This window comes from Pseudorca crassidens, chromosome X (genome assembly GCF_039906515.1).
Source record: "Pseudorca crassidens isolate mPseCra1 chromosome X, mPseCra1.hap1, whole genome shotgun sequence".
NCBI lineage: Eukaryota > Metazoa > Chordata > Mammalia > Artiodactyla > Delphinidae > Pseudorca > Pseudorca crassidens.
In genome coordinates this window covers 77,055,425-77,199,603 of record NC_090317.1, presented here as the reverse complement: position 1 = coordinate 77,199,603, position 144,179 = coordinate 77,055,425, and the positions used below count along the sequence as shown (strand labels likewise).

The 144,179-nt window shown below is 38.7% G+C and overlaps 1 protein-coding gene and 1 pseudogene across 3 annotated transcripts; both read right to left on the bottom strand.

Annotated features, from left to right (window-relative positions):
• Positions 1-34,190: 34,190 nt before the first annotated feature.
• EDA2R (ectodysplasin A2 receptor) lies at positions 34,191-103,249 on the bottom strand. Of its 3 annotated transcripts, none has more exons than XM_067724656.1 (8): positions 103,039-103,249; positions 87,879-87,975; positions 41,608-41,786; positions 40,968-41,053; positions 39,157-39,321; positions 37,722-37,907; positions 35,960-36,352; positions 34,191-34,703 (listed from the first exon to the last, which is right to left on the bottom strand). In XM_067724656.1, the coding sequence occupies exons 2-7, from the start codon at positions 87,963-87,965 to the stop codon at positions 35,961-35,963; spliced, it is 1,095 nt and encodes a 364-aa protein (XP_067580757.1). In that variant the 5' UTR covers positions 87,966-87,975; positions 103,039-103,249; the 3' UTR covers positions 34,191-34,703; position 35,960. The 3 variants fall into 3 exon arrangements, with proteins under 3 accessions (XP_067580757.1, XP_067580758.1, XP_067580759.1); XM_067724657.1 differs by having other exon boundaries at positions 34,191-34,355; XM_067724658.1 differs by lacking the exon at positions 37,722-37,907 and having other exon boundaries at positions 34,191-36,352.
• Positions 90,510-91,302, bottom strand: LOC137216269 (centromere protein N pseudogene; annotated as a pseudogene).
• Positions 103,250-144,179: the final 40,930 nt, after the last annotated feature.

The following is a 144,179-nucleotide window of genomic DNA, read 5'->3' as shown; positions in this document are numbered from 1 at the left end:
TTTCACAGAACTAGAAGGAAAAAAATTACAGTTTGTATGGAAACAAAAAAGACCTCAAATAGCCAAATCAATCTTCAGAAAAACTGTGGAGCTGGAGGAATCAGACTCCCTGACTGCAGATTATACTACAAAGCTACCATAATCTAGACAGTATGGTACTGGCACAAAAACAGAAATATAGATCAATGGAACAGGTTAGAAAGCCCAGAGATAAGCCCATGTACATATGATCATCTTATTTTTGATAACGGAAGCAAGAATATACAATGGAGAATAGATAGTCTCTTCAATAAGTGGTGCTGGGAAAACTGGACAGCTACATGCACAAATGAAATTAGAACACTTTCTAACACCATACACAAAAATAAACTGAAAATGGATTAAAGACCTAAATGTAAGGCCAGACACTATTGAACTCTTAGAGGAAAACATAGGCAGAACACTCTTTGACACAAATCACAGCAAGATATTTTTTTGACCCACCTCCTATAGTAATGAGAATAAAAGTAAAAATAAGCAAATGGACCTTAATTAAACTTAAAATCTTTTGCACAGCAAAGGAAACCACAAAAAAGACAACCCTCAGAATGGCAGAAAATATTTGCAAATGGAGCAACTGACAAAAGTTTAATCTCCAATATATACAAACAGCTCATGCAGCTCAATATCAAAAAAGCAAACAACCCAATCAAAAAACAGGTGGAAGACCTACATAGACATTTCTCCAAAGAAGGCATATAGATGGCCAACAAACACATGAAAAGATGCTCAGCATCTCTAATCATTAGAGAAATTCAAATCAAAACTTCAATGAGATATCACCTAACACCAGTCAGAGTGGCCATCATCAAAAAAATCTACAAACAATAAATGCTAGAGAGCGTGTGGTGAAAAGGAAACCCTCTTGCCCTTTTTGTGGGAATGTAAATTGATTCAACCACTATGGAGAACAGTATGGAGGTTCCTTAAAAATATAAAAATAGAACTACCATATGACCCAGCAATCCCACTACTGAGCACACATCCAGAGAAAACCATAATTCAAAAGACACATGCACCCCAGTGTTCATAGCCTCACTATTTACAATAGGCAGGATATGGAAGCAAACTAAGTGTCCATCAACAGATGAATGGATAAAGAAGATGTATATATATCTAATGGAATATTACTCAGTCATTAAAAGGAACAAATTGGGTCATTTGTAGAGACGTGGATGGACCTATAGACTGTCATACAGAGTGAAGTAATTCAGAAAAAGAAATACAGCATATTAACACAGATATGTGGAATCTGAAAAAAATTGGTATAGATCTTATTTACAAAGCAGAAATAGAGACATAGACATAGAGAATAAACGTATGGATACCAAGGGGGAAAGGGAGGGTGGGATGAATTGGGTGTTTGGGATTGACATATTGATACTATGATACTATTGATACTATTGACTATTGATACTATGTATAAAATAGATAAGTAATGAGAACCTACTGTATAGCACAGATAACTCTACTCAATGCTCTGAGGTGACCTAAATGGGAAGGAAATGGAAAAAAGGGGATATATATATATATATATATATATATATATATATATGTATTGCTGATTCATTTTTCCGTCCAGCAGAAACTAACACAATATTGTAAAACAACTGTACTCCAATAAAATTTTTAAAAATACAATACTATTTTATATTAATACAATTAAAATATTTAAAAAAAAAACAAGGAAACAAAACTAAAGATCTACCATTACCTTATAGTAGCCCAGTAATTGGCTAGTTCAGTAAACAGGACTATGAGCTAATAGTGTACTTTTGAAACCAATGTTTTATACAAAAATACTTTGATACATTTTTCTGTTAATTTTAGAAATATTTTGACACATCTTAATGTACGTCTTGAGAATGTCTTCTAAGACTGAAAGACCACTTTTTATCTAGCCAAAGCCTTCCTTTGTGTGGTTTTCTAATGGACAGTCAGCCTGTCAGTTTGACTCAAGCTATCAATGCCCCTACGATTCAATGCCCCTACAATTTGTTCCAGGAGGGGAAAAAAAAAAAAAGACGCTTTGCAGTTAATCATTTATACCAGGTTTAGAATTTTCCTCAGCTGATAGTTATACCTGATTCTTTAAAATTCCTTTCAAATATCTGCAGTTTAGAGGCCCATGGAACACCATCACTTTTGGTCAGATAGGCCTTCTAGACTGGAGTGATATTTTTTCAGCTTACTCAAAATTAGACGGTGAAAGACAAATACCATATGATTTCACTAATATGTGGAATATTAAAAATGCAAACAAACAAAAAGAATATAAATAAACAAACCAAAATAAACAAAAGCAAACATGTATATACAGAGAACGGAGTAGTAATTACCAGAGGGGAGGTGGGGGAAGGGTGAAATGGGTAAAGGAGGTCAACTGCATAGTGACAGATGGAAACTAACTTTTGGTGGTGAGCACTCTGTAGTGTATACAGAAGTTCAAATATAATGTCGTACACATAAATCTTATATAATATTATAAACCAATGTTACCTCAATAAAATTCAAGTGCAGGATTTCTGGTTAGATATCCTGCAATACATCCTTACTCTGAATGTGTCCTGTGGGCTAGGAAGGCTCTGGCTAGACAACCTCTGGGATGGTCTTCTTTCTTATGTTTCCTACTCTTCTCATCTAAAACTTAAAACTTCAAGCCTGGCCAAGGCCTTGGAGATGATTTAAGTTCAAACAGAGGAATTGAGATAGAAGAAGGAAAAAGACTTGTTCAAGGTCACACGTGAGGTAAAATAGATGCTTAATATTCTTTTTTCTATGAACCCCTTTGGCAGTGTGATGAAACCTATGAACCCCTTTGATAAATAATGTTTTTAAATGCATAAAATGAAAAAAAATTATGATTGCATATTGAAACAGTTATCAAAATATTTGTAAACCAAATATGTGATATATGTATTTCTTCTTTAATGCATACATAACAAGATTTAGCATCAAGTCCTGTAACTACCTTCATTTTGGCATAATGATGAGCTTAAATGTTATTTAGAGATATCTGGAATAATTAATATGATGTGAAACTATATGTGATTTCTATTGGTGACAAAGTCTCAAGTCATGTAAATACTACTATGGTTTTTGCCTATTGTCATCATTGGATAAAATGCTAAATTTTAGTTAGAGGTTAGTAAAAATTAAGATTTAATTTTTCCCACCCACGTTCATAAACCCTCTGACTTCTACAAACCCTGTGGACAGCAGATTAAGAACTCCTGATTCAGAGGCAAAGCCTGTTTCCACGTCTGCAAATAGGAATAACATCATCCTCACAGAGCTATTATAATCATTAGGTGAGACAGCATATAGAAATACATTTAGTACAGAACCTGTCTTCCATTAGAATTCTGATGAGGAATGTTATTAGTCATCAATAGCAATCCTATACCATGCTCTTTATACTTTCAATATATAAGTGTACTTTATACTTTCAATATATAAGTGTACTTTCAATACACTATTCTGACCTTCTCCTCCACTTCCTTATTTATGTCACTTATTTCAATTCTTTCCTTTCACTCCATTTACCAATCTCATTAATTTTCTTTTTTTTTCCACGTCTTTATTGGAGTATAATTGCTTTACAATGGTGTGTCAGTTTCTGCTTCATAACAAAGTGAATCAGTTATACATATACATATATCCCCATATCTCTTCCCACTTGCATCTCCCTCCCTCCCACCTTCCATATCCCACCTCTCTAGGTGGTCACAAAGCACCGAGCTGATCTCCCTGTGCTATGCAGCTGCTTCCCACTAGCTATCTGTTTTACATTTGGTAGTGTATATATGTCCATACCACTCTCTCACTTTGTCCCAGCTTACCCTTCCTCCTCCCCATTTCCTCACGTCCATTCTCTAGTGAGCCTGTGTCTTTATTCCCGTCTTGTCCCTAGGTTCTTCATGACCTTTTTTTTTTTAGATTCCATATGTATGTGTTAGCATATTTTCTCTTTCTTTCTCACATACTCTCTCCTTGACTTTCCCCTACCTTTTTTTCCTTCTCGTCTCCCTCCCTTTTCCCAAAACTCTTTTTAGGCGCTCCACCTCTACATCTCCTCTGAGAGACAAATAAACCTCTGTGTTTAGGGTTTTGCAAAAGAACTTTCATTCCAGATTTCTTACTATGTGTTTCTTTTCTTTTCTCTCCCTCACCACCAGTCAAATTGAGCTATGAACATATAGCAACACATAAAAAAGCAGCCCCACTAACAGACCAGTTTGCTATGACATAGACTACAGCTTGTCCAGCATAGTCAGTGCTCTGCCTCCCACCTAGATATTCATTCCTATGCTGGCCTTTAATGCATCTAGATTGCATAAGAGTTAAGATAAATAGCACCAGTCATGACTTAATTTTTTTGGGTAACAGTGGAAGGGATTGCTAGGACAATGCCAAAGGTGAGAAAGGGTCTTAGGAGCCATCTAATCCTTGAAAGCTCTCTCTAGAAGCCAATTTTGCAAATAGTCTAACTCTATAAAGTGTTTAAAGGGTATGGCTTGTGAGGAAAAACCCCTGACCCAGACAGCTAGAACTTCCTTCCATTCAGGATGAAACTAACCAATGACCACCTCTCCCCTCTGTTTCTCTCCAGCACTCTCTGTCTGTTGGCACAGGTGTTGTCAACAACCTCAGTAAAAATGGTGCAGACACTTAGGTAAAAGATTTCAATATCTATTTAATCTGAACACATGCATATCCTATGACTAAGAAATTACATTCTTACATATATACACAACAGAAATGCTTTTTTATATTCACCAAAAGATATGTAAAAGAATATTCATAGAAATAGCATTTGTAATAGTCCCAAACTAGAAACTATCCAAATATCGATCAATAGTAGAATGGATAAATAAGTTGGTATATTCACACTATGGAATACCATACAGCAATGAGAATTAATGAATTATTGCTACATACCACAACATGGGTGAATCAATCTCACAAACATAATGTTGAGTAAAAGAAGTCAGATAAAGAGTACAGATTATAAGATTCTATTTATATAAAGTTCAAAAATAAGCAAAACCATCCTATGATGTTAGAAGTTAGGAGAGTTGTTTCTGGTACTGACTGGGAGGATACATGAGAGGATTTCTGGGTTGCTGCTAATGTTCACTTTCTTGATTGGGGTCATGATTACAAGGTATTTCAGTTCATGACAATTTATTGAACTATATATTTATCATTTGTGAACTTCTATGCACATTACACCCTCAATGAAGAGTTTACTATAAAAGAAAGACACTCAGTAGAACTTCCAACTGAAAAGCAGGAGGAAAGGTAAAAGTTCTAGATAAGGGACAGCAAACTATGGTTCACAGGCCAAATCAAGTCTATTTTTGTAAATAAAGTTTTACTAAAAGACAGCCATGCTTGTTCATTTGCATATTGTCTATGGCTGCTTTTGCACTACAGTAACAAAGTTGAGTAGTTTTGAGAGAAACTATATGGCACACAAAGTCTAACATATTTACTATTTGGACATTTATGAAAAAATGTTTTCCAATCCCTGCTTTAGATGATTTTTATCTTAAATCCAGACTCTTTCGACAAGTCAAGCCTCCATCATATGTCATTTCAATCACCTCCTAACTGATCTCCATTCTTCTATTCTTGCCCCTTCCTTTTTCTATATTATCAGTAAAGCAGCAGAGTGGATGGGAAACTCCTCTTTCTTGGTAGGATACAGTAAATCTCAATAGCCCAATGTTCCTGGTGCAAAGACTAGAAAAATCTGGATGCATTGAAAACATTCTACTATAAAGATATGATAGAGGTGTGGAAGGTACAGAAACAACAAAAACTGGATAAATTGGATTTTGAGAGAGAGGAAAGTATTTCACAGGTGGGACATTAATTGTGAGCCACTTCCCCTGGGGTTATTTACATATTACGGATATAAAATAAGTGTTAGTCTTGGCTTACACAGAGGGGCTCTCCTGGGGGAAGGAGAAACAATTGAAACATTTGGTGGTCATATGGGAGTAGCTTGGAAGAGTAGAAACTTGTAGTGCCCCAACGGCAAAGACAATTTTCTCCAACAGATATTTGCTGAAACTAGGTGGTGCACATGGGAAGTGAGGGAAGTAGGGCAGAGGACTTCTAAAGTAAGTGTGGAATCTAGTTGTACTAGTAGAAGGGAAATTGCTTCAAACGCAAAGCTGGTCTCTGTCTTCCAGTTACCATATTTTTCCAGAAATAGATCCACACAAACACGGTCAATTGAATTTTTTTTTTAAACATCTTTAGTGGAGTATTTGTTTTACATTGCTGTGTTAGTTTCTGCTGTATAACAAAGTGAATCAGTTATAGGTATACCTATATCCCCATATCACCTCCCTCTTGCACCTTCTTCCCGCCCTCCCTATCCCAACCCTCTAGGTGGTCACAAAGCACCGAGTGGATCTCCCTATGCTAGGCAGCTGATTCTCCCTAGCTATCAAATTTACATTCGGTAGTGTATACATGTCAATGCCGCTCACTCACTTCTCCCCAGCTTATCCTTCCCTCTATCCGTGTCCTCAAGTCCATCCTCAATGTCTGCATCTTTATTCCGGTCCTGCCATTAGGTTCTAAAGAAACTATATATATTTTAAAATTCTATATATATGTGTTAGCATATGGTATTTGTTTTTCCCTTTCTGACTTACCTCACTCAGTATGACAGACTTTGTTCCATCCACCTCAATACAAATAACTCAATTTCGATTCCATTTATGGTGGAGTAATATTCCATTGTATATATGTGCCACATCTTCTTTATCCATTTATCTCTCAATAGACACTTAGGTTGCTTCCATGTCCTGGCTATTGTAAATAGTGCTGCAATGAACATTACGGTACATGACTCTTTTTGAATTATGGTTTTCTCAGGGTATATGCCCAGTAGTGGGATTGCTGGGTCATATGGTAGTTCTATTTTTAGTGTTTTAAGGAACCTCCATACTGTTCTCCATAGTGGCTGTATCAATTTACATTCCCACCAACAGTGCAAGAGTGTTCCCTTTTCTCCACAACCTCTCCAGCATTTATAGTTTGTAGGTTTTTGGAGGATGGCCATTCTGACCAGTGTGACATGATACCTCATTGTAGTTATGATTTGCATTTCTCTAATGATTAGCGATGTTGAGCACCCTTTCATGTGTTTGTTGGCAATCTGTATATATTCTTTGGAGAAATGTCTATTTAATAGGTCTTCTGTCCAGTTTTGGATTGGGTTGTTTGTTTTCTTGATACTGAGTTGCATGAGCTGCTTTTATATTTTGGAGATTAATACTTTTTCAGTTGCTTCATTTGTAAATATTTTCTCCCATTCTGAAGGTTGTCTTTTCGTCTAATTTGTGGTTTCCTTTGCTGCACAAAAGCTTTTAAGTTTCATTAGGTCCCATTTGTTTATTTTTGTATTTATTTTGATTTCTCTAGGAGCCGGGTCAAAAAGGATCTTGCTCTTATTTATGTCATAGAGTGTTCTGCCAATGTTTTCCTCTAAGAGTTTTATACTGTCTGGCCTTACATTTAGGTCCTTAATCCATTTTGAGTTTATTTTTGTGTATGGTGTTAGGGAGTGTTCTAATTTCATTCTTTTACACGTAGCTGTCCAGTTTTCTCAGCAACACTTTTTTTAAAAATAATTAATTTATATATTTTTTGGCTGTGTTGGGTCTTCATTTCTGTGCGAGGGCTTTCTCTAGTTGTGGCAAGCGGGGCCCACTCTTCATTGTGGTGTGCGGGCCTCTCACCATCGTGGCCTCTCTTGTTGCGGAGCACAGGCTCCAGATGCGTAGGCTCAGTAGTTGTGGCTCACAGGCCCAGTTGCTCCATGGCATGTGGGATCTTCCCAGACCAGGGCTCAAACCTGTGTCCCCTGCATTGGCAGACAGATTCTCAACCACTGTGCCACCAGGGAAGCCCACAGCACCACTTATTGAAGAGGCTGTCTTTTATCCATTGTATGTCCGTGCCTTCTTTATCAAAGACAAGGTGACCGTATGTGTGTGGGTCTATCTCTGGGCTTTCTATCCAGTTCCATTGATGTATATTTCTGTTTTTGTGGCAGTACCATACTCTTTTCATGACTGTAGCTTTGTAGTATAGTCTGAAGTCCAGGAGCCTGATTCATCTAGCTCTGTTTTACTTTCACAAGATTGCTTTGTTTATTCAGGGTCTTTTGTGTTTCCATACAAATTGTGAAATTTTTACTTCTACTTCTGTGAAAAATGCCATTGGTAGTTTAATAGGGATTACATTGAATCTGTACATTGCTTTGGGTAGTAGAGTCATTTTCACAATGTTCATTCTTCCCATTCAAGAACATGGTATATTTCTCCATTTGTTTGTATCATCTGTAACTTCTTTCATCAGTGTCTTATAGTTTTCTGCATACAGGTCTTCTGGCTCTTTAGGTAGGTTTACTCCTAGGTATTTTATTCATTTTTTTGCAGTGCTAAAAAGGGAGTGGTTCCTTAATTTCTCTTTCAGATTTTTCATCATTTTTGTATAGGAATGCAAGAGATTTATGTGCATTAATTTTGTATCCTGCTACTTTACCAAATTAATAGATTAACACTAGTGGGTTTCTGGTAGAGTCTTTAGGATTCTCTATGTATAGTACCATGTCAACTGCAAAGAGTGACAGCTTTACTTCTTCTCTCCCGATTTGGATTCCTTTTATTTCTTTTTTGTCTCTGAATGCTGTAGCTAAAACTTCCAAAACTATGTTGAATAAGAGCGGTGAGAGTGGGCCACCTTGTCTTATTCCTGAAATTAGTGGAAATTGTTTCAGTTTTTCACCATTGAGAATGACGTTGGCTGTGAGTTTGTCATATATGGCCTTTATGATGTTGAGATAAGTTCCCTCTATGCCTACTTTCTGGAGAGTTTCTATCATAAATCGGTCTTGAATTTTGTTGAAAGCTTTATATGAATCTAAGATTATCATTTATTTTTTATCCTTCAATTTTTTATATGGGGAATCACTTTTATTGATTTGCGTATATTGAAGAATCCTTGCATTCCTTGTATAACCCCACTTGATCATGGTGTATGATCCTTTCAATGTGCTGTTGGATTCTGTTTGCTAGTGTTTAGGTGAGGATATTTTCATCTATGTTCATCAGTGATATTGGCCTGTAGTTTTCTTTCTTTGTGACATCTTTTTCTTGTTTTGGTATCAGGGTGATGGTGACCTCTTAGAATGAGTTTGGGAGTGTTCCTCCCTCTGCTATATCTTGGAAGAGTTTGAGAAGGATAGGTGTTAACTCTTCTCTAAATATTTGATAGAATTGCCTGTGAATTCATCCTGTCCCTGGCTTTTGTTTGTTGGAAGATTTTTAATCACAGTTTCAATTTCAGTGCTTGTGATTGGTCTGTTCATATTTTCTATTTCTTCCTGGTTCAGTCTCAGCATGTTGTGCATTTCTAAGAATTTATCCATTTCTTCCAGGTTGTCCATTTTATGGGCATATAGTTGCTTGTAGTAATCTGTCATGATCCTTTGTATTTCTGCAGTGCCAGTTGTTACTTCTCCTTTTTCATTTCTAATTCTATTGATTTGAGTCTTCTACCTTTTTTTCTTGATGAGTCTGACTTATCAGTTTTGTTTATCTTTTCAAAGAACCATCTTTTCATTTTATTGATCTTTGCTATTGTTTCCTTCATTCCTTTTTCATTTATTTCTGATCTGATCTTTATGATTTCTTTCCTTCAGCTAACTTTGGGATTTTTTTCTTCTTCTTTCCCTAATTGCTTTAGGTGTAAGGTTAGGTTGTTAGTTGAGATGTTTCTTGTTTCTTGAGGTAGGATTGTATTGCTGTATACTTCCCTCTTAGAACGGCTTTGGCTGCATCCCAACGGTTTTGGATCATTGTGTTTTCTTTGTCATTTGTTTCTAGATATTTTTTGATTTCCTCTTTGATTTCTTCAGTGATCTCTTGGTTATTATGCAGTATATTGTTTAACCTCCTTATGTTTGTATTTTTTACATTTTTTCCTGTAATTGATATCTAGTCTCATAGCACTGTTGTTGGAAAAGATACCTGATACAATTTCAACTTGCTTAAATTAACCAAGGCTTGATTTGTTACCCAAAATATTATCTATCCTGGAGAATGTTCCATGAGCAGGTAAGAAGAAAGTGTATTCTGATGTTTTTGGATGCATGGTCCTGTAAATATAAATTAAGTCCATCTTGTTTAATGTGTCATTTAAAGCTTTTGTTTTTTATTTACTTTTATTTTGGATGATATGTCCTTTGCTGAAAGTGGGGTGTTTAAGTCCCCTACCCTGATCATGTTAATGTCAATTTCCCCTTTTATGGCTGTTAGCATTTGCCTTATGTATTGAGGTCCTCCTATGTTGAATGCATAAATATTTACAATTGTTATATCTTCTTGGATTGATCCCTTGATCATTATGTAGTGTCCTTCTTTGTCTCTTGTAATAGTTTTTGTTTAAAAGTCTATTTTGTCTGATATGAGAATTGCTACTCCAGCTTTCTTTTGATTTCCATTTGCATGGAATATCTTTTTCCATCCCCTCACTTTCAGTCTCTATGTGTCCATAGGTCTGAAGTGGGTCTCTTGTAGGCAGCATATATACAGGTCTTGTTTTTGTATCCACTCAGCCAGTCTATGTCTTTTTTTTGGAGTATTTAATCTATTTACATTTAAGGTAATTATTGATATGTAAGTTCCTACTTTCATTTTCTTAATTGTTTTGGGTTTGTTATTGTAGGTTTTTTCCTTTTCTTGTGTTTCCTGCCTAGAGTAATTCCTTTAGCATTTGTTGTAAAGCTGCTTTGGTGGTGCTGAATTCTCTTAGCTTTTGCTTGTCTGTAAAAGTTTTAAATTCTCTTTTGAATCTGAATGAGATCCTTGCTGGGTAGACTAATCTTGGTTGTAGGTTTTTCCCTTTCATCCCTTTAAATATGCCCTGCCAGTTCCTTCTAGCTTGCAGAGTTTCTGCTGAAAGGTCAGCTGCTAACCTTATGGGGATTCCCTTGTATGTTATGTGTTGCTTTTCCCTTGCTGCTTTTAATATTTTTTGTTTGTATTTATTTTTTGATAGTTTGATTAATATGTGTCTTGGAGTGTTTCTCCTTGGATTTATCCTGTATGGGACTCTCTGTGCTTCCTGGACTTGAAATCATTTCCTTTCCCATTAGGGAAGTTTTCATCTATAATCTCTTCAAATATATTCTCAGTCCCTTTCCTTTTCTCTTCTTCTTCTGGGACCCCTATAAGTCGAATGTTGGTGCATTCAGTGTTGTCCCAGAGGTCTCTGAGAGTGTCCTCAATTCTTTTTGTTCTTTTTTCTTTATTCTGCTCTGTGGTTCTTATTTCCAATATTTTATCTTCCAGGTCACTTATCTGTTCTTCTGCCTCCATTATTCTGCTAATGATTCCTTCTAGAGAATTTTAAAATTCATTTATTGTGTTGTTCATCATTGTTTATTTGCTCCTTATTTCTTCTAGGTCCTTGTTAAACATTTCTCGTGTTGTCTCCATTCTATTTCCAAGATTTGCATCATATTTACTCTTATTATTCTGAATTATGTTTCAGGTAGACTACCTATTTCCTCTTCATTTGTTTGGTCTATTGGGTTTTTACCTTGCTCTGTCACCTGCTGCATATTTCTCTGTATTCTCATATTGCTTAACTTACTGTGTTTGGGGTCTCCTTTTCGCAAGCTGCAGGTTTGTAGTTCCTGTTTTTTTCTTTTTCTTTTTCTTTGTCTGCTCCCAGTGGGTAATGTTGGTTCAGTGGGTTGTGTAGGCTTCCTGGTGGAGGTGACTGGTGCCTGTGTTCTGTTGGATGAGGCTGGATCCTGTGTTTCTTGTGGGCAGGACCAAGTCTGGTGGTGTGTTTTGGGGTGTCTGTGAAGTTATTATGACTTTAGGCAGCCTCTCTGCTAATGGGTGGGGTTGTGTTCCTCTCTTGCTAGTTGTTTGGCATGGCGTGTCCAGCACTGGAGGTTGCTGGTCTTTGAGTAGACCTCAGTCTTAGTGTTGAGACAGAGATCTCTGAGAGAGCTCTTGCTGATTGATATGATGTGGGGTTGGGAAATCTCTGGTGGTCTAATATCCTGAACTCGGCTCTCCCACCTCAGAGGCTCAAGCCTGGCACCCAGCTGGAGCACGAAAACCCTGTCAGCCACAAGGGTCGGTAGAAATGGAAAAAAAAAGAAAGAAAGAAAAGAAAAGAAAGTTATTAAAATTAAAAAATTAAAAAATATAATTAAAATAAAAATTAAAAAGGTAATAACAATATAAAAAATGAAGAGAAAAGCCAAACCAATTAACACATTGTCCAATGATAAGAAGCACTAAAAATTAAACTAAGATAAACATATAAACCAGAAAGTAGTCAGTTGCATACAGGAAACCCCAAGTCTACCTTTGCTCCCAAGTCTACCACGTCAATTTTGTGATGATTTGTTGTCTATTCATGTATTCCATAGATGCAGTGTACATCGAGTTGTTTGTGGAGATTTAATATTCTGTTCCTGAGGCTACATGGAGAATTTCCCTTTCTCTTCTTTGTTCATACAGTTCTTGGTGTTCAACTTTGAATTTGGTCCTGCCTCTGCATGTAGGTTGCCCTCTGGCATCTGTTCTTCCCCCAGACAGGAGGGGGTTAAAGGAGTAGCTGACTAGGGGGCTCTGGCTCACTCAGGCCAGGGCAAGGGAGGGGTTTGGAATGTGGCGTGAGCTTATGGTGGCAGACACCGGTGTAACATTGCAACAGCTTGAGACATGCAGGGTGTTCTCCTCTGGACAGATTCCTGGAGTCTTCCTCTCAAGCGTTCAGAAGCACTACTAAAAGACGTAGGGTTGGCAGGATGCTGGGGCAGCTTGGAAAAGGGAAGAGGAAATCCATCAATTGATTTTTGACAATGTGTCAATGTAATTCAATAGAGGAAAGAGTGTTTGTATCTATTGTGATAGGTCAGTTTGTGCTGGACCCTGTAGTTAAATATTTTAAATATAGCCCCTGATTACCACATCTATTTTGTGTGCTCTCCTAATGCCAAACATTAGAGCCCTCAAGGAAAAGAGGGAAGATTCAGAGAAACTAATTTACTCTATAAATATCAGATATTTCAAGGGTCCTAGTCCCTGGTAGATGAATGTATATTTATCAAGAAGTCCTACATAGTGGGAAGTGACCTTTTAATAATTGTGTTAGTGGTTTACTGTGGATAGCTTTCTCATACATTGCACCCAAATCCCTTCCTGTATCCTGCCTCCTCTGTTAGCTCATCTAGATACTGGAGAAAATGAGAGTAACAAAGTTTTCTCCCCTGGGTATAAGAATGGGTGGGGAAAAGGGGGTTCTAAATAGAAATGGATCTGATTAATAGCAGCACTGGAGAAGTCAGAGATAAGAACAGCTTCTCTCTCCCACCCCAACCTATATCCCACAGTCCTGCTCCCCACTCCCAAGATAGGAGAGGTTGAGGAAACTTGATCTGTATGCCCTGGAGAATACTTAGTAGTGGAGAGAATATCTCATCCATAAACTTCTCTCAGCTGGTGGCAGCTCACTGGCAAGCTAATGCATGATAAGCTGAAACAAAACTATTTATTTTCAGCTTCCCATAATATTTAAGGGGCTGTGTGAAAATTTCCTACATAGCACCCCTAGCATATGTTAATATCTGGCAAACAGAGAGAGATACTTTATTACAAGAAAGAGCATGGGGAGGGAAGGGACAATAATTTGCATTCCCTAGTTAGAGAAAAATGTTAGCTGAGGACCACAGAATTAACACAAAGTCTTTAAAATATGTTTTAATTAGAGAACCAAGTCAGGGAAACTCATTTAGACTGAGGATTAAATGACTGATGGCCTAGCTTTCCTGAAGAGGAGCTTGAAAGAGAAAGACCAGAAGAAATGGGTAGATACTCTCTTGAAGAGGGAAAGAAACTGGGAGTAGGAAAAGCTTGCTTCCTTGAGCCACATGCCTCTCTGACTACAGGTGAAAGCTGCTCTTAGGCCAAAAACTTTGTTTTCTTATTCCCCAAGCTGAAATAGCCTAGCTCAGTATATAGTATATTAAAAAGTAGGTGGTAGAGATAGCAAGGAAAGGAAAATAGGGAGAAGACAGCAGCCTGTGGGAGATAGATGAGAGATTTGAATATAGAAGACTTAAGAGAGAGGTGACAGAGAAGAGAAATAGCTCTTGGTGAGAACTTTTGAAAATTTGTGGATTGAGCAAATAGATAACTTGCTGAGACAGTTTTATTTCATTTTAAAATTTTTATTTCTGTGAAAGAATAATGCAATCTTGAAGTCTCCAGATTTCCCCAAGGAGAATAATTTCCACAATACAGAGAGTGAATGCATTGCTCCTCACTTTCTGCACAGGACATAGGCTGACTCATAAGACAACTAATCTATGGGATAGTCAGGCATTTTATAATGGGACTTTTACTGTGTTTGAGTTATATTTTGCCTCCTATCATACTACTAGCAAGAACTAAAAAGATAGCTCATTCATTCCTTTCATTTGTCTGAGGAGAAAATTCCTGTGGCAGTAAGAATAAACACTCTGAAAGATGCCCATATCCTAATTCCTAGAACCTGTGAATATGTTACCTTATATGGCCAAAAGGATTTTGCAGATGTGATTAAATTAAGGATCTTGAGATAGGGAGATTATCCTAGACTATTTTAAGTGGGTCCAATGTAATCACAAGGGTCCTTGTAAGAGAAAAAGAGAGACAGGAATATCAGAGAGGAGAGATGTGACAGCAGAAGGAGAGGTTGGAATTATGCAGTCGTAAGCCAAATAATACAGGCAGCTTCTAAAAACTGGAAAAGGCAAGGAGCAAACTTTCCACTGGAGCCTCCAGAGGGAACCGACCCTGCTGCCAACACGTTAATTTTAACCCCATAAGACTCGTTTTGGACTTCTAATCTCTAAAACTTTAAGATAATAAGTTTGTGTTGTTTAGATCACTAAGTTTGTGGCAATTTGTTGCAACAGCCATAGGAAAACTAATACAACTTCTAACTCCAAACCAGAGACTCATGCCAAGAATATAAGCCTGGAAGGAAGGAGACCAAGGTCTTATTTTAGGCTCTGGCATTCACTTGCTATGTGACCTTGGGCAAATCCTTGTTCATCCTCTCTGGGGCTTCAGTTTTCCCTTCCCAAAAGCAAAGAGGCTGAGACTAAACATAACTAGTGTTACAGATTCTTTCCTGCTAGGACAGCCAATGAGGACAGTGATAGATTCAGTGGAACACTCCTGGAAATAGTTTTCTTTTTACTAATTCAGGGTAGTGTGAAGACACAGAATACCTGTCACCCACACATCAGCACTCTAGAGCCCTGCTCTCTTGGTGACTACTTTTGCACATCAGATGGGCCATATTTGCTCTAAGACAGTTATGGTGAGCCACTGGGTTTGTGTGGTGGGATACGTTGTGTCTTTGGTGAATCCAAATTGAACCTAGGGATTTGGACATGTTCCAGTTTTAAAAAGGCTCACTGCACTGAGGGAAGTTGAGCTTGCAGAGTCACACTGGTGCTCATGCCTTGCCTGTCTCCTTCCTTGAGCTGGGCCTTGCATGAAGTTGGGCACAAGGTAGAATCTTACCTGCTTGTTCCATGTGTATGATGTTTTGTTTGGAGAGCTCAAAGCAACTGGGAAGATGAGATCCAGTCTTTGGATTCACTAATACCCATATCTGATTTCAGGTCTAGGAGGTCAGTGACCAGTGATTTGTTCCAGAACTGTCTCTGGTCTTCAAGGGGATGCTAGGGCTCAGATTGGGCAAAAAGTCACCCCAATATACTTTATTATAAAAATATCCCTCCCTATGTACTTCCACTTTAATGTCTACCCAAATGCTTAAGGGCAACTTTTGTCCCTACCCTGAGCTCATTCTGAATGTGCTTAGTGTTAAAATGTAGATCTGAAGGTGGAAGGGCCCCTCAAAATCATACAGTCCTGTCCCCTGTAAACAAAGAGAACAAAGAGTATCAATCATCATCCCATTATACAAAGGGTTAAGTCTCATCCCTCTGCAGTCATCCACTGACAGTGCACACTTAGGGGAATTCAGGATGGGAAAAACAGGATGAAGCATTCTTTGCTTTGGATATATGGGTCCCTAGATAGTTAAGGTTCATGTTTAAGGAAGAATTTCAATGACCCAAGATTCTTGAATACTCCCATACATAGAAAAGCACTAAAATTATTAACCTGAGAGATCGGTTCTTTGTGATTAGCAGTAATCTTGTACCAAGATATATGCTTGACTACATGTATTTCCCAGCCAAAACATTCATAATATACACTGGCTCCTCCCCTACCAATTCAGAGCAGTCCCCTCAGAGTTACTGAGGGCTATAGTTTCCCAGTCTATAGTCCTCAGTAAGATCTCTGAATAAAACTCAACTCACAACTTTCACATTGTGTGTATTTCTTTGACATCTTCAACCAACCATTAATATAAAGGTGTGGAAACTGAAGTGAAGAGGGAAGTTATCTGCCCAGAATCATTTAGTCCTATTCTTTTGTCAATTAGAAAGCAGGGGGATGCAGATGGGGGATGGGAAGGAGAGTCCATGGGGCCAGGAGAGAAGTATTAATTCTGACTATAGCTTTTTATACATGGCCTTGGACTGCACCCCCATCCCTGATGTCCAGTCAACTTTCATTTCACTCAAGCTATGATTGAGTGGTGATGCCATTTTAATTAAATTTCATTAACTCATTAACAAGTTTATGCTAACACTGTAGCTAGAGGACCAGAGGAGTAGCAGGTAATATCTGTATGGCAATGTCACAGTTCCTGAAACAGGAACTGAGTTTTTCAATCTCTAGCCATAGTACGTAGTACATTTTAGATTATTTAGACCAGTATTCACACTTAAAAACATGTCTGAAGCCAAAGTTTCATGAGAAACATCTATTATCTATGTTTATCTTGTGCTCAGTACTGTTCCGAGTACCTTAAATATGGTAACTCAATTCCTTAATTCACACAATGACCACTATGCAGTTGAAACTATGAAATTATATATATGTATATATATATAATTTAAATTATATATCTAACTATGTAAAAATAATTAGTAATTACAAATATGATGTAATGGCAATAACTATTCCCTTTTGCAGCAGGAGAAATTGAATCACAGACAAGTCAAGTCAAGTAATAAGTAATTGCCAGAACTGGGATTGACTACCAATTAGTGCATCTTCAGAGGCTGTGCTACTATATTTTACTACCTTTCCTTATTTAGCTTCATTAGAAATGAAGTATTCTGATATTTTATTCTGTTTTGTGTTCTTTTTGTCTTTACATTTATTAGCTAAATTGATTTTCATTTATTTATTTAACTGAACTACAGTTTGTCAACTGAAGAAAAATGCACAACCTAAAAGTTGCCAGTTAAGTTTTATTTTGGGAACTTATTGAAGACTATAGCCTGAGAGACAGCCTCTCAGATAGCTCTGAGGAACTGCTCCAAAGAGGTAAGGGAGGAGCCAGGGTATATAGGAATTTTTGCTGAAAAAAGAATGTAATGGAACATCAAAAGATTATTGCTAATCACAATAACCAGACATCTCAAATTAATGATTTTAGTGTTTTCCTACGTATGGGAAGATGCAAGAGTCTGAGCTCATTGAAATTATTCCTTAGACGTGCATCTTAACTATCTAGGGCCAATATCTAGAGCACAAAATCTTTCCTGTTTTGCTCCATCCCGAATCCCTCTCAGAGTGCACAATCAAGGGGGTGGCTGCAGTGGCTGATGGCTTGATGGTGGGCAACATTCATTGTTTACTGGAATGGCAGGCAACATTCCTTTTCTACAGTTGATGTACAATATTATGCTTGTTTCAGGTGTACCACATAATGATTTGACATTTGCATACATTATGAAATGATCACCACAATAAATGTTTCATGTTTTCAGTACAGGTTTCCATCCAGTAAATTGATTTAGTAACCTACCAATGGTTCAAAACTATAGGTCTACTCTCCAAGTAAAGGAAAGAAGCCTAGGAAAGGCATGGCCAGCCACCAGACCCTACCCTACTCCACCTTTCACATACTTCTTCCTGGATTACTTGGATATTGACAATGAGTTTAAGTGGGAGAATGAAGAGATTCAATAGTAACAGCCAGGCAGGTCACTGACTTTTCTCTCTGCCCCTTCCACTTTTCTACAAAAGATAAAAGCATGACTTTGGACTATCAATGGGAGTACAGTGTTAGGGTTAAGTAGTGTTTTACAGAGGCGCTAAGGCCGTTGAATATGGAGGAAAAGCTTGGTTGAGGAGGGGTGGTGCCACTGACATAAGGGCCATTAATCCTTTAGCTATGTCTTGAGATGAGTCATGTTATTTTGAGCCAGGTTTTGTAGGTACTTCTGCAAAGTCCAACTGATTCCTCATATGGCTCCTTTGGATGAATAGATTTGGGAATAGTTTAAAAGTAGTAGCCCTTCTAGAGTATCTAAATAGGCATTTTCCAAAGAAGACATACAGATGGTCAATAGACACAGAAAAAGATGCTTCGTGTCACTAATTATCAGTGAAATGCACATCAAAATCAAAATGAGGTATCATTTCACACCTGTTGGAATGGTTATTATCTAAAAGACAAGAAATAACAAGATTAGAGAGGATGTGGGAAAAGGGGAACACTTGTATGCTGTTGGTGTGAATTTAATTTGTACAGCCACTATGGAAAGCAGTATAGAGGTTCCTCAAAAAATTAAAAATAGAACTACCATATGATTCAGCCATTCCACTTCTAAGTATTTATCTGAAGAATATAAAAACACTAATTCAAAAAGATATATGTACCCCTATGTTAATTGCAGCATTATTTACAATAGCCAAGATATGAAAACAACCTAAGTGTCATTGATGGATGAATGGATAAAGAAAATGTGGTATAAATACAATAGAATACTACTCAGTCATAACAAAGAAAGAAATCTTGCCATTTATGGCAACATGGGTAGAACATGAGGGTATTATACTAAGTGAAATAAGTCAGACAGAGAAAGACAAATACTGTGTAATTTCACTTATATATGGAATCTGAAAGAAAACAAAACAAAACTCATCTACAAATAACAAAATGGTGATGGGAGAATTGGATGAAGGAAGTTAATTGTACATTGTGGATGTATGCTGACTAAACATTGTGGTGATCACGTTGTAGTGTATACAAATATCAAATTATCATGTTGTACACCTGAAACTAATATAATGTTATATACCAATTTTACCTCAATGAAAAATAGAAAAAAAAAAAAAAAAGAAAGTAGGAGCCATTCATCAATTTCACATGGATAAATTCAATTTTAGTCCACTTAGGAGACTCTTCTGAGAATGGTACCAAAAGAATTAAAGCACTTATAACAAGCATTCACACTGATGAAAAGCCTCCAGAAATCAAGTGGGGCTAATAATAATAACATGTATGTCAATTTGGTTGGATGCATGAGCTCTCTCTCTTTGGGTGTTTCAGAAAGTAATCTCCTTCTGTTCAAATATGCTAAAAATTAAGCTTTTATATGTTAATGACTGGAACATATTTTTACTTAACTGACCTTGGTATGTAAAATCTGACTCTTGACTCCTCTCCTTATGCTCTCAGTCTAGCCACATTTAAAAGAAATTAGTTTTGAGGAAGGGAGATAATATGGCAGAGTAGGAGGACCTTGAGCTTACCTCCTCTCACCAGCACAACAAAATCACAACTAATTGCTGGAAAACTATCAGTAAAAAAGACTGTAATATAGCAAAAAATATATTCTATATCCAAAGACATAAAGAAGGAACCAAGAGACGGTAGGAGGTATGCACTTGCCATATAATCAAATCCCATACCACCTGGACCTACAAACTGGAGAATAATTATATTGCAGAAGTTCTCCCATGGGAGTGAGAACTCTGAGCCCCACTCCAGGCTGCCCAGCCTAAGAGTCCAGCATCGGAAGGAGGAACCCCCAGATAATTTGGCTTTGAAAGTCAGCAGGGCTTGACTGCACAAGCTCCACAAAATGAGGGAAAACAGAGACTCCTCTCTTAGAGGGTGTACACAAGGTCTCTTGCATACTGGAACCCAGGGCAAAGGCAGTGACTTCATAGAGGCCTGGGCAAGACCTAACTGCTGGGCTTGGAGGGTCTCCTGAGGAGGAAGGGGGTGGCTGTGGATCACTGTGTGGAAAAGGACACTGGTGGCAGAGGTACTGGGGAATATTCATTAGTGTGAACTCTCCAGGAAGCCACCATTTTGGCACCAAGACCTGGCCCCACCCAACAGTCTGTAGGCTCCAGTGCTGGTTGAATCAGCCCAAACAAACAACAGGGCAAGCACAGTGTTCTACTCATCCACTGGCAGGCTACCTAAAGACTTCCTGAGCCCACAGCCTCCTCTAGACACACTGTCTTGATTACTGTAGATTTATAGTAAGTGTTGAATTCAAGCAGTGTAATGGAGCAGGACCCTATGGGGCCTTCCCAGGACAGACCTCCCACCACCCAAATCTTCTGACTGCCTCTTGTCTGTAGAAAAACTTTAGGCAAAGAATAAATTTAATCATAGAAGTAGAAAAATGCAGGAGAAAAGAAAAGCAGTCAAGCAGGACAAAATAATAATAGCTTAGTCATTAAACAAAATCAAGGCCATTTAGTTCCTCCTCAAGGGCTATAGATAATATTCTGAGCCATCTCCTTTGGATTGTTTTACAGGTACTGAAAACCCCCACCAGGTGGAAAAAGTTAACTACACTATGTCCAGCCCGTAGCCATAATATAAGCTTCTTCATCTTGCACAATTTCTAGAACTGGCCTCAAGGAAATGGGAACAAACCAACCCTGGAACTGAAGAGTAACTGTACTTAAAACAATCAAGATGATGCTGATCAGACCACTGCATGAGCAATTTCAAGATGATTATTGGAGCTGACTGTGCTGTTCTGCACCTAGCACCCTTCTTCCACCTATACACTCCTGAAACTCCCCTTTAAAAGCTCTTTCTCCCTGATTGATAGTGTGAAGTTGGCTTTTGGATGTGAGTCCACCTTCTCACTAGGTTGCCGGCCTACTGAATAAAGAAATCTTTCCTTTCCTACCAACGTTTGTCTTTCGAGTGTTGGGTTTCAAGTAGCAAGCAGCCAAACCTGAGTTTGATAACAGTAATATCAGTCCTCTAACTTTGTTCTTGTCTTTCAATATTGTGTTCACTATTCTGGGTCTTTTGCCTCTTTGTATAAACTTTAGAATCAGCTTGTCAATATCCACCACATAACTTACTGGGATTTTGATTGGGATTGCATTGAATCAATAAATCAAATTAGGAAGAACTGACATTTTGACAATATTGAGCCTCCCTATCCATAAACATGGAATATCTCTCCATTTACTTAGTTTTTTTTTTTTTATTTTTCATCAGAGTTTTGTAGTTTTCCTTATAAAGATCTTGTACATATTGTGTTAGACTTATACCTAAGTATTTCCTTTGGGGGAGGTGCTAGTGTAAATAACACTGTGAAAAATTTTCAAATTCCAGTTATTCATTGCCAGTATCTTGGTTACTTTTTTTTTCAGTTTAGTTTTCTCTGTTGTTCTAATTGGATAATTAGTATTATTGTATACTCAAGTTCAGTGATCTTTTCTCTCTTCCTCACTGTGCTCTTGAGTCCATCCATTGAGTTATTACATGTATTGCATCTTTGAGTTATTACAAATATTGCATCTTTCAGTTCTAAAAGTTACTTGGTCCTTCTATTTCTTTGCTGAGACTGTTTTTGTTTTGTTTTGTTTTGTTTTTTCCATTTGCTTCAAGCAAATTCATAATTGCTCACTGAACAATTTTTATGATGGCTGCTTCAAAATCTTTGTGAGATAATAATATCTATGTCATTTCATTGACATCTGTTGTCTTTTCTCATTTGCAATTTTTTTGGTTCTTCTTATGAACATGATGTTTTATTTTATATGGGCATTTTGTGTATTATATTATAAGACCTTGGGTATTTTCAATATATTCTGTTTAGCAGGCCTCCTCTGACATCACACCAGTGGGAGAAGGAGAGTCACTCTTTCATTACTGACAGGTGGGGAGTAGAAATTCAGGTTTCCCACTAGCTTTCCTTGACACCCTAGAGTAAAGGGGTGACTCCTTACTGCTGGGAAAAGGTGGGAGTTTCAGATTTTCACTGGGGGTCTGATGGTACCATCCTGGCTAGGAGGAGGAGTGGCACCATTTTATTGCTCCCCATGTGGCCTCCACTGACATCTCTGGGTGGGGAGATGCTTTGTTACTTCTGGATGGTAGTGAATATTCTGGATTCCCACTCATCCTTCACTGACACTGGTGGGGAATGGGAAGAATGCCTTGTTGTCACTGGGGAGGGGAGGAATTCCACCCCCCCACACTAGGCCTCGACTGGTACTATGGAGGGATGCTTGTTACCACAAGACAGTAAAGTTCCCAGTCCTCATTTTGTCTTCTCTGATACCACCCTGGCAAGAAGGGAAGGGATACTTCATTAGAGCAGGGAAAGCGTCGAAATCTTGGTTCTCTGCACTGCTTTTATTGACAAAGATGGTGATGGGGTCACAGTTATTTCCACAATTTAGGGCAGTTATTAGCTAGAAGGTTTCTATCTTGCCTCTTTGTCTTTTAGCTGGAAAGAGTAGGGTTTCCTTGGGGGATTTATTGGCATTTATTGCTCATTGGCATTTCTGTGTCACTGGATTTTCTTCCACCCAGTCTGAGATGTATGCAACAAAAAGAAAACCCAGAGAACTCACTGCTGTATCACTCATCAGGTTCCATAGCCTCTAGATGGTTTGACTTCTCTCCACTTTTCAGGGCTTTCTCATATTTGTTTTATTTTATTTTATTTTATTTATCAATTTTTATTTTTACATCTTTATTGGAGTATAATTGCTTTACAATGTTGTGTTAGTTTCTGCTGTACAACAAAGTGAATCAGCTATATGTATACATATATCCCCACATTCCCTCCCTCTTGAGCCTCCCTAGCACCCCCCCTATCCCACCCCTCTAGGTCGTCACAAAGCATCAGGCTGATCTCCCTGTTCTATGCAGAAGCTTCCCACTAGCTATCTATTCTACATTTGGTAGTGTATATATGTCAATGTTAGTCTCACTTCCTCCCAACCTCCCCTTCTCCCCCATGTCCTCAAGTACATTCTCTATGTCTGTGTCTTTATTCTTGTCTTGCCACAAGGTTCATCAGTACCATTTTTCTAGATTCCATATATATGTGTTAACATATGGTATTTGTTTTTCTCTTTCTGATCTACCTCACTCTGTATGACAGACTCTAGGTTCATCCACCTCACTACAAATAACTCAATTTTGCTCCTTTTTATGGCTGAGTGATATTCTATTGTATACATGTGCCACATCTTCTTTATCCATTCATCTGTTGATGGACATTTAGGTTGCTTCCATGTCCTTGCTATTGTAATTAGTGCTGCAATGAACACTGAGGTACATGTATTTTTTTAACTTTATTGGAGTATAATTGCTTTACAATGTTGTGTTAGTTTCTGCTGCATAACAAAGTGAATTAGCTATATGTATACATATATCTGCATATCCCTTCCCTCTTGTGCCTCCCTCCCACCCTCCCTATGTTGAGTCATATGGTAGTTCTATTTTTAGTTTTTTAAGGAACCTCCATATTGTTCTCCATAGTGGCTGTATCAATTTACTTTCCCACCAACAGTGCAAGAGGGTTCCCTTGTAACATTTATTGTTTGTAGAATTTTTGATGACGGCCATTCTGACTGGTGTGAGGTGATACCTCATTGTGGTTTTGATTTGCATTTCTCTAATGATTAGAGATGTTGAGCATCTTTTCATGTGTTTGTTGGCCATCTGTATGTCTTCTTTGGAGAAATGCTTATTTAGGTTTTCTGCCCATTTTTGCATTGGGTTGTTTGTTGTTTTGATATTGAGCTGCATGAGCTGCTTGTATATTTTGGAAATTAATCCTTTGTCCATTGCTTCGTTTGCAAATATTTTCTCCCATTCTGAGGGTTGTCTTTTCATCTTTTTTATGGTTTTCTTTGCTGTGCAAAAGCTTTGAAGTTTCATTAGGTCCCATTTTTTAATTTTTGTTTTTATTTCAATTACTCTAGGAGGTGGGTCAAAAGGATCTTGCTGTGATTTATGTCATAGAGTGTCCTGCCTATGTTTCTCTCTAAGAGTTTTATAGTCATATTTGTTTTAAATATAATGTCCAGGGATTTTAGCTGTGCTTAGGAGGGGGTGGTGGTAGAGAAATGCATCTCTTCCTCTGTGGTCTGGAACCTGAAACCCTTTTTTAAAGTGAGCTTTGGATGTTGCTTGCTTTCACAGCCTGAAGATTCTGCCCAGGAAGCTGACATATTAGAAACCATCTGTATTTGAGCATAAGTTTACACTTGATCCTGTAATTGGGATGATTTTTAAGGGATTAGTTAATATAGATTAGGAAGAATACTAGTTTAAACCTCAAAGGGAAAAGAGTTAAGTTTAAGAGATGTATGGAGAGGCAGGAAACAAACAGTTGATGGAAGTTTTAAAAGGGCCTTTTAACAGAGTAAATAGATTACCTGTGGCCATGATAAGGAAAGCCATGAGTAGGAGAATGTTTCTATAGGGAAGAAGTTCTCAACCCTGGCTACTCATTAGTATCACCTGGGGACGTGTTTTGTTTTGTTTTTTTTTTTTCTAATACTCAGGCTGTATTTCAGAATGATTAACTTAAAATCTCTAGGTCTGAGGTCTATGCATCAGCATTTTTAAATCTCCCCAAGTGATTCCAGTATAAAGCCAAGGTTAAGAATCACTGCTGTAGGGGTGTTGGACTAGAGTAGGAAGGTTCAACTAATGTTAAGAAGAAACTCATCCCATACAAGACATTGGGAAGGTAGAATGAAGAAAAGATTAATCAGTGATTGTCAACAAGTAAGGCTTCTTGGAGAAAGGGTCTCTAACCAACCACAGGTGTCTTAATCTTTACCCATATGTGTTGTTTAATATAATATAATATTTTTCAATACTGTTACTGATTTACTACTTTAACAAGAGATCTAGTGTTATATAGAGCATGTAAATGAGAAGAAAAGTGTATCATGGTCTGTCTCTTTGTCGTTCTTACTTATGGAAAGCTTACTTTCTCAGATGCATCTGGAGGATCTGAAAATAATCCCTAGAGGCACGTTTAATGGAGATGATTCCAAAATGGAATAGAAAACATCAATAAAGCCCATAGGTTAAAAAATTAAGCCCCTGTTATTTACTCAGTCATATTCTAGTTACCATTTCTGGTTATATTCTCTGTCCTTCCTCTCCTTTGAGATCTCCTGCTACGAAGAGTCTATAGCAAAGCTAGGTCTTGTAAGTTTATTGCACATCATTGTTGGAAGGCTCTTAGAGATCATTGAGTTCAATCTCCTTAGTGTACCATGGGGGAAACTGAGGCCAAGGAAATTACCCTTTTCATACTCCATCTAGGGGATGATGAAGGTGAAATAAGAACTCATATCTCTGGGGAGCGGGAAGGGTAAGCTGTGACAAAGTGGGAGAGAGGCACGGGCATATATACACTACCAAACGTAAGGTAGATAGCTAGTGGGAAGCAGCCGCATAGCACAGGGAGATCAGCTCGGTGCTTTGCGACCACCTAGAGGGGTGGGATAGGGAGGGTGGGAGGGAGGGAGATGCAAGAGGGAAGAGATATGGGAACATATGTATATGTATAACTGATTCACTTTGTTATAAAGCAGAAACTACCACACCATTGTAAAGCAATTATACCCCAATAAAGATGTTAATATATATATAAATAAATAAATAAATAAATACATAAAATAAATAAATAACTCATATCTCCAGCATGCTCTTTCAATGACAACATTGTGTCCAAGGAGATAGCATGATCAATGTGGTCCTTCTGATTACATGGGAATGATTAATATATCATGAGCTGATAATACTTTGACACTACTATGTGATATGATACTTAGAGAGACTTAGAGAGTCTCCTAGGGAGACTCTCTGATGTAGCCTCCCAAGCTGGGAACTATGAGAGATCCAGTGGGATAAATTCTATTCTCTTTCCTGAGGTCTGTCTTAGGGAGGCAGCTGAGGCATGGTGGGAAGTGTCTGTGCCTCAGAGTCAGATAAACTTAGACTGGAATTCTAGCACATCATTTACTACTGTATAACCATAGAAAAATCATTAAATCTGTGATCTTCTTTTGTAAAATGAAGGTTATAAAGAGCACCTACCACCTAGGGACATCATGAGGATTGAATGAGACAAAATATGAAAGTGAGAAAACACATGAGAGATAACCACTAAATATTGACTACTTTCCCTTCTATTTCACTTTTGCACTATTCCTTAGGAAAGAGATGTTAAGGAAGGGAATTTACTGGCACTAGAAACCACAAGGAAAAAAGGTTTGGGGCCATATAATCATGTGATTAGGCAGCTGCTCTCACTGGGGATCCATTTTTTCCAGGCAGGCAGCATTTGAACCACCACACACACACACACACACACACACACACACACACAGTTTCTAAGGCCTTAAAGGACTAACTGTTGGGCATACAGAAACTTGCCAATCATGTTGTGAACATAAAGTGAAAGATCATCATACCAGCAGAAATAGCAAGTGTTCCTAGTCCCTAATAAAAGGGTTATTAACAATCACCTAATAATCCCCTATTTGATAGTCTGATGACTTGTTTGTGCTTTAATCCATCTATTTACAGAGCTCTGATTTTCCCATGTCCTTCTTGGGTAAGGAGTAGGACTTCACTGCCCTATGACTGGTACAAGCACACACTGACGTCGACTCCAACAGATAAGTGCTAACACTTACTGTGCCTTAATCACCATCCATAAATTAGAGGGTTAAATCTCTCCCACTGTACTAGCATTCAAAATTTCGAGTAAGAATGGGAGGCCTGGTTGGGCAAAAAGTTCTTTTCTGACACAAAGGCAGGACAGACTCACCACAAGTCCTGGCCTCTTACCTGCCAAGTAATTCCCAGTTACTCCTCCTTTATTCTGTGATGGTTCCCTCAAAAAACTCCTCTGTAGCCTGTGATGGTATCTCCCAATATCTCTTTTCCTATACCCACCCCTGAATCTATAATAGTTTCCTTTGTTCTTCCTCCTTTTGTTTTGAATGATGCCTCCTGTAAGTTCCTTCTAGATGCATCCTTTCTCTTTCCTTGAGGCTATGTAGAGAGTTCAAAATGAAAAGAACCAAATAGGACTCTAGTTCTGTTTCTTTCTTTTGTCCTAATTGAGTAATTGGGTCGTGTTTGTGTGTGTGTGTGTCTGTCTGTCTGTCTGAGAGAGAGAGAGAGATTATTTCTGGCAATGCAGGTGTTTGGAAAGTAATCAAATTGTTAAACCAACACCAGTCTACTCAGATCGATGATCACAGAATATTTTTTAAAACAGTTTTATTGAGGTGTATTTTACATATGATAAAATTCATCCATTTCAAGTGTGCATTTCAACAATTTTTATTTACTGAGTGATGCAGCAATCATCATAGCTCAATTTTAGAACATTTTCATCCCCAAATAAGATCCCTCATGCCTATTTACATTTACAGATTTTCCTTGACTTACAACCGGTTACATCCTGATAAATTCATCATATTTGAAAATATCCTAAGTGTAAAATGCATTTAATACTCTTAACCTACCAAACACTACAGCTTAGCACAGCCTGCCTTAAATGTGCTCAGAACACTTACATTAGCCTACAGTTGGGAAAAATCATCAAACACAAAGCTTATTTTATAATAAAGTATTGAATATCTCATGTAATTTACTGAATACTGCACTGAAAGTGAACAACAGAATGGTTGTATGGGTAGAGAATGGTTATAAGTATATCAGTTGGTTACCTTTGTGATTGCATGGCTGACTGGGAGCTGTGGCTCCCAGCATTACAAGAGAGTATTAGAGCACATATTGCTAGCCCAGGAAAAGATCAAAATTCAAAATTTGAAGTATGTTTCCTACTGAATGCTTATCACTTTCACACCATCATAAAGTCAAAAAGTTGTAAATTGAATCATCATAAATTGGGGACCATTTTTAATCCCTTTTCTCACCCCCCAGCCTGTGGCAACCATTAATCTACCTTCTGTCTCTATTAGCTTGCTTATATGGAAATTTTATATAAATGGAATCATACAATAAGTGGTCTCTTGTGTCTGGCTTTTTCACTTAGCTTGCTTTGAGGTTAATTTATGACATATTGTGCGTCGGTTCAATCTTTTTAATTACTGAATATTCTATTATATGTATACTTGAAAATTTGTTTAGGCATTCATCAGTTGATAGACATTTAGGTTTTTTCTACTTTTTGGATACTATAAATAATGTTTCTATGAATATTTGTGTAAAAGTTTTGTGTGTGCATATATTTTTAATTATCTTGGGGTACATACATAGTGGAGTTATTGGATTATATAGTAATTCTAACTTTAACTTTTAGAGGCATTACCAGGCTGTTTTCAAAACTGGGTGTACCATTTTACAATCCCACCAGCAAGGTATGAGAGGTCCCATTCTCCACATCCTTGCCAATATGTTTTGTTGTCAGGATCATAGCATATTAAAGATGGGAGGAACTTGATTTCTCTAGCTCTTAAATAAGATTATAGTAAAGCACAACATTCAAAGTTAAATATTATCTACTTAGGTGCTTCATTAAATCGAACGAGATTGTAAACACAGACTCTGAAATGGCCAGGTAGTACTTTTAAGAGATAATAATCCAGATGGTCTAAAGAGAATATGCTTGTATTTTTTAAAAGAATATTATAGTCAAAATGAAAATACACACAATCTCTGAGAGATTTTGCAGACCTCACAAGACATGTGCACAGTCCTCTTAGGACATGGAACCTGTTTTAAGAAATATTAGTTTAGAACACAAGAAGTTCTAGTAGATCTGTAGCCCAGAATAAAAGATAAATGTCATAAGCAATTCAAAAATATAGAAGGAGAGCTTGGACTATAACCCAGACCTCTTGGGTGGCAAGTCAGTGGATCCTACTATCCCTGGTGATGGATCCATTGAGAAGAAACACATTTCCTTGCTGTACTCACTGAGCAAAGACACACCAGCCAAATGAGGCACCTTGCTATTTGAAAGTAGAGGAATAAACAAGGTATTTGGATGTATTTTTCTTTATTGGCTAATATGAAATATTTCCAGACCATCAGAAATAAAACATAACTCTGCCAGTAGACACATATGCATATGGCTCAAGATTGAACAAAATCTCTATAAATAACCAATTTAGGAGGGAAAAGTAATTAAAATTTACCTACATTCAATGTAAAACACCAGAGACCTTCTTAGTGAGGCGAGCAGGGGATTAGGTGCATAAGAGATTATCTTCCCAGTATAGTAGGGTTTGTGTTGTGGAGAAGGTGCTACAGTATTGACACTGTTACCAAGCCTGGATCTGAGAACCTTGGAGGAGAAAGTTGCTCTCCTAGGCTCCTCCCTGTCAAAATCCAAATCCAGATATACAGAGAAGAAAATACAAAACTGAAAAACTAAACTCGTCCTCAGTAAATACCTCCCCTCCCTTACAAGCAAGAACAACTTTCTTTTGCTAGTTCAAATATAGACAACTCCACTATTTTCTAGTCTTAGGGACATGTTGAAAACTTTTCTGTCACATGTCCTTTGTGCTTCCACTGACCAATAACCCCCAAATAGAAAAAATACATGAAACCAAGGCACTCAAAGATGCCCATACTTTAAAAGCAATGAAATATTTAAAAACACTCCCCAGGAACAAATGCTTGAGTGTGACATTTGCCATGGCAAAGCAGCAATTATAAGGAAAACAAGCATGCTTCACCTCACCTCTACCCAAGATATCTTAAAAAGCAAAGTAAAACATTTCCTTAGTCCAATTGCTAACTACAATTTTTTAACTTCAGAATTAAAGTTAGAAGCAAGGTGATGCTGGGTATGACTTGGAATGGTCACACAATGTTCATACCATGAGGACCTTGCTCCTGGTTGGCACACCTGTGCACTGGGGTAGCCCCAGCAACCAAGGCTGTTGTCTTAATTGCTACAGAAAATATCATTGCTAAGAAGTTATTCTGGGCTGGGTATTCTAGCCAGGAAGTTTCTTGTCTTGTATGGGGCTCACAATGAGCTTTGCAGTAATTGTGTTTATGGATATACTGTTGGGGAATTTTGCTACATTGTTGCTGTTTTTTTCTGCAATGTTGCCCTCAGTGCCACTATAGTAACTGTACCATCTTAAAGCAGTTGTTAAGGGGAAACACTGGAGAAAGCCCTGGTCTGGGGATCAGGAGACTTGGGTCAGACTGATCTCTGGCCTGACAAGCCACATATCTAATATGAGCTGTTTTACTTTTCTTCAAAAGGGATATAATAACACCTTATTCAGGGGTTTGTGAGGATGAAATGAGACCATAAACATAAAAGAACTTTGTAAATTATAAAGTCTAGAGCAGGAACAATGAATAAAGCTGGCTGTAACATTTTATCATAATATTATTGTCATTATGACTGTGACAAAATCACTACCTTTGCCATAGATACAGCAATCTTAGACTTGGGCTTGAACCACTGCCAGGCACATGGTGACCTTTGAACACCTAAGGCCTGCCCAAGCTGAATCATCTTCTGTTTGGATACTAGTTCTTGCCCTACCAGAAGCTGCAGACATGACTAATTAGAGCCAGTGAGATAAGAATAAACTGTCCCAGAAAGAAAAGAACAGAGAACCTAAAGATCAAGGCCTAAACACTTGGCTCACACGTATTTGCCAATACCTGTGTTAAGTCAGGCTGCTTGGTGCAGGCTAGTAATTCAATTGCTTCTAATCCCCAGTCCAGTACAATGGGGCCTGTTTACTTTTTCCCAGGTGCTTTTAGCACCCTGACCAATGGGCTGTCCCCGGAGCCCTTAATCAATATTTGTAGATGAACTCTCCCCAAAGATGCATTTAATAAAATCCTGAAAGCAGAGGTTTTGTGGTAGAGAGCATTCATTTGCCAGGGCTAGGTCCTAATGAAGTGCACATGCAATTTAATGTACTTAATTAACCACCAAGTACTTGTGGGACAGAACTAGCTGTACAGTCCTCAAAAAGATAGCCAGATAATAAAGAAGAATACAGCCTCCAAGTTGCTTGTTCCTTCCTGGTCATGAGATGTATAGGTAGGAATTAAAGCAAAAACAAACTTCAGAAAGAATCAAATGGGAAGGGGTGGTGGGAAATCTGGGATCCAACTGACATGTTAGTAGAAAGTGGCAGTGAGGCTCCCTTCCTCTCCCCACTCAGCTACTCCTAAGTATATTAGAGGGTATCTTTGGAGGACTGCTGGGAGGTAATTTGGGGAAATCAGGCCCCAGAGGGAAGGTCACCTTGGCTCAGAAATTTTCCGTAAGGTTCCAATAAGGCAAATTCCAGCCCGGCTCCCTGCCGGAGGTGGAGAGTTATAGCACTTCAAATAAAGGGTGAGGCCCAGGAGATCCACAGGGAAATTATTTGCTCTGGCCTGTGCTGCATCACAGGACCATCACTCTTCAAACATGCATAAGATCTTCCAGCTAACCCAGGGAGTGTGGTGAGTCCAGAGGGATCTGGAAGAAGGGAGGGGAAAACTTGTAGGCCATAGGAGGTAAGAGCTATAGGGGAGAGTAAAGCCAAAAAAAAAAACCCCCAAAAAACAAAAAAACAAAGAAACCCTCTCCATCCTGGATGTGGATGAAGTCATGTGCTATTTTTCAGTGGAAGACTACACTGCTGCCTCCGTAGCACTTAGACTATGGGGCCAGCTGTTTTTTCTGGCGGTGGAGATGAATTGCCTTATTCAATCTCCTGCTCTTCCCTATGTTCCTTAATGATATTTTAAGGGTTATTTAGGCAGTGTCTAGTGGATAGAAATAACTAGTGCCCTCCAACACCTCTGCCTGTCCTTCTGCCATAGCCAAGAGCAGTTTCTGCTCAAACTGTCCTTCCCTGGCTCTATCCTCAGCCATGGAATCCACACTTCAGTCTGGGGTTGGGAGTGTGGAGCACGCTGCCTTTCCAAAATACGAATTGCTTTGGGTAAGTTACTACTCCTATCTAGGGCTCAGGTTCCTCATCTTTAAATTAGGCATGTATGACTGAATTTTTTTAGAATGTAAAACACTAAAGTGTTATAATTGAAAGATTTGCTCAAATATCTGTAATCTACCTGGGAGAGGCTTTTTAAGATGGGATATTTGTCCCTCTCCCACCTTTAAAGTTAAAGTCTCAAGTCATTGCCCAAACTAAGATCAGAGACTCTTAAGTTGAACAGAGGAATACAGGAGGGAGGACAAGTAGGATGGATACTCTTACTGGCTCCAACCTTTATACCTTCTTTCTTACCCCCAGTGGCAAAAGGAGATAAGATAGACAGATAGAAAGGGTTTTGTCTGACCTTGCAGCTCTTCTCACTTTTTGATCTCTTGAGAGACAGTGCTGAATGGAAAGTCTCTTACCTTTCCACTGGGGTCAGATCTGGCAGAGAATATACATCCAGGCTGGCTACAGGGTGGGAGTAGGGGAGCTTGATGGGAGGGGGAGAGAATAGGTTTGGTATTGTAGGCAAGGATATTACCTCATTCACATTCAGGCATAAAGGCCTTATTTGTCCCTCCACCCCTTTTGCTTCCAAAAAGTGTTGTTTTCTGGAACAGATATGCCAGAAAAGCTACTACTTTAAAACACTGTCTTCTAGAAAATGAAGATTTCAAGATATTGGAGATGACCCTAGCCTTGATAATTACCCCATACATTACTGAGTGCAGTCACCTTCCATTTCTGAGCCTCAGTTTCATCATCTGCAACCTGGAGATGGTAATTCTTGCCCTGCCCACCTCAGGGTGTGTATAAAGATCCAATGAGATGATTGCTGTGAATACACACTGCAAACTGTAAAGTGTAGCACATATACGTAGTAAATTCCAGCATTCCCACCCTAAGATACAGTCTTGGTTTTCACAAATTAAGTCACATCCAACATTCTGAAGTATATAGGTTGCTCCCAAACAAAGGAGAGAGTTGCTCTGCTCATCTGGGCAATTTTTCTTTCAAAATATGACCCACAGTGAGGAAGTGGGTATCAGCCCAAGTAGCCCATTATGGACATAAGGGAGACTTAAAAACAATCCATGGTGCCCACATCTGAGCCTTGATGTTCTCATCTGCCTTGTGGCATCAGCCATGGAGAGAGAAGTTCCACTTTATTCTGAGAAGCATGTGAAACTGGTGGTGAGGGCTCAGCAATTGATTGTTTTTCTCTAAACCAAGAAAGCACCAATGGTCCCTGAGCAACCCTAGGGCAGGCTTCATGGCTTTAACAACACCCACACCAGACACTTAGCTCCTAAGTGTCCCCCACTAGATCTCAGGGATTTCATGGTCACCCCAAAGATGAAAGCTCTGAGCTCTGAATTTGGCCCTTGGGATCTAGAGGCTCAGCCTTGGGCTTAAGAAGACAAGATACCAGGAAGGGACAAAAGAGGCAAGAAAAGAAGAGAAATAAGATAAAAGGAACTTTAGGAAGTACCATTTTAAGAGTCAAAAAGATGCTTAGTTGTATCCCCACTAAAGAAGGTAAGAAACCTATAAGTGGAGAGGAAGACCTCAGGGGGCAAAGGGGTTAGCTCCGTGATTGTCACAGCCACAGAAGTCTAAGAGATGTGTGGGGAATCAAGGTTTCAGGCCTCTCCTAAGATGTGTGTAGGTGTGTGTGTGTGTGTGTACTGGGGAGGGGGGGGCAGTGCAGAGGAGTGAAAGAGGGAAGAGTTTGATTTTGTCCCTAAAGTGCTAGGTAGATGTATCAATAGGGTACTGAGAGGCTCCCCCTTCAGATTCACCTGACCAAAGATGCAGGCAGTAAAACTCTACCCCATTCATTGCCATCCCCTTCCCTCCTCTCTATAATCAAGCTGAGCTAGGAATATGTCCGGTAGTCCCATGACTGGGGAATCTGGTTCTCCAGGCTATCTAGGATAGGAAAGCAAAAAATGCTGCTGGTCTTGGGAAAATGATGAAGGATCAATCCTTTGGTGGGATGGGATAGGATGTGCCCCGTCTGTAGAGTACAGGCTGTTGTGGATACCACATCCTATGCCCCTGCTGCTGTTGTGGTATAGGAACAAGGCAGGAGAGTCCAGGGAGAACGACTGGGCTGCCAGGAGCCCAAGAGACCTAGGGAGGGAGCAGAGCAAGTTAGAAACCTATGGGGCAATCTCACTAGCTCCTTCCTCTTCCCATCCCTCAAAAAATGGTTTTAGGCCAGTGGTTAAGGTATAATAGCAGAAAAACATCACTTGTGTGGGGTGGACATGATGACAGTTCTACCCTACTCTATGTTGGTGAGACAATTCCTCATGAAACTGGGTTCAGTTTTAAGCCCCCCATACTTTAACGGAACCTAAAGTGGTACTTTCCAGAGAGGAGATGCTATCTTTAGACTTCTTCAGGGCTATCACAAGACACAGGAAGCAGATGAGGTCTGTGTGGCCTGAGGAGCAGAGCAGGACCCAAGGGTGGTTACTATAAGAAGACAGAAAGGTTTTCTTTACATTGAGCTCAAATCCACCAGTCATAGCTGCAATACATGTTGGGCAGTAGTGAGCTCTCTGATACTGTAAGTATGTGAGCAAGGATGACACAAACACTTCTTGGGGATATTATAAAAGGGACTCAAGAATGGATTGGAGGAGTTGGAAGAGAGGTTGGCCTAGATGACCTTGAAGGTATCTAGGATGACTGGTTTAATAGGAGTCTTGGCTTTCACCTACATATTGTTTATATTTTCTTAGGTAAGATATAGGGAGCGGGAGTCATTGGGGGACCTGGACAATATCATAGCTGGAGAAATATGGAAATGGGTGGTGAAAGTAATTGGTTAGTTGAAAAATAGGAATCCACCCTCATGCTTCATACTGCCCCTTGTTACTTACATGGAGCTCCAAAACCTGTGCTCTAACCCAGTTCTGCCACTGAAATGCTCTGTGACTTTAAGCAAATCACTTTCCCTCTCTGTGTCTCAGTTCCTGCCTCTATAAAGTGTAACCTTCTTACCATAAAGGTATGTTATGAAGACCAGACGAGTGTAGTGTATATGTATGGATGTATTGGGTTGGTCAAAAAGTTCATTTGGGTTTTCCCATAAGACGTTATGGAAAAACCCGAACAAACTTTTTGGCCAACCCAATATAAATTGTGACTGGGGGCAAAGACAAACTAACATGGTTTAAACACCTCTAATGCATTAGACACTATAAAAGGCACTTGCACATGCATTTCTCATTCAACTCTCACAATATAAGGTGAATAGTATTTCCTACTTTTCACAGATTAAGGACCTGAGACTCAGAGAGGTGAAGGGATTTACACAAGCTTCACACAAATATTAAGGAATGGAGGTAGATTTGAAATATAAGGCTTCCAGATGCCAAGGTTTGTATATTTTCCCACTGTACCTTGGTGCTTGAATACATGATGGGAGATAACTGAATATAACTATTAGACAGTGGGGCTCTGAGAGAGATTGCAAAAGGCCAGGATAGAAAAACTGGTGTCATGTCAACCTGGCCAGTTCCTTGACAGCTGTAGGCCCAGATGTATGATGTATGACTGACTGGCTTAAAAGATTAACATTATCACAGTTGTCCCTCCATCCACCAGTGTTCCTAGCTTGCTGTTCCTCTGACACTAGCCCTACTGAACAACAGTACTCCAAGGGATAATTCCTTTTGGGGGTAGTCCCCAATTTCTGGTCTTTCTACCCTACCTTTCCAGCTCACCTCAGTAGAGTGAAAGGCTGGGTACTTCAAAGGGTACAGTGAGCTCCAGTCTGTCTCCAGAGTGTTCAGCTGTGTTCCCCCTCAAGGTCTCAGCTCCAGTATAGGAAGCAGAACTGGAAATCTTTCGCAGGTCCAGCTCTGTACATTCGATGGGAGTGTGGACCCAGTGGGAGTGGCTCTCTGAGGCACAGGAGGCCAAGGTAAAAGACTCCTGTGTGGGGAAGCCACGAGTCGAGCTGCAGTCGTCATCCAGGATGGGGTTAAGTGCCTGGGTCTCAAAGATGCTTTCACTCAGTGGGGACTCAGGACTGGTCTCCTGGCCAGGTGGCATGGGGAAGAGAGATTCCTCTTCCGCTGCCTCGTCAGCCTCATACTGCAGCGAACCTCCTGAAACTTGAAGCAGAAAGCCACTGAGTCACCCAAAGGCAGGGGCTCTTCTTAGCGGGGCACCTGGTCCTGAGCACAAAATCAGGAAATATCTGGGAACTAGTGCTCCCCCTCCCATCCCTGGGGACCAGAGCACCTAGCACAAGGCTGAGGTGACACAGTTGAGAAACATATTTACATTGGGGTATCAGATTAAGGCTACCTGGTGGTGGATCAGGGAAAATTGTCAATTTCTCCAGAGAAAGAGAAATCCTTTGTGGGAAGCAGGATTTTAACAACACCCACACCAGACATGATCTTTATTCCCTGGTGTTATGCCAGTGTATATGTTGTGTTATATGGCAAAAGGCACTTTGCAGGTGGATTTAAGATTATGGACCTTAAAATAGGTAGATTATCCTGGATTACCCAGGTGGGCCCAATGTAATGACATGTGTCCTTAAAAGGGGAAGATGAAGGCAGAAGAGTCAGAGAGAGTATCAGATATGTGAAAGGAAAAGGACTTGACCACCATTGCTAGTTTTGAAAATGGAAATGGGTCATAAGTCAAAGAGTGGGTGGTGTCTAGAAACTGGGAATGGTTCTCAGCAGACAGCAAGGAAATGGAACCTCAACCTTATAACTGCAAGGAACTGAATTCTTCCACCTTTCTGAATGATCAAGGAAATGGATTAACCTCTTGATCTTCCAGAAATGAATGCAGCCTCGGCAACACCTTGATTTCAGCCTAGTGAGACTCTGAGTCGAGATCCAGCCAAGCTTACAAAGCTTCTGATCTATGGAAATGGTGAGATAATAAATGGGTGTTGTTTTAAGCCATTGAATTTGTTGTAGTTTGTTCTGGCAGTGATAGAAAATTAAAACACCTTTCATGCATAAGTCTGATTCAACATCAGGTTACAAACTAAGAGCCTATGGGATGTGTGTTTGTTTGACCCCTGCATTGTGGTTGTGGTACTTTTTAATTATAACTCATTGCCATAACTTAAAACTATTTCATATAAAAATCCAGAGTTTTGGCTTCTCTTGAAAATTCAGAAGATCTTGAAACATTGAATATTCCTACATGGTAACAAACAGCTGAAACTGAGTAGTAGATTCCTCTTTAGACAGGAGATGAACTATTCAGTTTGCCACAGTCTCTACTCCTCTCTAATGAACCTTATATTGGATCCAATTCACATATTCATCTCCCTTATACAACCCTAGTATTCATGTAAGTCAGTGACTCCTGAAAAACACCTCCTGATAAATGAGAAAATGTCTAATCTTATTTCCCCTGTGGAGACCCTGAGGGAGCTGCCTGCCCTCGTATCCCCAGAAAAGGGTACTGCATTATTATCTTGAGGACAGAGGACGAGCAGAGAAGCGTTACCCATTTCTCTTCTCCTGAGGCAGGAGGAGGGAGACAGGCAGCTCTCAGATGTTGCCTCATCTTCTTCTTTCCGGGCCCTGGGGCCCAAATGCTTCATTTCCCATGTTTCATGCCCATGCCCAGGGACTGGGCAACAGCTCTTATCTGAGAAACTGGCCTCCAAAGTCAGAGACAGGATGATCCACCCTGAGCCACAATGTTCCAGGAGACACCAGAGAGTAGAGGAGAGAGAATTAGAGTTTGAGAAGGGTCATAAAGGGATAACAGTGTTGCCCTTGTGCCCTGCATCCCCTGAAATCCTAGATTCACCTCCACTTAAGTGAGAGGTAGAGCCAAACATATCTTCTAAGCTTTTTGAAGATCATCTGGCAGACCCTAGATCCAAAGTAACCAAGGTAGGCCTATATAAGCAGAATCTTTCCACACAAACAGAGAGGTTGAAAAAAGTTGTGTTGCTTTGGACCCAATATACAGTGGGCTGAGGAGGAGTCCTTAGCACCTGTGTATCTAGTAGAATGTGTCCTCCTCTTTCCTTACTAAATCAACTCTGCTTACTAGCCTGGGTTCCTATTTTGGTGTCTCTGTCCAGCTCTCAGCTCCCTTGATGGCACTGAAGCTGCACTGAACCTCAGTACTATTGACTAAAGATCTAAACCCTTCTCTGGTCTTGGCCAGCCACCATCTCACCTCCCCTATATCTTCCCTCAGTGACCTGGCATTCTTGTCTCATATTCTTGGCTAATGGCTGGACTTGTGCTGAAAATAGATCATGATGTTACTCCTGATTTTAAATATGACATTCCATCTAAAATTTCACATGGCCATCTCCTATGGGCTGGGCCAGAGCTCTGGTTATCATTATTGTCTGAGGAAAAATGTCTAAGTTTGCCAATTCCTCTGGACATTGGGCTCTCAGTTACCACATTTGGTATACTACTATACTGATAACCATTGCCTGAGACCTCACCCACTTTTATTATAGTCATGTCTCATTCCAGCCAGCCTTCCTCTTTTCCTGACATGCTCCAGAATCTATACCTATTAGTAGATATAACTAATTGGAAAAGAACTTAGAAATCAACTTCATCTCTCATTTTAAAGATTAAGGAGAAAGAGGTCCAAAGAAGCTAGATGACTTATCTAAAGTTACACAGTGATTTAGAGGTAGATTGGACTAGGACTTCAGATGCCTTTCCCAAGGGTTTTCCCATAATGTTGTAGCCCTTTATGAATCACCACACCTTAAAGAACCAGGTCCTATAAACTCATAGGGTCAGCCTCAATCATCTCTGAAGTCCTGTGCATTCTATTGCCACCCCAGATATTTCAGCACTGTAGGGAAGGTCCATTAACTCTCAACCCCAGGAAATTCCTCTCCTCTGCTAGTTAGAACCTTGTTCCTGATTCATGTAATACGTGAAGCAGCTACCCTTACCACGCTGGCAATTTCTGTTGAAGAACTGCTTGCAGTAGAGGAAGAAGAGCCCCAGGAAGGCCAGGGTAAACACCATGAGCAGACTGCTCACCAGTGCAACAAGTGTGACCTCCTGAGGGGATACTGTGGGTACATCTGCCTTCACTAAGCTCAACTGGAAGGCACCTGTGAGACAAGAAAGTGGGGGAGGTCAGTCACTGTGGGTAGTCAATAGTCACCCTGACACTGGGCCTGGACTTCCTCAGGCCAGCACCCTCTCCCCAGGGTCTTCCTCAACTAGGGCTGCTAAACTGGTTCTACTTCTTTGTAGAGCAGGGAAAAGTATAACGAACAAAGTGGAGGAACTAGCATATACTGCTGGTATGGTATAAATTAGTATAGTTATTTGAAGATGCACATATCCTGTGGTCTTTCCATGTCACATTCAGTTATATAACCTAGACAAATAGAAACAAACTAAAATGTTCATCAGTAGGGCACAGGATAAATAAATCATGATATAATTCTATTATGTAATATTATTATATAGCATTTAAAATAAAAGACCTGTATGGATCAATTTAAATAATCCAGAGAGGAAAAGCAAATTGGAGAGAGAGTATATAACTTGATATCACTTACATAAAACATTATAAAATATAAAAAATAGCATATAGAATACATTGCTTATGAATATATATATATATATATATATATATATATATATATATATATATATATAAAAGAATACAAGTATCAAAACATTGGTGGAGAGTTTGGCAGAGTCATAGTGCTCACAAGTTATCCACATGCTTCTCTGCATTTCCCATACACCCTTGTAGTAAGGCCATAAGAGTACTTCTGGCCAATGGACTGTGAGTGGAAGTAATGTGTGTCACTTGCAGACTGAAGTAGTTAAAAGCCAGTATGTCTCCTCTATCTCTTAACCTGTCCCATCAACCTGGAAACCACATGGTTTGATGGTATAGTTACAAGATAGAGTAAGATCTTTGCATATGAAAAATAAACTTTTATTGCATGAAATCACTGAGATTTGGGGGTTTGTTACTGTAGCATAACCTACCAACAAGATACACACAATTTCATGATAGTGGTTGCCTCTGGGGAGGTAAGGAGAGAATGGAACTCAGAAAGGATCAAAACACAGATTCCATTAAACTTGTGGAATTTTCATTTAAAAAAAATCTGAAGCAAATATGCAAAATTTTAAGATTTATTAATCATTGATGCTGTGTAACTGAGCATTTTTCTTTTTATATTTTTCTGCATTTAAAATATTTCTACATATTTGAAATACTTCATGTTTTAAAAAGATATCAATAAATTAAAAAATAAGTGAGTAGACATATAGTTGGTAGATAGACAAAAATAATAGACAGATAAATGGATAGTGATATGGGCACAGACTAGATCTTAGTGCTTCATTCAGCCTTTTACTAGTCCTAAGCATTAGGGACTCCTATAAACTTCAAATAAATAATACACAAGTGTACAAATATTATAATTTACAAAATGCTTTCTAACCTCTTATCTCACTAGAACTAGGCAGAATCCCATAAGGTATGAAGAACAATGATTTTCATGACTTACATTTTTTTCAGGTGAGGGAAATGAGGTTCAATGAGATTCAATAATTTATAGAAGGTTACACAGATAATATATTGCAAAACTATTACTCAAATCTAACCAATTCCCTTGCCAATCTACCCTATAGGAAGGAGTATGAGGGGGTAGGGGAAGTCTTTACTATGCTGTCTTGCTGTCACCCAATGGATTGGGGGGGAAAGGGGAGAAGAGAACTGGATACACACACTGAACCTCAGAGGTGGGGGTCTGCTTCGTGCATGGGATACACTCTTGATCCTGCAGGCCTCCAATACGTGTCTTTTGGTAGAACCTGTAGTCAGAGCAATAAAAAATGGCAAGATGATCAAACAAGCAATGTACTTGGATTGGTCCTTCTTGAACCATAGGCAGCTTCTAAGAGTCTTGTCCTCCAGGAAGCCATCACTCACTCTGACCCCTCGTGAGTTCTCTGCCTCTATGTCTGATTCTGACTCAAGAGTCCCAGACGCTCCACCTCTTCCCCCATTCACCAAACCCTATAACCAAAAGGGGAACTAGTCTCACAAGAGAAGGAAACACTGCTTTGACACCAACTGCTTCCTAATCTCTTCTAGGTCTACAGTGAGATTTACCTTGAAACTTGGGCCTGAGCTAAGCATGCCAGCATGATAAAACAGCTGTTTAGTACTCATCTGTAATTGACTGCGTGCTAAGTACTTTATAGAGGTATCTTGAAAAAATAATGCTTCTCCCTCAGGGGAGCTTAAACTCATCATGATATGGACAGTTAGAATACTTCAACTAGGCCCTGAGAGGTAAGGATGAGGGAGACCTCCAAGGGCTACAGAATGCCCAGAAGATCTTGGCCTTATGTAGCAGGCTCACCTGGGCAGACAGTCCCCACAGACGGCATTAGAGGTAGCTGTACAGTTCTCCTTCTGGATACGATTGATGACAGCACAGGTGATGCAAGTATGACATCTATGGTGGCCCCAGCTGCTTTTATATCTGCGGGGAGGGCAGGCTGCGCAGTATGCATCTCCACCTTCTCCATAACCACAATCCTTCAGTGAAATGGGAGTCACTAACATTACTCTACAGAAACTTGGAGAGAGGATTAGCTATGGGACAAGTGGACATTGTACGGAGTAACATTTTACAAACTGCAAGTTGCAACCCATTACTGAGTCATGACATCAATTTACAGTCAGCATAGGTTAGGTTATGCTATGGTAAAAAAGTAAACTCCAAACCTCAGTGTCTTAAAAGAACAAAAATTTATTTCTCACTCACACCATTTTGCTTACCAGAGATTTCCTGGGGGCTCTGTTTTACGTTATACTTACTGGGTTACCCAGAGTGATGGAGGCTTCATCTTTGTGCTACCATGATTGGAGCATCAGAGAAAAGAGAATATTGTGATCTGTGCACTGGCTCTTAAATCTTCCCCCAGAAATAACTCATTTCATTTTGCTCACGTCCTTCACCACACACATCACCTGATCATTAGTAACTACAAAAGTAAAAGAAAGTATAATTCTATAGTGTGCCAGAGCTGGGGAACTGGAAATATTTGACAATGAATGCTAATCACTACCTATCTTAGTATTGTTTTATAGAAGTTTTACAGATGAAATATGTAAGTATGTGTTGGGTTGTGATGAAAATTTTATTTCTTACATTTTACTGAACTATAGTTGACTCACAACATTATATTCATTTCAGGAGTACAACACAGTGATTCAATATTTTTATAGATTACACATCACACAAAGTTATTATATTATTGACTGTAATCCCTGTGATGTACATTGCATCTCTGTGGTGTATTCAGTTTATAACTGGTAGGTTGTCCCTCTTAATTCCCTTCACCTATTGGGCTGGCCAAAAAGTTCGTTTGGGTTTTTCTGCAGGATGTTAGGAACAACCTGAACGAACATTTTGGCCAAGCTAATATTTTGCCCTTACCCCTACACTCCTCTCCTCTGCCAATGACTAGTTTTTTCTCTGTATCTGTGAGCCTGTTTCTGTTTGGTTATATTTGTTTATTTGTTTTTCAGATTCCACATATAAATGAAAACATATAGTATTTGTTATTCCCTGTCTGATTTCACCTATTACTCCACCCCTCTCCTCTCTGGCAACTACTAGTTTGGTCTCTACATCTGTGATTGTCTCTGTTTTGTTACATTTATTTGTTTGTTTTGTATTTTTAGATTCCACATATAAGTGAAGACATACTGTATTTGTCTTTCTCTCTGACTTATTTCACCTAGCATAATACCATCTAGATCCATCCATGTTGTTGTAAATGACAAGATTTCATTATTGTTTATGGCCGAGTAATATTTCATTGTGTGTATATATATATATATATATATATATATATACACATATATATGTGTGTGTGTGTGTGTGTATATATATATATATATATATATATATATACACATACATATACCACATCTTCTTTACCCATTCATCTGTTGATGGACACTTAGGTTGCTTCTACATCTTGGCTATTAAAATAATGCTTCAATTAACACTGGGATGCATATAACTTTTTGAATTAGTGATTACATTTTCTTCAGATAAATACCCAAGAGTGGAATTGCTGGATCAAATGGTAGTAATATTTTTAATTTTTTGAGGAACCTTTATATTGTTTTCCATAATGGTTGTACCAATTTATATTCCTACAAACAGTGCATGAGGGGTCCCTTTTCTCCACATCCTCTCCAACATTTGTTATTTCTTGCCTTTTTGATGATAGCCATTCTGACAGGTGTGAGGTGATACCTCATTGGGATTTTGATTTGCATTTCCCTGATGATTAGTGATGTTGAAAATCTTTTCATGTGTCTGTTGGCCATATATATGTCTTCTTTGGAAAAATGTCTATTCTGGTCCTCTGCCCATTTTTAATTCGGTTGTTTGTGTGTTTTTGATGTTGACTGTTATGAGTTATTTGTATATTTTGGATATTAACCTCTTAGTGGATATTTTATTTGCAAATATATTCTTCTATTCAGTAAGTTGCCTTTTTGTTTTGTTGATGTGCTTTGCTGTGCAAGTTACAGACAATATCACAGAAATACAAATAATCATGAGAATACTATGAACAATTATATGCTAACAAATTGGACAACCAAGAAAAAATGGATACATTTCTAGAAATATACAATCTTTTAAGATTGAATCTTACTCTCGGAAATGCTCAAACATGTTTGAATAAAGGTGGTATAGAGGAGAGATGAGTGATCCAGCTGGATATTGTCTCAGGTCTGGTATTGACTCAGTGTAACTTTGGCTAGCCTCTCTCCATTTCCAAGCATCAGAGTCCCCAACACCTGAGGATATTAAAATAAATGGTCTCTAAATATTCTTCCAGCTCTGGCATTCTAACCTAGGAACGAGGCTCCTGCCTGTTATATCATAGCTCTTTGTCAAAGACACAACTCTACTTAACAATGGATATTAGTTATTTGTTTGTTGTGGGAGAAGTTGGCTGGTTGTTCACTAAACTCATTCACCTTTCTTCCTGGGAATACCACTTGTCAACATTTTCTAACCCCACACAAGTCTGTAGGGACATGTGCCTAATTTCTAGCCAATGGAATATGGTTTAAATGATGTATGCATCTCTCAGGCCTGGCTCAACAAAAAACTGTCTTTTTTCTTTATACTTATTTTATAATTAAAGTATCCTTAATTTTCTTTATGCTTTGATCTTCTGGCACACAGGGACACCCAGGGAGATGTTGGAATCAATATATTAAAAACGACAGAGGACATCAGGGATATGGAGGAGGCAGCAGCTCTGAGCTTTCATTCTCTCACAGAAGTGTAGCAACACAAACAGAAACTGTCGGAATCAATGTTGTCAGAACTCTGGGAAATAGTCAAACATTTACAACAATGAAGCAAATGCTGAACCAAGAAAAAGGCATCTTGAAAATGATAGGAAAGATTTGTGCCATTTTTACTTGCCCTTACTGCACCCCTCTCCCCAGTAACAGTCCTAAAGTGAAGGCAGTCTTAAAGTAGCAGCAGCCTGAGTTCCTAGTGTGAAACCCTCACCCCTAGGTCCAGAGTGAGCTAAGCAAAACTTATTCAAAAATTATTGTGTATGTCTATTTTAACCTGTTATCTGAAGGACAGATACAAGGTGCTCATCTCTGTTTCACTCAATTCAAAATGCAGGCTGGAAAATGGGTGGGCATTTGTTAAAATGTTTTGCAAAGCAAACTAATAAACCAGAGATGCCTGGGACAAGAAATTATGGGTGGAGACATATAATAGACTGCTTAATTCTGGAGCAAAAGCTGGAGAAGATTCTTTGGGAAATTAGGACATTCAAAAGCACCAATATATATGGGGCCAGTTTAGAAAGGCCCATGTATGTCCAGGGAAAGACACATGACTAGAAAAATATGGAGAAGACCCAAAGCTTGCACACCGGACTGATACATGGGCTAAGTGCCAGTTTGGCTAAGTGTTGAAGGAGTGCTTCAGCACAGAGCCAATGTTCAAAGATTGGGAGAGGTATGTGGGTTTTTTGGTTGCTACTGTTGTTATTTACTTTTAACTGCTGGCACTCAAGGAAATTCCTGTCAAAATATTAGCTGAAAAAGAGCCACACAGACTTCAGTGATCACATATGACAAAGAATACAGTCTTTGCACAAATAATTTGGTTAAAACAACTAAACAAATGGACTACTATAGCCATCATCAAATAAAGCAACAACAACAGAAAACAGCTAAATATGGGGAAGGGGGAGAATCTGATTTTCAGTTACCACATTATAATTAAAACAGTTTTCAAAAACAACAACAACAAAAACACAAGGCATAAAAAGAAACAGGAATGTATGGCCCACTTACAGTAACAAATAAAATTGACAAACTGTTCCTGAGGAAATCCAGACATCAGACCTACTAGACAAAGACAAAAAAGTACTGTCTTAAATATGTTCAAAGTAAAACATAGACAAAGAACTAAAGAATATAAGAAAATAAATGTATGAAAAATATGGTAATATCAAAAAAGAAAAATTGTAAAAAGTAACCAAACAGAAATACTAGAATTGAAAAGTAAAATAACTGAAATTAAAAATTCACTAGAAGAGTTCAACAGCAGATCTGAACAAGTAGAAGAACAAATGATGAAACCTGAAACATGACAGTTGAAATTGTTGAAATTATTAAGTCTGAGGAGCAGAAATTTAAAAAGGATGAAGTAAGTAAACAAAACCTAAGAGACACCATCAAATGGACCAATATACACATTATGGGAGTCCCAAAAGTAAAAGAGAGAGAAAGATAAAGAAACAGAAAGAAATTTGAATAAATAATGGCTGAAATTTCTCAAAATTGACAGAAGACATGAATAACACATCCACAATGCTCAACAAACTTTGATTTGGAAAAACTCAAAAAGACCCATATGAGACATAAACAAGATGTGGATAGCCAAAGACAAAATGAAAATCTTGAAGCAGAAGGAGAGAAACAATCTGTCAAATACAAGGGATCCTCAATAAGATGCAAAGTTGATTTCTCTTCAGAACCTGGAAGCTGGAAGGCAATAAGATAACATATTTAAGTCTCAAAAGAAATAAACTATTAACCAATTTTATACCCAGCAAAAAATCCTTCAAAAATGAGGGAGAAATTAAAATATTCCTGGATAAATAAAAGAAGCTAAAGGAGTTTGATACTACTAGACTTGTACTTCAATAAATGTTAAAGGGAGTTCTTCAGGTTAAAATGAAAGGACCCTAGATAGTAACTCAAAGCCATAAAAAGAAGTCAATATCCCTGGTAAAGTTAAATACACAGGCAAATACAGAAGGCAGCATTATTGAATATTTGGTTTGGAACTCTGCCTTTTATTTCCTATATTATTTAAAAGAAAAATTAATAAAATAGTAACAACAATAATAATAAATCTATGTTATTGCACATACAATGATTAAGATAAAAACAAAAGTGACAAAAATAACATAGAGGAAGGTGATATCAAACTGTATAAGTGGGCTTCCCTGGTGGCGCAGTGGTTGAGGGTCCGCCTGCTGATGCAGGGGACACGGGTTCATGTCCCAGTCCGGGAAGATCCCACATGCTGCGGAGTGGCTGGACCCATGTGCCATGGACACTGAGCCTGCGCATCCAGAGCCTGTGCTCCACAACGGGAGAGGCCACAATAGTAAGAGGCCTGCGCACCACAAAAAAAAAAACAAAAAAAAACAACAAAGAAAAACAAAAAACCCTGTATGTGTCGAGTTTATGTATGTTATTGAAATTAACTTGGTATTAATGCAAAATATATTGTTAAAATTTAGTATGTAATATATAAAATAGATAATTGATAAGGACCTACTGTATAGCACAGGGAACTCTACTCAATACTCTGTAATGGCCTATGTGGGAAAAGAATCTAAAAAAGAGTGTGTATATATATATATATATGTGTATGTATATATATATGTGTGTGTGTGTGTGTGTATAACTGATTCATTTTCCTGTACACCTGAGACTAGCACAACATTGTAAATCAACTATGCTCCAATGAATTTTTTTAAAAAATAAATAAAATTTAGTATGTTAAAGGGAATCTACATGGTAACCACAAAGAAAATATATTTAAAAAGAAAACCCCACACAAAAGAAATGATAAGGGAATTAAAACTTTTCACTGCAAAAGATCAACTAGCACAAAAATGGCAATGAGGAAGAAAATGATGAATAAAAATGGCATAAGAAATACATAAAACTAATAATAAAATGTCAGAAGTACTCTCTTATCAGTACTAATCTTTATGTATATGGATTAAACTCTCCAAAGGTACAGATTGATGGGTTGGATAAAAAGAACATAATCCACTTATATACTATATGAAGAGATTCATTTAGATCCAAAGACACAAATGGGTTGAAAGTAAAAGACAGGAAACATATTCCATGCAAATAGTACTGAGAAGCGAATTGGGATGTCTACACTGATATCAGACAAAATAGACTTTAAGTTAAAACTTTTACAAGAGAAAGGGAAGGACGTTATATATTTATAAATGGTCAATACATCAAGAAGATATAACAACTCTGAACATACATACACCAAATAACAAATCCCCCCAAATCTATGCAGCATTGACAAAATTTAAGTGAGTAATAGTGGTTCTAAATAATAGTTGGAGACTTGAATACCAACTTCAATAAAAGATTGCATATCTAGACAGAATAGCAATAACAATGTAGAGGGCTTTAACAACACTATAAAACAACTAGACATAACTGACATTTATAGAACACTACACCTAACAAAAGAAGAATATACATTCTTCTCCATTGCACATGAAACATTCTGTAAGTAGACCACATATGTTAGGTTATGAAACAAGTTTCAATGAATTTTAAAAGACTGAAATTATACAAAGTGTCTTTTCTGACCACAGACAATGATGATATAAATCAATAACAGAAAGAAAATTGGAAAATACACAAACATGTGTAATTAAATACCACATTCTTAAAAAACTAGTGGGTCAAAGAAAAAGTCTTAAGGGAAACTGTAAATTACTTAAAGCTGAATGAAAATAAAAAAACACCACATACCAAAATGTATGGGATACAGCAAGGCAGTAGTAGTCTGAGGAAAACTTATACCTGTAAGTGCCTATATTAAAAAAGAAAAGAGATTTCAAATAAATAATCTAAATTTATACCACAAGGAACTAGAAAAAACATAACAAAGTAAGCCCAAAGCTAGCAGAAGGAAGGAAATAATAGATTAGAGTGGAGATAAATAGAGTAGAAAAACAATAGAATCAATGAAAACTAGATTCTTTGAAAAGATGAACAAAATTGGCAATCCTTCCAATCCTTCAGCTATACTTACAAAGAAAAAAGAGAGAAGATGAAGATGACTAAAATCAGAAAGGAAAGTGGGGGATTTCTGACAGAATGGCAGAGTAGGAGGACCTGAGCTCACCTCTTCTCACAAAAACACCAAAATCATGAGTATCTGCTGAACAACCATTGACAAAAAAAGGACTGGAAACAACCAAAAAACATATTTTACATCCAAAGACAAAGAAGAAGTCACAATGAGATGATAGGATCCTGTACCCACCAGGTGGGCAACCAACAAACTTTAAAATAATTATATTGCAGAGGTTCTCTCACAGGAGTGAGATTTCTGAGCCTCACATCAGGCTCCCTAGACTGCTGGTCTGGTATCAGGAGGAGGAGCCCGCAGAGTATTTGGCTTTGAAGGCCAGTGGGGCTTGATGGCAGGAACTCCACAAGACTTGGGGAAATAGAAAGAATATTCTTAGAGGACACACACAAGGTTTGTACAAACTGGGACCTAGGGGGAAAAACAGTGACTTCATAGCAGCCTGGGTCAGACCTACCTGCTGGTCTTGGAGGGTCTCCTGGGGAGGGGGGCGGCTGTAGCTCATTTCAGGGACAAGGACACTGGTGGCAGAGGTACTAGGGAGTACTCATTGGTTTGAGCTGTCTGAGGTTGCCATTTTGACACCAAGGCTTGGTCCCACACAATAGCCCTTAGGCTCCAGTGCTAGGATGCCTAGGGCCAAACAACAAACAGGATGGGAACACAGCACCAACCATCAGAAGACAGACTGCTTAAAGTTTTCCTGAGAACACAGCCACCTTTAAACACACCTCTTGACACAGCCCGGCCAGCCAGTGGGACAGGACCCAGCTCTACCCACCAGTGGGCAGGCACCAGTCACTCTCACAAGGAGCCTGCACAAGCCTCTTAGACCAGCCTCACCCAACAGAGGGCAGACACCAGAAACAAGAGGAACTACAATCCTGCAGCCTCTGGGATCACAAACACCAAAAGTTAGGCAAAATGAGATAGCAGAGGAATATGTTCCAGATGAAGAAACAAGATAAAACCCCAGAACAACTAAGTGAAGTGGAGATAGGCAATCTACCCAACAAAGAGTTCAGTGTAATGACTGTAAAGATGATCCAAGAAGGTAGGAAAAGAATGGATGCACAGAGCTAGAAATTACAAGAAGTTTTAAACAAAAGGTTAGAAAATACAAAGAATAACCAAACAGAGTTGAAGAATAAAATAGTGAAAATGAAAAATACACTAGAAGGAACCAATAGCAGAATAAATGAGGCAGAAGAATGGATAAGTGAGCTGAAGAAAGGATGGTGGAAATTACTGCCGAGGAACAGAATAAAGAAAAAAGAATGAAAAGAAGTGAGGACAATCTCAGAGACCTCTGAGACACACAAACATTCACATTACAAGGATCCCAGAAAGAGAAGAGAGAGATAAAAGTCATGAGAAAATATTTGAAGACATAATAGCTGAAAAATTCCCTACCCTAACAGGGGAAAGGAAACAATCACCCAAGTCCAGGAATCACAGAGAGTCTCATACATGATAAACGCAAGGAGGAACACACTGAAACACACAATAATAAAATTGACAAAAATCACAGACAGAGAAAATATTAAAAGCAACAAGGATTGTTTGTTTTTTTGTTATTGAGCTGCATGAGCTGCTTGTAAATTTTGGAAATTAATCCTTTGTCAGTTGCTTCATTTGCAAATATTTTCTCCCATTCTGAGGGTTGTCTTTTGGTCTTGTTTATGGTTTCCTTTGCTGTGCAAAAGCTTTCAAGTTTCATTAGGTCCCATTTGTTTATTTTTGTTTTTATTTCCATTCCTCTAGGAGGTGGGTCAAAAAGGATCTTGCTGTGATTTATGTCATAGAGTGTTCTGCCTATGTTTTCCTCTAAGAGTTTGATAGTTTCTGGCCTTACATTTAGGTCTTTAATCCATTTTGAGCTTATTTTTGTGTATGGTGTTAGGGAGTGATGTAATCTCATACTTTTACATGTACCTGTCCAGTTTTCCCCCAAAATGGGCAGAAGACCTAAATAGACATTTCTCCAAAGAAGACATACAGACTGCCAACAAACACATGAAAGAATGCTCAACATCATTAATCATTAGAGAAATGCAAATCAAAACTACAATGAGATATCATCTCACACCAGTCAGAATGGCCATCATCAAAAAATCTAGAAACAATAAATGCTGGAGAGGGTGTGGAGAAAAGGGAACACTCTTGCACTGCTGGTGGGAATGTGAATTGGTTCAGCCACTATGGAGAACAGTATGGATGTTCCTTAGAAAACTACAAATAGAACTACCATATGACCCAGCAATCCCACTACTGGGCATATACCCTGAGAAAACCAAAATTCAAAAAGAGTCATGTACCAAAATGTTCATTGCAGCTCTATTTACAATAGCTCAGAGATGGAAACAACCTAAGTGCCCATCATTGGATGAATGGATAAAGAAGATGTGGCACATATATACAATGGAATATTACTCAGCCATAAAAAGAAAAGAAATTGAGCTATTTGTAATGAGGTGGATAGACCTAGAGTCTGTCATACAGAGTGAAGTAAGTCAGAAAGAGAAAGACAAATACAGTATGCTAACACATATATATGGAATTGAAGAAAAATAAATGTCATGAAGAACCTAGGGGTAAGACAGGAATAAAGACACAGACCTACTGGAGAACGGACTTGAGGATATGGGGAGGGGGAAGGGTGAGCTCTGACAGGGTGAGAGAGAGGCATGGACATATATACACTACCAAACGTAAGGTAGATAGCTAGTGGGAAGCAGCCGCATGGCACAGGGATATTGGCTCGGTGCTTTGTGACCGCCTGGAGGGGTGGGATAGGGAGGGTGGGAGGGAGGGAGACGCAAGAGGGAAGAGATATGGGAACATATGTATATGTATAACTGATTCACTTTGTTATAAAGCAGAAACTAACACACCATTGTAAAGCAATTGTACCCCAATAAAGATGATAAAAAAAAATAAAATAAAAGCAGCAAGGAAAAAGCAACAAATAACATACAAGTAAATCCCAATAAGGTTATCAGTTGAGTTTTCACCAGAAACTCTGCAGGCCAGAAAGGAGTAGCACTATACTGTATATTTAAAGTGATGAAAGGGAAAAACCTACAACAAAGAATACTCTACACACCAAGGCTCTCATTCAGATTTGAGGGAGAAATCAAAAGCCTGACAGAGAAGCAAAGGCTAAGAGAATTCAACGCCACCAAATGAGCTTTACAATGAATGCTGAAGGAGCTTCTATAGGTAGCAAATAAGAGGCCACAATTAGAAACAAGAAAATTATGAAATGGGAAAGCTCAATGGTAAATGTAAACATACAACAAAGGTAGGAAATCATCCACACACAAACATATTATCAAATCCAGCAATGGTGAGAAGAGGAGAATACAAATATAGGATATTGGAAATGCATTTGAAATTAATAGACCAGCAACTTACAACAATCTTGTATATATATAGGTTGCATGCCAACACTTCATGGGAACCACAAAAATCTGCAATAGATATCCAAAAAAAAAAAAAGAGAGAAAAAGGAATCCAAAGAGAACTCTAAAGATACACATCAAATACCTAGAGAAGAGAACAAAAGTGGAAGGAAAGAAAAAAGACCTAAAAAACAAATCCAAAATATTAACAAAATAGTATTAATACATAAGTATCAGTGAGTATGTTAAATGTAAAAGGAATAAATGCTCCAAGCAAAAGACATAGACTGGCTGAATGGATACAAAAACAAGACCTATATATATGCTGTCTACAAGAGACCCACTTCAAATCTAGGGACACATACAGAAAGTGAGGGGATAGAAAAAGGTATTCCATGCCAATGGAAATCAAAAGAAAGTTGGAGTAGAAATACTTATATCAGAAAAAATATATTTTAAAATAAGGACTGTTACAAGAGACAAAGAAGGACACTACATCAATCCATTTCTAATTCTACTGATTTGAGTTTTCTCCATTTTTTTCTTGATGAGTCTGGCTAATGGTTTATCAATTTTGTTTATCTTCTCAAAGAACCAGCTTTTAGTTTTTTTTGTTTTTTTTTTTTGTGGTATGTGGGCCTCTCACTATTGTGGCCTCTCCCACTGCGGAGCACAGGCTCCGGACATGCAGGTCCAGCAGCCATGGCTCACAGGCCCAGCTGCTCTGCGGCATGTGGGATCTTCCCGGACCGGGGCACGAACCCACATCCCCTGCATCGGCACACGGACTCTCAACCACTGCACCACCAGGGAAGCCCCCAGCTTTTAGTTTTATTGATCGTTGCTACTGTTTCCTTCATTTCTTTTTCACTTATTTCTGATCTGATCTTTATGATTTCTTTCCTTCTGCTAACTTTGGGGTTTTTTGTTCTTCTTTCTCTAATTGTTTTAGGTGTAAGGTTAGGTGGTTTATTTGAGATGTTTCTTGTTTCTTGAGGTAGGATTGTATTGCGATGAACTTCCCTCTTAGAACTGCTGGAGAGGGTGTGGACAAAAGGGAACCCTCTTGCACTGTTGGTGGGAATGTAAATTGATACAGCCACTATGGAGAACAGTATGGAGGTTCCTTATAAAAACAAAAATAGAACTACCATATGACCCAGCAATCCCACTACTGGGCATATACCCTGAGAAAACCATAATTCAAAAAGAGTCATGTACCACAATGTTCATTGCAGCTCTATTTACAATAGCCAGGACATGGAAGCAACCTAAGTGTCCATTGACAGATGAATGGATAAAGAAGATGTGGCACATATATACAATGGAATATTACTCAGCCATAAAAAGAAACGAAATTGAGTTATTTATATTGAGGTGGATGGACCAATAGTCTGTCATACAGAGTGAAGTGAGTCAGAAAGAGAAAAAAAATTACCGTATGCTAACACATATATATGGAATCTAAAAAAAAAATGGTTATTATGAACCTCAGGGCAGGACAGGAATAAAGATGCAGATGTAGAGAATGGACTTGAGGACACGGGGAGGGGGAAGGGTAAGCTGGGACGAAGTGAGAGAGTGACATGGACTTATATATACTACCAAATGTAAAATAGATAGCTATTGGGAAGCAGCCGCATAGCACGGGGAGATCAGCACGGTACTTTGTGACCACCTAGATGGGTGGGATAGGGAGGGTGGGAGGAAGATGCAAGAGGGAGGAGATATGGGGATATATATATATATATATATATATATATATATATATATACATATATATATATATGTATGTATATGTATAGCTGATTCACTATTTTATAAAGCAGAAACTAACACACCATTGTAAAGCAATTATACTCTAATAAAGATGTTAAAAATAAAATAAAAAATTTAAAAAAGGTATCAATCCAAGAAGATATAACAATTGTAAATATATATGCACTCAACATAGGAACACCCGTATATATAAAGTGTATGCTAACAGCCATAAAAGGAGAAATAGTAACACAATAATAGTGGTGGACTTTAACACCCCAATTACATCAGTGAGAAAATCAATAAGGAAACACAGGCTTTAAATGACACATTAGACTATATGGACTTAACTGATATTTATAGGGCATTCCAACAAAAAGTAGCAGAACACACATTCTTCTCAAGTGCACATGGAATATTTTCCAGGATAGATAGCATGCTGGGCCATAAAGGAAACCTCAATATAAATTTCAGAAAACTGAAATCATATCAAGCATATTTTCCAACCACAATGCTGTGAAATTAGAAATCAACTACAAGAAAAAAAGTTGTAAAAAAAAATTGGAGGCTAAACAACATGGTACTAAACAATGTATCACTGAAGAAGTCAACAAGCAAATTAAAAAGTACCTAGAGACAAATGAAAATGAAAACATGACGATCCAAAAATTATGGGATGCAGCATATGCAGTTCTAAGAGGGAAGTTTACAGCAATGCAATCGTACCTCAGGAAACAATTAAAATCACAAGTAAACAACCTAAAGTAAACAACCTAGGTGCTTTTACACCTAAAGAAACTAGAGAAAGAAGAACAAACAAACCCCAAAGTTAGCAGAAGGAAAGAAATAATGATCAGAGCAGTAATAAATGCAAAAGACTAAAAAAACAATAGACAAAGGTCAATGACGATAAAAGCTGGTTATTTGAAAGATAAGCAAAATTGATAAACCTTTAAACAGACACATCAAGATAAAAAGGAAGAGGGCCCAAGTCAATGAAATTAGAAATGAAAAAGAAGTTAAGACTGATGCCACAGAAATACAAAAGATCATAAGAGACTACTACAAGCAACTATATGCCAAAAAGTGGACAACAAAGAAGGAATGGACAAATTCTTAGAAAGGTACAATCTCCCAAGACTGAACCAGGAAGAAAAATAAAATATGAACAGACCAATCATGAGTACTGAAATTGAAAGTGTGATTAAAGAAACACCCAACAAACAAAAGTCCAGGACCAGATGACTTCACAGGTGAATTCTATCAAACATTTAGAGAAGAGTTAACAACTATCATTCTGAAACTCTTCCAAAAAATTGCAGAGGCAGGAACACTTCAGATTTCATTCTATGAGGTCACCATCACCCTGATACTAAAAACAGATAAAGATATCACACAAAAAAGAAAATTACAGGCCAATGTCACTGATGAATATAGGGACAAAAATCCACAACAAAATACTAGCAACCGAATCAAATAATATATTAAAAAAATCATACATACATGATCAAGTGGGATTTATTCCAGGGATGCAAAGAGTTTTCAATATCCACAAATCAATCAGTGTGATACATCACATTAGCAAATTGAAGAATAAAACCATATGATCATCTCAATAGATGCAGAAAAAACTTTTGATAAAATTCAACACGTACTTAGGATAAAAGCTCTCCAGAAGGCAGGCATAGAGGGAACATAGCTCGACATAATGAAGGCCATATATGACAATCCCACAGCTAACATCATACTCAACAGTGAAAAGCTGAAATAATTTTCTCTAAGATCAGGAAAAAGACAAGGATGTCCACTCTCAATACTTTTACTCAACATAGTTTTGGAAGTCCTAGCTATGGAAATCAGAGAAGAAAAAGAAATAAAAGGAATCCAAAATGGAAAAGAAGAAGTAAAACTGTCAATGTCTGCAGATGACATGACACTATACATAGAAAGTCCTAAAGATGCCACCAGAAAACTATTACAGGTCACCAATGAATTTGGTGAAGTTACAGGATACAAAATTAATATGCAGAAATTTGTTGCATCCCAATATGCTAACAAAGAAAGATCAGAAAGAGAAATTAAGGAAACAATAACATTTACCATTGCATCAAAAAGAATAAAATACCTAGCAATAAATCTACCTAAGAAGACAAATGACATGTACTTTGAAAATTATAAGATGGTGATGAAAGAAATCAAAGATGACACAAACAAATGGAAAGATATACCATGTTCTTGGATTGGAAGAAAAAATATTGTCAGAATGACTATACTACCCAAGGTGATATACAGATTTAATGCAATCCCTATCAAATTGCCAATGGCTATTTTTTTTCAGATCTAGAACCAAAATCTTAAAATTTGTATGGAAACACAAAAGTCCCTGAATAGTAAAAGCAATCTTGAGAAAGAAAAATGGAGCGGGAGGAGTCAAGTTCTCTGACTTCAGACTATACTATAAAGCTACAGTAATCAAAAGCATATGGTACTGACACAAAGATAGACTTATAGATTAATGGAACAGGATAGAAAGCTTAGAAATAAAACCATGCATGTGTGGTCAATTAATCTATGACAAATGAGGCAAAAATATACAATGGAGAAAAGACAGTCTCTTCAATAAATGGTGCTGGGAAAACTGGCCAACTACATGTAAAAAAATAGAATTAGAACCTTCTCTTACGCCATACACAAAAATAAACTCAAAATGGATTAAGGAGCTAAATGTAAGATCAGATAATATAAAACTTAGAGGAAAACATAAGCAGAACACAGTTTGACATAAATTGTAGCAATATCTTTTTAGATCCACATCCTAGAGTAATAAAATAGAAACAAATAGAAACAAATGGGACCTAATCAAACGTAAAAGCTTTTGCACAGCAATGGAAACTATAAACAAAAAGAAAAGGCAACCCACAGAATGGGAGAAAATATTTGCAAATGATGCAGTGGACAAGGGATTATCTCCAAAATATACAAATAGCTCAGTATCCAAAAAACCCTAGCAACCCAATCAAAGTAGACATTTCTCCAAAGAAGACATACAGATGGCCATAAAGCACATTAGCTCAACATCACTATTTATTACAGAATTGCAAGTCAAAACTACAATGAGGTACCACCTCACAGCAGTCAGAATGGCCATCATCAAAAATTTTAGAAACAATAAATGCTGAAGAGGATGTGGAGATAAGGGAACCTTCCTACACTATTGGTGGATATGTAAATTAGTACAGAACACTATGGAGAGCAGTATGGAGGTTCTTTAAAAAAACTAAAAATACAGCTAACATATGATCCAGCAATCCCAATACCGGGCATATATCTGGAGAAAACCATACTTTGGAAATATACTTGCACCCCAATATTCACTGCAGCACTATTTACAATTGCCAAGACATGGAAACAGCCTAAATGTCCACTGACAGATTAAAGTATAAAGAAGATGTGGTATATATATATAATGAAATATTGCTCAGCCATAAAAAGATTGAAATAATGCCATTTGCAGCAACATGAATGGACCTAGAGATTATCATACTAAGTGAAGTAAATCAGACAAAGACAAATATCATATGATATCATTTATATGTGGAATCTAAAAAATGATATAAATGAACTTATTCACAAAACAGAAAGAGAGTCACAGACTTAGAAAACAAACTTATGGTTACCAAAGGGGGATGGTGGGTGGAGGGATAAATTAGGAGGTTGGGATTAACAGATACACCCTAGTATATATAAAATAGATAATCAACAAAGACCTACTGTATAGCACAGGGAACTCTACTCAGTAATCTGTAATAACCTATTTGGGAAAATTATCTAGAAAAGAATAGATATATGTATATGTATAACTGAACCACTTTGCTGTACACATGAAACTAACACAACATTGTAAATCAACTATACTCCAAAATAAAATAAATATTAATAAAAAAGAAATGAATGTGGGGATATTACTAACAACCTTACAGAAATTAAATAAAATTATAAAAGAATGTTTTAACAGTTATATAGCAACAAATTAGATAATCTAGATGAAATGGATAAATTCCTATAAATCCACAAATTACCTAAACTGAGTCAAGAAGAAATAGACAATATCAGCAGACTTATACCAAGTAAAGAGATTGAATCAGTAATGATAAATCTCTCAATGAAGAAAAATCCAGGAAGAGATGGCTTCTCTGGTGAATTCTACCAAACCTTAAAATAATTACTCTTAATGTTTTCAAAATTTACCAAAAAAATAAATTTAATTCAATACCTAACTCATGTTATGAGGCCAGCAATAACCTGATTAAAAATACGTCACAAGAAAAGAAAATTACACACCAATATCCCTCATGTATATTCATGTAAAAGTCTTCAACAAAATACAAACATAATGAATCCTATAGCATATTAAAAGGATTTTATACCAAGAAGAGTTTATCATAAGAATGCAAGGATGATTTAACATAAGAAAATCAATGTTAATATAGCTCACTAATAGAATAAAGGGGAAAAAACACATGCTTATATCAATTGTCAAAGAAATCTAGGAATAAAAGGGAACTTCTTTGACATGGTAAAAACCATATATGAAAAATCCACAGCTAAAATCATACTCAATGGTAAAAGACTGATACCTTTCCCCCTATGTTTAGAAACAAAAAAAACATGGCCACTTTCACCACTGCAATTCAACATCTTACTGGAAATCCTAGCCAGAGCTATTACAGAAGGCAAAGAAATAAAACGGATACAAATTGGAAGTAAAGAAGTAAAACTAGGGAATTCCCTGGCAGATCAGTAGTTAAGACTCTGCACTTCCAATACAGTAGGTTCAGGTTTGATCCCTGGTTGGGGAACTAAGATCTCACATGCTGCAAAGTATGGCCAAAAAATAAATAAGTAAAGCTATATTCATAGATAACATATTCCTATGTAGAAAATATCCTAATTACTCCACATGAAAGCTAGTAGAGGAAATAAATTTTTATGGGCTGAATTATCTCCCACCCCTAAATCATATGTTGAAGCCATAACTCTTGGTACCTCAGAAAGTGGCTGTATTTCAGAGATGGGACCTTTACAAATATAATTAAATTAAAATGGGATAGTTAAGGTGGGTCCTAATCCAATATGACTAGTATCCTTACAAGAAGAAGAGATTAGGACATAGAGAAAAGGGAAGACCAAACACGTGCTTATATATGCATAGAGAGACAACCATGTGAACACACAGCAAGAAGGCAGACATATGCAAGCCAAAGAGGGCCTCAGAAGGAACAAAAGACAGTCTACACCTTGATCTCAGTATTCTAACCTCAAGAACTGTTAGAAAGTAAAATTTCACTGCATATATATATATTATATATATATATATAGTTATAGTTATAGCTGTAGTTATAGTTATAGCAGCCTAGCAGCCCTAGCAAAGTAATACATATACAAAGTCAGAAAAGTTTCAGGATACAAGGTAAACACACAAAAGTCTGGTGCATTTCCATATACCAGCAAGAAACAATCCAAAAAAGAGATTAAAAAGCAATTATATTTCATAATACCTAAATGCATAAAATATCTGGAAATAAATTTAACTGAAGAGGGGAGTGTCCAAAATGGTAGAATAAGAAGAATATGAGCTCATCTTCTGCCATGCGCACATCAATATTACAATTATTTACAGAGCAACTATAGATGAGAAAGGCTGGAAGATTAGAAGAAAAGATCTTCAACAGCTAAAGATAAAGAAGGAACCACAACAGGTAGGAGGGGCTGAAATGGGTATCATCAAGACCCATACCCCAAAGTGGGTGACCGACAAATGGGAGGATGATTACAATTGCAGAGGTTCTCCCCAAGGAGCGACGGAACAGAGCCCCACGATGGGGTCTCCAGCCTGGGGGTCCTAAACTGGGAACATGTGTCCCCAGAACGTTTGGCTTTGAAGGCCAGCAGGGCTTAATATCAGGAGAGCCAGAGGGTTGTGAAAAATAAAGACACCACTCTTAAAGGGTGCACACAAAATCTCACACACTCCAGGACCCAGGGAAGAAGCAGTAATTTGATAGGAGCCTGGGTCAGACCCACCTGCTGGTCTTGGATAGTCTCCTGGAGAGACCACAGGAAACTGGAACTCACCCTGGGGATATAGACACTAGTTGCAGTAATTTTTTTGTGAGCTGCTTCTACCATGAAGATGCTGGTGCTGGTAAGTGCCATTTTGGAATCCTCCTTCTAGCTTATTAGTGCAGGGAGCCAGCCCTGCCTGTCAGGCTGTCAGCACCAGTATTGGGACACCTACAGCCAAGCAACTAGCCACCAGGGAGAGACACAAACCCACTGATGATCAGGATGGCTTCCTTAAGATCCCTTGAGCCCACAGACAACCTGAAACCCAACTCAGTCCACCAGAGGGCCTAGGACTCTGGCCTGTACACCAGTGCACCAGCATTAGACCTGGGAACCCAAGGGCCTTGAAGACAGAGATGCTGGAATCTGGCTATGTTCACCACTGGACTGGCATTAGCTCTGAGATCAGCTTCACCCACTAGTTGACAGAAACCAGTCCCAGGACCCACTGAGTCCCAGTCCTGCCCACCAGCAATCTGAAACACCAACACTAGATCCCTAGTGTCCTGCAGCCAGAGAACCTAGTGCTCAGCTCCACCACCATTGAGCTGGCAATAGTCTTGAGAACCCCTGAGCCTCAGCCCTGCCCACCAGAAGGCCAACACAAGCTCTGGGATGGCTGGGCCCTGTAGCCAGAGGCCTCAGGACACAGTTCTGTCCACCAGTGGGCCACCACTAGCCTCAGGACATGAGTTCACCCACCAGTGGGTGGGCAACTGCCCAGAGATACCTTGGGCCCTTAGTCAGGTGACCCATGATGTAGATCCACTCACCAGTGGGCCAGCACAAGCTTTCGGACATCCCAGACACAACACCCAGTTATGTCAGGATCTGGCCTGGCCTGGCAGCAAAACAAAAATAGATCTTGAACCCTGGACCTGCAGTCACCCAATGCAGAACCTGACTCCACCCACCAGGGGCCAGCACTAGCCCTGGGAAAACAGGGGGCTCTGCAGCCAGCTACCTGGTGACCTGGCCGTACCAATCAGTGACAGGCAGCCTCTTCACAAGGAAGGGCCTAGCCACCAACTGGAATGGGGGTGAGACACACCCACCAGACCACCCACAGTAGTCATCTTGACACTATAGAAGGACCCACCAAACCCACATGGGGTACAACCCTAGCTCTGATAACCAGAAAGAAGTGCAATGCTGGGGTGCATAGGACATTTCCCACAAAAGGTCACTTCTCCAACATAACCAACCTACCAAACACATAGAAATGAAAAGAGAAAATTAGGCAAAATGAATATGTTCCAAATGAAGGAACAAGATAAAACTACAGAAAAACTAAGTGAAGTGGACATAGACAATCTACCCAATAAAGGGTTTGAGATAATGTTCATAAAGATGCTCAAAGAACTCAGGAGAAGATGGTATAAACAGCATGAGAAGTTAAGAAGTTTTTAACAGAGAGTTAGAAAATATAAAGAACAACAAAGGAGATGAAAAATGACACAACAGAAGTGAGGAATACAACAGAAGGGATGAACAGTAGATTACATGACACAGAAGAACAGATCAGTGACCTGGAAGACAAAGCAGTGGAAATCACTGAAGCTGAACAGAAAAAAGAAAAAAAAAAAAAAGAAAAAAAAAGGGGGCTTCCCTGGTGGCACAGTGGTTGAGAATCTGCCTGCTAATGCAGGGGACATGGGTTCGAGCCCTGGTCTGGGAAGATCCCACATGCCGTGGAACAACTAGGCCAGTGAGCCACAATTACTGAGCCTGCGCATCTGGAGCCTGTGCTCCACAACAAGAGAGGTCACGAGAGTGAGAGGCCTGTGCACCACGATGAAGAGTGGCCCCCACTTGCCACAACTAGAGAAAGCCCTTGCACAGAAATGAAGACCCAACACAGCCATAAATTAAAAAATTAATTAAAAAAGGCTTAACATTTAAAAAAAAAAGAAGACAAGCTTGAGCTCGATAAGGTAGAGTAGAAGGATGTAGGCTTACCCCTTCTTACAGAAAAAAAATCACAACTAAATGCTGAACAAACAATGACAGAAAAACACTGAAACCTATCAAAAAAAGATACCCTAAAGAAGAAGCCAAAATGAGACAGTAAGAGGGGTGCAATCATGATAAGATCAAACCCCATACCTGCCAGGAAGGCAACCCATGGACTGGAGAGCAATTGTACCACAGAGACCCTCACAAAGGAGTGAAGGTCATGAGCCCCATGTCAGGCTTCCCAGCCAGGGGTCCAGCATTGGGAGGAGAAGCCCCCAGAGAAACTGGCTTTAAAGCCAGCAGTGTTTGATCACAGGAAATCCATGGGACTGGGGAAAACAGAGACCCACTCTTGGAGGGTGCACACAAGGTCCCATGTGCACCAGAACCCAGAGGAAAAAAGCAGTGACCTCATAAGAAACTGGGCAAGACCTACCTTCTAGCATTAGAGGGTCTCCTGAAGAGGTGGGGGGTGTCTGTGGCTCACTGTGGGGACAAAGAAAATGGCAGCAGCAGTTCTAGCGAGTACTCATTGGTGTGAGCCCTCCCAGAGGCTGCCACTAGTTCCACCCAACAGCCTGTTGGCTCCAGTACTGGGACGCCCCAGGCCAAACAACAAACAAGGTGGGAAGAGAGCTGCACCTATCAGCATCAGCTGCTTAAAGTTCTCCTGAGCATGGCCCTGCCCACCAGAGGGAGAAAACCCAGCTCCACCCACTAGTGGAGTCCCTCCACTGCCTCATCCATCAGAGGGCAAACAGCAGAAGCAAGAAGAATTACAATCTTGCAGCCTATGGAACAGAAACCACAATCACAGAAAGTCAGGCAAAATGAGATTGCAGATGAATGTTTCCCAGATGAAGGAAATAGATAAAACTCCAGAAGAACCACTAAATGAAGTGGAGATAGGCAACCTGCCAGAAAAAGAGTTCAGAATAATGGTAGTGAAGATGATCAAAGACCTCAGAAAAAGAATGGCAGGAAGGATTGAGAAGATGCAAGAAGTGTTTAAGAAAGACCTAGAAGAACTAAAGAACAAACAAACAGAGATAAACAATACAATAACTGAAATAAAAAATACACTAGAAGGAATCAATAGTAGAGTAACTGAGGCAGAAGAACAGAATGGATAAGTGACCTGGAAGACAGATGGTGGAAATCACTGCCATGGAAAAGAGTAAAGAAGAATGAAAAGAAACGAGGACAGTCTAAGAGACCTCTGGGATGATATTAAATGAACGAACATTCTCATTATATGGGTCCCAGAAGGAAAAGAGAGCAAGAGAGAAAGGACATGAGAAAATATGAAGAGGTAATGTATAACAGACATCTAGGTCCATGAAGCACAGAGAGTTCCCAAGAAGTTCAATCCAAAGAGGACCACACCAAGACCCTCTGCAATTAAAGTAGCAAAAGTTCAATGTACAGAGAGAATATTAAAAGCAGAGATGGAAATCAACAAGTTTTGTACAAGGGAAATCCCACAAGGCTATCAGCTGCCTTTTAAGCAGAAACTGCAGGCCAGAAGGAAGTGGCACAATATATTTAAAATGATGAAAGGAAAAAAACTATAACTAAGAATGTTATACCTGGTAAGGATTTAATTCAAATTTAATAGGGTTACCCAAAGTTTTACAGACAAGCAAAAGCTAAAAGTTCATCCACAGCAAGCCAGCTTTACAAGAAATGTTAAAGGGCATTCTCTAATTTTAAACAAAAAAGGCCACAACTAGAAATATTAAAAGCAGGAACAGAAAAATCTCATTGGTAAAGGCAATATACTGTAAATGTAGTAGTAAATCAACAACACAAAAAGCCAGTAGAAAGATTAAAGAGTAAAATCAACTATATTCAATGAGTAATTAAGAGACACAAACAAAAAGAAGATGTAAAATATGTGAAAAACAGTTGATGTGGGAGGAGGGTAGTAAAAATGCAATGTTGTTTAAAAACATTTGAAATTAAGAGATCAGTAGCTTAAAATAATCATGTATATATAGCAAATTCTATCTGTTAACCTCATGGTAACCACAAACCAAAAATCTATAATAGAACACAGACAGAAAAAGAGAGAAAGGAATCCAAACATAACATGAAAGATAGGCATCAAATCACAAGGGAAGAGTGCAAAAGAAGAAGAAAGGAAAAAAAAAAAAAGAAATATGAAAAGAACACCAAATAATTAACAAAATGAAAATAATTACACACTTGTCAGTAGTTACTTCAAATTTATTTATTTATTTTTAAGTATCTTTATTGGAGTATAATTTCTTACAATGGTGTGCTAGTTTCTGCTTTATAACAAAGTGAATCAGTTATACATATACATATGTTCCCATATCTCTTCCCTCTTGTATCCCCCTCCCTCCCACCCTCCCTATCCCACCCCTCTAGGTGGTCACAAACAATTGAGCTGATCTCCCTTTGCTATGCGGCTGCTTCCCACTAGCTATCTATTTTACCTTTGTTAGTGTATATATGTCCATGTCACTCTCTCACTTTGTCACAGCTTACCCTTCAAATTTAAATGGACTAAATGCTCTAGTCGAAAGACATAGAGTGGCTGAATGAATACAAAAAGACCCATATATATGCTGGTTTCACAAGACTCACTTCAGATCTAAAGACACACAGAAACTGTAAGTGAGGGGATGGAAAAAATATTCCATGAAAAGGGAAATGAAAAGAAAACCAGGGTAGCAATACTTATATCACACAAAATAGACTTTAAAACAAAGACTATAGCAAAGATGAAGAAGGACATTACAAAATGATTAAGGGATCAATCCAAGAGATATAACGAAAATATATATGAACCTAACATAGGAGCCCCTAAATACATAATGGAAATATTAACAAAAGTACAGAGAAAAATCAACAGTAACAGAGAAAGAGTGGGGCACTTTAACACACAACATACATATATGGACATATCATCCAGATGGAAAATCAATAAGGAAACACTGGCCCTAAACAACACATTACACCAAATGAATGTAATAAATCTATATAGAACATTCCATCCAAAAGCAAGAGAGTACACATCCTTTTCAAGTGCATATGGAACATTCTCCAGGACTGATCACATGCTAGGCTACTAAACAAGCCTTGGTAAATTTAAGAAAATTAAAATCATATCAAGCAACTTTTCCAACCACAACACTATGAGACTAGAAAACAACTACAAGATAAAAACTGCAAAAACCAAACACGTGGAGGCTAAACAACCAATGGGTCACTGAAGAAATCAGAGGAAATAAAAAAATTCCTGGAGACAAATAAAAACAGAAACACAATGATCCAAAATCTACAGGATGTGGCAAAATCAGTTCTCAGGAGGAAATTTATGATACAAGCTTACCTCAGGGAACAAGAAAAATCTCAAGGAAACAACTTAACCTTACACCTAAAGGAACTAGAAAAAGAAAAAAAAGCAAAACCCAGTGTTGGGACTTCCCTGGTGGCACAGTGGTTAAGAATCTGTCTGCCAATGCAGGGGACATGGGTTTCAGCCCTGGTCTGGGAAGATCCCACATTTTGTGGAGCAACTAAGCCCGTGCACCACAAGTACTGAGCCTCTTCTCTAGAGCCTGTGAGCCACAACTACTGAAGCCCATGTGCCTAGAGCCTGTGCTCCACAACAAAAAGAAACCACCACAATAAGAAGCTTCTGCATCACAATGAAGAGTAGCCCCTGCTCGCCGCAACTAGAGAAAGCCCGTGCACAGCAACGAAGACTCAATGCAGCCAAAAATAAAATTAATTAATTAATTTAAAAAAACCCCAGCGTTAGTAGAAGGAAAGAAATCCAGAGCAGAGATAAACGAAATAGAGACTAAACAATTAGACAAGATCAATGATACTAAGAGATGGTCTTTGAAAAGATAAACAAAATTGATAAACCAGACTCATCAAGAAAAAAGAGAAAGGACCTAAATTAATAAAATCAGAAATGGAGTAGCAGAAGTTACAACCCACACTATAAAAATATAAAGAATCATAAGAGATGACTATGAAAAACTATACCCCAATAAAATGGACAACCTAGTAGAAACGGACAAATTCTTAGAAATTTACAATCCCCCAAGAGTGAACCAGGAAGAAATAGAAAATATGAGCAGACCAATTACCAGTAATGAAATTTAATCGGTAGTAAAAAAAAAAAAAAACAACTCAACAAACAAAAGTACAGAACTAGAAGTCTTCACAGGTGAATTCTACCAAACATTTAGAGTTAACACGTATCATCCTTAAACTATAAAAAAAACTGCAGAAGAAGGAAAGCTGCCAAACTCACCCTGATACAAAAACTTGACAAAGATATCACACAAAATAAGAAAATTACAGGCCACTATCACTGATGAACATAGATGCAAAAATCATCAACAAAATATTAGTAAGCTGAATCCAATAATAAATTCAAAGGATCATACTCTGTGATAAAGTGGGATTTATTTCAAGATGCAAGGATTGTTCAGTATCCACAAATCAATCACTGTGATACAACACTGTAACAAATTGAAGAATAAAAATCATATGATCATCTCAATAGACGCAGAAGAACGTTTTGACAAATTAAACATCCATTTATAAAAAAAATTAACAAGATGGGTAGAGAGGGAACATACCTCAACACAATTAAGGTGATATATGATAAGCCCACAGCTAACATCATACTCAGTGGTGAAAACTGAAAACTTTTCCTCTAACATCAGGAACAACACAAGGATGCTCACTCTCACTCCTTTTATTCAACATAGTATTGGAAGTCCTATACACAGCAATCAGAAAAGAAAAAGAAATAAAACTGGAAAGGAAGAAGTAAAACTGCCACTGTATACGAATGACATGATAACATATATATATCAAAAATCTTAAATATGCCACCAAAAAACTATTGGAGCTCACCAATAAATTCAGTAAAGTTGCAGGATACAAAATTACTATACAGAAATATTTGTTGAAAGCTTTGATTTTTCTGTTAAAGGCTTTGGCCTTTCTGTTAGCACTTGTTTGGCACTTTGGGCTGACTCTTTGCAATCAGGCTGTCCCTAATAGAACTGTGCTAGCTTTTGCTCTAATTCCTTTTGGAACCAGGCTGTTCCTATTGGAACTGTGTGGCTAAGCCTTTGGTCCAGTTCCTTTGGAACTAGGCTGTTTTTCCTATTAGAACTGTGCTGTTTAGGATTTTTTCCCCTTTGCTTTAGAGAAAAAAAATTTCTACGAAATGGGATCTCAGTAATATAATGCTTTGAGTATGCCCCTACTTCAGGGATCCTAGCCAGTTTAATGTTTAAAAACTGCAGTCCCTCCTCATGTGCATTTCTAACTAAATGGATCAATTTAATTGAGAACACCGATGGCCATTATGGGGGACTTTTGAACTCCCCAAACATACTTTTCTTAAAATGGAATTGAAAGCCATGGCTCTAAAACTGTCAAAAATGAATAGCACACCTATTTTAACTGGCATTTTGAAGCTTCCAAATGTGATCATAGGAGTCTAAAATTGCCTCACTGCAAAATAAAATTTATAAAATAACTGAGGCAAACAAACTATTGAAGAACGACAAAATGGCTTCTAAGACCTCTCTTTCCCCTCCTCCATTTTCCATCCCTGGACGTGCAGCAGCCATCTTATGCTCAAATCCTACCTCTGGTGCCATCTTCCTCCTTCCCTTATGGACTGCCTCCATTTCCTCTATATCCTCAGATTCCTCTTTCTAATTCTCTCACTGAACTTCCCGTTTTTCTTAAACCTCTCCCTGCTCCTTCCTCCCCTGAACCTATTAGAACCTGCCCCTTTAAAGTTAAGTCTTCTGATCCAAACAAACCCCCAAGGTTTGCTGATGAATTTAACATAGTTATTCAAACCTACTAACCTGGTTTTTCAGATTTGTATCAGTTAGTCCACATGCTTGTTGGTGAGGGTCAAGCCAAACACTGGATAAACTTGCCAGATGGTAAAATCTTGAAAGGGATTTAGAAAAGTAAGCCCCTAACTTTTGGCAAGAGGCTAAAACATTTGCTGGAGAACTCCAGTGAGCAATTACAGTAGCTTTCCCTAAGCCGATTGACTAAAATAAAATTCAGGGTTGCAGACAAAAATCTAGTGAACCTGTTCACGACTATTACAATTTACTTAAGGCTATTTTCAAAGGAAATTCTGGGCTTCTTTCAGGTGTTAAATATAATTGGGTAGGCTTTAACTGTGTGTTTACTAAGGGCTGAAACAGGATCTTTCCCTTTTAGTTAAAAGGAGCAGGGTGGAATGGGAAACTATGTCTACCTTAGATTAGGTTAATCTGGAAAATCAGCTGGCTTGCACCCTAGATGTGTCACTAAATGAAAAACTGCTACAATTCTTAATTTTCAACTCTGACAAATGAAGGGCCCTAAACAAAACAAACAAACAAAAAAACCTCTTAGTTTCAGCTATTACTGCAAAGAGCCAGGACATTGGCGAAAAGATAATCACAAACTTAAGCACTTTAGGTGCCTTCAGCCCTCTAACCAGAATTTCCAGTGCCCTCCCATTTCTGAAAAATTGGGGCTCCAAGGATCTACAGGGACTCCTCCCAATCCTTCCTCTTAATTGGCTCAGATAAACAACTCTCCACACTGGGAATGAATCTTTTACTGTCCTTATTGACACTGGAGTCACACTGTCAGTGTTCAACCCCACTGCTATAAAGCAGCTGCTGCCTCAGAATACTAAAAGAGTTCAAATAAGGAAGATTTCTAGTGAACCACAAAAGGTTCCTGTCTCTGAACCCATTCCATCTTGATTAAGCCCCTTGAGAGATAACCACTGTTTTCTCCTTAGTCCCTCCACCCCTATCCATTTATCAGGTGAGACTTCTTAGAAAAGTATCATGCTGGAATTTCTTTCTACCAGAAGGGGGAAATAATTCTAGAATTTGACAGTAGCAATGAAAATACCCAACCAGATAAATTAAATGACCCTTCAACATCTTTCATTTTCTCTGTCTCTGATGGTACTTGAGCTGGTTCTGGAGACACTGATAATTTGTCATTATTGAGCCAATTCCAACCCTTCTTATTGGTAAAATATCCAACTGAGATTGCCAAAATACACAGTGCACCTCCCATCAAGACTCACATAGATCCCTCAAAACCTCTCCCCAGAATTAATTAATACCCTATAAGTAAAGAAGCACTTCAAGGTATAAAGCCCATAAAAGAAGATTGCAAGGCTCAGGGCCTCATTATCCCTTGTACTAGTTTCTGTAATACTCTTATTTTACCTTTGAGAAAACCCAAGGAGGTATGTCCAGGATCTCTGAGCAATAAACAACATTATCGCTCAATACACTGCTCTTCCTACCCCCATACATTACTAACATCCATTGTAACAGAAGGCAAATTTTTCACCATAATTGATCTATGCAGTACATTTTTCAGTATTCCCGTTGATAAGGCTAGCCAATATGTTTCTGCCTTCACCTGGGAAGGATGACAATACATCTGGACAGTAATGTGTCAGGGTTTCCTTTTTTTTTCTTTATTTGGCCACACCATGTGGCTTGTGGAATCTTATTTCCTGGACCAGTGATTGAACCCATGCCCTCAGCAGTGAAAGCATGGAGTCCTAACCACTGGACAACCAGGGAATTCCCAGTAAGTCCCTCTTAATTTTCACAAATCCTGAAAGCTGATGTGGATGATACAAAGTTTTCTACAGATTTGAAGTTGTTACAATATATAGATGATTTGCTTCTATGCTCTCCTTCTCAAACCTCTTCACACGAAGACAGCGTCCATCTGTTAAAACTTTTGGCCTTAAAGGAACCATAAAGTCTCCAAAGAACAACTGCACTTTGCTCAAACTCAGGTTGGATGTTTAGGGCACATGATCTCTGAACAAGGACTACATTTGGATCTATGTAGGCTTTATGGAAACCTGAGGTTCCCAAAACCTAAAACTAAGTGTCAATTATGAGGTTTTATTGGGTTAGCAGGCTACTGTCAAAGTTGAATTCCAAATTTTTTTCTTATCACCCAGCATTTATATGCTTTATTAAAAAAGAGAAAACTTGAAAAGGGGCACAGATACCAGGAACAGGGAATGCCTCCCTGCAGTATACAAACTTAGAATGTGCAGAGAGGCTATGTTTGGATTTGAAGAAGGAGCCTTCAAGATGGCAGAGGAGTAAGACGTGGAGATCACCTTCCTCCCCACAAATACATAAAAATTACAACTACATGTGGAACAACACCTATATAACACCGAATGAATACTGGCAGAAGACCTCAGACTTCCCAAAATCTTTTCTTTTGCCATTTGTACTAGGGTTCTGACTGCCATTATTTTTATTTATTCTTTTTTCTTTTTAGTATAGTTTCTAGCACTTGTTATCATTGGAGGATTTGTTCTTTGGTGTGGTTGCTCTCTTCTTTCTTTCTGTTTCTTTTTTATTATTATTTTTTATTTTTAATAATTATTTTCTATTTTAATAACTTTCTTTTCTTTTCTTTTCTTTTCTTTTCTTTCTTTCTTTCTTTCTTTCTTTCTTTCTTTCTTTCTTTCTTTCTTTCTTACTTACTTTCTTTTTCTCTCCCTTTTCTTCTGACCCATGTGGCTGACAGGATCTTGGTGCTCTGGTAGGGGGTCAGGCCTGAGCCTCTGAGGAGGGAGAGGTGAGTTCAGGACACTGGTCCACCAGAGACCTCCTGGTCCCACATAATATAAAATGGTGAAAGCTCTCCCAGAGATCTCCTTCTCAAGGCTAAGACCCAGCTCCACTCAATGACCAGCAAGCTACAGTGCAGGACACCCTATTCCAAACAACTAGCAAGACAGGAACACAAACCCACCCATTAAAAGAGAGGCTGCTTAAAATCATAAAAAGTTCACAAACACCCCAAAACACACCACAGGACGTGTTCCTGACCACCAGAAAGAAAAGATCCAGACTCATCCACCAGAACACAGGCACCACTCCCCTCCACCAGAAAGCCTACACAACCCACTGAACCAACCTTAGCCACTGGGGACAGACACCAAAAACAATGGGAAGTAATGAACCTGCAGCCTGCAAAATGGAGACCCCAAATGCAGTAAGTTATGCAAAATGAGAAGACAGAGAAAATCACAGCAGATGACGGAGCAAGGTAAAAACTCACCAGACTAAACAAATAAATAGGAAATAGGCAGTCTACCTGAAAAAGAATTCAGAATAATGGTAGGAAAGATGATCCAAAATCTTGTAAATAGAATGGAGAAAATACAGAAACATTTAACAAGGACTGAGAAGAACTAAAGAGCAAACAAACAAAGATGAACAACAAAATAAATGAAATTAAAAATTCTCTAGAAGGAATCAATAGCAGAATAACTGAGGTAAAAGAACGAATAAGTGACTTGGAAGATAAAATAGTGGAAATAACTACTGCAGAGCAGAATAAAGAAAAAAATTGAAAAGAATTGAGGACAAGTTCAGAGACCTTTGTGACAACATTAAATATGCCAATATTTGAATTATAGGAGTCCCAGAAAAAGAAGAGAAAAAAAGGGACTGAGAAAATATTTGAGGAGATTATACTTGAAAAATTCCTCAATATAGGTAAGGAAATAGTCAGTCAAGTCCAGGAAGTGGAGAGAGTCCATACAGGATAAATCCAAGGAGAACCACACAAAGACACATATTAATCAAACTATGAAAAATTAACTACAAAGAAAAAATATTAATAGCAGCAAGGGAAAAGCAACAATTAACATACAAGGGAATTCCCATAAGGTAAACAGTGAAACTTTCAGCAAAAACTATGAAAGCTAGAGAGGAGTGGTAGGACATATTTAAAGAGATGAAAGAGAACAACCTACAGCCAAGATTTCTCAACACAGCAAGGATATCATTCAGATTTGAAGGAGAAATTTAAAAATGTAGAGACAAGCAAAAGCTAAGACAATTCAGCAACACCAAATGAGCTCTACAACAAATGCTAAAGGAACTTCTCTAGACAGGAAACACAAGACAAGAAAAAGAATTACAATAACAAACACAAAACAATTAAGAAAATGGTAATAGGAACATATATATCAATAACTACCATAAATATAAATAGATTAAATGCTCCTACCAAAATACATAGACTGGTTGAATGGAAACAAAAACAAGACCTGTACATATGCTGTCTACAAGAGACCCACATTAGTCCTAGGGACACATACAGACTGAAAGTGAGGGGATGGAAAAAGATATTCCATGAAAATGGAAATCAAAAGACAGCTGGAGTAGCAATTCTCATATCAGACAAAATAGACTTTAAAATAAAGACTATTAGAAGAGACAAAGAAGGACACTACATAATGATCAAGGGATCAGTCCAAGAAAAAGATATAACGATTGTAAATATTTATGCTCCAAATATAGGAGCACCTCAATACATAAGGTAAATGCTAACAGCCATAAAAGGGGAAAATGACAGTAACACAATAATAGTAGGGGACATTAACACCCCACTTTCACCAATGGACAGATCATCCAAAAGGAGAATAAACAAGGAAACATAAGCCTTAAATGATACATTAAAAAAATGGACTTAGTTGATATTTATAAGACATTCCAACCAAAAACAGCAGATTATACTTTATTATCAAGGGCTCATGGAACATTCTCCAGGACAGATTATATCCTGGGTCACAAAAGGAGCCTTGGCCATTTTAGGAAATTTGAAATCATATCAAATATCTTTTCTGACCACAATGCTATGAGCTGAGATATCAATTACAGGAAAAAAATATGTAAAAAATACAAACACATGGAGGCTAAATGATACATTACTAAATAACCAAATGTTCACTGAATAAATCAAAGAGGAAATCAGAAAATACCTAGCAACAAATGAAAATGAAAACACAACAATCCCAAACCTATGAGATGCAGCAAAAGTAGTTCTAAGAGGGAAGGTTATACAATACAATTCTACCTCAAGAAACAAGAAACATCTCAAATAAACAACCTAACCATACACATAAAGGAATTAGAGAAAGAAGAACAAAAAAATACCCAAAGTTAGCAGAAGGAAATAAATCATAAAGATCAGATCAGAAATAAATGAAAAAGAAATGAAGGAAAGGATAGCAAAGACCAATAAAACTAAAAGCTGGTTCTTTGAGAAGATAAACAAAACTGATAAACCGTTAGTCAGACTCATTATGAATAAAAGTGAGAAGACTCAAATCAATAGAAGTAGAAATGAAAAGGAGAGGTAACAACTGTCATTGCAGAAATACAAATGATCATGAGAGATTATTACTAGCAACTATATGCCAATAAAATAGACGACCTGGCAAAAATGGACTAATTTTTTAAAAAGCACAAACTTCGGAGACTGAACCAGCAAGAAATAGAAAATATAAAAAGTCCAATCACAAGCACTGAAATTGAAACTGCTTAAAAATATTCCAACAAACAAAAGCCCAGCACAAGTTGACTTGACAGGTGAACTCTATCAAACACTTAGAGAAGAGCTCACACCTATAATTCTCAAACTCTTCCAAAATATAGCAGAGTGAGGAACACTCCCAAACTCATTCTACGAGGCCACCATCACCCTAATACCAAAACCAGACAAAGATGACCCAAAAAAGAAACTACAGGCCAATATCACTGATGAACATAGAAGCAAAAATCCTCAACTAAATACTAGCAAACAGAGTCCAACAGCACATTAAAAGGATCATACACCATGATCAAGTGGGGTTTATCCCAGGAATGCAAGGATTCTGCAATATACCAAATCAATCAATGTGATAAACTATATTAACAAATTGAAGGAGAAAAACCACAAGATCATTTCAGTAGATGCAGAAAAATCCTTCCACAAAATTCAACCCTCAATTTTTATAAAAACACTCCAAGAAGTAGGCAGAGAGGGAACTTAGCTCACCATAATAAAGGCCATATATGACAAACACAAAGCCAACATCGATGTCAATGGCAAAAAATTGAAACCATTTCCACTGAGAACAGGAGCAAGACAAGGTTGTCTACTCTCACCACTATTATTCAAAATAGTTTTGGAAGTTTTAGTCACAGAAATCAGAGAAGAAAAATAAATAAAAGGAATCCAATTCCAAAAAGGAGAAAAACAAACTGTTTGCAGATGACACGACATTATACATAGAGAATCCGAAAGACGCTACCAGAAAACTACTAGAGGTAATCAGTGAATTTGGTAGAGTAGCAGGATACAAAATTAATGCACATAAATCTCTTGCATTCATAAACACTAATGTGATGAAAAATCTGAAATAGAAATTAAGGAAACGCTCCCATTTACCATTGCAACAAAAAAGAATAAAACACGTAGGAATAAACCTACCCAAGGAGACAAAAGACCTGTATGCAGAAAACTATAAGACACTGATGAAAGTAATAAGATGATACAAACAGATGGAGAGACATACCATGTTCTTTGATTGGAAGAATCAACATTGTGAAAATGACTATACTACCCAAAGCAATCTACAGATTCAATGCAATGCCTATCAAACTACCAATGCCATTTTTCACAGAACTAGAACAAAAAAGTTCACAATTTGTATGGAAACAAAAAGATCCCGAATAGCCAAAGCAAAGTTGAGAAAGCAAAATGGAGCTGGAGAAATCAGGCACCTGGACTTCAGACTATAGTACAAAGCTATAGTAATGAAGACAGTTTAGTACAGGCAGAAAAACAAAAATGGAACAGGAAAGAAATCTCAGAGATAAACCCACACACATATGGTCACCTTATCTTTGATAAAGGAGGCAAGAATATACAATGGAGAAAAGACAGCCTCTTCAATAAGTGGTGCTGGAAAAACAGGACAGGTACATGTAAAAGTATGAAATTAGAACACTTCCTAACACCGTATACAAAAATAAACTCAAAATGGATTAAAGACCTAAATGTAAGGACACACACTATAAAACTCTTAGAGGAAAACATAGGTAGAACACGCTATGACATAAATCACAGCAAGATACTTTTTGACCCACCTCCTAGAGAAATGGGAATAACAAAAATAAATAAACGGGACATAAGGAAACTTAAAAGTTTTGCGCAGCATAGGATACCATAAACAAGACCAAAAGACAACCCTCAGAATGGGAGCATTAGTGGAAAGGGTTTCAGTTTTTCACCATTGAGAAGAATGGTGGCTGTGGTTTTGTCATATATGGCCTTTATTTTGTTGAGGTAAGTTCCCTCTCTGCCTACTTTCTGGAAGGTCTTTATCATACATAGGTGTTGAATTTTGTCAAAAGCTTTTTCTGCATCTATTGAGAGGATAATAGGGTTTTTCTCCTTCAATTTGTTAATATGGTTTATCACATTGACTGATTTGTGTATATTGAAGAATCCTAGCATTCCTGGGATAAACCCCACTTGATCATGGTGTATGATCCATTAATGTGCTGTTGGATTCTGTTTGCTAGTATTTTGTTGAGGATTTTTGCATCTATGTTCATCAGTGATATTGGCCTGTAGTTTTCTTTTTTTGTGGCATCATTGTCTGGTTTTGTTATCAGGGTGATGGTGGTCTCACAGAATGAGTTTTGGAGTGTTCCTCCCTCTGCTATATTTTGGAAGAGTTTGAGAAGGATCGGTGTTAGCTCTTCTCTTAATGTTTGATAGAATTCACCTGTGAAGCCATCTGATCCTGGGCTTTTGTTTGTTGGAAGATTTTTAGTAACAGTCTCAATTTCAGTGCTTGTGATTGGTCTTTTTATATTTTCTATTTCTTCCTGGTTCAGTCTTGGAAGGTTGTGCTTTTCTAAGCATTTGTCCATTTCTTCCCAGTTACCCATTTTATTGGCATAGAGGTGCTTGTAGTAATCTCTCATGATCCTTTTTATTTCTGCAGTGTCAGTTGTTACTTCTCCTTTTTCTTTTATAATTCTATTTATTTGAGTCTTCTCCCTTTTTATCTTGATGAGTCTGGGTAAGGGTTTGATGATTTTGTTTATCTTCTCAAAGAACCAGCTTTTAGTTTTATTGATATTTGCTATCATTTCCTTCATTTCTTTATCATTTATTTCTGATCTGATATTTATGATTTCTTTCCTTCTGCTAACATGGGGGTTTCTTTGTTCTTATTTCTCTAATTGTTTTAGGTGTAAAGTCAGCTTGTTTATTTGAGATGTTTCTTGTTTCTTGAGGTAGGTTTTTAATGCTGTAAACTTCCCTCTTAGAACTGCTTTTGGTGCACCCCATAGGTTTTGGGTCTTCGTGTTTTCATTGTCATTTGTTTGTAGTTATTTTTTTGATTTCCTCTTTGATTTCTTCAGTGACCTCTTGGTTATTAAGTAGTGTAATGTTTAGCCTCCACGTGTTTGTATCTTTTACAGCTTTTTTCCTGTTATTGGTATCTAGTCTCATAGAGTTGTGGTTCAGAAAAGATACTTGATACGATTTCGATTTTCTTAAATTTACCAAGGCTTGATTTGTGATCCATGATATGATCTATCCTGGAGAATGTTCCATGAACACTTGAGAAGAAAGTGTAATCTCCTGTTTTTGGATGGAATGTCCTATAATCATCAATTAAGTCCATATTGTTTAATGTAGCATTTAAAGCTTGTGTTTCCTTATTTATTTTCATTTAGGATGAGCTGTCTATTGGTGAAAGTGGGGACTTAAAGTCCCCTACTATCATTGTGTTACATTTGAGTTCCCCTTTTATGGCTGTTAGCATTTGCCTTATGTATTGAAGTGCTCCTGTGTTGGGTGCATAAATATTTACAATTGTTATGTCTTCTTCTTGGATTGATCCCTTGATTATTATGTAGTGTCCTTCTTTGTCTCTTGTAATAGTCTTTATTTTAAAGTTTATTTTGTCTGATATGAGAATTGCTCCTCCACCTGTCTTTTGATTTCCATTTTCATGGAATATCTTTTTCCATCCTCTCACTTTCAGTCTGTATGTGTCCCTAGGACAAAAGTGGGTCTCTTGTAGATAGCATATGTACAGGTCTTGTTTTTGTATCCATTCAGCCAGTCTAGGTCTTTTGGTTGGAGCATTTAATCCATTTACATTTAAGGTAATTATCAATATATATTCCTATTACCTTTTTTTTAAACATCTTTATTGAAGCTTTACAATGGTATGTTAATTTCTGCTTTATAACAAAGTGAATCAGTTATACATATACATATGCTATTACAATTTTCTTAATTATTTTAGGTTTGTTATTGTAAATCTTTTCCTTTACTTGTGTTTTCTGCCTAGAGAAGTTCCTTTAGCATTTGATGTAAGGCTGGATTGGTGATGTCGAATTCCCTTAGTTTTGGCTTGTCTGTAAAGCTTTTAATTTCTCCTTCAAATCTGAGTGAGATCCTTGCTGGTTAGAGTAATCTCGGTTGTAGGCATTTCCCTTACATCACTTTAAATATGTCCTGCCACTCCCTTCTGGCTTGCAGAGTTTCTGGTGAAAGATCAGCTGTTAACCTTATTGGGATTCCCTTGTAAGTTAATTTTTGCTTTTTCCTTGCTGCTTTAAATATTTTTTCTTTATATTTAATTTTTGATAGTTTGATTAATATGTGTCTTGGCATGTTTCTCCTTGGATTTATCCTGTATGGGACTTTCTGCATTTCCTGGACTTGACTATTTCCTTTCCCATATTAGGGAAAGTTTCAACTATAATCTCTTCAAATATTTTCTCAGTCCCGTTTTTCTCCTCTTCTTCTTCTGAGACCCCTATAATTCAAATGTTTTTGTGTTTAATCTTGTCCCAGCAGTCTCTGAGACTTTCCTCAATTATTTTCATTGTTTTTCCTTTATTCTGCTCTACAGTAGTTTTTTCCACTATTTTATCTTCCAGGTCACTTATCTGTTCTTCTGCCTCAGTTATTCTTCTATTGATTCCTTCTGGAGAATTTCTTTTTTTTCATGGTACGTGGGCCGCTGACTGCTGTGGCCTCTCTCGCTGTGGAGCACAGGCTCTGGACGTGCAGGCCCAGCGGCCATGGCCCATTGGCTCAGCCACTCCACGGCATGTGGGATCCTCCCAGACTGGGGCACGAACTCGCGTCCCCTGCATCGGCAGGCAGACTCCCAACCACTGCGCCACCAGGGAAGCCCAGGAGAATTTTTAATTTCATTTATTGTGTCATTCTTTATTGTTTGTTTGCTCTTTTGTTCTTCTAGGTCCTTGTTAAACGTTTCTTGTACTTTCTCCATCTATTTCCAAGATTTTGGATCATCTTTACTATCATTACTCTGAATTCTGTTTCAGGTAGCCTGCCTATTTCCTATTCATTTGTTCTGGTGGGTTTTTACCTTGCTCCTTCATCTGCTGCATATTTATCTTCTCCTTTTATTTAACTTACTGTGTTTGGGGTCTCCTTTTCATAGGCTGCGTGTTTGTAGTACCCCTTGGTCTTGGTTTCTGTCCCCAGTGGCTAATGTTGGTTCAGTGTGTTGTGTAGCCTTCCTGGTGGAGGGGACAGGTGCCTGTGTTCTGGTGGATGAGGCTGGATCTTTTCTTCCTGGTGGGCATGACCACGTCTGGTGGTGTGTTTTGGGGTGTCTGTGCACTGTGATTTTAGGCATCCTCTCTGCTATTGGGTGGTGTTTTGTTCTTGTCTTGCTAGTTGTTTGGTGTAGGGTTTCCATCACTGTAGTTTGCTGGTCATTGACTGGAGCTGGGTTTTATCATTGAGATGGAGATCTCTGGGAAAACTTTCACCGTTTGATATTACATGGGGCCAAGAGGTCGCTTGTGGACCAGTATCCTGAACTCAGCTCTCCAACCTCTGAAGCTCAGCCCTGACAACCATTTGGACCACCAAGACCCTGTCAGCCACACGGCTCAGAAGAAAATGGAGAAGAAAAAAGAAAGAAGGAAAGAAAGAAAAGAAAAGAAATAAAATTATTAAAATTTAAAAATTATTAAAAACAAAAAATAAAAAACTAATTAAAAAAAAACAGAGCAACCCAACCAAAAAACAAATCCACCAGTGACAACAAGTGCTAAAGATTATACGAACAAAAAATACCAAAGAAAAGGAAAGAGAGAACCCTAGGAGAAATGGCAAAAGTAAAGCTGTACAGACAAAATCATACAAAGAAGCATGCACATTCACACTCACCGAAAGAGAAAAAGAAAAATAATATATGTTTATATATATATAGGTAGAGAGCAAAGAAATCAATAAACAAATCTACAAGTAAAAATAAGCTCTAAATATTAAACTAAGATAAACATAAAACCAGAAACAAATTAGATGCAGAATGCAAACCCCCAGTCTACATTCGCTCCCAAAGTCCACCCCCTGAATTTTGGGTTGCTTTATTGTCTATTCAGGTATTCCAGAGATACTGGGTACATGAAGTTGATTGTGGAGATTTATTCTGGTGTTCCTGAAGCTGCTAGGAGTAATTTCCCTTTCTCTTCTTTGTTTGCACATATCCTGGGTTTCAGCTTTGGATTTCTCCCCACCTCTGTGTGAAGGTCACCTGAGGGTGTTTGTTCTCCCCCGAGACAGGAAGGGGTTAAAGTAGCAGCTGATTAGGGGGCTCTGGCTCACTTGGGCGGGGTGGAGGGAGGGGTATGGAATGCGGTATGAGCCTGGGGCAGAAGAGGCCAGTATGATGTTGCAACAGCCTGAGGCACGCCATGTGTTCTCCCAGGGAAGTTGTCCCTGGATCATGGGAGCCTGGCATGTCGGGCTGCACAGGCTCCCGGGAATGGAGGTGTGGATAGTGACCTGTGCTTGCACACAGGCTAATTGGTGGCTGCAACAGCAGCCTTAGCATTTCATGCCCTTCTCTGGTGTTTGTGCTGATAGCCGCGACTCACGCCTGTCTCCGGAGCTCTTTTAGGATGTTCTCTGAATTCCCACTCCTTGCACACCCAAAAGCAATGGTCTCTTGCCTCTTAGGCAGTTCCAGACTTTTTCCTGAACTCCCTGCCAGCTAGCTGTGGTGCACTAGCCCCCTTCAGGCTGTGTTCATGTGCCCAACCCCAGTCCTCTCCCTGGGGTCTGAACTCCGAACACTGTGCCTCACCTCCCAGCCCCCACCAGCCCCGCTGGGTGTGCAGACAAGCCTCGCAGGCTGGTGAGTGCTGGTCAGTTCCAATCTTCTGTGCGGGAATCTCTCTGCTTTGCCCTGTGCACCCCTGTTGCTGTGTTCTCCTGTGTGCCTCAAGGCTCACCTCCCTCCACCCCTTGTCTCCACCAGTGAAGGGGCTTCCTTGTGTATGGAAACTTTTCCTCCTTTACAACTCCCTCCCAGAAGTGCAGGTCCCATCCCTATTCTTTTGTCTCTGTTTTTCCTTTTTTCTTTTGCCCTACCCAGGCACTTGGGGAGTTTCTTGCCTTTTGGGAAGTCTGAGGACTTCTGCCAGTGTCCGGTAGGTGTTCTGTAGGAGTTTTTCCACATGTAGATGTATTTTTGATGTATTTGTTGGGAGGAAGGTGATCTCCACTTCTTACTCCTCCGCCATCTCGAAGGTCCCCCTCAACACTCATTTATATAAAAACTCTCCAGAAAGTTGGCAAAGAGGGAACCTCATTCAACATAATAAAGGCCATATACAAAAAAACCCACAGCAAACATCATTTTTCAGTGGTGAAAAACTGTAACATTTCCTCCAGGATCAGGAACAAGACAGAGATGTCCACTTATGACACTATTATTCAACATAGTTTGAGAAGTCCTAACCATGGCAATCAGAGAAGAAGTAAAAGGAATCCAAATTGGAAAAGAAGAATTAAAACTGTCCCTGTTTGTTGATGACATGATACTATGCATTGAACCTAATAAATATTCTACAGGAAAACTAATAGAGCTCATCAGTGAATTTGGTAAAGTTGCAGGATACAAAATTAATACACAGAAATCTCTTGCTTTCCTATACACTAAAAACAAAAGATCAGAAAGAGGAATAAAGGAAACAATCTCATTTACAGTCACAACAAAGATAATAAAATAACTAGGAATAAACCTACCTAAGGAGGCAAAAGACCTGTACTCAGAAATCTATAAGATACTGATGAAAGTAATCCAAGACAACACAAACAGATGGAAAGATATACCACGTTCCTGAATTGGAAGAATCAATACTGTGAATATAACTATACTACACAAAGCAATCTACACATTCAGCACAATTCCTATCAAATAACCAATGGCATTTTTTACTGAATTAGCTCAAAAATTTTACAATTTGTATGGAAACACAAAAGACACCAAAGAGCCAAATCAATCTTGAGAAGGAAAAACGAAGTTGGAGGAAACAGGTTCCCTGACTTCAGACTGTGCTATAAAGCTATGGTCATCAAGACAGTATGGTTCTGGCACAAAAACAAAACTATAGATGAGTGGAGCAGGATAGACAGCCCAGAGTTTAACCCACACACCTATGGTCACCTAATAGATGACAAAGCAGCAAGAATATTCAATGGAGAGAAGAGAGTCTCTTCAAAGTATGGTGCTGAGAAAACTGAATAGCTACATGTAAAAGAATAAAATTAGAACACTCCCTAACACCATACACAAAAATAAACTCAAAATGGATTAAAGACCTGAATGTAAGGCCAGACCCTGTAAAACTCTTAGAGGAAAACATAGGCAGAACACTGCTTGTTGTAAATCACAGCAGGATCTTTTTTGACGTACCACACAGGGTAATGAAAATAAGGACAAAAACAAATGGGACCTAATTAAACTTAAAAGTTTTTGCACCCCAAAGGTAACCATAAACAAAATGAAAAGACAACCCTCAGAATGGGACAAAAAATATTGGGTTGGCCAAAATGTCAGTTTGGGGATTTCCATAAGATGGTACAGAAAAACACGAATGAACTTCTTGGCCAACCAAATATTTGCAAATGAAAGAATTGACAATGGATTAATTACCAAAGTATACAAACAGGTCATGCAGCTCAATATCATAAAAACAAAGAACCCAATCCAAAAATGGGCAGAATGCCTAAAATGACATTTTTCCCAAGGAGACATACAGATGGCCAACAAACACATGAGAAGCTGCTCAACATCAGTAATTATTAGAGAAATGTGAATCAAAACTGCAATGAAGTATCACCTCACACTGGTCAGAATGTACATCATCAGAAAATCTATAAACAATAAATACTGAAGAGGATGTAAAGAAAAGGGAACACTCCTACACTGTTGTTAGGAATGTAAATTGGTACAGTAACTATAGAGAACAGTATGGAGGTTCCTTAAAAACTAAAAATAGAACTACCATATGACCCAGCAATCCCACTACTGGGCATATAACCTGAGAAAGCCATAATTCAAAAAGAGTAATGTACCACAGTGTTCACTGCAGCACTATTTACAATAGCCAGGATGTGGAAGCAACCTAAACATTCATTAACAGAGGAATGGATAAAAAAGATGTGGTACATATATACAATGGAATATTACTCAGCCATAGAAAGGAATGAAATTGGGTCGTTTGTAGAGATGTGTATGCGTATAAAGACTGCCATACAGAGTGAAATAAGTCAGAAAGAGAAAAACAAATATCGTATATTAGAGCATATATGTAGAACCTAGAAAATGGTACAGATGAACCAGTTTGCAGAGCAGAAATTGAGACATGGAAGTAGAGAACAAATGTATGGACACAAAGAGGGGAAAGCAGCGGGGGGTGGGGGTTGTGGTGTGATGAATTGGGAGATTGGGATTGACATGTATGCACTGATGTGTATAAAATGGATGACTAATAAGAAATAAAGAAATAAAGAAATAAACACTTAAAAAAAGAAAAGAAAAAGGGCTTCTCTGGTGGCGCAGTGGTTGAGAGTCTGCCTGCTGATGCAGGGGACATAGGTTTGTGCCCCAGTCCAGGAAGATCCCACATGGCACGGAGCGGCTAGGCCCATGAGCCATGGCCACTGAGCCTGCGCATCTGGAGCCTGTGCTCCACAATGGGAGAGGCCACAACAGTGAGAGGTCTGCGTACCGCAAAAAAAAAAAAAAAAAAAAAAACATAAAATTACCTGATAGTCAAAGCAATGATATTTGAAAGTGAGGAAAGTATAGGAACCTAAGTAGAAGTAATGTTTCCACACTGTACTAAAAATGGTAAAAAATGGTAAAATGTTGATAACAGTGGAGAGTGTTAAGTCACATGTGTATATTGTAATACAGTAAGTCCCCTACATACAAAGGAGTTCCATTCTGAGAGCATGTTCATTAAGTCCAATTTGTTCATAAGTCCAACAAAGTTAGCCTAGGTACCCAACAAATACAATCGACTATATAGTACTGTGCTGTAATAGGTTTATAATACTTTTCACACAAATAATACATAACAAACAAACACATAAGTAAAGAAAACATTTGAATCTTACAGTATAGTACCTTGAAAAGTATAGTAGTACAGTACAACAGCTGGCATACAGGGGCTGGCATTGAGTGAACAGGCAAGAAGAGTTACTGACTGGAGGAGGGAGAGGAGGTGGGAGATGGTAGAGCTGAAGGATCATCAACAATAGGAGATGGAAGACAAGTTTCAAGTTCACTCACGCCTGATGTTGATGGAATGCATTTTCACATCTTTGAAAGTTCGCATCTTGAACTTTGTAGGGGACTTACTGTACCCAGAATGATTTCAAGGAAACTGTACCAAAACCCTACAAATAAATCAAGATGGAATCCTAAAAAAAAATGTTCAAGTAACCCACAGCGGGGCAAGAAAAGACAAACGGAAGAATAAGAAACAAAAAAATAAAATGATAAAATGGTCTAACATATCAACAATTACCTTAAATATAAATGGTTTAAGTACACCAATTAAGAGCAGAGATTGGCATAGTGGATAAACACTATCAAATTGTCCTCAACAAGAATTCCTTGAATAAATAGATATTTCATTTCTTAAGAAATTAAAAAGGAAGAAATTATCATGAAAAATTTATATTGAAATTTTTCTTTCCTAATGAGGAAGCAAAGAAAATTTGTTCAAATGATCAAGTCCCCCAAAACTCTTTTGCTACTAACCAGTTTTATAACCAGAAAAACATTGATCTTCTTAATTAATTTTACCAAGCTAGCACAGTTCTTAAATAAGTTTTGATGCTGATAGCGCTGAGTACTTATTTATTATAAATAAAATATTAACTTATAAAACATAAGAGGGCATTTAATCCAAAATCACAATAAAATTATCCTTGGGATGCAAGATACTTTAATTTTGGAATTTATTAATATATGTCATCAAATTAATATATCAAAGGGACATACATAAAATAGTCAAGAGATAATGAATGATAAAATGAAATAAAATTCAAGACCATTTCTGATTTTTAAAAGTATTACACATTATATAAATGATTTTTAAAATACCCCATATTCTTCTATCTGTTTTTCTACTCAGGTGCCTTACATGAGTGAAGAATGAACAATAAACAATGAATAGAACAAAAAAAACAAGCAAACAGAAACGGTTCACAAAACTGCAAATAAACACCAAAAGGTGATATTTTCCCCTATCAAATAGTAAAAAGTTAAAAAAAAAATGAACGTGAAGTCCTCATATGTTAGTGATTTAATGTTACAAAGGAAGACAAAATTAATAGATGATAGAAACACACATTATTTATGTGTGGTTAGGCTTCTGGGATATAAGAATTCCATGAAATGTTGAAAATAAATGTAATTATAGTGGAAATTAGTAAAAATTATCACAAGTGTTATCTGCTAATATATTACAGGAATCTTAAAAATGTATGCATTATTTAGCTTGACAATTATACTTCTAAAAATGTGTCCTGAGGAAAGAGTGTTGATTTTTTCTAAAGTTTTATTTACAGTGATGTTTATGGTTCATATGAGTGAACTTTAAAACTAAATAAAAGAAATTATAAAAACAAGCCTGTGTCAGATGCTGTTAATTCCTTATCCAAAAGTCATTGCCCATTTTCTTCCTTACTAACAGAACACTGATTTCATTCTGGGTGGCAAAGTGACCAGCCTCAAGAACTGACTCTCCCTCCCTCCCTCCCTTCCTTCCTTCCTTTCTGGCTGCATTGGGTCTTTGTTGCTGTGCGAGGGCTTTCTCTATTTGCCTCGAGGCGGGGCTCCTCTTCATTGTGGTGTGTGGGCTTCTCATTGCGGTGGCTTCTGTTGTTGCAGAGCATGAGCTCTAGGCACACGGGCTTCAGTAGTTGTGGCTTCTAGAGCGCAGGCTCAGTAGTTGTGGCACACAGGCTTGGTTGCTCTGTGACATATGGGATCTTCCTGGACCAGGGCTCGAACCCATATCCTCTGCATTGGCAGGCGGATTCTTAACCACTGCGCCACCAGGGAAGTCCAAGAAGTGATTCGTGATTGGTCTTAGTCCATTATGGAAATCCCATTTTTGTTTGCCAGGTACTCATGTCCTAGCATTCCCAGCAGTTTTGAGATACTTATAATGCCCAACTCTGGCCCATAACATACAAAGGGAAATCTGTTGTGGAGCTTCTAGGAAAATACTTCTTCACTAACAATGTCACGCTACTTTGTCTCTGCCCCTTCTTCCTGACTTTGACTCTGATGTGAAGATGTAATGCTTTGAGTTATGGTAACCAAGAGACCACAAGCATGAGGAAAAAATAGCAAGGTGCCCAGGATGTAGGATAAAAAGAGCCTGGGTCCTTGACAATATTGTTGATCTGCCCACCCAACCACAAGGATCCCTGCTTCCAAATTTCATTACATAAATAAATGTGTTTATGGTTCAAGTCACTGGTAAGTTTTATGTTACTTTTAACTTAGTACATCTTAATTTAATCAAAGATTAATTTGCCCACAGCAAAGCTGGGACTCAAACCCATGTGTATTCAATTTTTACTGAACACTGTGACTTTGAGCAAGTCACATACGCTCTCTGAGTCTGTTTCAACATCTAAAATGGGGCTCATAATACCTTCTTGGTGAGACTCGAGAGCCAAATGAGATAATGCACATGAAAACTCTTTACAAAGTACAGACTGTTATACAAGTACAAGCTGTTTTTACATAAAGCAGTTGCAGGAACACAATACTGCAGTTCATTCATTTTTTCTGAGCTTTCTAGTGGTGCTGAAACAAATGACAACCAAAGAGGTGCTTAGACAAATGCACATTTCATCATGGGCCACTTTTTGAGAATTTGGTGACAGCAGTTTAACAGAAAGACCTATTTTTCTCCCTTGGAGAAGTTCAGGTTTGTAAATATGGATGGTTTTAAAGGTAATGGCCATGTACATGACAGGAACATTTCTCAGAGCTTGTTCTTATAGGAGTGCCAAGCCTTTTGATCATGAAGATGAATGTGATATTTAAAATAGATTTTGTCAAGCTAAGTAGCTTATTCCATCTGGTCCATCCTAATGTCTAGCATGACCTAACTTCTGAAGACTTTTCCTTGGTCTTGGGATCCCTTATTAACCATGTGGGCACCCCACTGTGGTATAGAATGCTATGTGTAAAGAGTTAAAATTAGAGTTAGTGCTTGTCTGTTAATATCCCTGGGCCTTAGTCTCTTCATTTGTGAAATAGGGAGGTAGGAAGGAGGCCAGCTAAATAATTGATACATTTTGTTTCAGTCAGAGTATCATGTCACTCTCCTAACTAAAACCATCCAAAGGGTTCCTGGTGTGCTTTTTAAAAAATTAAAATTTCTCATCATAAACTTAAAGATTCCCATGGTTTGGCCGATACTTCCCTCTGTGACCTCATTATGTACTAGTCTACCTCTCACTCACCAATCACCAGCTGCACTTACCTTCTTCCTCTTTCTTGAACATGCCTAGCTCATTCTCACCTTGGAACTGTGCACTAGCTGTATTCTCTCCCCAGAAGACACCTCCTTGAGAGGCCTTCCCTTGCTACCTGATCTAAGCAGCCACCCAGTCACTCTGTATCAGGTCACTGTAAATAATTCTTGTCATACTTCCATATCTATGTATGTATCTTGTTCATTGTTTGCTCCACTAATTAAAAGGTAAGGTTCATGAAGGCAAAGAATTTTGTCTGTTTTACCATACCCACAGTGGCTACAACCATGCCTGCCACTTTGTAGGTGTTCAATAAGTAATTGCTGAATTAATGAACAACTGCATAAAATATGTGAGTGTGAAAAAAAAATCTGCCGACTGTCTGTTCCCAGCCTTTGTGTTCCCAGCTGCAGCCTAAATTTAATACCACCCCCAGGTTTTGGGACCAATAGGGACCTGAAGCAGGAACAATTAAGCAGCTCCAGCTCTGCAAGCCAGGGCTGTGTATAAAATCCCTGCTTTGTGGGTGGTTTTGTTCTGACCCTTACCACTAATTGGGATTCTAGACCCTCCCTAGTTCCCCATCAATGAAGCCTCTCTTGCAGTTTCCTCAGTGGCCCAGTCCCTCTAGACAGAGGCCACATTTCAGACTACTCAGTTCTTCTCTCTTTCCAATTCCCAAGACCTGATATCTGGCTCCTGAACCGCAAATAAGTGGGCCCTTCTTTAGTTGACATATGTCCCTAATACCAAACAGCCTTCCTAGGCCTTTGCATTACACATTTACTCTTGAAATACCCCACTATCTCATGGAATCCTCCCCTGCCCCTGATGTTGCCAGGTTGACTTCTTAATGGAGTTGTGACTGCTATTGTCACAATCTTTGTTTTTTTTGATGTGGACCATTTTTTTAAAAAGTCTACTGAATTTGTTACAATATTGCTTCTGATTTATGTTTTGGTTTTTTTGGCCCTGAGGCATGTGGGATCTTAGCTCCCTGACCAGGGATGGATTCCGCACCCCCTGCATTGGAAGGTGAAGTCTTAACCACTGGACCACCAGAGAAGTCCCCTGTCATAATCTTTGGTTTGTTTTATCTACTAAACTGATTAGACACAGATGGGGATGATTCTGCTAATCTTGGACTCTCTTGGTTGCCAGTCTGGTTCTTAAGATGTGACAGAAATAAGTATCCTGACCAGGGGGACTTACCTTGGAGAGCTCTTGTCCAGGCCCACAGAGTTGGCAAGCGACACACCGTCCCCATTGGTCCCAGTACTCATTTTCTTGGCAATCCATGGTGGGAATGCTATGGGTACACAACACAACAATTAGGGAACTAGCGGAAAGGGATTTCAAAGTAAGTAGTGCCTTCCATGTCAATTGGTTTATGGGCCTCTTAATCTAGTCTCTGGTCCTGGGTTATAAGGGTTGAGAAAGGCAACCCAAAACAGCTAATGCATATATAGCACTGACCATGTGCCAAGAACTCTTAAATGGTTTACAAGTAATAATTCAACCTTTAAAACAACCATACAAATAATTATTATTAGCCTAATTTTGCATATGAGGAAAATGAAGCACAGAGACCAAGGGATTCACCAAAGTTCACACAGTAAGTGGCTATAACACTTGCTGAACTGGAAAGAGAATAAGACAAGGAGCTGGCTTCTGCCTAGGGAGTAGAGAATAACCACAATCTCTCACATGTTACCAGCTATTAACAGTTTAGAAAGCACTTTAATACCCATTATATTTGATCCATACAACATCCATGTGAGGTAAGCAATATAGAGATTATCATCCTTCCTTTGTGGATGAGAAAGCTGAAACATGGTTCCCTTTTGCCAAAACTGTCTTTAAGTTTGAGAAGAACTAGCTGTCATTGCTTCTGTCCTTGTCTGGGTAGGAGGGGAGAATGACGCAGCATGAAGAAATGTGCTGGTACACTAAGGTGTAGATAAAAGGAAACACTAGTCACATAACAGTTCTCATAATACAAATGGCATAGGGCAGTGGCACTAGTATTGGTCAGAGTGTTGGGAGATATGGGTTCTATCCTGGATATAGGGTAACCAATCATCCAGTTTCGCTTAGGACTAAGAAGCTTCCTCAGGACATGAGACTTTCAGTGTTAAAACTGGGACAGTCTCAGGTAAATTGGGATGGTTGGTCAACTTACTTGGCTCTTCTTCATTCAACCTATGATCCTGGATGATTCACTTTATTTTTTCTGGCCTTAGTTACTTAATTTGAAGAAAGGGGGAAGTATATTCCTCACCTACCTTATATAGGTCTTGGGATGATTAAATGAGCTAAGGTCCATAAAAGCATTCTGAAGGATTTGAAAAGCTATACAAAATAAGACAGAGTTAAGTATGTAGACAGAGAGTTTTATACAAAGGTGAATTTTAATGTAAGTAACTGATACATGGAGCTTGCACTACTCAAAGAGAAAGGTGGGGTGAGATTCTTTTGTGCACTCCTTAACTTCATGCCAAGGTGAACTTCAGGTGGCTTCTCAAAGTACTGAAAGTCCTAAGTATGTACTTCCAGTCAGAAGAGAGGAGAGTGTGAATGTGCACCTTGAGAGACCATCACTCCTCCCTTCAAAAGTCCCCAATAGCGATGGGATAAGTCATCCTGTCTGGCATTTTTGCTTGAATGCACCTTTTCCCACCATCAACTGGGCCATTCTTTCCCATGCATTCATTCAGAAGAAAGTGGACTACAAAATCCATTTTTGCACAAGCTGAAGATGTTACCTCCTATGTGTTTCGATTACTGGCCCATAGTGTCACCCTCAGTACACACGCTCCCCTCCCTACCCCATCTTCTCATTAAGAACAAAAACCATCAGTGGTCTCACAGCCCTCATGACAAGGGAATTAAGTGTCATGGGCACAGGGCCAGCATATTGGTCTGGACAACTCCCCTGTATCCTTCTCTTGCTCACAGAAACAGAAAAACATTGTCAGGAGCCAAAGAGCAGTCCTGCCCTTGAGATAAGCTCCTTATATAGGCATCTGAAATCTCCATAGCAGCTGTTTCTGGCCTTTGGGTGTCTGAGACAGCCTATTCTGTTTGGTATCCAGAGCCCCTCCCATGTAATAAACATGTGGCATGATTTTTTTTTTTAAAGTACTTTATTGCTAAAAAATGCTAACCATCATCTGAGCCCTCAGGGAGTTGTAATCTTTTTGCAGTAGTAACATCAAAGATCACTGATCACAGATCACCATAACAAATATAATAATAATGAAAAAGTTTGAAATATTGTGAGAATTATGGAAATGTGACACAGAGACGTGAAATGAGCAAATGCTGTTGGAAAAATGGCGCTGAGAGATTTGCTCAATGCAGGGTTGCCACAGACCTTCAATTTGTAAATAATGCAATACCTGTGAGATGCAATAAAGTACTCAGGAAGCATTAAGAGCCTGGGCTCCAGACTCAGATTCGGATTTCACTCCTGGCTTTGCCGATTCCTAGCTATGTGATTTTGCCTCACAAGTTACTAAACCTCTCTGAAACCCAGTTTCCTGATGAAAAGAGCTTGTTCATGGGACTGCTGTGAAGAAATAGGAAATGACTCATATAAACACCTTAGTATGGTGCCTGGCACAGAAGAAATGCTCAACAACTGTTAGTTAATTTTTGTTTTTGTTCTGATTATTATTAGATGCCAGTCTAGTAAATTCTAAAAGAGATTATGGTAGCTTAGCTTCCCCACTTCAACAGAAATGTAATTTTCAATTTTCTGAAAACAGTAAATACTTTTGAATCACATCCTGGTACATAAATGTTTTCCTGGGTGACAGAAATCTGAAAAGGAATGTCCTTCCAAATTTCAGTTTTTATCTTAAAACACACATACTATTTATATCTAGGCCAAGGCTTCTTTCTTGTAGAGGTGTAGTAGAGTTGTGAGTTTCAAAGGTCTGATTATACTGTTTAAAAACAATAGCCTTAAGAGAGTCCAGATACCGGCTTCTGAGGTCCATTTTCACAATCTGATGGTGTTTGCTAGCAATTGTCAGTGCCTGACCCAGAAGGGGTAGATTGCTTTTCAGTTGGGAGGAAGAAGTGAAGGCATATGGTGTTTGGGAATAATACACCACGTAAGCAGGTTTGTACTGGTTTGGCTTTCTATACTGTGTTCCCCAGGCAATTTGAATCCATACTGCATTCTCCTCAGCATCTCTGAAGCTGACTGTCACATTTTTTAATGCTCTCTTAAGAATTTTCTTGAATGAACTTTTGAATTGTTCCATATCAAAAAGGTCAGTGTCTTCACCTGGGCCTTTACTCATCTGAAAAACATCCCAAACTTTCTGATGCCGATGAAATTGAGTATAAATGATGTCTAAAAGGGCTGCATCATTGAGACTTGCACGATTTTCCTCACAAAGCAGAACCAAGTCCTGAACAAGAGATTCCTTTCTCTGCCGGAAGTTTACAGTCTGCAGTTGATTTTCAGACAAAAAATTCCAGGTTTTTAGTATTGTCATGATTTCAGTCAATGGGATTTTCAAGATGGTCCTCCTGAAAAACTCGGAAACAGTTTCATCCATCTCTTTGGCACACATCGCCGGCCGGCTCTCTCATCAGATGTTCCCGCCTGCTGCACCTTCAAAGCCACCAATTGCAGTTCCCGCCGCCCTGGCATGTGGCATGAATTTTAACATGTCCCTCTAACTTTGGCTTTGAGACCTGTGTCTAGGCAAGTTGGGCGTATTGCCAAATCCCCATATCAGGTCCCAGGGGATGAACAAAGGACTTTTCCCCCCTCTTTTGTCAAACTGTTTATCCAAAGCATACAAATTAAACTGTCTTTCATTATAAGTTTAACAAATTGCCTTTTTAAAAGAGAAAAAAGCCACATAGACTCTGATCTGTTTTGAAGAAGTCAGGGCATATGGGTAAAATTGTCTAAGAATGGTTAAATTATTACCCAGGGACAAACTCAGACCTTATGTAAAGTTCTTCCCTGTGGTCAGCAGTGTCCTGTGGTAGATGTACTGCCTTTTTATTTTAAGAGAAGGTGAGAGAGAATAATTAGGTTTTGAGAAAATCAGAGCTACTCTGAAGCATCCTATAACTGCAGCTAACACTCTTCTAAAATGTCACAGAAGATGTCTGAATCTTCCAAACTGCTGTATAAGACAGCAATATAGACAGACCTATAAGATTTTGACATATGTATATACTCATACAAATGCTATCCAGATAAAGATACAAATACAAAAACCTTTCCATTACCTCAGTAGACCCTTTCATGCCCCTTCCCAGTCAATGCCATCCCCGTCTCCCAGGTAATTTCTATTCTGACTTCTGTCACAATCATTAGTTTAATCTGTCCTTGAACTTCATATAAATTGGATTCATATAAGAGCACTCTTGGGACTTCCCTGGTGGTCCAGTGGCTAAGACTCTATGCTCCCAATGCAGGGGGCCCGGTTTTGATCCCTGGTCATGGAACTAGATCCCACATGCTGCAACTAAATATCCCACATGCCACAACTAAAAGATCCTGCACGTGGTAAAAGAAGATCCCACGATTATACCCCAATAAAGATGTTAAAAAAAAAAAGAAGATCCCATGTGCCACAACTAAGACCCTGCACAGCCAAATAAATAAATAAATAAATATTTTAAAAAAAGAGGACTTTTTTGTTTCTGGCTTTCTTTGCTCAATGTAATGTCTGTGAGATTTATCCATTACACTGTATGTAGCAATATTCATTCCTTACCATTGCTGTGTAGTACCCCATTATATGGATATGCCACAATTTATTTATGCATTTTTTTGGTTAATGGACATTGAACTGTTTTTAATTTGTAACCATTTACAATAAAGTTGCTATACTATGGTCAATTGCTTTTCAAAAAGAGTGCCAAGACAGTTCAATGGGAAAGGAACAGGCTTTTCAAAAAAAGGCATTGTGACAACTGGGTATCCACATAAAACAGAATCAAATTGGACCCTTACCTCACACCATATATAAAATTAACTCAAAATGGACCAAACCTCTAAATGAAAGACATAAACCTATAAAACTCTTAAAAGAGCTTTATAAGAAAACATAAAAATGTTTATAATTAAATATTTCTTTCTTATAAGAAAATATAGGTATAAATATTTGTGACCTTTGATTAGGCTATGGTTTCTTAGATACAACACCAAAAAGAAAGCAACAAGAAGAAAACAATGATAAATTTTACTTAATCAAAATTTAAAACTTTTGTGCTTCAAGGACAATATCAGGAAAATAAAAAGACAACCCACATAATGGGAGAAAAAAACCCTATAAATTATAGAGAACTGATTTTATATATATATATATATATATATATAAAATAGAGAAATCTTACAACTCAACAATAAAAATGCAAATAACCTAATTAAATATGGGCAAAGTACTTGAATATACATTGCTCCAAGAAGATATAAAAAATGGCCAATAAGGATATTAAAACATGCTCAACGTCATTAGCAATTAGGGGAATGCAACTCAAAATCACCATGAAATCCCACGTCATACCCACTAAGGTGGCTATAACAAAAAAGGGGATGATTAAGTGTTGGCAAGGATGTGGATAAATTGCAACCCTCATATATTGCTGGTGAGAATGTAAAGTGGTGCAGTCCCTTTGGAAAATGGTTTTTCAGTTCCTCAAAATAATAAACATAAAGTTACCATGTGATCCAGCAATTCCAATATTTAGTATATACCCAAAAGTACTGAAAATATATATCCACACAAAAATTTGTACATGAATGTTCCTAGCAGCATTATACATAATAGTCAAAAATGTAGAAACAACTCAAATGTAAATTAAGTAAGTGGATAAACAAAATGTGGTCTAACAATACAATTAAATATTATTCAGCCAGAAAAAGGAATGAAGTACTCGATGAGGACTACAACATGGTTGAAACTTGAAAATATTATGCTAAGTGAAAGAAGCCACACAAAAGGAAAACTATACGATTCCATTTATATGAAATGTTCAGAATAGGCAATTCATAGAGACAGAAAGTAGGCCAGTAATTGCTAGGGGCTGGGGAAAGGAGAGAATAGGAAATAGCTACTTAATGGGTATGAGTTTCATTTTGGGGTAAGGAAATGGCTTGGAACTAGATAGTAGTGATGGTTGTACAACTTGGTGAATATGTTAAAAAACAGTGAATTATACACTTTGAAAAGTGAATTTTATGGTATGTGAATTATGTTTCAATTTTTAAAAAAACCTAGTTCTTCAGCTTTTTCTTTAATACTGTGAATTACCCTGTATCATTCTAATAGACATTGTTTAATTTATTCCCCAAATTAAAATTTTAAAAAGCTACTATGAATATTCTTATATATGCCCTCCAAATGATTTTTTTCCCCCAAATTTATCTAGTAGGTGCTATTTGGGTATATTGATTGGGTTTAACCAGAGATGTTGACAAGTGGCAAGATGACTAGAATATCTCTTTATTTTGTCTGTCTCTGTCATGTGACTGCTCACTCTGTCCATCCCCTGTCCTGATCCACTCCCCCACTAAAAAAAATAAACTAGAAAAATAAGAATGCAACCTGACAGGGAAAAGGAGAAGTAATGAGGCTGACATTAATAATAATTCCCACATGAGCTCACTGTGCCTTAAAAATTGATGTTGGATAAGTTTCTCCTGGATGTTAGATACTCAGACTACTGCCAGTGCAGCTGCCTCTGGCCACAGCTTACGATTGCTGCTCTTCTCAACTTGCACATGCCTGTGGGATGAAACATTCTGTCTCTAGGACGGGTGGGCAGAACAAGATGACAGGTCTAAATTAAGAACTCAGGACTTCATGGAAGATATTTGCTTTTCCTGGGCAGTGCAGGAGGTGTGGGATTAAAGAGGATGAGAAAGACAGCAGCTGGTCCATGCCCTGCCCATTCCTCTCCTTGTGAGCCTACCCAGTCACCCACGTGCAGAGGACTGGCAAAAATCAAAGTAGTTGCTCAGTCTGGCCGTGAGAACAGTACTTTCTTTGAAAATCAAGCTTCTAATCTGTGTAGTGCCCTCATCATTTCCAGATGTTTGGCCTATAATTCAGATATTGCTTTATCATTTGGTGCTGGCTTTCAGCCTTCTCCTTCCTGGCCTGGCCCAGGGATACTCCTATCTCAGCTTTCTCTTGCCCATAATCTGCTTCCAAACTATGAAACATCTTATCTTCCTCCTGTCCAAGTATTTGTGAATTCTGCATTCCTCAGAATGGTAAGTGGTCCCAGGTCCAGCTCTGCCATCAGAAGCATGATCCTCCCCACTTCCAAACTCAAGGTCCCAATCATATCATGAGGATTTGGTCAATCTCTTTGATTAGTGGTTCTCAGTATAGGCTGCACCTTGGGAGCTTCAAAAAAACACTTATACCTGGGTCACATTCCTAGATTCTGATGTATTTTAAAAATTCACCAGGTGATTCTCATGTGCAGCCAACTTTGAAAATCATTGTTTTAAGGGCTCTTTTTGGCTCTTGTATGTTTCACCTGAATATAAGGTACAGTCAGAAAAAAGTCTTTCTGTTCCCCCATATTCAGAGGGAACTTGGTGAGGGAGTAACCTGGGGCCTACCCATTTTTTTTCTGGAAATAATAGGTGATAGAGTTAAAAGGGCTGAGGGTGGAATGGTTCTTTTAAAACATGTTAGATCATGTCATTTCCAACCTCAAAATCCATCGATGCCTCTCCACCTCACTCAATAAACTAAAGTCCTTATAACGGTCAATGAGGTTTTAGATGATCTGCTTACCACCCCATCACCTCTTTGACTCCATGATCTACTATTCTTCCTATTATTCCCTTAACTCCAGCCATGCCAACCTCCTTGCTCTTCCTCAAACTAATCAGGAAATGCTTCCACCTTAAGGCCTTAACACTTGCTGTTCCCTTATTCAGGCATGTTTTACCCCAGATAACTACATGGCTACCTTCCTCATCTTCTTCAGTTCTTTGATATAAATTATCTTCTTAGTGAGGTTTCTTGACCACTGTTTCAAAACTGCAAGTTCCCTCCATATTCCCTATCCCTTCTCCTGTTTCATTCTTCTCAGTAGCACTTGTGACCATCTGACACACTTTATCTTATTTACTTCTTTATTGCCTGTTTCTACCCCAACTAGAATGTAAGCACCATGAGATCATGGTCCTGTCGTGGTCACTACTTCATCCCCCATGCTTAGAACAGTGCCTGGCATACAATAGGCACTAAATAAATATTTGTTGGATGAGTGAATGGTAAAAATTTACAAAATAACGGTAACAATCTTCTGAGTGAAAGGTTTCACAGTTTTAAAGGGTTTAATATCAGTTAGCTCAATATGTCCTTCCAGTAACCCTGAGAATAAGCCATGGATTATTATCACCAATTCATAGATTTTAAAAACTGTGGCTTAAAGAAAAAAATGCCTCTAAATTTATTTAACTAGCATTAAATAAAGCCAGAACTCACAGGTGATTTAAGACTCATGAGTTTGGCATGCTTTCCAAGGCAGTATTGAACTCTAAAATAGGGAATGGAGGTCCTCCCAGGCTGTCACTTAAATTTACTATTTCATCAGCAATCTTTTAGGTTGGGACAAAGGTATTTTTTGAATACTAATATGTGTTTAAAGAATGGCTAGACAGGGTTTCTGCTCAAGCCCTAGGATACGAGGGCCAGGACAAAGATGGTAGCAGTAGGAACAGGAAGGAAGTGATGGTGGGAGATACAGATCTTACAAAGTAAGTTCACAGGACCTTACAATTACATGGATGTGAGAGCCAAGAGAAAGACATAAGTCAGAGAAGATTCTGAGGGTTTCTTCCTGAGAAACCAGGAGAAACTCAGGGTGCAAGAAGTGTGAAAGGGGAGTTGCTTGTTAGGAAAAAAAGAGACAATGCACTCAGTTTTTCAAACTGTTTTAAGTATGAAAAGTTTGAGGGGACAAAGGACCATGTCAGTTGTGGTGCCTAGCAGGCAATTAAAATATGTAGAACATAGGTTGGGGCTAGAGATAAGTCAAATGCATAAAAATACCAGCTCGTGGATGCACATCAGAATCGTCTGGAGTACTTTAAAACATACCTATTCCCTAGACCAATTAAATAAAATCTTCAGAAGGTAGAGCACCATTGGCCTAGGTAAATCATGGCAGAGGCTTAGATGAGCAAAGAAAAATGCTAAGAACAAAACACTAAGGGACATCCATATGTGAAGCTGGTAGAGGAAGATTAGCCAGCAGTAACCAAGAAGGGGAATCCAGGGAAGAAAGAATAGAACTCAGATGGGACAGTACAGGACAAAGTTTTAAGAAGTAAAAGATGAGCAGCAGTGTCAGCTGTTGGTGCAGGGAGGTGAAGGAGCATCAGGACTGGAAATATATTATTTTGTTGGTATGTGACAAAAATAAATTGTCTTAATATTCAAGTATATCACAATATGTGCATGGAATAGAAATAATTCAGAGACCACAGGTGGTTGTTACAGTTTTTAACAAGCTTCTCTTTCCATTTCCAAAGTGGCTGAAGAAATACAACTGTTAGTGATAGCAACATTTGGTCCAGTAATGTCAGGATTAGTATATCAACAGAGGAGAATGAAGGAAGCTGTGCAAAATTAAGGAAGTCACACCTATTTACCTTGTTCTTTATTCTGGTGTACAGAGCAACAGATAATGGCTCAGCAAGAATAAAGATGCTGGAGTAGAAAAGTAAAGAAAATTTTATTATAAACAATTGTCACTGTACAGATAGAATTAATATCCAGTTGGACAATTTCAATTCAGCCAAAAGCAAATGTTAACCATGTGAGTTAAAATTTTTCTCCTTCAAAACATGTGGAAGCACACACATCCACAACAAAAAAGCACAAATCTAGAAAAGACAAACATAACTTAAAAGACTGTAAATTGAGGCGGGAAAAAAGCTAAAAAATATATAAATATTTAGTTAGTGTCTGGAACTGCTGAAAAAAATTGTTAAAGGGAGAGGAGAAAAGAACTGTGTAGCCAAGAATATGGTGATATAATTAAGACCAGCAATCTTTGGGCTGATTATGAGAGGAAAATATCACTTTAATGATTGCTGAAACAGTCTTCCCAAGTGGGAGCAAAGGTACGGAACTACGCTGGATGATGTTCAAGGGAAAAATGAGATAATGTATGTGAGAGTGCTCTGGAAACTCCAAATTGTGCTACACATGTGAGGGGTTGCTATGAGTGTTGTTTCTATTCCACCCAGAGTTTGGGAGCAAAGGACATTGGAGAGAGGCTACAGGCCAAACAACCAATACCCAAAACCCCTGCTATTGTTCCACAGTGTCCCTAGCCAAAGTGAGTCACATTCATGTACTGACCACCACAAGATACAATGAAATTAGTGGTATCATCAAAAATTAGTTACATCGCCAGCAGTACTAGGTGAGTTTCCACAGAGGATATGCTTTTGACTGAGTTCTCCCAGCTGAAAACTGGATTAATGGTATGATTTCTTTACAGGGCTAGGAGCTGGGTAAAACTTAGTCAAGTGCTCTCATTTCTGATTTTTATTAATGTTCTTTGGTCTTGCCCCACATTCTCTCCACCCTGTCCAGTTTACCAACTATCTGGAATAGTTGTATCTCTCTGAAAATGTCAATAAGAACAGTGCCTTTTCTCCCACAGCAATCATGTACACTATCCCTTGGGGATCCCATGTATCCCCCTATCATGTACACTATCCCTTCCTCATAGGCCAGAAATATCCTAAAGAAACAGACATACAAACTGATGAGCATTTGCAAGCACAGCTCAGGGCTACTTATCCTTCCAATCTGAATGGGAGAATCAGTCCATAGAATGAAGCCTGTCTGTACAGGATGAGACATTGATGCCAAAATATTTCTTGCCTTTTATTTTTTAGACTTCCTAAGAAAAAGAAAAGTGGCGGGGTAGTGGGGAAAAGATGAAACTGATACAACAAGAAGCCTATGATTGCATATGTAAATGCACATTCTATAAAACAATGTTCAGAATTGTACAATCTTAGATGGGAGCTTAAAACTCATCTTAGTCCCAGCTTCCTGTTGCCCAATAAAGAAATATCATCCATATCTACTTGAACTCACCTCAAGTAGAGTAACAGACACCTCAGTACTCATACGACAGCACATTTCATTATGGTTTATTTTTTTTCTCCTCTTTGGTAACTGACTAAAACTTCAAACCATCAGATAATTGAAAACATATTCTCATGGAATCCCAAAAGGATTCTTCAAGACAACCTAACCTCATTCCCTTGATGTTCCATATGGGGAGACTGAGGCCCCTCTAGAAGGGATAAAATTTCCCCCAATTCACATAGTTGGTCAGCACAGAGCCAGGACTAGAATCTAAAGTCTCCAAATTTAGGGCCCAGTGCCAAAATTAAAAAACAAAACAAAACAAAACAATACTGACCTTGGAGTAACAAAAATCTGGTTTCTAGTTTTGTTCAGACACTTACTAACTAAATGATCTCTAGCAAGTTTCATTTTCTTTGAGACTATTTGGCTACCTGTACAATTAAGACAAGAGGACCTGGACCTTCCCTAGTTGGGGTGAGGAGTCAGTGGGATTATGGATTTGAAAGTACCTGGCACACAGTGGGAACTTAAGAAATAATTTACAAAGGAACTTGTCACATTCACCCATCCTGTTCCTTTTACAGTGTTTCTGATCACTTTGAAGGTGCCACCATCACCCCACCTTATATAGCTCAAAGCCTCAGAGTCTTATTTGACTTGACAGCATGCTATAAGAGAAATGATGAAAAAGCTGGGCTGTTTGACTTGGGAATGAAAGATGAATGGGGATCTGTTTTATGGTTTTCAGATCTCTGAGGAACTATCATGGAAGAGAATGAGCAGACTTGTCTGAGTGGCCCCAGGGAGAATGACTAGAACCTCTGGAAGCCAAAGGGAGACTGAGTTCAGTTTAACAAAAGGAAGAACTTTTGCAGAGTCAAGGCTTTCTATGAAGGGAATGGACTCTCTCAGAGATCAGTAAGTACACTCCCTTTGAAAGTATTCAGGCAGAGACTAGCAAAGATGTTATAAGGTGAAGTCAATTGAGGTGAAAGAAAATTATGATTCATGAACTTCCTACTATGAATTTTCTACCTACTATGCATCAGATACTGTGCTAGATACTTCACAGGGATTATTTCTTTTAATCCTTCCAACAAAACTATGACATGTCTACTATTCTCCCTTCAGACTGAGTTTTGGAGACGTTCAGTATTTCTCACTGGGGTTACTACTGGTATTATAAGTGAGTGGTGCTCAACATCACTAATCATTAGAGAAATGCAAATCAAAACTACAATGAGGTATCACCTCACACCAGTCAGAATGGCCATCATCAAAAAATCTACAAACAATAAATGCTGGAGAGGGTGTGAAGAAAAGGGAACCCTCTTGCACTGTTGGTGGGAATGTAACTTGATACAGCCACTATGGAGAACAGTATGGAGGTTCCTTAAAAAACTAAAAATAGAACTACCATAAGACACAGAAATCCCACTACTGGGCATATATCCTGAGAAAACCATAATTCAAAAAGAGTCATGTACCACAATGTTCATTGCAGCTCAATTTACAATATCCAGGACATGCAAGCAACCTGTGTCTATCGACAGATGAATGAATAAAGAAGATATGGCACATATATACAATGGAATATTACTTAACCATAAAAAGAGACAAAACTGAGTTATTTGTAGTGAGGTGGATGGACCTAGAGTCTGTCATACAGAGTGAAGTAAGTCAGAAAGAGAAAAACAAATACCATATGCTAAGACATATATACGGAATCTAAAAAAAAGGTTATGAAGAACCTAGGGACAGGACAGGAATAAAGACTCTGACATAGAGAATGAACTTGAGGACATGGAGAGGGGGAAGTGTAAGCTGGGACAAAGTGAGTGAGTGGCATGGACATATATACACTACCAAATGTAAAATAGATAGCTAGTGGGAAGCAGCCACATAGCACAGGGAGATCAGCTCGGTGCTTTGTGACCACCTAGAATGGTGGGATAGGGAGGGTGGGAGGGAGACGCAAGAGGGAGGAGATATGGGGATATATGTAAATGTATAGCTGATTCACTATGTTGTAAAGCAGAAACTAACACACCATTGCAAAGCAATTATACTCCAATACAGATGTTAAAAAAAAAATAAGTGGGTGGGAAGAACAATAGTTTGCTGTCTCAACCTGGTTGGTACTAAATTCAGTAGTACTTCATTCTTTGTGCAAAAAAATCCCACTCTCAACACGTATCTCTAAATGCCCTATGGATATCGTATTGATCCTGGTTGGGAATGATGGATAAATAATATGCTTAGGATCACAGACAGCAGGTAAGTAGCAGACCCAGGACTTGAATAAGCTGTGTTTAACTCAGAAAGTAGATATCCTTTCTATTTGTACCATCCACAGAAATGGATGGAATTGGGATTGGAATACACAACATTTTAAAGTCTAAACCAATCCCAAGAGATAGTGATTCTCTCATATTCCTCTCTTTTCAATCTCATATAATTTATCAACTTCTAAGTTCTGCAGATCCAACTTCTGTGATGTATTGTTAAATTCATTGCCTCCTTTCTACTCCCATAGTCACCACCTCAGTTCAGGGTCTCATTCCCTCTCTGCATCTAGTTTATCTACATCTCATGTTTTCCTATTCCAATTCAGTTAACTCATGTTTACCAGATTATTCTTCCTGAAACAGAGATTTATATTTTTTCTTTAGCTCAGAAACGTTCAATGATTTTCCACAGTGTGACGAATTGAACAGAAAATCTAGCATCCAAAAGTCTTCCACAGTTTTTCATCAATCTACCATGTCAACTTTAACTTTCACTTTCCACGTAATTGTACTCTAAAATCCAGTTCAGCTGGTGTTCTTTTCACATGCTCTGAGTTTCCCTGCCTCCAAACAGTTGTTCCTGTTTTTTTCCTGGCTTGGACTGCCTTCTCTCCTGCCTCCACCTGTTGAAATCCTATCTGTGTTTCATGGCCCATCTTAAATAATAATAATAGTTAACATTTATTGAGTGCTTATTTTGGTCAAGCCACTGTGCTAAGTGTGTGCAAGTATTTCACATGGATTATCTAATTTAATCCTCACAAAAATTTGATAAAATAAGCTCTATTTTTATATCCATTTTAAACTAGATTAAAACAAAATTCAGACAGGGAAAAGTAATTATGCTTGTCCAATGTCACACAAGTTAATAAATGGTAGGATGGGATTTGAACTCAAGTAGTCTGGCTCTGGAGCCCTGAAAGATGATACAATGTCAAAACACAAACAATCAAAAAACACTTTCTGATTTACTCTGGCTCAACTAGATGTGATCCTTACCTGACAATACCAAAGCGTACTTTAACTGGACCTTTAAAGCTATTTTGTGTTATATTTATTTATTCTTATACCCATGATGAGGTCCCAGTGGGCATAGACTATGTCTTAGGCATCTGTCTGTCTCACACAGTGGTGGCACAGAGTAGGTGCTCAGTGAGTCTGTTATGTTTAATTGAAGGTATGTTGGGGTGAAAGAGGGGACAGGAGAGTTATGTAGGGGAAGATGCCCATACTCTCCTGCCTTAGCCACCCTGCAATGGTTTCATACTGGTCAGCACTGCCAACACCTGTCCAAACAAGACCTTGCAGTCTCTGCTTCCTCAGCCTAGTTTCTGGCGGGTCTCTACTTGTCCCCCAGTTCTCACAGCTGCCTCGGCCTTTTGGCCAATGTTTGATGTAAAGCAGGATCAAAATATCACTGCCTTGGGCTCAGTTTCCAGGAGTGAGGGATCAAGTGAAACCCAGCCGGATGGGTGAGACTGAAAGCCCCCAAATAGAGCTTGCAAACTCTTTACACAAGCCCCGACTTGCCCAGGGGCCACGTGGGTAGGCCAGCCACTCAACGTCCCTCGGGATGCTTCACAAATCTGATCCAACTCCTCCCTCCCTCCCCTAAGCTCGTAGCCTCCTTCTCTTTTCTCTTCCTTATCTCCTAACTGGAGATACTCAGGGTGTTTGGGCGGGTCCACACATGTTCCCAGAGGCCATAATGGTCCAGTACAAGCCTATCCAGGGGAACTGGCTCACCAAGGCCATCAGGGTATTAGCTCAGGTCCATGGCACCCTACACAGCACTCTCTGGATACAGATGGATGGGCAGACAGACAGCCACAGGACACCTTCCCAGCCATTCTGACTTTGTAGCACCTTAGCAGGGTCATCCTAACCTGATCCTGAACTTGCATCTCTAGGCCCCACAGGTCCAAGCCACCTTGCCATGCCAGAGGGTGTTCCCACACTTACCCTGTAAATAAATGTATGGATGGATCTTGCTCCAGTGACGGAATCCCTGGACAAACGTACCTCAGCGCAGGCCAGACATCCCACCAAGCCCCCACTTCTCAGCCGCCAGTCTCCATACTACACTCACAGTAGATGAAATTCGTTACAATCAAAGCTCTGCTCTGACTCATTTCACATCCACATGTAGCAACAACAGCCAGAACCTATTCTCTTTTCCTTTCATGCTACGCCTACTTCTCCGCCCCCATGAAGCAGCTATTGGACCACTTGAGTGTCTAGGTGTGGCTACACAAAGAAGTTTCACCCCTGACAGTGAGAGTGGGGGAGGAGTTGGGGAAGAGTGGGTGAATAGTGACCAAGCCACGCCTTTGGCAAGAACTGAAAAGCTTCAGGGACTGAAGCAGGGAGAGAGGTAATGGAAGCAGGAGAGATTGTGGAGCTGAAGTTAAGATCTGTGGTGTCAAGGGAGGATTGGTGTCTTCATGGCAGAGTGTCACTTCCTCATATAAGCCTCACTAATCAAAGTCCTGCCCTGTCCACTGCACTCTGTTTATTTTCTTACTGGCACTGAATTGTAATCTGTAATAATTATTGATTAAATTCCTTGATTGTTTAATGTCTGTCCTTTCCCTTCCACTAATTGGTAAGCATCATGAGCTAATACTTAATAACTAACACTTATGCAACACTTGCTATCTGCCAGTCACTCTTCTCAATATTTTACATATATTAGCTCATTTAATCCTTATAACTACCCTAGTTTTATTCACAATTTAGAGATAAGAAAACTAAGGCATAGAATGATTGCCCAATTGTCAAACAGCTAGTAAGTGACAGGGCTGGGAAGGAGTCTGGTACACAGGAGAGGAATAAATAAACTAGAGAACCAAGTGTAAACGACAAAATGGGAGAGGTCAGAAAGACTTTGAATATGTTGAACTTAGCCAAAGAGCCCTACAGATGAAGAAATGTGAGCTGGCAGCAAGGGGACCCTTTAGCCTGGGTGTACTCTCCCACCTGACACAACCCTGCTGCCTTTTAGTTTTTCAACACAAGTCCTTTCCAGCTAAGTTGGGAACATTCTTCAAGGTCAGGATTAGGGGCCTTTCAACAACCCTAGCCTCAAGAGCTCCCCCTCCCTTGCTCCCTATGAGCCATGTCTCTCTCTCTCTTTTTTTTTTTAACTTTGTTTTTTATTTTTAAAAAATGTTTATTGGGGCTTCCCTGGTGGCGTAGTGGTTGAGAGTCCGCCTGCCTATGCAGGGGACACGGGTTCATGCCCCAGTCCGGGAAGATCCCACATGCCGCGGAGTGGCTGGGCCCATGAGCCATGACCGCTGAGCCTGCGCGTCTGGAGCCTTTGCTCCACAACGGGAGAGGCCACAACAGTGAGAGGCCCGCATACCACACACACACACACACACACACACACACACACACACAAAGTTTATTGGAGTATAGTGGATTTACAATGTTGTATTAGTTACTGCTATACAGCAAAGTGAATCAGTTATACATATACATATATCCACCCTTTTTTAGATTATTTTCCCATATAAGCCATTAGAAAGTGTTGAGTACAGTTCCCTGTGCTATACCTTATTATTATAACCTTATTAGTTATCTGTTTTATATATAGTAGTGTATATATGTCAATCCCATCTCCCAATTTATCCCTCCCCCCCTTTCCCCCAGGTAACCATAAATTGGTTTTCTACATCTGTAACTCTGTTTCCATTTTGTAGATAAGTTCATTTGTATACTTTTTTTTAGGTTCCACATATAAGCGATATCATATGATATTTCTCTTCCTGTTTATGACTTACTTCACTCAGTAGAACCATGCCTCATTTTAAAACTCCTCTCTCACTGGTATCTTTATTATTTACCTTCCACCTTATGTCCAACCCTTCTACCCCACAAACATATTTGAATTCTTCCCACTGCAAAATAAAATCTCCCCCACTGCCTCCTCCTAAAATAATAGCCTCATCTCTCTTCCTTCCTCAGCCAAATTTCTGGCCAGAGTAGTCTCCACTCACTGTTTCCATGTCTTTACTTTCCATTAGCTTCCCAATTTATTGCACCCTGGCTTCCAGCCCAATGTTCTTTCCCTGAGATCACAAGTGACCTTTTTTACTGCCAGATTTTAGGGAACATTTTCACTCATTTTCGTATTTATCTGCAGTTTCTTTCCAGTGCTAGCCACTCTTTTCTTTGGGAAACATTCTTTCTTGTGTTGGAAAACACTACTCGGCTCCTGGTTTCCCTCTGTTTCTCTTATCCTTCTTTCTCAGATTGTGTCACTGGATATTCTCCAGTATCTCATTCTATAATGTTGGTGATGCTGGGGCCCTCACAACACTTTATACATACAATATCATTTATCCCACAGAACAACTCATAAGTATTATTTTCCTTATTTTATACATGTGGCAACTCTGGATCAGACAAGTTAACTGAATTGTGCAAAGGTACACAGCAAGTACAAGCTTAATCCAGAACTATAACTAGTACCTGACTCTAAGCATGTTACATCATGCTGTCTTGTTCCAGTGAGTAAGGACATGGCATAGCAATAGAGTGGCTTTGGAGTCTGAATTGGGATCCCAGATCTGTCACTTAAAATTTGCATGCTGTGTGATCTTAGACAAGTACTTTAACCTCTCAGAGATTCAGTTTCCCTATCTATAAAATGTGGAAAGAAACAAGCTTGCTGGGAAGATTTGAGAGGAATATATATATAGACTTCCGAACCCAGTTCCAGACACAATAACTGAGATCTGTTAGAATGATAGTGGTAATGAGGACTATAATTGTCAACCTTTTCCCCCTAACTAATTTTCCTACCTTTTATTGTTAGTCTAACCTTATTAGTCTATTTTCTTGTCACTAGTTCCTAATTTTATTTGTTTTTGCCTGACTCAGTCCTCCTCTGAGAGAATGTAATTTCGACTGAGGCAATTAGCCAAACTCCTGTGTTTTCTCTACACCCTACCTTCTCAGGCGTAGGATTGGAAATTCAGCACACACCAACCAGAAGGCTGTGCAACTCTGACTCTTCTACACATGTATTTGCTAATAATATTACTTTAAAACAATAGGTAGCATAGTCCTCTAGAGTTCTTTACACAGGTATCTCATTCAATCCTTATAACCATGGGAAGGTGCCATTACTATTACCATGTCAATTTACTAATTGGAAAGGGAAGAATTACCATCTCTTGGATGTGTACTATATGCGGGCACTGAGATAGGCAATTTATATGTTATCTCACTAACCCTTCAAGAGCACTTCCATGATCTGGTGATTATTACGTCCATTTTAAAAATAAAAAAAAATAAATTGGATATATAAAACATTATGTGACATCCAAATGAGCACAGAATTGCTAAGCAGAGTTGTTGAGATTTGAACTTGAATTTTCTAAGTCCAACCCTGAAGCTCTTTTTAGTATACCATGCTATTTCTCACCTACAGACAGCCTTGTGGGGACAGAAAACTATCACTGTGGATGCAGAAAAAGATTTAGATACTTCATTCTAAAACTCTACTTATGGGATGAGGGCCATAGGGCTTTGAAGCAGCATTTCTGCAAAATATTAGGATTGTTTAGGTCAGTTCAATTTCAAAAGGAATTCACAGCATGATATGCCTGGCACAAAAATAAATAAATAATAAATTAATTAATAAATACATAATAGGAGAAAGAATGGCAACACTAAGGGGTACACAATTGTATAAAAGATTCATAATCATATAAGAGATATATCTAGTGTCCACAGGGCAGGTTCTAAAATTCTTATTCTTCTTAGCTTTTGTGAGACAACCAGACACTCATTTCATTGCCATCACCCACCACTATGTTTGGTTTGAGAAGACTCAAGAGGACTTGGTCACTTTCTGCCAACATCTGAAGGGCTGTCACAGGGTAGAAGGAACTGATGAGATTTGTATCTTAAGGGGGGAAAATGAGCCCATATGGGTAGAATGTACAGGCAGACAGATTTATACTCAGTATAAGGAATTGTTTTCTAATAATCACAGTGAAGGGTCAGGTCAGTCTCCAGGGCTCCAGATAACAGTCTTTCCCATTTATCTTCACTAATATAATGTTACCAGCCTGGAGTCGGCAGCTAAGGTCATTTTCCTCAGTGTGTGTCTCCAGCCTGCCTGGATTCAGAGTGATTCCTCTAGGGGAGAGTTTAGACCTAAGATTCCTTTCCAGCCATCTCTCAAGACCTCTCCCTAGCAGGGCTTTGTGGGCTTTGGCTGTGCTTCCACTCAGAGTGAGGTGCAAGTTGGCCTCTTATGGGAAAGCTCAGAAAGCTCAAGGCAAACCAGGAAGGCTAGAGGAGGTAGTGAATGTAGGCTTAAGTGTAGAATCTACAGGCAGAGTTACTACTGAGGCTCAGGAAGCAGGTCTCTCCAGATATATCCCTAGAAACCAATCAGCACCTAGGATGGAGGTGAAGGCAATTTTAGGGCCTGGACTTAGAGATAGGGGTAGGGCAAAGAGAAGAAGTTGCCAGAAAAAATAACTGCCCAGTCTTCTTGGATTTCCAACTATTCTTGAGTACTACATATTTCTCCCAAGTTACTATCAGGCCCTGTTCTAATTTAATTTTCATAACAGCTTTATTAGATAGGTACTATGATTATCATCCTTAACTTTCAGATGAGAAATCAAGATAGAGTGGCTAAGGAGTTTGTTCATGGTAATACAGCCAGAAAACTCAATGGATTCAAGAACTCTCACTCAGGTCTCTGGCAGCAGAATCATCATTACCTGGAAACATTTTTTCAATGCAAATTCTCTAGTCCCAGCCCAGATCTAATGAATCAGAAATTTCCAGTGTTAGGCCCAGAAATCTGTGTTTTAACAAACTCTCTAGGGTGATTCTGATTCCAACTCAAGTTTGAATACCACTGTTCTAAAGCACTAAGTGAAATAATTTCTCTCCTTCCCAATTAGAGGGTCCTCCCATCTTCCCTGCACAGCTATTCTAAACTTCTACATTTTCCCTGAAGTCCCTATTTTGGCACCTAGTTATCAGTCCAGAAAAATGAACCCCTATCCTTATCATCAAGAAACAGATGCTATTAGGTATGAAGTCCTTCCACCACTTTCCCTTATGCCAGTAAGTTTCTCTCTCCATCCATTCTGCTCTTTCCTCTTGGTGGAGAGGAGGAGAGCATGAGCCTCTTCTTCCTTCCCTGTTCCCTATGGACCATGCTTTATTTTTAACCCCTCTCTCACAGGTATCTTTATTATTCACCTTTCCTCTGTATCCAGCCACTCTACCCACAAACATATTTGAATTCCTCCCACTGGTGGAGGAGAGACCCTTCCCTCTTGACTCCTTAATGAATTACTATGCCTCTCTTTATTTCAAAAGACTTCAAGATTCTCCAGCCATAACCCCATGCATACCTGCACCCAACAACTTCCTTCTAACAACCTCACTCCCTCATCCCAGCCTTCCACCTATGGAAAACTAGCCTCATTAAGCTCAGAGGTCCCCCCAAACTGATCCACCTAGAAACAAATCTTCAACACCAAAACACCATTTTTTGTTAGGTCAGCCCTGCTGGGGAGCCCCTACACTTAAGAATTGAGAAGAAGAATTCACCCACTTCCTTTATCACTACTATTCCCAAGAACCTGCATGACAGCTTCCCACTGTGTATGGCATAAACTTTGAAGCCTTTTGATGCATTATTCTGATAATAACAGTAATAGCTATAATTTTGAGCATCAAGTGTCTAGAACTATGTTAAGTACTTTGTCTGAATTATCTAAGCCTCAAAGGAATCTTGAGGTACACCTATCTCCAGGCTCTGAGAGGTTAAATGACTTACGTAAGGATATGCAGTTAGGCAATAGCAACATCAAGATTTAAACATAGCCTGTGTTCTGACAACAAACACCTTAATAACATTAACTACCATTAAATCACTGTATAATATATACTATGTATTATGCCAGGTATATTTTGAAAATAGTAGTAAGACTAGTAGTAGTCCATTTATCAAGGACCTAATATGTGCCCTGTGCTATGTTAACCCCTTTCATTTCATACATTATTTCATTTAATACAATGGCACCATGAGACAGAGCTGATATTTTTGCCTCTTGGATGATGCAACTAAGACTTAAAAAGTGATAAGTCTAAGGTCATTAAGAGAGAAGGCACAAAAAACTGGGTTTGGAACAAGGTGCTTTTGACTGAAAATTCTTTGTTCTTTCAACTGAAGCATCTTGGCTCTTATCAATCAATAATGAAATGGGATTAAAATACAGTAGAAAGGGCATGAGCTTTAGTGAGGACAGTTCTGAGTTCAAACCCTGAGTTGTGACTTTGATCAAGTTTCTTCATGTGAAATATGTTAGGAATACAGTAAGTCCCCTACATACGAACCTTCAAGTTGTGAACTTCCAAAGATGCTAACGTGCGTTCCATCAATGTCAGGCGTGAGTGAAATTGCAGCTTGCCCTTCATCTCCTAGTGCTGATGATCCTTCACCTCTGCCATCTCCCACCTCCCCTCCCTCCTCCAGTCAGTAACTCTTTTTGCCTATTCACTCGATGCCAGCCTCTGTATGCCAGCTGTTGTACTGTACTACTGTACTTTTCAAGGTACTGTACTGTAAGATCAAAAATGTTTCCTTTATTTTTTGTGTTTGTTTTTTATGTATTATTTGTGTGGAAAGTATGATAAACCTATTATAGTACAGTATATTACTATATAGCCGATTGTGTTACTTGGGTACTTAGGCTAACTTTGTTGGACTTAAAAACAAATTGGACTTACAAATGCACTCTCAGACTGGAACTCGTTCGTATGTAGGGGACTTACTGTATCTTTGGTTCTGATGTCCACCCTTTCTATATCTCATTCCCTTGTTTTGGTTTTGCAAATTCTAGTACCTCAGGCTTTGGTTGGTTGATAATAAAAATTTTCTGCCTTGTGCCTACCATAAAAGAAAAGGAGTGGGCTCTGGTCCTTTGTGTGAGTGGTGGGTGTTCTGATTCCAATTCATACACACCACCAGTGAAAGCCATGGATAATTTCATCATTAGTTACCTAAGAAGGAAGCACACCTTACCAAACAGAGCATTAATTTTTCCTAGGACAGAGTTTAGTCCCACATGAGGAAAGTATGTATTCCTTGTTGACATTGTTTTGTCTCTGATAGTTTTGGGAAATAATAGTCTTGTAATTGTTATGCTTTCTAAGCTTAGCTTACATTACAAGAGGTATGGAAATCTATATTTCAGACACCTTCATGTGTGACATTGGTTTCAAGTAGATTTTTTTCTGGTCTCCATATCTTTTCCTTAATAGAAGAGAAGAGAGTGGGGCCTAATCTCATCTTGAGATCTGTCATATATCTATGACAGAGGAGAGAGTGAACAAGGGGTACATATCATTATTGTGAATAGAGGCAAAAATAAACAAATGACAAACATACAATATAATTTTAAGTATTGATAAACACTAGGAAGAAAAATAAAATATGGAAAGGGAGTGTATGATGGGGAGTAGCTATTTCAGATAGGATTGTCAGGGAAGGCCTCTCTGAGTCAGTGCTATCTGAGCAGTGACCTGAATGATGTGGGGAATCAAACCATGAAAAGGTCTGGGGAAAGAGTGTTCCAAGATGAGTGAAAAGCAAAGGCAAAGTCTTAGAGATGGGATGCTCAAAGAATAACAAAAATGCCAGTCTTAGAGGTCAGAAACTGGCAAATAATGAAGGGCCTTGTAGACCATGGTAAGGAGTTTGGATTTTATTTTAAGTGTGATGAGATGCCACTGGAGGGTTTTGGTCTGAGAAATATTATTTGAATTCTATTTCAAAAGGATGACTGTGGTTTAACTGTGGACAATGGACCTTATGGGGCAAGAGTGGATATGAGGAGATATGCTAAGTGGCTGCAGAAGTAGCCAAGGCAACAAATAATGTTGGTTTGGACTTGGATGAAAGTGTTAAGAAACAGTTGGATTCTGTATTTGCTTTGGAGTTAAGATTTAGATGATTTTCTACATGATTGGGCAGTGTGAAAAAATTGGGATCAATGATGATTCCTAGGTTTAGGCCCACGCAAGTGGATGAATGGTGATGACATTTATTCAGATGAGAAGACTGGGGGAGAAGCAAGTTTTATGGGGGTAGGAAATCAAGTGTGTGGTTTTGGACATATTAACTTTTTTTTTTTCAAAATTGTGATGATTGCAACTGATATTTTTTCTTGTTTTTTTCAATTAATTTTTATTGGAGTATAGTTGATTTACAATGTTGTGTTAGTTTCTGCTGTACAGCAAAGTGAATCAGTTATACATATACATATATCCACTCTTTTTTAGATTCTTTCCACATGTAGGATATTACAGACAATTGAGTAGAGTTCCCTGTGCTATACAGTAGGTTCTTATTAGTTACCTATGTTATTTATACTGCAAACGTGTATATGTCATGTTTATATATGACGTGTATATGACATAATGTGTATATGTCAATCCCAATCTCCTAATTTATCTCTCCCCCCGCTTCCCCCTTGGTAACCATAAGTTTGTTTTCTACACCTGTGACTCTATTTCTGTTTTGTTAATAGGTTCATTTGTGCCATTTTTTAAGATTCCACATAAAAACAATATCAGTTTGTATTTCTCTGACTTACTTCACTCAGTATGACAATCTCTAGGTTCATCCATGTCACTGCAAGTGGCATTATTTTGTTTTTTTTCTGGCTGAGTAATATTCCATTGTATGTACATCTTCTTTGTGCTACATCTTCATTGTGCTACATCTTCTTTACCCATTCCTCCATCAAAGGACACTTCAGTTGTTTCCATGTCCTGGCTATTATAACTAGTGCTGCAATGAACATTGGGGTGCATGTATGTTTTTGAATAACGGTTTTCTCCAGATATATGCCCAGGAGTGGGATTGCTGGATCATATGGTAGCTCTACTTTTAGTTTTTTAAGGTACCTCCATACTGTTCTCCATACTGGCTGTACCAGTTTACATTCCCACCAACAAAGTAGGAGGGTTCCCTTTTCTCCGCACCCTTTCCAGCATTAGACGTTTGTAGATTTTTTGATGATGGCCATTCTGACTCGTGTGAGGTGATACATCATTGTAGTTTTGATTTTTATTTCTCTAATAATTAGTGACGTTGAGCATCTTTTCAGGTGCCTTTTAGCCATCTGTATGTCTTCTTCGGAGAACGTCTATTTACATCTTCCAGTCACTTTTTGACTGGGTTGTTGGTTTTTTTGATATTGAGCTTCATGATCTGTTTTTATATTTTGGAGATTAATCCTTGTTGGTTGTTTTGTTTGCAGTACTTTCTCTCATTCTGAGGGTTGTGTTTTGTTTTATGATTTCCTTTGTTGTGCAAAAGCATTTAAGATTACTTAGGTCCGATTTATTTATTTTTGTTTTAATTACTTTAGGAAATGGATGGAAAAAGATCTTGCTCTGCTTTATGTCAAAGGGTGTTCTGCCTACAATTTTCTCTAAGAGTTTTATAGTGTCTGACCTTACATTTAGGTCTTTAACCTATTTTGAGTTTATTTTTGTGTATGGTGTTAGGGAGTGTTCTAATTTCATTGTTTTATACGTAGCTGTCCAGTTTTCCCAGCACCACTTAGTGAAGAGGCTGTCTTTCTCTATTGCATATTATTGCCTCCTTTGTCATAGATAAGGTGACCATAGGTGTGTGGGTTTATCTCTGGAATTTCTATCCTGTTCCATTGATCTATATTTCTGTTCTTGTGCCAGTACCATGCTGTTTTAATGACTGTAGCTTTGTAGTATAGTATGAAACCAGGGAATGTGATTCCTCCAGGTCTGTTTTACTTTTATCTCCATTGCTTTTCTTTCATATTCCATTATTTTTTAATTATTTTTTTACATCTTTATTGGAGTATAATTGCTTTACAATGGTGTGTTAGTTTCCACTTTACAACAAAGTGAATCAGTTATACATATACATATGTTCCAATATCTCTTCCCTCTTGCATCTCCCTCCCTCCCAACCTCCCTATCCCACACATCTAGGTGGTCACGAAGTACAGAGCAGATCTCCCTGTGCTATGTGGCTGCTTCCCACCAGCTATCTATTCTATGTTTTGTAGTGTATATATGTCCATGCCACACTCTCACTTTGTCAGAGCTTACCCTTACCCCTCTGCATATCCTCAAGTCCATTCTCTAGTAGGTCTGTGTCTTTATTCCCACCTTACCCTTAGGTTCTTCATGACATTTTTTTTCTTAGATTCCATATATATGTGTTAGCATACAGTATTTGTCTTTCTATTTCTGACTTACTTCACTCTGTATGACAGAATCTAGGTCCATCCACCACACTACAAATAACTAAATTTTGTATCTTTTTATGGTTGAGTACTATTCCATTGTATATATATGCCAAATCTTTATCCATTCATCTCATGATGGACACGTAGGTTGCTTCCATTGCTTGGCTATTGTAAATGAGCTGCAATGAATATTTTACTACATGACTCTTTTCAATTATGGCTTCATAAGGGTATATACCCAGTAGTGGGATTGCTGGGTCATTTGGTAGATCTATTTGTAGTTTTTAAGGAACCTCCATACTGTTCTCCATAGTGGCTGTACCAATTCACATTCCCACCAGCAGTGCAAGAGTGTTCTGTTTTCTCCACACCCTCTGCAACATTTATTGTTTCTAGATTTTTTGATGATGGCCATTATGACTGGTGTCAGATGATATCTCATTGTAGTTTTGATTTGCATTTCTCTAATGCTTAATGATGTTGAACATTCTTTCATGTGTTTGTTGGCAATCTGCATATCTTCTTTGGAGAAATGTTTATTTAGGTCTTCTGCTCATTTTTGGATTGGGTTGTTTGTGTTTTTGTTATTGACCTGCATGAGCTGCTTAAAAATTATGGAGATTAATCCTTTGTCAGTTGCTTCATTTGCAAATATTTTCTCCCATTCTGAGGGTTGTCTTTTGGTCTTGTTTATGGTTTCCTTCTCTGTGCATAAGCTTTTAAGTTTCATTAGGTCCCATTTGTTTATTTTTGATTTTATTTCCATTTCTCTTGGAGATGGGTCAAAAAGGATCTTGCTCTGATTTATGTCATATAGTTTTCTGCCTATGTTTTCTTTTAAGAGTAAATAGGTTCTGGCCTTATATTTAGGTCTTTAATCCATTTTGAGCTTATTTTTGTGTATGATGTTAGGGAGTGATCTAATCTCATACTTTTACATGTACCTGTCCAGTTTTCCCAGCACCAGTTATTGAAGAGGATGTCCTTTCTCCACTGTACATTCCTGCCTACTTTATCAAAGATAAGGTGACCATATGTGCATGGGTTTATTTCTGGGCTTTCTATCCTGTTCCATTGGGCTATTGTTCTGTTTTTGTGCCAGGACCATACTGTCTTGATTACTGTAGCTCTGTAGTATAGACTGAAGTCAGGGAGCTCTATTCCTCTAGCTCCATTTTTCATTCTCAAGATTGCTTTGGATATTCAGGGTCTTTTGTGTTTCCATACAAATTGTGAAATTGTTTGTTCTGGTTCTGTGAAAAATGCCAGTGGTAGTTTGATAGGGATTGCATTGAATCTGTAGATTGCTTTGCATAGTAGAGTCATTTTCACAATGTTGATTCTTCCAATCCAAGAAAATGGCATATCTTCCATCTATTTGTATCATCTTTACTTTCTCATCAGTGTCTTATAACTTTCTGCATACAGGTCTTTCGTCTCCTTAGGTAGGTTTATTCCTAGATATTTTATTCTTTATGTTGCAGTGGTAAATGGGAGTATTTTCTTTATTTCATTTTCAGATTTTTCATCATTAGTGTATAGGAATGCCAGAGATTTCTGTGCATTAGTTTTGTATTCTGCTGCTTTACCAATTCATTGATTAGCTCTAGTAGTTTTCAGGTGGCCTCTTTAGGATTCTCCATATATACTATCATGTCATCTGCAAACAGTGACAGCTTTACTTCTTTTCCGACTTGGATTCCTTTTATTTCCTTTTCTTCTCTGATTGCTGTGGCTAAAACTTCCAAAACTATGTTGAATAATAGTGGTGAGGGAGGAGGGGAAGATGGCGCAAGAGTAAGACACAGAGATCATCTTCCTCCCCACAGATACACCAGTAATACATCTACACGTGGAACAACTCCTACAGAACACCTACTGAATGCTGGCAGAAGACCTCAGACCTCCCAAAACGTAAGAAACTCCCCCACGTACCTGGGTAGGGCAAAAGAAAAAAAGATAAAACAGAGACAAAAGAATAGGGACGACACCTGCACCAGTGGGAGGGAGCTGTGAAGGAGGAAAGGTTTCCACACACTAGGAAGCCCCTTCGCAGGTGGAGACTGCAGGTGGCGGAGGTGGGGATCTTTGGAGCCGCAGAGGAGACCGAAGCAACAGGGGTGCCGAGGGCAAAGTGGGGAGATTCCTGCACAGGGAATCGGTGCCGACCAGCACTCACCAGCCCATGAGGCTTGTCTGTTCACCAGCCTGGGCCAGCGGGGCTGCAAGCTGAGTCTCGGGCTTTTGTTGGATCCCAGGGAGAGGACTGGGCTTGGAGGCGTGAACATAGCCTGAAGGGGTTAGTGCGCCACGGCTGGCTGGGAGGGAGTCCAGGAAAAGTTCTGGAGCTGCCGAAGAGGCAAGAGACTTTTTCTTCCCTCTTTGTTTCCTGGTGCGTGAGGAGAGGGGATTAAGAGCACTGTTTAAAGGAGCTCCAGAGATGGGTGCGAGCTGCGGCTAAAAGCACGGACCCCAGAGATGGGCAGGAGATGCTAAGGCTGCTGGTGCCACCACCAAGAAGCCTGTGTGCAAGCACAGGTCACTATCCACACCACCCTTATGGGGAGCTGTGCAGCCCGCCACAGCCAGGTTCCCGTGATCCAGGGACAACTTCCTCAGGAGAATGCACGGCGAGCCTCAGGTTGGTGCAATGTTACAGTGGCCTCTGCCACCGCAGGCTCGCTACACACTCCATGCCCCTCCCTCCACCTGGCCTGAGTGAGCCAGAGCCCCCGTATCAGCGGCTTCTTTAACCCCACCCTGTCTGAGCAAAAAACAGACGCTCTCCAGCGACCTACATGCAGAGGCGGGGCCAAATCCAAAGCTGAGTCCCTGGGAGCTGTGAAAACAAAGAAGAGAAAGGGAAATCTCTTGCAGCAGCCTCAGAAGCATTGTATTAAAGCTCTACAATCAACTTGATGTACCCTACATCTGTGGAATACATGAATAGACAAGGAAGCATCCCAAATTGAGGAGGTGGATTTTGAGAGCAAGATTTATGATTTTTTCCCCTTTTTCTCCTTTTATGAGCTTGTGTGTGTATGCTTCTGTGTGAGATTTTGTCTGTATAGCTTTGCTTCCACCATTTGTCCTAAGGTTCTGTCTGTCTGTTTTTTTTAAAATTTTTTTCTTAATAATTATTTTTAAATTTAATAACTATTATATTTTACTTTATTTTATTTTACTTTATCTTCTTTCTTGCTTTCTTCCTTCCTTCCCTCCTCCCTTCCTTCCTTTCTTCCTCCCAACATCCCTCCCTCCCTCCCTCCTTTCCTTTTTCTTTCCTTCTTTCCTTCTTTTCTTCTTCCTTCCTTCCTTCCTTCCTTCCTTCCTTCCTTCCTTCCTTCCTTCCTTTCTTTCTTTCTTTCTTTCATTCTTCCTATTTCTACTAATTCTTTCCCTCTACTTTTTCTCCCATTTACTCTGAGCCATGTGGATGGAAGGCTCTTGATTCTGAAGCCAGGAGTCAGTGCTGTGCCTCTGAGGTGGGAGAGACAACTTCAGGACACTGGTCAACAAGAGAGCTCCCAGCTCCACATAATATCAAATGACAAAAATCTCCCAGAGATCTCCATCTCAACGCCAACACCCAGCTTCAATCAATGACCAGCAAGCTACAGTGTTGGACACCCTATGCCAAACAACTAGCAAAAGAGGAACACAACACCATCCATGGTAGAGAGGCTGCCTAAAATCATAATAAGTCCACAAACAACCCAAAACACACCACCAGACGTGAACCTGCCCACCAGAAAGACAAGATCCAGCCTCATCCACCAGAACACAGGCACTAGTCCCCTCCACCAGGAAGCCCACACAACCCACTGAACCAACCTTAGCCACTGGGGACAGACACCAAAAGCAACGGGAATTACGAACCCACAGCCTGTGAAATGGAGACCCCAAGCACAGCAAGATAAGCAAAATCAGAAGACAGAAAAACACAGCAGATGAACGAGCAAGATAAAAAACCACTAGAGCTAACAAATAAAGAGGGAATAGGCAGTCTATCTGAAAAAGAATTCAGAACAGTGATAGTAAAGATGATCCAATATCTTGGAAATAGAATAGACAAAATGCAAGAAACATTTAACAAGGACCTAGAAGAACTAAAGAGGAAACAAGTAGTGATGAACAACACAATAAATGAAATGAAAAATACTTTAGATGGGATCAATAGCAGAATAACTGAGGCAGAAGAACGGATAAGTGACCTAGAAAACAAAAGAGTGGAAATAAATACTGCAGAGCAGAATAAAAAAAAAATGAAAAGAACTGAGGACAGTCTCAGAGACCTCTGGGACAACATTAAACACACCAACATTCGAATTGTAGGGCTTCCAGAAGAAAAAGAGAAAAAGAAAGGGACTGAGAAAATCTTTGAAGAGATGATAGTTGAAAACTTCCCTAATATGGAAAAGGAAATAGATAATCAAGTCCAGGAAGCACAGAGAGTCCCATACAGCAAAAATCCAAGGAGAAATATGCCAAGACACATATTAATCAAACTGTCAAAAATTAAATACAAAGAAAACATATTAAAAGCAGCAAGGGAAAAACAACAAATAACACACAAGGGAATCCCCATAAGGTTAACAGCTGATCTTTCATCAGAAACTCTGCAAGCCAGAAGGGACTGGCCAGACATAGTTAAAGTGATGAAGGAGAAAAACCTGCAACCAAGATTACTCTACCCAGCAAAGATCTCATTCAGATATGATGGAGAAATTAAAACCTTTACAGACAAGCAAAAGCTGAGAGAGTTCAGCAACACCAAACCAGCTTTACAACAAATGCTAAAGGAACTTCTCTAGCCAAGAAACACAAGAGAAGGAAAAGAACTAAAATAACGAACCCAAAACAATTTAGAAAATGGGAATAGGAACATACATATCGGTAATTCTCTTAAATGTAAATGGACTAAATGCTCCCACCAAAAGACACAGACTGGCTGAATGCATACCAAAACAAGACCCATATATATGCTGTCTAGAAGAGACCCACTTCAGACCTAGAGAGACATACAGACTGAAAGTAAGGGGATGGAAAAAGATATTCCATGCAAATGGAAGCCAATAGAATGCTGGAGTAGCAATTCTCATATCAGACAAAATAGACTTTAAAATAAAGACTATTAGAAGAGACAAAGAAGGACACTACATAATGAACAAGGGATTGATCCAAGAAGAAGATATAACAATTGTAAATATTTATGCACCCAATATAGGAGCACCTCAATACATAAGGGAAATACTAACAGCCATAAAAGGGGAAATCGACAGTAACACATTCATAGTAGGGGACTTTAACACCCCACTTTCACAAATGGACAGATCATCCAAAATGAAAGTAAATAAGGAAACACATGCCTTAAATGATACATTAAACAAGATGGACTTAATTGATATTTATAGGACACTCCATCCAAAAACAACAGAAAACACATTTTTCTCAAGTGCTCATGGAACATTCTCCAGGATAGATCATATATTGGGTCACAAAACAAGCCTTGGTAAATTTAAGAAAATTGAAATTGTATCAGGTATCTTTTACGACCACAACACTCTGAGACTAGATATCAATTACAGGAAAAGATCTGTAAAAAATATAAACACATGGAGGCCAAACAATACACTACTTAATAACGAAGTGATCACTGAAGAAATCAAAGAGGAAATAAAAAATACCTAGAGACAAATGACAATGGAGACAAGACGACCCAAACCTATGGGATGGAGCAAAAGCAGTTCTAAAAGGGAAGTTTATAGCAATACAAACCCACCTTAGGAAAAAGGCAACATCTCGAATAAACATCATAACCTTGCACCTAAAGCAATTAGAGAAAGAAGAACAGAAATACCCCAAAGTTAGCAGAAGAAAAGAAATCATAAAAATCAGATCTGACATAAATGAAAAAGAAATGAAGGAAACAATAGCAAAGATCAATAAAACTAAAAGCTGGTTCTTTGAGAAGATAAACAAAATAGATAAACCACTAGCCAGACTCATCAAGAAAAAAAGGGAGAAGACTCAAATCAATAGAATTAGAAATGAAAAATGGGAAGTAACAACTGACACTGCAGAAATAAAAAAGATCATGAGAGATTAATACAAGCAACTCTATGCCAATAAAATGGACACCCTATAAGAAATGGACAAATTCTTAGAAATGCACAACCTGCCAAGACTGAATCAGGAAGATACAGGAAATATGAACAGACCAATCACAAGAACTGAAATTGAAACTGTGAATAAAAATCTTCCAACAAACAAAAGCCCAGGACCAGATGGATTCACAGTCAAATTCTATCAAACATTTAGAGAAGAGATTACACTTATCTTTCTCAAACTCTTCCAAAATATAGCAGAGGGAGGAACACTCCCAATTCATTCTACGAGGCCAGCCTCACCTTGATAACAAAACCAGAGAAGGATGTCACAAAGAAAGAAAACTACAGGCCAATATCACTGATGAACATAGATGCAAAAGTCCTCAGCAAAATACCAGCAAACAGAATCCAGCAGCACATTAAAAGAAACATACACCATGATCAATTGGGGTTTATTCCAGGAATTCAAGGATTCTTCAATAGACACAAACCAATCAATGTGATACACCATATTAACAAATTAAAGGAGAAAATCCATATGATCATCTCAATAGATGCAGAGAAAACTTTTGACAAAATTCAACACCAATTTATGATAAAAACCCTGCAGAGTAGGCATAGAGGGAACTTTCCTCGACATAATAAAGGCCATATATTACAAATCCACAGCCAATATCATCCTCAATGGTGAAAAACTGAAAGCATTTCCACTAAGATCAGGAAGAAGACAATGTTGCCCACTGTTACCACTCTTATTCAACATAGTTTTGGAAGTTTTAGCCATAGCAATCAGAGAAGAAAAGGAAATAAAAGGAATCCAAATCGGAAAAGAAGTAGTAAAGCTGTCACTGTTTGCAGATGACATGATACTATACATAGAGAATCCTAAAGATGGTACCAGAAAACTACTAGAGCTAATCAGTGAATTTGGTAAAGTTGCAGGATTAAAAATTAATGCACAGAAATCTCTGGCATTTCTATACACTAATGATGAAAAATCTGAAAGTGAAATCAAGAAAACACTCCCATTTACCATTGTAACAAAAAGAATAAAATATCTAGGAATAAACCTACCTAAGGAGACAAAGGACCTGTATGCAGAAAATTATGACACTGATGAAAGAAATTAAAGATGATACAAATAGTTGGAGACATATACCATGTTCTTGGATTGGAGGAATCAACATTGTGAAAATGACTCTACTACCCAAAGCAATCTACAGATTCAATGCCATACCTATCAAAATACCACTGGCATTTTTCACAGAACTAGAACAAATAATTTCACAATTTGTATGGAAACACAAAAGACCCCGTATAGCCAAAGTAATCTTGAGAACGAAAAATGGAGCTGGAGGAATCAGGCTCCCTGACTTCAGACTATACTACAAAGCTACAGTTATCAAGACAGTATGGTACTGGCACAAAAACAGAAATGTAGATCAATGGAACAGGATAGAAAGCTCGGAGATAGACCCACGCACATATGATCACGTTTTCTTTGATAAAGGAGGCAGGAATGTACAGTGGAGGAGGGACAGTGTCTTCAATAAGTGGTGCTGGGAAAACTGGACAGGTACATTTAAAAGTATGAGATTAGATCACTCCCTAACATCATACACAAAAATAAGCTCAAAATGGATTAAAGACCTAAATGTAAGGCCAGAAACTATCAAACTCTTAGAGGAAAACATAGGCAGAACACTCTGTGACATAAATCACATCAAGATCCTTTTTGACCCACCTCCTAGAGAAATGGAAATAAAACAAAAATAAACAAATGCAACCTAATGAAACTTCAAAGTTTTTGCACAGCAAAGGAAACCATAAACAAGACCAAAAGACAACCCTCAGAATGGGAGAAAATATTTGCAAATGAAGCAACTGACAGAGGATTAATTTCCAAATTTTACAAGCAGCTCATGGAGCTCAATAACAAAAAAACAGGGCTTTCCTGGTGGCGCAGTGTTTGAGAGGCCGCCTGGTGATGCAGGGGACACAGGTTCGTGCCCCAGTCAGTTAAGATCCCACATGCCGTGGAGCAGCTGGGCCCATGAGCCATGGCCGCTGAGCCTGCGCATCCGGAGCCTGTGCACTGGAATGGGAGAGTCCACAACAGTGAGAGGCCCGCAAACCCAAAAACAAACAAACAAAAAACCCAATCCAAAAATTGGCAGAAGACCTAAATAAACATTTCTCCAAAGAAGATATACAGACTGCCAACAAACACATGAAAGAATGTTCAACATCATTAATCATTAGAGAAATGCAAATCAAAACTACAATGAGATATCATCTCACACCAGTGACAATGGCCATCATCAAAAAATCTCGAACAATAAATACTTGAGAGGGTGTGGAGAAAAGGGAACACTCTTGCACTGCTGGTGGGAATGTGAATTGGTACAGCCACTATGGAGAACAGTATGGAGGTTCCTTAAAAACTACAAATAGAACTACCATATTACCCAGCAATCCCACTACTGGTCATATACCCTGAGAAAACCAAAATTCAAAAAGAGTCATGTACCACAATGTTCATCGCAGCTCTATTTACAATAGCCAGGAGATGGAAACCACCTAAGTGTCCATCATTGGATGAATGGATAAAGAAGATGTGGCACATATATACAATGGAATATTACTCAGCCATAAAAAGAAACGAAATTGAGGTATTTGTAATGAGATGGATAGACCTAGAGTCTGTCATACAGAGTGAAGTAAGTCAGAAAGAGAAAGAGAAATACCGTATGCTAATACATATATATGGAATTTAAGAAAAATAATGTCATGAAGAACCTAGGGGTAAGACAGGAATAAAGACACAGACCTACTAGAGAACGGACTTGAGGATATGGGGAGGGGGAATGGTGAGCTGTGAGAAAGCGAGAGAGGCATGGACATATATACACTACCAAACGTAAGGTAGATAGCTAGTGGGAAGCAGCCGCATAGCACCGGGAGATCAGCTTGGTGTTTTGTGACCGCCTGGAGGGGTGGGATAGGGAGGTTGGGAGGGAGGGAGACGCAAGAGGGAAGAGATATGGGAACATATGTATATGTATAACTGATTCACTTTGTTATAAAGCAGAAACTAACACACCATTGTAAAGCAATTATACCCCAATAAAGATGTTAAAAAAACCAAAACAAACAAACAATGAAACAAAGGCCATGTCTGGAAGCAATTTGGGTTGGGGGAGGGGTGTCTTGAGGCTTGTCCAGTCCTTTTCCCTTTGTTCAGACTAGGCAGGGGAGCCACATCTGTCCACTCAGGGCTCTTTTGTATAATTGCCCCCAGAAATCTAACTTTGGCTTGTGAAATATTCCAAACTCATTAAATAGATAGATGATCAGAATCTGAAATGACTGTCGTCCACTAAGGAAATATTTCACGAGGGACCATACTACTAAGAGAGCTGAATGCCTGCCCCTGAGCCTCTAGTGAGGAGTGGAAGGAATCTAGGCCCCTGTGATTGTGTGTAAGACCAGAACCCTCATCAGGCTCCACCATGACTGGCAACTGTCACTCATGTTCTTCAATTCCTGCAGCTCCTGCCTTTAACTGTCTGTTGAAATTGAAGTTGGTGCTGGGCACATTGTCCAGCCTCGCCACCACCCACAATGCAAACATATGCTGACTGAACAACAAACAGGAGCCCCAGAGTACCTCCATAATGACCAGATGCGGCACGGTTGCTGCTGCCACCCACAGAGTACCAGCAGCCTGTTTAGACTTTTACATGAGAAATGAACTTCCATTTTGTTCAAGCTGCTGTTGTTTGTTACCAACCTGGGTTCTTGGACTCTTTAATCGATAGAAATTAATAAGAGGCCAGATGAGAAATTCAGGTAAGGCTTTATTGGGACTCATGATGCAGCACAAGGGAGTGAAAACAAGTAACAGGTGCTCTTTCTGGCTCCCTGAGGTCGGGGGAGAGGGGAGCAAGCTGGGCCCTTAAGTGGGGTGAGGGTAGGGGGGGATCAATGGGTTGAGCTGGAGGGGTGGCTTAGGTGGTGTGCCCACCCCCTTGCTGGTGCTGTGTGCAGGGGGCATGAGCAGTACCCTGTTTTTGCTTCCGGCACCCAAGAAGTGGCGGATGGCAGGGAGGCAGAAAGGTGGGAGAGGGTTGGAGTGGGAGTTTGGGATTAGCAGATAGATGTGAACTGGTATATACAGAATGGATAAACAGCAAGATCCTACTGTATACCACAGGGAACTATATTCAATATCCTGAGATAAGCCATAATGGAAAAGCATATGAAAAAGAATGTATATATATGAATAAATGAGTCACTTTGCTGTACAGCAGTAATTAACACAACATTGTAATTCAACTATACTTCAATAAAAATAAATTTCAAAAATAAATTCAAAGAAGCAGCAAAAAAAATAAAAAAGAATAATAGTGGTGAGAGTGGGCAACCTTGTCTTGCTCCTGATCTTAGTGGAAATGCTTTCAGTTTTTCACCATTGAGGACGATGCTGGCTCTGGGTTTGTCATATATGGCCTTTATTATGTTGAGGAAAGTTCAATCTATGCCTACTATCTGCAGGGTTTTTTTTTTATCATAAATGGGTGTTGAATTTTGTTGAAAGCTTTCTCTGCATCTATTGAGATGATCATACGGTTTTTCTCCTTCAATATGCTAATATGTTTTATCACATTGATTGATTTGCGTATATTGAAGAATCCTTGCATTCCTGGAATAAACCCCACTTGATCATGGTGTATGTTCCTTTTAATGTGCTGTTGGATTCTGTTTGCTGGTATTTACTTGAGGATTTTTGCATCTATGTTCATCAGTGATATTGGCCAGCAGTTTTCTTTCTTTGTGACATCCTTGTCTGGTTTTGGTATCAAGGTGATGGTGGCCTCATAGAATGAGTTTGAGAGTGTTCCTCCCTCTGCTATATTCTGGAAGAATTTGAGAAGGATAGGTGTTAGCTCTTCTCTAAATGTTTGATAGAATTCGCCTGTGAAGCCATGCGGTCCTGGGCTTTTGCTTGTTGGAAGATTTTTAATCAAAGATTCAAATTCAGTGCTGGTGACTGGTCTGTTCATATTTCCTATTTCTTCCTGATTCAGTCTTGGCAGGTTGTGCATTTCTAAGAATTTGTCCATTTCTTCCAGGTTGTCCATTTTATTAGCATAGAGTTGCTTGTAGTAATCTCTCATGATGTTTTGTATTTCTGCAGTGTCAGTTGTTATTTCTCCTTTTTCATTTCTAATTATATTGACTTGAGTCTTCTCCCTTTTTTTCTTGATGAGTCTGGCTAATGGTTATCAATTTTGTTTATCTTCTCAAAGAACCATCTTTTAGTTTTATTGATCTTTGCTATTGTTTCCTTCATTTCTGTTTCATTTATTTCTGATCTGATCATTATGATCTCTTTCCTTCTGCTAGCTTTGGGGTTTTTTTTGTTCTTCTTTCTCTAATTGCTTTAGGTGCAAGGTTAGGTTGTTTATTCAAGATGTGTCCTGTTTCTTAAGGTAGGATTGTATTGCTATATACTTCCCTCTTAGAACTGATTCTGCTGCATTCCATAGGTTGTGGGTTGTCGTGTCTCCACTGTCATTTGTTTCTAGGTATTTTTTGATTTCCTCTTTGATTTCTTCAGTGATCACTTCGTTATTAAGTAGTGTATAGTTTAGCCTCCATGTGTTTGTATTTTTCACAGACATTTTCCTGTAATTGATATCTAGTCTCATAGCATTGTGGTCGGAAAAGATACTTGTTACGATTTCAATTTTCTTAAATTTACCAAGGCTTGATTTGTGACATGTGATATGATCTATACTGGAGAATGTTCCATGAACACTTGAGAAAAATGTGTATTCTGTTGTGTTTGGATGGAATGTCCTATACATATCAATTAAGTCCATCTTGTTGATGTATCATTTAAATGTATCATTTAAAGCTTGTTTCCTTATTTATTTTCATTTTGGATGATCTGTCCATTTGTGAAAGTGGGGTGTTAAAGTCCCCTACTATGAATGTGTTACTGTCGATTTCCCCTTTTATGGCTGTTAGTATTTGCCTTATGTATTGAGGTGCTCCTATGTTGGGTGCATAAATATTTACAATTGTTATATTTTCTTCTTGGATCGATCCCTTGATCATTATGTAGTGTCCTTCTTTATCTATTCTAATAGTCTTTATTTTAAAGTTTATTTTGTCTGATATGAGAATTGCTACTCTTTTGGTTTCCATTTGCATGAAATATCCTTTTCCATTCCCTTACTTTCAGTCTGTATGTGACTCTAGGTCTTATGTGGGTCTCTTGTAGACAGTATATCTATGGGTCTTGTTTTGGTATGCATTCAGCCAATCTGTGTCTTTTGGTGGGAGCATTTAGTCCATTTACATTTAAGATAATTATCGATATGTATGTTCCTATTCCCATTTTCTAAATTGTTTTGGGTTTGTTATTGTAGTTCTTTTCCTTCTCTTGTGTTTCTTGGCTAGAGAAGTTCCTTTAGCATTTGTTGTGAAGCCGGTTTGGTGGTGCTGAACTCTCTCAGCTTTTGCTTGTCTGTAAAGGTTTTAATTCCTCCATCAAATCTGAATGAGATCCTTGCTGGGTAGAGTAATCTTGGTTGCAGGTTTTTCTCCTTCATCACTTTAAATATGTCCTGCCAGTCCCTTCTGGCTTGCAGAGTTTCTGCTGAAAGATCAGCTGTTAACCTTACGGAGATTCCCTTGTGTATTATTTGTTGTTATTTCACTTGCTGCTTTTAACATGTTTTCTTTGTATTTAATTTTTTACAGTTTTATTAACATGTGTCTTTGTGTATTTCTGCTTGGATTTATCTTGTATGGGACTCTCTGTGCCTCCTGGACTTGATTAACTATTTCCTTTCCCTTATTAGGGACGTTTTCAACTATAATCTCTTCAAATATTTTCTCAGTCCCTTTCTTTTTCTCTTTTTCTTCTGGAATCCCTATAATTCGAATGTTGGTGCATTTACTGCTGTCCCAGAAGTCTCTGAGACTGTCCTCAGTTCTTTTCATTCTTTTTTCTTTATTCTGCTCTGCAGTAGTTTTTTCCACTATTTTACCTTCCAGGTCACTTATCCGTTCTTCTGCCTCATTTATTCTGCTATTGATCCCATCTAGAGTATTTTTCATTTCATTTGTTGTGTTGTTCATCGTTGCTTGTTTCACCTTTAGTTCTTCTAAGTCCTTGTTAAATGTTTCTTGCATTTTGTCTGTTCTATTTCCATGATTTTGGATCATCTTTACTATCATTATTCTGAATTCTTTTTCTGGTAGACTGCCTCTTCCCTCTTCAGTTGTTAGGTCTGGTTGGTTTTTATCTTGCTCCTTCTTCTGCAGTGTGATTTTCTGTCTTCTTATTTTGCTTATCTTACTGTGTTTGGCATCTTCTATTTGCAGGCTGCAGGTTCTTAGTTCCCGTTGTTTTTGGTGTCTGTCCTCATTGACTAAAGTTGGTTCAGTGTGTTGTGTAGGCTTCCTGGTGGAGGGGACTAGTGCCTGTGTTCTGGTGGATGAGGCTGGATCTTGTCTTTCTGGTGGGCAGGTCCACGTCTGGTGGTGTGTTTTCAGGTGTCTGTGTATTTATTATGATTTTAGGCAGCCTGTCTTCTAATGGGTGAGGTTGTGTTCCTGTCTTGCTAGTTGTTTGGCATAGGGTGTCCAGAACTGTAGCTTGCTGGTCGTTGAGTGAAGCTGGTGGCTTGCGTTGAGATGGAGATCTCTGGGAGATATTTGGCCTTTGATATTATGTGTAGCTGAGAGGTCTCTTTTGGACCAGTGTCCGGAAGTTGGCTCTCCCACCTCAGAGGCACAGCACTGACTCCTGGCTGCAGCACCAAAAGCCTTTCATCCACGCGGCTCAGAATAAATGGGAGAAAAATTAGAAAGAAGGAATTAGTAGAAGTAGAAAGAAAGAAAGAAAGAATGGAGGGAGGGAGGGATGGAGGGAGGGATGGAGGGAGGAAGGAAGGAAGGAAGGAAGGAAGGAAGGAAGGAGCGAAGGAAGGAAAAGAGAAAGGAAGAAGGTAAAGTAAAATAAATTAAAGTAAGATAAAATCTAATAAAGTTATTAAAATAGAAAATTATTATTAAGAAAAACAATTAAAGAAATACAAATGGACGGATAGAACCCTAGGACACATGGTGGAAGCAAAGCTATACAGACAAAATCTCACACAGAAGCATACACATACACAATCACAAAAAGTGGAAAAGGGGATAAAATCATAAATCTTGCTCTCAAAGTCCACCTCCTCAATTTGGGATGATTCGTTCTCTATTCATGAATTCCACAGATGCAGGGTACATGAAGTTGACTGTGGAGTTTTAATCCGCTGCTTCTGAGGCTGTTGGGAGATATTTCCCTTTCTCTTCTTTGTTCTCACAGCTCCCGGGGGTCTGCTTTGGATTTGGCCCCACCTCTGTGTGTAGGTCGCCGGAGGGCATCTGTTCTTTGCTCTGACAGGACGGGGTTAAAGAAGCAGCTGCTTCGGGGACTCTGGCTCACTCAGGCCGGGGTGTGGGAGGGACACGGAATGCAGGGCGGTCCGGGGGTGGCAGAGTCCAGCATGATGTTGCACCAGCCTGAGGCATGCCGTGTGTTCTCCCAGGGAAGTTGTCCCTGGATCCCGGGACTCTGGCAGTGGCAGGCTGCACAGGCTTCCGGAAGGGGTGTGTGGATAGTGACCTGTGCTCGCACACAGGCTTCTTGGTGGCAGGAGCAGCAGCCTTAGCATCTCCTGCCCGTGTCTGGGGTCCACAATTTGAGCCACGGCTCACACCCGTCTCTGGAACTCCTTTAATCAGAGCTCTTAATCCCCTCTCCTTTCACACCAGGAAACAAAGAGGGAAGAAAAAGTTTCTTGCCTCTTCCGCAGGTCCAGACATTTTCCCGGACTCCCTCCCGCCTAGCCGAGGTGCACTAAGCCCCTACAGGCTGTGTTCACGCCGCCAATCCCAGTCCTCTCCCAGTGCTCTGATGGAAGCCTGAGCCTCAGCTCCCAGCCCCGCCCACCCCAGCGGGTGAGCAGACAAGCCTCTTGGGCTGGTGAGTGCTGGCCGGCACCAATCGTCTGTGCAGGAATCTCTCTGCTTTGCCCTCCGCATACCTGGTGGCTGCTCTCTCATCGGTGGCTCTGAAGCTTTCCCTCTCCACCAACCCCAGTCTCCGCCCGCGAAGGGGCTTCCTAGTGTGTGGAAACTTTTCCTCCTTCACAGCTCCCTCCCACTGGTGCAGGTCCCGTCCCTATCCTTTTGTCTCTGTTTTTTCTTTTCTGTTTTGCCCTACCCAGGTACATGGGGAGTTTCTTGCCTTTTGGGAAGTCTGAGGTCTTCTGCCAGCGTTCAGTAGGTGTTCTGTAGGAGTTGTTCCACGTGTAGATGTATTTCTGGTGTATCTGTGGGGAGGAAGGTGATCTCCACATCTTACTCTTCCGCCATCTTCCCCTCGTCCTTATTTCTTTCTCATTTACTTCTGATCTGATCTTTATGATTTCTTTTCTTCTGTTAACTTTGGGGTTGTTTTTTGTTCTACTTTCTCTAATTGCTTTAGGTGCAAGGTTAGGTTGTTTATTGGAGATGTTTCCTGTTTCTTAAGGTAGGATTGTATTACTATAAACTTCCCTCTTAGAACTGCTTTTGCTGAATCCCATAGGTTTTGGGCCGTCGTGTCTCTATTGTCATTTGTTTGTAGGTATTTTTGGATTTCCTCTTTGATTTCTTCAGTGATCACTTCGTTATTAAGTAGTGTATTGTTTAGCCTCCATGTGTTTGTATTTTTTACAGATATTTTCCTGTAATTGATATCTAGTCTCATAGCATTGTGGTCGGAAGAGATTACATACAATTTCAATTTTTTTAAATTTACCAAGGCTTGATTTGTGACCCAAGATATGATCTATCCTGGATAATATTCCATGATTACTTGAGAAAAATGTGTATTCTGTTGTGTTTGGATGGAATGTCCTATAAATTTCAATTAAGTCCATCTTGTTTAATGTATCATTTAAAGCTTGTATTTCCTTATTTATTTTCATTTTGGATGATCTGTCCATTTGTGAAAGTGGGGTGTTAAAGTCCCCTACTATGAATGTTTTACTGTCGATAAACCCTTTTATGTCTCTTAGTATTTGCCTTATGTATTGAGGTGTTCCTATGTTGGGTGCATAAATATTTACAATTGTTATATCTTCTTATTGGATCGATTCCTTAATGAGTATGTAGTGTCCTTCTTTGTCTCTTGTAATAGTCTTTATTTTAAAGTATATTTGTCTGATATGAGAATTGCTACTGCAGCTTTCCTTTGGTTTCCATTTGCACGGAATATCTTTTTCCGTCCCCTCACTTTCAGTCTGTTTGTGTGCCTAGGTCTGAAGTGGTTCTCTTGTAGACAGCATATATATGGCTCTTGTTTTTGTATCCATTCAGCCAGTCTGTGTCTTTTAGTGGGAGCATTTATTCCATTTGCATTTGAGGTAATTATCGATATGAATGTTCCTATTCCCATTTTCTTCCTTGTTTTGTGTTTGTTATTGTAGGTCTTTTCCTACTCTTGTGTTTCTTGCCTAGAGAATTTCCTTTAGCATTTGTTGTAAAGCTGGTTCGGTGGTGCTGAACTCTCCGAGCTTCTGCTTGTCTGTAAAGTTTTTATTTTCTCCATCAAATCTGAATGAGATCCTTGCTGGGTAGAGTAATCTTGGTTGTAGGATTTTCTCCTTCATCACTTTAACTATGTCTGGCCAGCTCCTTCTGGCTTGCATATTTTCTGCTGAAAGTTCAGCTGTTAACCTTATGGGGATTCCCTTGTGTGTTATTTGTTGTTTTTCCCTTGCTGCTTTTAATATGTTTTCTTTGTATTTAATTTTTGACAGTTTGAATAATATATGTCTTGGTGTGTTTCTCCTTGGTTTATCCTGTATGGGACTCTCTGTGCTTCCTGGACTTGATTAACTATTTCCTTTCCCATATTAGGGAAGTTTTCAACTATAATCTCTTCCAATATTTTGTTAGTCCCTTTCTTTTTTCTCTTCTTCTTTTGCAACCCATATAATTCGAATGTTGGTGCATTTAGTGTTGTCCCAGAGGTCTCTGAGACTGTCCTCAGTTCTTTTCATTCTTTTTTCTTTATTCTGCTCTGCAGTAGTTTTTTCCACTATTTTATCTTCCTGGTCCCTTATCCATTCTTCTCTCTGTTATGCTGCTATTGATCCCATCTGGAGTATTTTTAATTTCATTTATTATGTTGTTCATTGTTGCTTGTTTCACCTTTAGTTCTTCTAAGTCCTTGTTAAATGTTTCTTGCATTTTGTCTATTCTATTTCCAAGATTTTGGATCATCTTTACTATAATTATTCTGAATTCTTTTTCAGTAGACTGCCTATTTCCTCTTCATTTATTAGGTCTGGTGGGTTTTTATCTTGCTGCTTCATCTGCTGTGTGTTTTTCTGTCTTCTCATTTTGCTTATCTTACTGTGTCTGAGGTCACCTTTTTGCTGGCTGCAGGTTCGTAGTTCCCGTTGTTTTTGGTGTCTGTCCCCAGCGGCTAAAGTTGGTTCAGTGTGTTGTGTAGGTTTCCTGGTGGAGGGGACTAGTGCCTGTGTTCTGGTGGATGAGGCTGGGTCTTGTCTTTCTGGTGGGCAGGTCCACATCTGGTGGTGTGTTTTGGGGTGTCTGTGGACTTATGATTTTTGGCAGCCTCTCTGCTAATGGGTGGATTTGTGTTCCTCTTTTACTTGTTGTTTGGCATAGTGTGTCCAGCACTGTAGCTTGCTGGTTGTTGAGTGAAGCTTAGTACTGGTGTTAAGATGGAGATCGCTGGGAAATTTTCACCATTTTATATTACGTGGACCTTTGAGGTCTCTTGTGGACCAGTGTCCTGAAGTTGGCTCTCCCACCTCAGAGGCACAGCACTGAGTCCTGGCTGCAGCACCAAGAGCCTTTCATCCACACGGCTCAGAATAAAAAGGAGAAAAAGTAGAAAGAAAGAAAGAAAGAAAGAAAGAGGATAAAATAAAATAAAGATAAATAAACTAAAGTTATTAAAATAAAAAATAATTATTAAGAAAAAAATATTTTTAAACTAAAAAAAAGGACTGACAGAACCATAGGAGAAATGGTGAAAACAAAGCTTTACAAACAAAATCTCACACAGAAGCATACACATACACACTCACAAAAATAGGAAAAGGGGAAAAAGTAATAAATCGTGCTCTCAAAGTCCACCTCCTCAATTTTGGATGATTTGTTGTCTATTCAGGTATTCCACTGATGCAGGGTACATTAAGGTGACTGTGGAGATTTAATCTGCTGCTCCTGAGTCTGCTGGGAGAGATTTCCCTTTCTCTTCTTCGTTTGCACAGCTCCCGGGTTTCAGCTTTGGATTTGGCCCCACCTCTTAGTGTAGGTGACCTGAGGGCATCTGTTCTTCACTCAGACAGGATGGGGTTAAAGAAGCAGCTGATTTTGGGGCTCTGGCTCACTCAGGCAGGGGGCGAGGGAGGGGCATGGTGCATGGGGCGAGCCTGTGGTGGCAGAGGCTGGCGTGACGTTACACCAGCCTGAGTTGTGCCATGTGTTCTCCCGGGGAATTTGTTCCTGGATCCCAGGACCCTGGCAGTGGGGGGCTGTACAGGCTCCCCGGAAGGGAGGTGTGGAGAGTGAACTGTGCTCGCACAGAGGCTTCTTGTTGGCAGCAGCAGCGGCCTTAGTGTCTCAGACCTGTCTCTGTGGTTCGCGCTGTTAGCCATGGTTCACGCACATCTCTGGAGCTCCTTTAAGCAGCGCTCTTAATCCCCTCTCCTTGCGCATCAGGAAACAGATGGAAGAAAAAGTCTTGCCTCTTTGGCAGGTCCAGACATTTTCCCAGACTCCCTCCCGGCTAGCCGTGTTGCACTAACATCTTCAGGCTGTGTTCACGCCGCCAGTCCTCTCCCTGCGATCCGACTGAAGTCTGAGCCTCAGCTCCCAGCCCCCGCACTCCCTGTCGGGTGAGCAGACAATCCTCTCCGTGTGGTGAGAGCCGGTCTGCATCAATCCTCTGTGCGGGAATCTCTCCGTTTTGCCCTCTGCACCCCTGTGGCTGCGCTCTCCTCTGCAGCTCCAAAGCTTCTCTCCTCCGCCACTTGCCATCTCCGCCTGTGAAGGGGCTTCCTAGTGTGTGGAAAGCTTTCCTCCTACACAGCTCCCTCCCTCTGGTGCAGGTCCCGTCCCTATTCTTTTGTCTCTGTTTTTTCTTTTTGCTTTTGCCCTATCCAGGTTCTTGGGGAGTTTCTTGCCTTTTGGGAGGTCTGAAGTCTTCTGCCAGTGTTCAGTGGGTGTTCTGTGGGAATTGTTCCACGTGTAGATCCAGGTCCATTTTTGTTTCACAAGATTGCTTTGGGTTTTGTGTTTCCATACAAATTGTAAAGTTTTTGTTCTAATTCTGTGAAAAATGCTATTGGTAATTTGACAGGGATTGGATTGAGTCTGTTGACTGCTTTGGGTATATAGTCATTTTGACAATATTGATTCTTCCAATCCAAGAACATGGTATATCTCTACATCTGTTTCTGTCATCTTTGATTTTGTTCATCAGTATCTTATGGTTTTCTGAGTACAGGTCTTTTGCCTCCTTAGGTAAGTTTATTACTAGGTATTTTATTCTGTTTGATGCAGTGGCAAATGCGGTTGTTTTCTGAATTTCTCTTTTTTTGTTGGTATATCAGAATGCAATAGGTTTTTGTGTATTAATTTTGTATCCTGAAACTACCAAATTCATTGATGAGCTCTAATCATTTTCTGCTAGGAATTGTATGGTTTTCTATGTATACTATCATGTCATCTGCAAATAGTGACAGTTTTGCTTCTTTTCTTTTCCTTTCTTTAAAATATTTATTTATTTATTTGGCTGTGTTGGGTCTTAGGTTTGTCACTTGGGACCTTTTGTTGCAGTGTGCAGGCTCTTCTTTGTGGTGCACGGGCTTCTCTCTAGTTGTGGCATGCTAGAGTTGTGGCCCTAGAGCACGTGGGCTCAGTAGTTGCAGCATTTGTGCTCTCTAGTTGTGGCACATGGGCTCATTAGTTGCAGTGCATGTGTTTAGTTGCCCTGTAGCATGTGGGATCTTAGTTGCCCGACCAGGGATCAAACCCACGTCCCCTGCATTGGAAGGCAGATTCTTAACCAATAGACTATCCGGGAAGTTCCTTACTTCTTTCCCACTCGGATTCCTTTTACTTCTTTTTCTTCTCTGGTGATCGTGGCTAGATCTTCCAAAACATTGTGGAATAATAGTGGCGAGAGTGGACATCCTTGTCTTATTCCTGATCTTAGAGGAAATGCTTTCACTTTTTTACCATTCAGAATGTTTGCTGTGGGTTTGACATATATGGCTTTTATTATGTTGAGGTATGTTTCCTCTATGCTCACTTTCTGGAGTGTTTTTATCATAAATGGGTACTGAAGTTTGTCAACATTTTTCAGCATCTACTGAGATGATCATATGGTTTTTATTCTTCCATTTGTTGATGTGGTGTATCACACTGATTGATTTGCATATATTGAAGACTCCTTGTATCCCTGGGATAAATCACACTTGATCATGGTGTATGATCCTTTTAATGTGTTGTTGGGTTAAGTTTGCTAGTATTTTGTTGAGGATATTTGCATCGATGTTCATCAGTGATATTTGCCTGTAATTTTCTTTTTTGTGTGTGTGATATCTTTGTCTGGTTTGGTATTAGAGTGAGGGTGGCCTCATAGAATGAGCTTGGGAGTATCCGCCCCTCTGTAAATTTTGGAAGATTTTCAGAAGGGTAGATGTTAACTCTTCACTAAATGTTTGATATAATTGACCTGTGAAGCCATCTGATCCTGGACTTTTGTTTTGGAAGTTTTTAAATCATAGTTTCAAATTTAGTACTTGTGACTTGTCTGTTCATATTTTCTATTTCTTCCTGGTTCATTCTTGGGAGATTGGATTTTCTAAGAATTTGTCCATTTCTCCTAGGTTTTCCATTTTGTTAGTGTATAGTTGCTTGTAGTAGTCTTTTAAGATCCTTTGTATGTTTGTGGTGTCCATTGTAACTTCTCCTTTTCATTTCTAATTTTATTGAATTGAGTCCTCTCCCTTTCTTTATGAGTCTGGCTAATGATTTATCAATTTTGCTTATCATTTCAAAGAACCAGCTTTTAGTGTCATTGATCTTTGCTATTGTCTTCTTTATCTCTATTTCATTTATTTCTCCTCTGATCTTTATGTTATTTGCTGCTTTTCCCTTGTTGCTATTAATGTTTTCTCTTTGGCTTTAATTTTTGTAAGTTTGATTAATATGTGTTTCGGTGTGTTCCTCCTTGTGTTATCCTATATGGGACTCTCTGTGCTTCCTGGACTTGAGTGAGTGTTTCCTTTCCCATGTTAGGAAAGTTTTTCTCTGTAATCTCATCAAATATTTTCTCAGGCCCTTTCTCTTTCTCTTCTCCTTCTGGGACCCTTATAATGTGAATGTTGGAACGTTAAACATTGTCTCAGAGTTCTCTGAGGCTGTCCTCATTTTTATAGATTCTTTTTTTTTAAATTCTATTCTGTGGCAGTGATTTCCAACACTCTGTCTTCCAGCTCATTTATTTGTTTTTTCTGCTTCATTTATTTTGCTATTTATTCCTTCCAGTGTATTTTTCATTTCAGTTATTTTATTATTCATCTCTGTTTGTTCTTTAAGTAATGAACTAACGATACACAAACAACTTTGATAAAATTATGCTGAGTGAAAAAAAAAAAGCCTGATGTGTGTTTAATGGAGAAATGACCTGCAATATTCAAGTGATTAATGTGCCACCTCCTGATTTAGGTTGCTCATTCCATTATCTTAGTGAAGTTATATGAAGCACAGTTAGAGATGATGTGCATGAAATTGGTAGACCTTGCTAAATGACATAGAACTGAAGTCATAAACTTGGGAGTTTTCCCCACTTATGAACTGTTGGCAAGTCTGGTCAGTTTTACTATCCCTCTGGCCACTTTATTAATATAGGCCATTGACAGCTCTTGCCTGGGCTACTGCACCAGCCTCTTACCTTTTTTCTCTGCCTCTGCTGTCAGTTCCCTCCAACCCACTCTCTACACACCATCCAGAGTGATGTCTTTAGCATATTAATCACTCAAAACTCTTCAGTGACTCCCCATTAGTATAAAGATAAAATACAAAATCCTTAGTGTAATGCATGAGACACTTAAGCCTTTGTCCCTTTCTACTTCAACTTCATATTCCACCACTCTCCTCTAGGAACCTTATTGTTGAGAATACCCTCCGCTGCAAATTTTCCTTTGCATATACTGATCTATCAGCCTGAAGCGTCTTTCCTCCCAAGTCCACTTCTTTACTTCATCCTTCAGATCTTAGCTCTTATATTTCCTTCATTTACCACTGTCATCAAGCAAGGAGTCTTGCAGGACTACCCCCATCTGGAGGGAGAATCCCATACAAGGCAAACCAGAGTTACAAACTTACCAAAGTGTTCATTCTTTTCTAGACACTGACAGTGTTAAAATGGATTCAACTGGTATTTTCAATTAATTAATTAATTAATTTTATTTTATTTTTGCCTGCATTGGATCTTTGTTGTTGCAAGCAGGCTTTTTCTAGTTTTGGTGACTGGGGGCTACTCTTCATTGTGGTGTGCAGGCTTCTCATTGCAGTGGCTTCTCTTGTTGCAGAGCACAGGCTCTAGGCGTGAGGCCTTCAGTAGTTGTGGCACACAGGCTCAGTAGCTGTGGCTCACGGTCTCTATAGTGCAGGCTCAGTAGTAGTGGCACATGGGCTTAGTTGCTGTGCGGCATGTGGGATCTTCCCAGACTAGGGCTTGAACCTGTGACCCCTGCATTGGCCAGTGCATTTTTAACCACTGTGCCACCAGGGAAGCCCTCAAATGGTATTTTTTAGTTACTTGTATTACAGAGATAACTTTACAAAATTTCCAATTCTTGCTAATTAAAAGATTAATGTTAATTAGTAAAGGAAGGATATTGTGGACACCAGGTGGTACAGTGGTTGCATCTTAATGTTATCTTTCCTTGTAGACATTTGTTAGTTTTGCATTCTGTTCTGAATTCTTGTAGTTCTATGTCAAAGTTATGTAGGGTGGAGTTAGACCAGAGGATATTTCTGAACTGATAAAAGGTTATTATATTGGAGTGAAGTAGACAGGCAAAAAGCCCCAGACTTTCATCAAAACAGGGGGCTTGGGGCACATTTCAGCTCTGTTTGCAGACATATCTTTTTTTTTTATGAAGATGAATTTGGAGACCAGAAGACCCAAACATACACCTGCACAATTTCTTGAGGTGGTGAGGGATACTGCTCCTTCACATTTCATCAGTCAACTTAATGCAGGTGTGAGTGAAGTGTAGCTTTAATGATGACAATGAGACAGATATGGTGTCTTGTGTTACTGATACGAAAATAGCAGATAGCATCAGGAATACTTCCTGAAAGGGCACTAATGATACATTACTATAATACTATTTCTAATTTGTAAAGCACTTTGCATTTACAAAAGCACTTTCATTAATTACTCTACCCTTATGGGGTAGGCATTTTAAACTTCATTTTACAGATGAGGAAACTGGCGTTCAGAGAGGAGCATGGGACTAATCAAGAATTACATAGCCAAGCAGTTGAGCTGTGATAAAAATGGAACACTTTTGACTTCCAATTTAGTGTTTTTTTCATTATACTACTTTGCATCTGATATTTGTGTGGAATTTTTTTGCTTGTTAGAATTTTGCCACTATTACTCTTTCACCATCAATTCTTTTTCTTTTACATGCTGTCCAGTGGCACCTGAATTTTTTTAGTTACAGTTAAGGTGCCTGTAAAACATCTCCACTAGCCATCATAGTTTTTTTTTAAATTTTATTTTACTTAATTTTTTTTATACTTTGTAGGCAACTGGTTTGGCTTTTGATTTACTCATTATGTTTCAAAAAAAGCAATCATGTTACCTTGTCCTGGAGTGTACTTAACCACACCTTTGTCATTCCACTTTTATAGAAGAAAGCAAAATATAAAAAAGGAAACAAACTATTTACTTTAGACTCATTATCTTGATAGGTCCTGTGACACATACACAATTATATATACATCTTTGGCTCTGTCTCAGGCAATTCACAATAATGTGTATTCTTAGAGATGGCCCCCAGTTTATTAAGAAAAATCAAATTACATCACATATTTCAAAACACTAAAGCAAGGAAGTTTGCAATGGTTCTCATTAAAAATATTAAAATAAAGTTTAGCATTTAAATGCTTAAATATTTCATATAACTTATTAGAACATTTCCCTTTCTGGCCATACAGGATAAATTTATTACAACTTGATTAAGACTCCTGTAAGCCTATCAGCAAACTCTAACTAGTAATTCAACAAATATTCACAGAGTCCTTATCACAAGTCAGGCACTGAGCTAGGTTGTGAGGTATGCCACGTTTTTCTAAGAAATAGATACTGCTCTGAATATGTTCACTTTCTAAACACCTCTTATGGTGAAGTACATTTTAACAGGTTGTTGGGTGGGGCTGGGTGTCAGGGCCAAAATGTGGACCTCTGGGAGAGCTCACTCTGATCAATATTCCCTGGTGCTTTTGCTACCAGTGTCCTTGCCTCCACAGAGAGTTATAATAGACTTTCGCCTCCCCAGGATACCCTCCAAGACACGTAGGTAGGTGTAGGCCAGGTTCCTTTGGAGGTACCGCTTTCTGTTGGGTCCCAGTGCATGTGAAAACTTGTGTGCATCCTCCAGGAGTGGAGTGTCTGTTTACCCCAGCCCTGTGGAATTCCTGCACTCAAGCCCCACTGACCTTCAAGGTTAAATGCTTTGAGGGTGCTTCCTCCGAATGCCAGACCCTCAGACTCTCTTGGAGGGCTATTTTTTAAATTTATTTTTTATAGGCGTATACTTGATTTACAATGTAATATTTGTTTCTGCTGCACTGCAAAGTGAATCAGTTATACATATACACAACTTTTTTTAGATTCTATTCCCATATGTCATTACAAACTATTGAATAGTGTCCCCTGTGCTGTACAGTAGGTTTTTATTAGTTATCTATCTTATATATAGTAATGTGTATATGTCAATCCCAATCTCCCAGTTTCTCTCTCCCTTCCTTCCTCATTGGTAACCATAAGTTCGTTTTCTACACCTGTGACTGTATTTCTGTTTTGTAAATAGGTTCATTTGTACAATTATTTAAGATTCCACATATAAGCGATATCAAATGACATTTGTCTTTCTCTGTCTGACTTACTATACTCAGTATGACAATCTCTAGGTCCACCTATGTCACTGTAAATGGCATTATTTTGTTCTTTTATATGGATGATTAATATTCCACTGGATACATGAAGCACATATTCTCTTTTTTTTTAACATCTTTTTTGGAGTATAATTGCTTTAAAATGGTGTGTTAGTTTCTGATTTATAACAAAGTGAATCAGCTATACATATACATATATCCCCATATCTCCTCCTTCTTGCAACTCTCTCCCACATTCCCTATCCCAACCCTCTGGTGGACACAAGCACCGAGCTGATCTTCCAATGCTATGTGGCTGCTTCCCAATAGCTATCTATTTTATGTTTAGTAGTGTATATATGTCCATGCCACTTGCACACTTTGTCCCAGCTTACACTTCCCCCTCACCATGTCCTCAACTCCATTCTTTACGTCTCCGTCTTTATTCCTGTCTTGCCCATAAGTTCTTCAGAACCTTCTTATTTTTTTATTTTTTGATTCCACATATATGTGCTAGCTTATGGTATGTTTCCTCTTCACTCTGTATGACAGACTCTAGGTCCATTCACCTCACTACACATAACTCAGTTTTGTTTCTTTTATGGCTGAGTAATATTCCACTGTATATATGCACCATATATTCTTTATCCATTCATCTGTTGATGGAAACTTATTTGCTTCCATGTCCTGGCTATTGTAAATAGATCTGCAATGAACACTGTGGTACATGACTCTTTGTGAACTATGGTTTTCTCAGGATATATGCCCAGTAGTGGGATCGGTGGGTCTTATGGTAGTTTTATTTGTAGTTTTTTAAGGAACCTCCATACTGTTCTCCATAGTGGCTGTATCAATTTATATTCCCACCAACAGTGCAAGAGGGTACCCTTTTCTCCACACCCTCTCCAGAATTTACTCTGTAGATATTTTGATGATGGCCATTCTGATTGGTGTGAAGAGATACCATACTGTAGTTTTGATTTGCATTTCTCTAATGATTAGTGATGTTGAGCATTCTTTCATCTGTTTGTTGGCAATCTGTATATCTTCTTTGGAGAAATATCTATTTAGGTCATCTGCCCAGTTTTGGATTGGGTTATTTGTTTTTCTGATATTGAGCTGTATGAGCTACTTACAAATTTTGGAGATTAATCCTTTGTCAGTTGCTTAATTTGCAAAAATTTTCTCCCATTCTGAGGATTGTCTTTTCATCTTGTTTATGGTTTCCTTTGCTGTGCAAAAGATTTTAAGTTTCATTAAGTCCTATTTGTTTGCTTTTGTTTATATTTCCATTTCTCTAGAAGGTGGGTGAAAAAGTATCTTGCTGTGATTTATGTCATAGAGTGTTCTGGATGTGTTTTCCTCTAAGAATTTCATAGTGTCTGGCCCTACATTAAGATCTTTAATCCATCTTTAGTTTATTTTTGTGTATGGTGTTAGGGAATGTTTAATTTCATTCTTTTACATGTAGCTGTCCAGTTTTCCCTGCACCACTTATTGAAGAGGCTGTCTTTTCTCCATTGTATATTCTTGCCTGCTTTATCAAAAATAAGTTGACCATATGTGCATGGGTTTATCGCTGGGCTTTCTATCGTGTTCCATTGATCTATATTTATGTTTTTGTGCCAGTACCATACTCTCTTGATAACTGTAGCTTTGTAGTATAGTCTGAAGTCTGGGACCCTGATTCCTCCTGCTCCATTTTTCTTTCTCAAGATTGCTTTGGCAATTTGGGGTCTTTTGTGTTTCCATACAAATTTTGATATTTTGTGTTCTATTTCTCAGAAAAATACCTTAGGTAGTTTGATAGGCATTGAATTGAATCTGTAGATTGCTTTGGGTAGTAGAGTCATTTTCACAATGTTGAATCTTCCAATCCAAGAACATGGTACATCTCTCCATCTGTTTGTGTCATCTTTAATTTCTTTCATCAGTGACTTAAAGTTTTCTGTATACAGACATTTTTTCTCCTTGGGTTGGTTTATTACCAGGTATTTTATTTTTTTTGTTGCAGTGGTAAATAGGAGTGCTTCCTTAATTTCTCTCTCAGATTTTTCACCACATTAGTGTATAGGAATGCAAGAAATTTCTGTGCATTAGTTTTGTATCCTTCTACTCTACCAAATTCATAGATTATCTGTAGTAGTTTTCTGGTAGCGTCTTTAGGATTCTCTACATATAGTGTCATGTTATCTGCAAACAGTGACAGTTTTAATTCTTCTATTGTGAAATGGATTCCCTTTATTTCTTTTTCTTCTCTGATTACTGTGGCTAAAACTTCCAAAACTATATTGAATAATAGTGGTGAGAGTGGACAACCTTGTCTTGTTCCTGATCATAGTGGAAATGTTTTCAATTTTTTGCCTTTGAGAACAATGTTGGCTGTAGGTTTGTCATATATGGCCCTTATTATGTTGAGGTAAGTTCCCTCTCTGCCTACTTTCTGGAGAGTTTTTTAACATAAATCGGTGTTGAGTTTTTTGGAAAGCTTTTTCTTCATCTATTAAGATAATCATATGGTTTTTGTCCTTCAATTTGTTAATATGGTGTATCACATTGTTTGATTTGCGTATATTGAAGAAACCTTGCATTCCTGGGAAAAAATCCACCTGTTCATGGTTTATGATCCCTTTAATGTGCTGCTGGATTCTGTTTGCAAGTATTTGTTGAGTAATTTTTCATCTATGTTCATCAGTGATATTGGCTTCTAGTTTTCTCTCTTTGAGTCATCGTTTTCTGGTTTTGGTCAGAGGGTGATGGTAGCTTCCTAGAATGAGTTTGGGAGTGTTCCTCCCTCTGCTATATTTTGGAAATGTATGAGAAGGATAGGTGTTAGCTCTTCTCTAAATGTTTGATAGAATTTGCCTTTGAGGCCACCTGGGCTTTTGTTTGTTGGAATATTTTTAATCAGGGTTTCAATTTCAGTGCTTGTGATTGGTCTGTTCATATTTTCTATTTCTTCCTGGTTCATTCTTGGAAGGTTATGTTTTTCTAAGAATGTGTCCAATTCTTCCAGGTTGTCCATTTTATTGGCATAGAGTTGCTTGTAGTAATCTCTCATGATGCCTTGTATTTCTCCAGTGTCAGTTGTTACTTCTTTTGAATTTCTAATTCTATTGATTTGAGTCTTCTCCCTTTTATTCTTGATGAGTCTGGCTAATGGTTTATCAATTTCGTTTACCTTCTCAAAGAACCAGCCTTTAGTTTTATTGATCTTTGCTATGGTTTCCTTCATTTCTTTTTCATTTATTTCTAATCTGATCTTTATGATTTCTTTCAGTCTGCTAACCTTGGGATTTTTTGTTGTTTGTTCTCTAATTGCTTTAAGTGTAAGGTTAAGTTGTTTATTTGAGATGTTTCTTGAGGTAGGATTGTGTTGCTATAAACTTCCCTCTTAGAACTGCTTTTCTGCATCCCATAGGTTTTCGGCAGTCGTGTTTTCATTGTCATTTTTTTCTAGGTATTTTTTGATTTCCTCTTTGATTTCTTCAGTGATCTGTTGGTTATTGAGTAGTGTAATGTTTAGCCTCTATGTGTTTGTGTTTTTTACATATTTTTCCTGTAACTGATATCTAGTCTCATAGCGTTGTGGTCAGAAAAGGTACTTGATAAGAGTTCAAATTTCTTAAATGTACCAAGGATTGTTTTGTGTCCCAAGATATGATCTATCCTGGAGAATGTTCCATGAGCAATTGAGAAGAAAGTGTATTCTGCTGTTTTTGGATGGAGTGTCCTATAAATATCATTTAAGTCCATCTTGTTTAAGGTATCATTAAAAGCTTGTGTTTCCTTATTTATTTTCATTTTGGATGATCTGTCCATTGGTGAAAGTGATGTTTTAAAGTACCCTACTATGATTGTGTTACTGTCAAATTTCCCTTTTATGGCTGCTAGCATTTGCCTTATGTATTGTGGTGGTCCTATGTTGGGTGCATAAATATTTACCAATGTTCTATCTTCTTCTTGGATTGATCCCTTGATCATTATGTAGTGTCCTTCTTTGTCTCTTGTAATAGTCTTTATTTTAAATTCTATTTTGTCTGTTAGGAGAATTGCTACTCCAGCTTTCTTTTGATTTCCATTTGCATGGAATATCTTTTTCCATCCCCACACTTTCTGTCTGTCTGTGTCCCTATGTCTGAAGTGGGTCTCTTGGATACAGCATATATATGGGTCTTGGTTTTGTACCCATTCAGCCAGTCTATGTCTTTTGGTGGGAGCATTTAATCCACTTACACTTAAGGTAGTTATCGATACATATGTTCCTATTCTCATATTCTTAATTGTTTTGGGTTTGTTACTGTAGGTCTTTTCTTTCTCTTGTGTTTCCTGCCTAGAGAATTTCCTTTAGAATTTGTTGTAAAGCTGGTTTAGTGGTGCTGAATTCCTTTAGCTTTTGTTTTGTCTGTAAAGTTTTTAATTTCTCTGTCAAATCTGAATGAGATCCTTGTTGGGTAGAGTAGTCTTGGTTGTAGGTTTTTCCCTTTCATCACTTTAAATATGTCCTGCCACTCCCTTCTTGCTTGCAGAGTTTCTGCCAAAATATCTGCTGTTAACCTTATGGGGATTCCCTTTTATGTTGTTTGTTGTTTTTCCCTTGCTGCTTTTAATATTTTTTCTTTGTATGTAATTTTTGATAGTTTGATTAATATTTGTCTTGGTGTGTTTCTCCTTCGATTTATCCTATATTCAACTCTCTGTGCTTCCTGGACTTGATTGACTATTTCCTTTCCCATATTAGGGAATTCTTCAAATATAATCTCTTCTAATATTTTCTCAGTCCCTTTCCTTTTCTTCTTCTTCTGGGACCCTTATCATTTGAATGTTGTTGTGTTTAATGTTGTCCCAGAGGTCTCTGAGACTGTCCTCATTTCTTTCATTGTATTTTCTTTATTCTGCTGTGCAGTTGTTATTTTCACTATTTTATCTTCCAGGTCACTTACCCATTCTTCTGCATCAGTTATTCTGCAGTTGATTCCTTCTAGAGAAGTCTTAATTTCATGTATTGTGTTGTTCATCATTGTTTGCTCTTTAGTTATTCTATGTCCTTGTTAAACGTTTCTTGTATTTTCTTCTTTCTATATCCACGATTTTGGATCATCTTTACTATACCTACTCTGAATCCTTTTTCAGGTAGACTGTGTATTTCCTCTTCATTTGTTTTTTCTGATGGGTTTTTACCTTACTCTTTCATCTGCTGTGTGTTTCTCTGTTGAATCATTTTGCTGAACTTACTGTGTTTGGGGTCTCCTTTTCACATGCTGCAAGTTGGTAGTTCCCATTGTTTTCGGTGTCTGTCCCCAGTGGCTAAGGTTGGTTCAGTGGGTTTTGTAGGCTTCCTGGTGGAGGGGACTGGTTCCTGTGTTCTGGTGGATGAGGCTGGATCTTTTCTTTTTGGTGGGTAGGGCTGCATCCAGTGGTGTTTTTT

What these genes read in the sequence shown, in the direction of transcription:
- EDA2R (XM_067724656.1), bottom strand. Translation starts at nt 87,965, where the DNA reads ATGGATTGCCAAGAAAATGAGTACTGGGACCAATGGGGACGGTGTGTC. An exon ending in CTGGACAAGAGCTCTCCAAG is followed by an intron (nt 41,787 to 87,878) that starts GTAAGTCCCCCT and finishes ATTTCACTGAAG; the next exon opens with GATTGTGGTTATGGAGAAGG. An exon ending in CCTCAGGAGAAGAGAAATGG is followed by an intron (nt 36,353 to 37,721) that starts GTAACGCTTCTC and finishes TTCTGCTTCAAG; the next exon opens with TTTCAGGAGGTTCGCTGCAG.